Source organism: Saccoglossus kowalevskii, chromosome 9, assembly GCF_978046115.1.
Source record: "Saccoglossus kowalevskii chromosome 9, keSacKowa6.1, whole genome shotgun sequence".
Taxonomy (NCBI): domain Eukaryota; kingdom Metazoa; phylum Hemichordata; class Enteropneusta; family Harrimaniidae; genus Saccoglossus; species Saccoglossus kowalevskii.
The window spans coordinates 26400823-26514861 of record NC_140649.1 but is presented as its reverse complement, the minus strand read 5'-3'; the positions used below and the strand labels follow the sequence as shown (position 1 = coordinate 26514861).

The window sequence follows — 114039 nt, the reverse complement described above, 5'->3', positions numbered from 1 at the left end:
ACTTCAATTTGTTACCAATTGTATAGTATTTCCTGAATATTCTCTTAACGCAAAATGCGTGTATACATGGACTGTGCCTGTGATGCATTAGCCAGTCACGTGTATTACCGTACACACCAGGCGTATGTGAGTGGTGACGGGAAAATTACGATTTCCGGTCTCCTGCATTTACTAGTACTCATCTCCTAACTGAAATTACGACGTAAAACAGTGTTAAAAGTGTTACGTCTGAGTATGTGTGCGGAAAATACAACATATCGTTCATCTTAACAAAACAAAATTGCTTACTGAACCAAATTTGACGGACGGGTCTACATGTATTTAATATTATTAACATTTGATTAACATCGTATATGCATAAGGAACGACGTCAAAAGATCGATGTCGGATAAAAAACTTATTTCTTTTAGTTTGGGGGTGGGGGTGGGGGTTACCTCAAAAAGTTTCCATCCTACAAAAACGATTTTATTTTTTAATGAAATCAAAAAATCTTGGAGTATTTGTAGTTCTATCCAATCATGGACAGAAATAACCGAAAAGGGAGAAAAAAACAGAAAAATGGTTTGGTTCGAGTGTAAATCTGTGCGTCAAATGATGTGCATTTGTAAACTCTTTTTACACCCACCCGACAACCAACTGCTATACTGCCCGATTATCAATTTATATTTAATGATGAATCGTGTAGTCTGACGCCATGACCAATATTTATCAATTAAGTTTCAGTGGGGGTAGGGGGGTTTGAAAAAAACAAAACTAAAGGAATTAAGTTTTTTATCCGACATCGATCTTTTGACGTCGTTTAGGATATTTCTTGAGATAAAATAGGATTTCTGTTCTGTGTTGGAACTCGGCTCTCCTCCACCGGGCTGTGATAGTCCGCGAATAACGATATGATTGCTCTAATTCGTCCCATGACAGGAGAATTCCGTCATCGTCATAGGGCGTGGTCATAGTGACTAAAACACATGAACGTGACAAGACATTCATACTGACGTTGCATGGATATGTGTGAAATACGGGAAATAAAGTCGAGCACGTTCGTCGTATTGCTATCGATCAGTTCGTCATCAAGTGTCACATCTCCATTATACTAGTAATGGTTTAATTTGCGCGTCTTTATAATTCGGAACATCGATAAAACGAATCTCAAACATTTGGGGGGCAATTCGAGAACATTCGCGCCATCAAATACATTCAGAAAAAAACAAACTAAATATTAAAGTAGTATCGTAAATTGCATCGTTTAAGACATATAGCTAAGTCATGTGCAGCTCCACGTGCTACTCTTGGGCCTCACACCCATCGTGCTTTTATTTATGAGCATCGGTAGGAGACTGGTCAAGGAAATTAACATGCTATAGATACCATACCATGGTGCCAGTACAGCTGAGAACAGTTGACTACACAGTAACTAGTCAGTCTATCCTAAAATACACTTTATAAATTTTAAAGTAGAAAACCTGCATTCAGACAGCGATCACTTTCTTATAAAAACACTCTGTAAACACCGCATTATACACCAATTAATAATATTAATATAGATTTGAATCTAGTACCATCAAGTTATCAATGGAATAACATTAATAGATAATTATGTAAACTATTTATGAAAACATAAACCACTCTGTTCTAGTAATGAGTTATAATGTTATAGTGTTCTACATTAGCTATATTCGTTTAGTCCAGTGCTTTTTGTTTTTCAAATAGTGCGCAAAAATACTACTAATATATCCCTGCGAATATATCCTTATTTGCGGTAATTTTTAGTCAAAGTTCGTCTCGTCCAAGATTACCAAAAATTACGTGGAATTCAATTTGACAAATTAGTCTTCAAGTGAAGTAAAATTGGGACTTATCGAAACCAATACTTTTTTTTCATATACATCTGGGGTCTATGATCCCTGGAACGTTGTTCGAATGGCAACCTCCGCCATTCTATTCGAGCTCATCCCTCCCTGTGGTATAAGGATATTGTATTCAAAGTAAACATTGTTGTTCAAATCCCCAAATAACGACATGACAGATCATATTTTTGATATCTAATTTACGGACGCAAACGGGAGCATTATAGGGAATTTTAAAGTTGGCAGATTGGCTTATGATTTACAATGAAGTCAAATTGCCTTGGTGTAGCACACATCTACGTGTTCGTTGATCAAAACCATTTTTGTTACACGTTGAATATTATTGTAAGGAAATAACAATTACAAAATGCAATTCGAACATCGACATCTAGTATCAAAAATATGTTGTTTGTTTATATCTTTAAAATAAAAATTCAACCATCAAAATAGTTTGTTGTCTACACATAAGAGAAATAAGTGTTCTTAGACTAGCAAGTTTGATCATGATTACAGGATTATTGTTACACCACGGTTACTAACAAAAAATGTTAATGTGCTAACGCCATATGGGCGTTTTTTCGTCTCTTTAATAACGTTGTCGATTTCTAAACACGTCGAAATACGCAAGTGTTAATTTGAATTGTATGACAGGTCAATGACGTCAGCACATCGCTATGTCGTTACACATTTGGTGCCATCTGACGCCATGATATCGCCGTGGCTGGTCTCAGGCTGCCTCATCGTACAGTCCATATCATATCCATTGCATCTGTCTGAATTGAGTTATCAACTTAGGTAACATTTTATTGACGTCACTGAATCACATCAATAATAATTAGATATTAGAATAATTAGAATATTGTGCATGGGAATTGTTATTAAACGTGAATCGTGCGTGTGCTCCCGAGTCCACTGATTGTGCTGAAATAGCACTGAGAACACACGGTTTTCCGAGCAAACCTAGTAATGCAGCTAAAATGTGTTTGTTGAATTAGCACCACCGTGACAGTATTCATTCAGTGTGCGTTTAAACTTCGTGTAAATAAACGATGTATTTCAGTTACTGTAAAATATTTTTTTTTCGCTGAAATTACATTTTGGGTGTTTTGTATGAAATTTATTATCACTGATTTCTAACGAGTTGAGTGCAAAATATAGGGAAAAGGGTATATCCGTTGAATTTTATTTTCACTTAATCATTCCTTCAGCGAAAATTAATTCCAAGCGAAAATAAAGTGTATTTTACAGTACGTGCGTTGGTTGTGAAGGGAACCTGTGGATTGTTGCTAAACTAAATACATATATTGGAAATACCAGACAATGTTAGTCCGGATATTACGTCGTGTACTGTATGTACAGTATTCAAAACAATTTGACGAACAACCCAAAATAGCGCCGATAAAATATCTCCCCACCCCAAGTACGAAGTCCGTGTCAGGGTGTGTTATCCCGACATAATATATCAAACTGAGATACAAGAAATCAGAACTGCAAAATAAAATGCGACTTGTAATAATAACATAAAGACGAATTATATTACGTCATTAGCAAAGACCAGGAGAAATTGTACGCATTATGACATTACTGGGGGGGGGGGGGTATCTGGTACAGATTACAGGAAATAAAAAGAGGTATTTTACGTTTTTACAGGAAATAAAATTAAAGTTCCATTTACAGTAAAAAAAAAAGGTTTTTATACTTTACAGATAAAACAAATTCCTGATTATATTTAACATTATATTATATTTGATAATTTGTTTTTTAAAAATCAAAATTGGAAATTGCGTACGAATTACGACATTTAACATGAAAAATGCTTCATACGCTTACAACAAATAAGATATTTGTACAAATTACGAGCTAATAAAATAGCTTATTACATTTTACACCTTGCCCGCGTCTACGAATTTACTTTTTTTTATTGATTTAAATTACATTACTAGTATTACGAGAATAAAATCAATTGATTACAGCTTACGAAAATACCCCTTGCCGACCCTCATTACTGTTTTAGTTTCTGAGTCTGGTCAGATCTGTTTCATCATGGAGGTACCTCCATGGTCTCATAAAGACGATGAACACAAGTGGCCGTGTGGCAATTAAAACACGGCTGCTAAAAAAAATCTTTGCTAGCAATTTAGCGACACATTTAATGACGTAATCAGACAATCTGTTGCCATTTACGATTGTTTACAGAATAAATGGTCAGAATAATGTTACATTACGTCATCTACCCAGAGTGTAACAATGCATTAATATATAAATAAACCAATAGAATGATAATACTATATTTATCAGTACGTGATTCGCTGCGAGAAATGTTTATTGTTTGACAATTATTTTTGCAATGAAGGACAAATTCAACTCCGATATTAGCGAGAACATTTAAATGGTCTATTATTTTAAAGGTCGATGGTCATCGCGCAGCGCGTGACCGAATTTCATGCAAGCAAACAGTGTATTTTACACGCGTTGTATACGTCGCTATGAGTCCCATAGGACGCGGCGCTACGACTATTGATATAGATGCAGGTTCATGTGTACTTAGAGTAACATTTTTGTGAGATAAGGGTAAAAACGTTCGCCATTTACAAGCGCCTTTTGTCTTTTTTCACTCCGACGCACGTATGAGGTCAACAATTTTATTTTATTTTATAGATTAACTCACTGTAGTTTGTTTTAGTGTTGAATAATAATATGAGGTTAATACATGGATACCGAAAAGTATGCACGAAGACAGTACAGCGGTAGTGTCGATCGACGAGCAGCTGAGGTCGATGTGATGGCGTACTTTGTGATGTTAGTATCAAATTATTGCGTCGGAATTGTATTTTGTCATGCCTACATTTTAAATTCGATACCTATTTTGAAAATGGTTATAATGAGGCGAATATGGAGATAAGTTTGCATAATTCATTCGCTGGAATATATAGGCGGGGAGGTTGGACAAGTGATATAAACAGCTGACAGCGATTCGCATGGCCTCAATGTCGTATGTAAATGATAATACTGTACACCAGTATTTGATTTCGCGTCAACTAACTACGTGCCGAGAAAATAATATACCTTTGTTAGCAATTCATGTCAGGTTTGATGCTGTCAATTCCTGGTTGGAGCTTTGTATATCTTCACCCATGTAATATTTCTACTCATTCACTTCCCATGCGATATTCATATTTTCGAAACTATTTTAAAATCATGAATGTTTTTTTCCACACCACCTGCTCAATGTAACTATTTTGTTTCAGAATTTGCGAAAATTGAAACATAAAAGCTGCCATCAGTCCCATTCAATAATTAAACTTATGCTTTACATAAATGCGTAACAGTGGCTAATTGTTACATTAAATTGTCTATTCATGTACACATCCAAAACTGGAGTCATTTGTATGGAGCGCCCCCATCGTTGATAATGATACACATATTCTGACATTGATGCACTATCACAATTGGAAAAGTCACACGCGGAAAGCAGTCGCAACATAATTTTTTTCTGAAACTGCGGTCAATTTTATTATTTAAAGAGGAATCTGGGTATCTAGGATATATATACATCGTTTTACTAACTATTATCACAAAGTTTGATTAATAGCACCTTCTGAATCGCATGACTTTACAGCCTTTTATATCCACAATAAATCATAGGAATAACTGACTTATAAATATAACAAAGTTGTAAAATTAAGATGGCATGCCTTGCCTTTTGAGTAGAGAACTGCATTTCCGCAACGAAGTTTAAAAGATAGAAGTGCTATGTCAAGTTTTGTTGTAAAACGATAACGTATTTGTGCATGTTTTATCGTCCCATGCCTCCTTGGAAAAAGTGCCGATTACTGTAAACCGCTTATTTTCATTGCTAGGAATGTTGGTGATTTGATTTGATGACATTCATGAAGACAAAATGTTGTACAACCGAACACTGCATCAGAGGACCGCAGAGTAATTTAGCACTTTTCACAGACTCACGAAGATTTCGCCAAATTAAAACCATTTACTGTAATTACGAGACTATTGATGTTAATAGGAAGACGACCCCCCCCCCCCCCGCCGTACACACAGTTACACAGAATGTTCATTAAAGACATTTATTTTATCGAGTACGGTATATAAATAAAACACTGGTAAAAGCACATTTTACTAATCCATTTGGTAACGAAACTGACCAAGGACAGACGAAGACTAGTAATGGTAGAAGATATCATGCATTTGAGATTTCAGACTTAGATTTTATATCTAAATATGATTTGACAAATACATTGAATGAATAAACATTCAATGGATGTAATAATCAAAAAACGCTTTGTTTTCCAGTTTCATACGCATTTGTTAATAGACGGGGTGTGGGGGGCATCAGAAATAGAGCTCAGACCTCCAGGTAAAATTTGTAAAATACTCTTAAACAGTTTCAATTTTTACTGCAAGACATTTTCACAATTTTAAATTTAGTGAAAACATTACGCAAGTCACCTTCATCATAACTGGTAGTTAAATCACCGCATCCACTGCTCCAAATTATAAAGGTCAAGATAACAGAGTATGTGATAACAGCAATGTAACATCACTATATTGACTGGGGGGCGGGGGTCGCTTGCTCTCGAGATATTGGTAGCCATTTTTGAACAAGTTTGTAAAGTAAGTTTATGCAAAAGTTTCTGTGACTATTACCTTAGGACCCAGTGGTAATTTCACTGCTATAAAATTACATGGTTTCCACAGATTAAGGAAATTTGTTTCTCGAAATTAAAGCAGTTCACAGAATTCCCATGGTTATAACCGTAGGACTCGATTCAAATTACTTAGTTTAAGAATCATCTTATTTCAAGTAAGTTTCAATGCAATATAAAACTATCAATACAACATGGGATGGTAAAGGTTATCAATGCTGTATAAAAATATTAAACTTTGGTAACATTCAATGAAAGTCCTGGGACCAAATTGATTGAGGACATTTTGAAATAAAGAAGTCAGAATCATACACAGATACAAATCTTTAATAATAAAAAAAAATTAAAAAGAACTTCAACACACATGCATTTACTTTTAATTAGTACAACACATAACGCATTGTTATAACATATATTTTTGGAATGGTAATATTCATGATTTTCAAACTAGCAAACACTTACAAAAAAAAAAAAAGGCTAATAAATTCACTGCTGGTAACAATTTTGACTACAATCAGTTGAAAAAATAAAGTGCTGTGCATAAAAAAGCAATTCACTTAAAATAACATCAAAAACTGTATAACATATCCAAAAATATAAAAAGCTATGTTCTACGGGTAATAATAATTTGAAAAGTGTTGATTCATCTACACCAAAAACAAAAGTTATCTGCAATATTGCCACACGAGGGCACCAAATCAGCAATTTCATTGCTGTGTACAACAAACAATGGAAATACAAAATGTTTATGTGGCAACAAATATAGATTCTTGATTTTCACAACTATAAGATAACTTGATAATGAACAGCATTTTACATACAAAATTAAAAAAAAAATAACATTTTAATTATTTGGGTGAAATTTTTTTTAAATTGTTAGCAAGCCTGTGAAAACTTAATTGTAAATACAATGGCTTTATTCTGTACAAATTGATTTATTACTATATTACAATTGCTGTACATGTCAACAACATAAAGATATGTAACAAGTTTCTCAAATTTCACATATATCTTTTATCTGCAAACTAACTTTTCAACAATCTATATTGGAATGCAATTTATAACGTACCTCTGATAAAGTGTTTGGAAGGAAGGTTTGGGATATCACAACATACACATCTACTAAAACTAACTTTTTTACAGATCAAGTGAACTTTTAATAAATCAAATGCAGACTGTTGTTCGGCACCAGGTTCTACACTGTTCTGGCAGTAATATCGCTGACATTTTCAGAAAATATTGCAGATGTATTCAGCAAAGAATCTAATGTAATTGGTTACAACACACAATATTTGAAAATTTCCTATTGACAAAGTAGTCAAGATGAGGGACATTTATTTTGTAACTAAATTTGCGCATTTCTTTGCTTAGAAAATAGCAATCTGTACAGTTTTGTCCATGCAGGGTCTAATCTTGCGCTGTTTTACCAGTCATTCTGTATAGTTCAGATGGTTCTTCAGTAGCAGCAGAGTCGGTCAGCGTTCGCCATGCGGGGTCTAATCTTGCGCCGTTTTACCCGTCATTCTGTATAGTTCAGATGGTTCTTCAGTGGCAGCAGAGTCGGTCAGCGTTCGCCTCAGTTCGTATTCCTCATTGCTGGAGCCGCTTACATCACCTGTGCAGAGATTCACATTAGAATAAAACAAAGGTGAAGCATTACAGCATTGGCATATTGGTTACTTTCAACTATTTGCATGTATGTATCCCTCAAGAAAAAAAGTTAGTTCAGCATTAGAAGATTACGAAATCAATTTTCATATGTGACAGAGCGGCATAGGCCTGGGAAATGCATCATTGGAAATATGCTAGGTCTTGCATGTACCAGGTGTCAAGTAAAATCACCAGTGATCCAGGGTCATTTTAGCCTCCCATCGCTATCAACACTCATCAAGGATTGGGTCGTTTTTACATTCTTAATTGTATTTGTGCATATGTAACCTACCTAGCAACGTGCAAGGATATTTGAAACAGTTTTTTAAAGATAGCAGATTGAGTGTGGTAGGGTACAAATGAGGGCAGCTAGAGGAACTTTTTAAGACAGCCGAGAAACCTGGATTTCCAGTTGAAAAGATGGTTTTTTCAGAGAAAATAAACTGAAATAGAGATAGTAAGTGCGTGTTTCACAGAGTAAATATGACTGGGACATAGTTTTTCAACTCCCAAAATACCGGCACAAATATACCATTCTTAATCATGTAAAGTACAGGTAAGGCTAGTGAATAAGAATAAAACATGGAATACTTAAAAATTATTGAATGATGTTTATAAATGACTCACCATTCTGTACAGTAGATTCATATTTTCTGGGGTCTTTATGTGATGGTGCATACAGAGATAAGACAGCAAACACATAGATGTTCCACATTCCATAGACACCAGTGAAAAATGCACTGTTCACTTCCACAGTGTGCTCCTCGCCCCACTTCCATCTCCCTTCGTTGACTTGCGTGATGATAAAGAAGATGACTGTCATAGCAGCACACAGCAAGGTGAAGAACATGAAGAACTTGAAACGATAAATCAAACCCTGCGAAGATAGTAATATCGGAAATGTCTTAAACACAAAAATATGCGAATATTTTGCTTTGCTACAACCCTTTAAATGGTTCTTTCTCATCAAGTTAATAATGTATATGCGAGATAGGAAATTTAACACAGCGCCCTCTTGCGATGATTTTTTGTAATTCTGAAGTTCGTCAAAGTTTCCTCTCATATCACCGTTAATCCTAAATTGACCCAAATGTCACTGACTGTTTGCTGAGACCGAATTAATACTATATTGAAGCTGTGCATTAGTGGAGATTTCCAGTCAGGTTTTTACTTCATACTGGTTGTATGCTAACTTGTTATACAGATACTAAGTGTGGAAACACAACAGTGCTGCAATGCTTGTTTTTTTTTTAAAAGCACATGAAATTAAGAGACGAGATAAACACAGACTTGCAGTGTGCACAAAATGAACATATTTTGTATTCAGTTGAACTGTAATTCCAACAAAAGAGGATAACTGGCATGTTGTTGTGAAAAAAAACTACACTTGAAAAAAAAAAATTGCAATTTTTCCAACTGAAATATTTTCCTTTCGTAAGAGAGTAGAACAACTGTTGAACAGATGTAATTTAATTGACATCCATTAAATGAACCACACTGACTGTACACAAACCAGCCACATTCAGGGAGATTGAAAACAACTTTTTTACATCTTAAGTCGCTGAACCACATAGTTCTTACCTGGTAATGTAACTGCCTGGCTTTAGCCATGGCAGGCAGAGCTGTTTTTTTCACACTAATATTACGAAATACTCGGTAAACCATGTAACAAAGAAACATAAAATACAGAGAGGCACAGATACCAGCCACAATGATAAATGCCATCTACAAAAAGTTTAGGAAAATTCATGCATGTATAGAACACGCTATGACAATAATATCTATATTTTTTTTTTAGAATCTTGTGGCTCTATTGTGTTCCACAAGATCAAGGAGTTCATTTTATTCTAAGACCATTTGTGTAGCTGCATAACTATTGCATCATGGGAGATGTTGCGGGTCATTGTCGAGTTTTAGTAGTAGTCTTAGTTTGCCAGTGTTTGGCCATATTTCAGCAACCGTGTGGTTGCCATGGCAACCGATTTACTCAGCAATGTCTCTTCATTGGCCAAACTCTGGCCCCATAGTTTTGTTATTTAGAATAAACCTACCCCTATTGGATCCCAGACACTTGTGTGTGATTGTGCATCGTTATTCACCCCCCTTGTGGTATGCAGCCCTCTCGCAGCCTGGATTTAACAGTACATCTCTGTCAAAGTTGGAAGGAGTTTAGCCAAACCCAACTTGTATCTCAACCATATCCAACCTAGCTAAATCTATCTTAATAAGACAAAGCACTAATCCAAGTGATACATAATGTCAAATCTGTAATTTCATTCCAAGCTATTTCACGAAGATAATTTTATTTTAACTTGAATGCTCACTGAAAATTATAAACCTGGTTGGCATAATTTGGTTCACTGATTTTTGGGCTTTGGTGCGTGGCCAATGTTTTGTCATAAAATCAATGAAAAGAAAGTAAAAATAAAGTATTCCATAGAATTCAGGAACACAATAGACAATAATGTACAGTTATGTACTAAAAAGGATACAGCAAGATTCTTTCCAGTATCAGTAATCCATATACTATAAAACGGATTGCTCAACTGTACACCCCTAGTAAAGAAAAAACAAATACATTCAGTGTACTGTATATTGCCACTAGAGTTTCAAGGCACGTCAAAGCAGATTATAATATTTGAAAACGCGTTACACAAAACAAGTTATATTTTTCCAAATTGTGTTAAAAGTAATTGTTAAGGAGAAATTTGTGGGAATTAAGGACAACCATGATTTTTTTGGCAAAACACAAATTTTCATGAAATCATTTTCATTAAAAATGTTTTCTTTCAATCTGATAACACAAGCATTTTCTACCAATACAGTACCTCAAAAAAATCTATTATTTTGATCTTACCTTTCACACATATCAAACACAAATAAACATGTGCATCCAAAGACAATAGCTGTTACTTGCGTCCAATAAACTGATAAACGATTACGCTCTGTTTGGTCCTGTGAAAAGTCATTGTGAGAATTGTCTTGAGGTTGTACCCATTTGTTAGTATTCAAATAGATCCATGAGTCAGTGGACAGACAGAAGAATTTTATGTCAATGTATGTAAAATGTATAGCATCCTCAGCAAGAAATATAAGAAAGTCTATGAAACAAAATTTTGTTTCGAGACAAACTGCCTATCACTAAATTAGGCACAATAGAATGTCTCTGCACAAATCAATGATTCCAACATAAAGCAGTACATTTTCTGGTACGACATGAAGACCAGTTTATTTTGTAGCGAGTCATGAACATCAGTTCATTTTGTGGCATATGATCGATAACATAGTCTCAATATAATAAAATATAAGAAGCAATGAAACAGAAAAGATGATTATAAAATAGTTTATAAATACTGCCATCTGGTGGTGACAAACAGAAAGTACATACCATCAAGTGTTCTCCAGCAAAGATAATCCAGAAAGAGAGCAGCATAGAGTAGAATATACCCTGTCTGATATCACTGATAAGTAACATGAAGGGAATATCCACAGATAAAGTCAACCATTCTATGGGCACTAAAAGCAAACAATATATACAATATAATACAATAATTTTGTTTTCAACATTTTTATTTTCTAAGATACAGACAATACAAACCATTAGCATCTTATTAAAAGTTGTATTCCAACTTTTTATAATATGCAAAACACTACCCACTCATTATTTGATCACCATAAAATATTGGGAAAAAAAAATCAAAGAAAGCTTAGAAAGAACTCCCGTGTGCTGAGAGTATTGGAAACTTAAAAAATTAATTCAAATTAATTACAGTGTAATTAGAAAAGCTGGAAACTAATTATGCAAATCAGGAAATTACTATGAACAGATTTGCACATAGGAGTAAAAAAAAGTTTTGCAACATAACTTAAAATATTAGATCACTGAAGCTAGCCTTCAATGATGGTCATATAGTCCAATCAACAAATCAAACAAAATTTGTTGTTGTTGAAATCACTTATTTTCGAAGTGTTTTAATGATAAAATAATTTTAAGTATTCAACTTTTGGATTAGATTTCTCATTAACTGCTTGTAACCCAAATTCTCTATGATGTTCACAGGGGTCAAGGGTCAGTCAGAGTTTTTCTACAGATCATGCAAAGTGGGAATTGAACTTTCAATTCTCAATGGGAGATAAATATGTGAATCATGGAATTGGAAGTAACTTTTTTGAGACAACTATACTGCCAGTGTTGTTGTAGTATGAGTGAATAAGGCAAGTATTGTGCAGGTGGTGTACATGTATTGAATATGATGCTTTAAATTACATTACTGTAGTTGTCCGAGTATGAACCCTTTGGGAAAACGGCAAATTGCCGAAAAAATTAGGGGGGGGGGGGTTATAAATGGATAAGTTAAAACTGAATAATAATCAGATAAATGACTTGTTGTAAAAATGCTGTAAATTTGGATGGAGGCTTATACTTGAGTAGGGGTTTATACTCTGACAACTCGGTAGATGATGGTTTTTAATATCTACTTACAATCCAATATTATGAGAGATATTCCCAAAGCCAATATAGTCCTGGAAGTAGAAAGAAACAATGTCGTTATTGAGGTCACAGTGAACTCTTTTCTCATGCACTGCAAAAGCAAAGCTTGGCTTGTCTGTATAAACGAATTAATTATTAAATGTACCGTCCTCATGACGACACAAATTCACATTATCAGTCTAAATATTGAGAAAATCAAGGCAGAGTTGACACATAACTGAAGGTTGCTTTTTTCATAAGATTTTGATGAGATCTAAGTTGTATGTTGGGAAGTCGCAAGCCCTTAATTTTATCTGCCCTTGACCATGCATTGCACATTACCTTTCCATTAAAACAGATTGTCTGTTCAAAGCACACACACGTCTCCAGAACCAGATAGTCATCATGATGATCAGAGGAGTTACAAAAGTTTTCAGTGCAAACCAGACTTTAGTAAAACCGCCATTTTGATGAATTTCCTAAAAATAAAAAAATAAATCTTATTTTGGCTTATGTACTTATTGTAAATTTGTCCATACATACCATACAATGTAAACAATGGTGCTAAACATAGTGTACTTATTACAACCTTGCTACTGGGGAGGAGAAAAAATTATTTTAGTTCACCATTCAGATAACAAGAACTGATAAATTTCTTTCTTTTGCAAAATGTTATTCTAAATAAATACACAGGCAAGACAAACATCTAAAGAGTCATCTGGAAGTCACTGAAAAACTTCAAAATTAGTTCAGTTATAAAGACAAAAACTCCGGTCCCATTAGTATATACATGTATCTCTCAAGTCTCTGCACACTACCAGATACTCAGTACTTACAATAATGTGAATATCCTGCAGTTTTCCCAAGTCTAAATTGATGTCTTTGTGTTCATGAACGGGTACCCGTATGTTGATCAGATAGTAGTCATGGTGACAGCTTCCTAACTCCATGAACGGCATTGGATCACAATGATATGTATAATCATTGCTCTCTGGAATCTAAGTAAGAATTTATCAACATACATTAAGAATTGCACTCCGAGATCATGATACATTTGGTTTTATGGCATTTGGGAAATCAATATACCAAGCAATTTGAATGACAGAATATGTGGAAATTCATGTAGTACATTTTGTACTGTAATTTGTCCCAAAATTTATTCATTGCATATGAATGTAAATGATCATTTCAGCTTTCATTTATTTTGATGTTGTTCAAATTTGCTATTTTGAACAATTGAACCCATCACCTGATTTACAAGTACAGTGCACAATGTTGTCACGCCTTTAGCAGATTGATCTTTTTAACTTCTAATGTGTATGAGCTAAGCCAATTGCAGAAAAGACTTCACATGTGGGCATCGATCAATGACAAGATTTGAAAATGTTATTTTCTAAATAGAAACCTCTCATTTTAATTGGAATTTGAAAGGTATAAATATTCATAAATAACAAAGACACTGGGTCCATGGTTATGATGCTATCTCACAGGTTTTCACATACATTAATGATTGTAGCCCAAAAATAACAAGGGAGTATTGTCTGAACTCACCAGAGGTCTGTCAAATGTACATTCTAGTTTCCTCTCCTCCGTGGTTTTAATCAACTCTTTCCAGTCTCCTGGTGCATCACCTTCGTTTCGGTAACCAAGGCTTATCTCCATTGTTATTACTGGATCTGGACCTATCAAAAAGTGAACATACTTTGCAGAGTCACCATAGTAACCAATTAGATGAAAAAAAACAACTAAATAATTTAAGAAAGTTGGCAAAATTTGTTGAGAAGTTGTCATTTTTTTTATGATGTAGAAGTGTAAATTAACGCTGTTTCAGGACTGGGTCATTGTGTGTAGGACCGGTAGATATAAATACCCCTTTTCCTATTGAAGGCACACAGACCTGCAGTTTAGGTCAACCTCCATATGTACCTATTACTTTTTTACCAATCATATGCAATACATGGCCGACTCAGTGGTACATGTATACTAGTTTAACTCTTGTTAAACGTTGTAATTTTGGTCCAAACCTTTTTTAACAACAATGTGTTGATGAGTTTCTTTTTTTAATAAACATCAGAAAAATCAATCTGCAAACGAGTTAATAAAATATCGCACCACCAGCCACCAACTTTTTTCTTTGTTTCAAATCGAAAAAAACTTCTGGCCTTTGAAATTGATGAGCAGACACACCAGAGACAAATCTAATTTTTCTGTTAGCTTTAAGTTTATATTTTCTCAGTCATAACAAATTTATTTGCTGAATAAGTTGATAGAATTTATCATCAACTTTAATTTCACTTTTATTAAAGAAACCCAACCAGAATTCGGAAAAGAGACAAACGCAGCAGAAAGACTATAAATCAAACCATAGGAAGTCCCATGACTTTTTAGGCAGCATGATAGATGAAGTTCAAGTGGCTACTTTTCAATAACATCAACTACTGTAAAATCTGTTTTAGAAACCGCGATTTCTATTAAAATAGTACAATGCAACAGAGAGAATGCGGTTTCTATTAGAACATCTACACATATGAGAAATTGTGACTTTTTTGGTTCTCAATTGTTCATAAAGAATGGGTGCGGCTTCTAATACAGATTTTATGGTACTGATGCTTACAAATATTGAAGCGAAAATGTGTCAATAAAAATACACGCTTACAATTATTAGTTGTGTTGAACCGTTGCCATAGCAATTTGCATGAAAAACAATCAGAACCAACTCTATTTTGTTAGAATGTGATATTAAACTTGTTTTTAAGTGGTCCTTCTGACGAGAAGCTTATTTAGGTTAATTTCCAACACTGGATACAAACTCTGTAATATTGGTTGTATCATAGTTTTTTCAGTTAAAAGACCACATGTCGATCAAAGAACTTCACAGAATTTTTTTTCATACACTATTCTTATTTGTTATTGAATTGGGTAACCATGGTATTATATACTTTCAATTCACAGGATATATTAAGTTCATGGTGTATACACATTTTGTGAAAGTTTGATTCACCAGTGCATTCAAACAAGGAAGACTATTTGAGGAGTAATCACTCCACTCTCCTCCAAAATCAGGTTCCAAAAGAGCTAATTATCATTCTTTTGAATAAATTTTAAATAGCATTAAGCTCCCCTGATCATTTGCGTTACGGTGTTCAGGAGAGCTATGTCTTGATTGCCAGTCATTCTCAAAAGACAAAGACTGCTCAATGAAATATAAAAAGGAAATCTGGACACTAAGTTATAAACATTCCAAAACGTCAGTAAGCCATTGTACTTTTCAGAATAGACACACAATAATTAAAGGGCGGTGGTCATCGTGTGCATCATTTGTGTTGATAAACATTGCGCTTTTTCTAATGAAATCTTGAGTACGAGTTTTGACATGCCGCTGGCGACTCTTTCGATATCTTCCAATCAACAAAATAAATTACCCAAGTAAAGCTTGGTAACCTCTCTGAGAGTTTGTCTACGCAACAATCAAAGTCACCATTTTTGTTTATACAAGAACCATATCCCACATATGCATGGCACGATGCCCACAGTCCATGAATATGAAACCCAATTTGGTGGCATTTCCCAAGAACATAAACCTTCTCTTGCACAGGTACACATGCATAGGAGGTCTCATGAAAGTGTTGTATCATGTACAATTACCTAGGGGGCTTCATGGAATCATTGTATTTTCTACACTTAGCTAAGGGGCTTCATGGAAGCAATTTACTTTTCTAGGGTGCTTTAAGGAAGCATGATATTAAATACACTTACCTAGGGGGTTTTCATTATGATAAGCAATGGTGATATCCATAACAGTCAAAATATACTGAAACCAGCGAGACATTTTGTTGGGTCTGTTAGGAATTTCAATAGAGAATACGATTTGATTTGCCACTATCTCCTGTTCAATAGCGTCTTCCAAGTCAACAATCTTTTCACAGGCAAACTCTCCCCATGGTATGAACCACTGCTGCTTATGCCTATGTTTCCCTGTGTCCACACATTTATTTGTTAAATGTGGATATGCAGTTGTTGGCGAGGGTGCTGTAAAAAAAAGAAAACTTTATTATTAAGCTTATAATCATTTCAAAGAAGAATGATTTTAACTTGAATGAAAAAAAGATCTATCATTTTATGAGCTGTAAATTTTGCATCTATTGAATTTTAAAATCTTAAGTTCTGTATTTAATAATCTGGAAATTAGATGGTCATTATTAATAATTGTTAGAAACTTTCAAAATACTAAAGTCACATAATTAATAACCCACTATACCATGAACGCAATATTTGATTTATGTACGCCTCTATTAAACACAAATAGAACAAATAGAACAAATACGGTAATTCCACACTGTAGTCATTTACCGTGAACTCTAAGTGAACTTAGTAAGATTTCATCTGTATCGCGTATTTCTTAAACTCAATAACTGTAGTGACTGTACTTTGCGTTATTTAACCTGACCAAGATAACTAGGTAATATGAACATAATAATTGAAACAGAAATGTTACTGATGTTTAATGTGATGAACATATATACTGATAACAAGAGAATTGATGCATAAAACACCGTAAAGTAAACTCAGCACAATCTGATAAATTCGTTTTCGAACACAATGAGTCATACCTAAGCTTACTAGACGGTAACCTCACTCTGTTGCAGTTTAATGCAATATTTCACATTTTATTGGCCTTCTGTGAGTGTAGACACCGACAAGGCTCCATCGTCGGTGCAGATCAAAGCCATGCGGTAGTTACATAGAAGAGACAGTGACCTGAACTGCCAACCCCTGATGTAATAAATCCATATTGTAACGTCTCATGAAATTGCTTTTTTTTTTTTGATACAGCATTGCCATAGTAATGTGTCTCCCTGCTGGGGTTCAGAAAATGTGTTTGAAATATCAATCAGACCGAGCCAGACAATAAATGTGACCATTTTATGGTATTCATTAAATACCTGGATGCCATCATGAATTTTAATAATTACCGTACATGTAGGTGAAACATTTTACCATGGGTCATAGTATTCTCACATTACAGAGTAGCCAACTTAAATCCAGGTATACTCACATTATCAATATTTACACATGTATGGAATTCATTTTTTTTAATAAATTACAGATTCTCACTAATTTTGAATACAAGAAATTTTCCAGAGCCCTGTGAAATCTCCTCTGCTATCCAATTGCAAATTTAACACTATTTACATTACATTAATTACATTACTATCAATGCAACAAACCCAATTCCCCTCGCTTTTATAAATATTTATAAATTTCAATGGCAGTTGAATACATCCAGCCAATCAATGAGCGCAGTGCATGACATCATCTGATGACATGTTCTTCAGCCAATAGAAACCTCTTGTTTCTGTTTTGATTGTCAATCTTAAAAATGTTTATAAAAATGAAGAAAATATAGTATCAACAATGAATTTGAAAACCAGAATGATGTTTTGCGTCTATGAATCTAAACACACATGTACATTCACAAATCAGTTACGCCGCATACATTGTATCACAGTACTAGTAACTTAATTAATTGAGCACTAAAATTACTGGGTAATTAAAATATGCAACACCTAATTAACTACAAGTATGTGTAATGTTTGCCCTGGAAAGAAATTTGAATGGCATTTGAACGGCATTAAACTTCGTAAAAATTGAAAAAGTCAGGAAAATGAAATCAAATAACTTGCATTTATTCATTCGTCTTTGCAAGAAACCAGTGTCAACACCGTAAGCTGTGAGAAACCAGCACACGCACAGCATGATTGGAAAGTCTTGTTTAATGTTCGAGTGCATTCTGCTTGGTATTGAGTCATTCTTTCATAATTTGCTGGAATTCTGTCCAGTTGTATCTTCACTTCGCTGATTATTTCAGCAGCAGGTCTTGCACATTGCCAATACAAGTGAATCAATTACAAGGTTAAATTTACACCCATTTTTTGATTTCAAAAATAGACCATAAAAGCTTTCACGATAACAGGAAAGTCATCATTGTAGATTGAAAAAAAAAATAGACTGCCACAGTCAAGTCGTCAATGTAATTAAACAAGCAGACTAATTTAATGATTAAACTAACACCCAGGGGGTTTCGCAAGAGCGGCTTGAGATACGTTTTTTTTTTTATCGATTGCAATAGGAGCAGTATATCACGGATTAAACATACACTAACCTAACAAATTTGTAATGTAGAAATCGATAAGACTGAATGAGTCATGCAATATCTCATCGTACATGACCAGACTGCATAATATCACATATCCTCATCTGACACTTAAACAGAACACAGGTTTCTGCCAGTATAGGTTTATTGACCTTTGGAACACCTAAGTCAACTGTTCTCTCCATTCACAAAATGAAATACACATACATTTTTTCAAGTTTTTTTCAAAAATTCTTTTCCAGACCTGCAGCTATTAATAAATTATGTCAATTTGGTCTAAGATTATCAAAAACGAATATAGTGAAATAAACGGGCAAAATATTGCACCAAAAATATAGCCCCAAAATGTTTATTAATAATAGTAAATACACTGCTATATATCACTGCTATTCAATATTGACAACTGTGGTCTAGTTTCACAAAAACAAGAACAGCCAGTGTAAACAAATTTATTTCAGTCATCCAATAAAATCCAGTATGAAGGCAAACTTTGGGTGATCGTTAAATTTTATTTTTTAATACCTTGATAGCACATGCTATTGATGTGCCAATCTTGTTGCCCAGATGAAAGTCACCATGACAACTTTTCTTTAAAACACCCGATGAATGTTCACGGATACAGAATGGTATTCTGTCTTTCACAAAATTACGGATGTTAACACAAAAACGGCATTAACCTTTTATTGAATTTTGAAGAAATCTTTTCATAATTGATACAATGCTTTTACAAACCATGCATTATTTAAGAGTGAATCCTAAGAACCCCAAAGTCAATTTTCATCAGCTTTAACAAAATAAAATCTGCACAACATTATTTCTAACATTTTGATCAACATCTGTAGCCAAATTGCAATTATCCAAAATATTTCGTTAGGGGAACCAGCGAGTAAAACTAGAAATCAACACCATATACTCGCTCTATAACTCAAAACTTGTCTTTTTAGCATGTATTTCTCACTGTTAAGGGGGTCACAGACCATGTCAATTTTTTGAATAAATTTACCCCGATTAGGGAGAAACTTGCTGGTCTGTACGAGTTTTATATCTTTTTAAATACAAAAGTTAATACTGCAATGTTTTTCAATCAGTTTATTGTCAAGTGTCATTCTGAGTTAATTTAAACAATGAATTAATTGGTTCAATTGTGGCATACGCACAAGAGGCATCTTATGAATACAAATTATTTAAATTAACTTTTTGAACAACAACTCTTTTAACCTTTCACAAAATAAACTACAGTTGTTGTACCCACAGATAATATTGCGAAATTTTTTTTAATCAAGGCCGGTAGCAATTTTGAATGTCCAATTAGTCAAAAATCCAAAATATTATCTGTACATACAATCTATATATCTACTGACCGTACATTGTAGGACTTCAAACTCACAACTGATTTATAATTTTAATTATACTAGCACCCTAGAGTATACAAGGAGTTGGTAAGATTAAGGGTGACAGGTGAGATATTAACCATATACTGTAAAATACTTTATTTTAGCTGAAATTAATTTTTGCTAAATAGACTTTTTGGACGTTTTGTATGGAATTTATTTTCACTGATCATTGAAGAGTTGAATGTAAAATATAGAAAAAAAAGGTATATTATCTTATCTTATTTTCATTGAATCATTCCTTCAGCGAAAATAGCGAAAATCAATTCCAATCGAAAATAAAGTATTCTACAGTACTCTACACAACCCACCCCCTTCATACACAATGTACTTTAGACTCTGATACAATTTTATATTCATACATTAGATTCTACTATTAACTAATAAATGAGGCTGTACTAAAACAGAAACCCATGGAACTGTAATTTCTTCCAATAGATCTATAGATACATATACATCAGAATTAAAGGAGAGTGGAAATTTTACCTATATGAAAAAAATGTGCTTTTAATAAGGTAGGCATAGTAGGCTTTAATAATGTGGTACATCGAGAGTCTATTAACTTGCACACACAGCTAATCATGTCTATTGATGGGACATAAAGGCCGGTTTAAAAATACAACAAGCATTATTATACATGTATAATACCATTCTTGTTTTTGTTACCATGGAAATGATACACCTTGTGTATATCAGTAGGGATGTGATATCTATCTAAAGGAAAGAAAATACAGCTATTTACTTTTCAAACATCATGGAACTCTCATTACACATCTCACTTATAGAGGCATCAGACAAAACAATGTTTATGTAAGAGTCTAACATTACATCCCTGTTTACAACAGGAAGTGCACTAAATAAGTGAAATGCACCATGGGAGTGACACCATGTTGAAGAACAGGGACGCAGCGCCCTGATACTCTCGGCTGGCGCCTTCTTACCAAACTGCCGATTGAACTTTCAAGTCATAAATATATTTCTTAAGCTGCGCAATTCCGTGCTGCCATACAACATGAAAACTTTCTCAAATATATTTTTCTCTGTGAAAAACTCCCCAGCAACACCAGCTGACAATGAGTCTGGACACCAAATACACTAAAATTACTCCAAAAATATTTCAATGGCGATAGATACACCATTAAACGGCGCAGAAACCTTCCGATCTGGAGTTTCCAGCTAGATCCGCCATGTTGTTTCTGTGGTAGCTACTCTCGCTCTGCTCGCCTCGCCTTGTTAATTTTTTCTAGAAAAACCCCCGGACTTGATTAATAAAGTAGTGAAACAGTATATAATGAGGTCTTTTTCACATTTTCCTTTAATCAAATTGAACTACCATCATTAAATTAGTTTTCCCTCAATTGTTAAGCACAAGTATCAAAATACGCAGCAAAAACACAGTTCTTGGGACAAGATTTAACTTATGTCACCCTTCAAAAATCAAATCCATCCAAATGTTTATCACATTTTTTCAAAAAATTTGATCAAGACCTGCAGCCAATGAAAAATTATGTCTTTTGTTTCAAAATTATCAAAGAAAAGGTGGAAAAAGTAATATAAAATTTGCAAAATAATGCACCAAAATTTGGATGGGAAAAAATGTGGTGTTTAAAGGGGAACCTTCCAAACCCAGGGATTGCACCAACAAATCATGGAACACTAATTGTTTATGTCGTTTACAATGTTAATCTATATTTTGTTATCCATTGTAATTTTAATCCAATGAGTAAATTTGTTGCGAGTTTAAGCTTAACTGGAAGTGCCCCTTTATGGGTTAGTTTCTGGTCTCATGGCGAATCAATAGAAATACATGTATGTGGTAATTAATTAATCAATATCTACATGTAATTGATTAAATAAACTAACAAAAAAAGTAAATTCTAAATTTGTATCACAAATTAATCATTCACTAAGCATATGCCAAGTATACTAATCGTAGACACAAGTTATTGCCATGACCTTTTATCCAAGGCTATCTTGAAAACCACGTCTTGGAATTTCCCGGAAACAAGTCATAAGCAGGTAATGGGTAGTAACATTATATTAAAGTTAGACAAGAATGACATAAAATATCCACTGATCTGTCAAATGAAACAGTTTCATTTGTACAGAGCTCGTAAAAACAGCTACGCTGGTCTTAAAAATTTCCCTTATGGCTGTGATTGTGATCGACTAGTGAGACACAGAGGAAGGAGAGATAAATTACTACTGAGATATTCCTCTCTTTGAAATATAGTTCTGGCAGCAACCATTTGCAAATAGGGGTGAACTGGGACTGTATTAGAGGGTGATAGTATCAGGATATTATCATCAATGTTACTGTCCAATGTACATGTACGTGTATGTGGAGCTTTCCTATTTACCATATTATCTGCAACCATGCAACCAATGGAATGATTTGATTTTGAACATGAATTTTTTTTTTAAATGTTGAAAAGCAGATCTTTCGGTACGTGGTATGTCGATGAGATAATTTTACTTTAACAAATTTCATCATCATCAAATGTGTATAGCACTTAGTGAAGTGTTAAATTTAAATCAAGAAATAGAGCCAATGGAAAACATCGTTAATTTGGTCAAAAATAAACAAAAAGATTAATGAAAATAGAATTACATGAAAAAATTGCCCTAAAATTGTTGTTGAAAAAAATGATACAAAAAATAGAGAATTCCACATTTGGACATGGAATTTAATGGTTGACTCGTATTTGAATGTAATGGAATTCATAAAACAGTTTGATATCTCGCCATATATTGGATGTCTTAAAAGTGAGCCTCAGGCAGGAGACACAGATATCCCATCACAAGATATGATGCAAAACAGTTGCCAGGGATGTTCTGAGTAATAAGGTAAATAGTTTATTAAATATCATTTTAAATTTGATTTTAAAGTTGCATATTGAGATCATTCCTAGATTTATTGGGATCTTAAGATAATTATGTAAAATATTTGATTGTCAGAATTTGTAGGAATATACATGTATTAAATTTCCAGCATGGAACTATGAAATCAGAAAATCCTCTCTGTAGCAAAAAAAAATTATTATCAGAGCATTATTCAAATTACCAAGTGCAATTTCACACATAATTGTTTTCTCTTTTCTAACTACCCTCCCAGTTTGCTGATTTAGAGTAGTAAGATACACCATTTATAACAGCATATGATAAGACACAAACTCTGAGATAAAGCTGAGATTTGAACCTACCAGGTATTTTAAATAAATAACCTGGACATAAACCATATACATGTACCAGACATCACTGACAACGTTTTTACATCTAGCATAATTATGTTAATCCAGGCAATTATTAAACTTGTATACTTGCAACTATTAATTTATTGATTGTACATGTATGTAGAAAATCTTGTCACAGTAGTTTCATTTTTAGTTTAGTTTAGTTTAGTTCATTTTTCCTTTTGGGTTATTGTAGAACATAATCATTGTTTCACTACAGATGTAAAAAATGAAATCAAAGATGAAAACAAATCATCCAAACTAAGAGCAAAACATCCACCACATAAAAGAAGGAATTAAGTGGAATAAAACATGACATTGGTAGAGTGACCATAGCAAATTTTCATTTTTTGAGGTCATTTGCGTAAAATAAACTTTTTGATTTCCCTTGAAAAATGGGAAAGTAACAGAATTTCTGTTAATTTAGCTTAACTAGAGAAATAATTCTGTGTATAGTTATTTTAATGAATTTTATGTTGCATGAATATTCACTAGGTTTTAATGGATTTTTATGTTGCATGGATATTCACTAGGTTTTAATGGATTTTATGTTGCATGGATATTCACTAGGTTTTAAAGGATTTTATGTTGCATGAATATTCACTAGGTTTTAATAGATTTATGTTGCATGGATATTCACTAGGTTTTAAAGGATTTTATGTTGCATGAATAGTCACTAGGTTTTAATAGATTTATGTTGCATGGATATTCACTAGGTTTTAATGGATTTTATGTTGCATGGATATTCACTAGGTTTTAATGGATTTTATGTTGCATGAATAGTCACTAGGTTTTAATGGATTTTATGTTGCATGGATATTCACTAGGTTTTAATGGATTTTATGTTGCATGAATAGTCACTAGGTTTTAATGGATTTTATGTTGCATGAATAGTCACTAGGTTTTAATGGTTTTTATTTGCATGAATAGTCACTAGGTTTTAATAGATTTATGTTGCATGGATATTCACTAGGTTTTAAAGGATTTTATGTTGCATGAATAGTCACTAGGTTTTAATAGATTTTATGTTGCATGGATATTCACTAGGTTTTAAAGGATTTTATGTTGCATGAATATTCACTAGGTTTTAATAGATTTATGTTGCATGGATATTCACTAGGTTTTAATGGATTTTATGTTGCATGAATATTCACTAGGTTTTAATAGATTTATGTTGCATGGATATTCACTAGGTTTTAAAGGATTTTATGTTGCATGGATATTCACTAGGTTTTAATGGATTTTATGTTGCATGGATATTCACTAGGTTTTAAAGGATTTTATGTTGCATGGATATTCACTAGGTTTTAATAGATTTTATGTTGCATGGATATTCACTAGGTTTTAATGGATTTTATGTTGCATGAATATTCACTACGTTTTAATGGATTTTATGTTGCATGGATATTCACTAGGTTTTAAAGGATTTTATGTTGCATGAATATTCACTAGGTTTTAATAGATTTATGTTGCATGGATATTCACTAGGTTTTAAAGGATTTTATGTTGCATGAATAGTCACTAGGTTTTAATAGATTTATGTTGCATGGATATTCACTAGGTTTTAATGGATTTTATGTTGCATGGATATTCACTAGGTTTTAATGGATTTTATGTTGCATGAATAGTCACTAGGTTTTAATGGATTTTATGTTGCATGGATATTCACTAGGTTTTAATAGATTTTATGTTGCATGAATATTCACTAGGTTTTAATGGATTTTATGTTGCATGAATAGTCACTAGGTTTTAAAGGATTTTATGTTGCATAGATATTCACTAGGTTTTAATAGATTTATGTTGCATGGATATTCACTAGGTTTTAAAGGATTTTATGTTGCATGAATAGTCACTAGGTTTTAATAGATTTATGTTGCATGGATATTCACTAGGTTTTAATGGATTTTATGTTGCATGAATAGTCACTAGGTTTTAATAGATTTATGTTGCATGGATATTCACTAGGTTTTAAAGGATTTTATGTTGCATGAATATTCACTAGGTTTTAATAGATTTATGTTGCATGAATATTCACTAGGTTTTAATGGATTTTATGTTGCATGAATAGTCACTAGGTTTTAATAGATTTATGTTGCATGGATATTCACTAGGTTTTAATGGATTTTATGTTGCATGAATATTCACTTGGTTTTAATAGATTTATGTTGCATGGATATTCACTAGGTTTTAAAGGATTTTATGTTGCATGAATAGTCACTAGGTTTTAATAGATTTATGTTGCATGGATATTCACTAGGTTTTAATGGATTTAATGTTGCATGAATATTCACTAGGTTTTAATAGATTTATGTTGCATGGATATTCACTAGGTTTTAAAGGATTTTATGTTGCATGAATATTCACTAGGTTTTAAAGGATTTTATGTTGTATGGATATTCACTAGGTTTTAAAGGATTTTATGTTGCATGAATAGTCACTAGGTTTTAATAGATTTATGTTGCATGGATATTCACTAGGTTTTAAAGGATTTTATGTTGCATGAATAGTCACTAGGTTTTAATGGATTTTATGTTGCATGAATAGTCACTAGGTTTTAATGGTTTTTATTTGCATGAATAGTCACTAGGTTTTAATAGATTTATGTTGCATGGATATTCACTAGGTTTTAAAGGATTTTATGTTGCATGAATAGTCACTAGGTTTTAATAGATTTTATGTTGCATGGATATTCACTAGGTTTTAAAGGATTTTATGTTGCATGAATATTCACTAGGTTTTAAAGGATTTTATGTTGTATGGATATTCACTAGGTTTTAAAGGATTTTATGTTGCATGAATAGTCACTAGGTTTTAATAGATTTATGTTGCATGGATATTCACTAGGTTTTAAAGGATTTTATGTTGCATGAATAGTCACTAGGTTTTAATGGATTTTATGTTGCATGAATAGTCACTAGGTTTTAATGGTTTTTATTTGCATGAATAGTCACTAGGTTTTAATAGATTTATGTTGCATGGATATTCACTAGGTTTTAAAGGATTTTATGTTGCATGAATAGTCACTAGGTTTTAATAGATTTTATGTTGCATGGATATTCACTAGGTTTTAAAGGATTTTATGTTGCATGAATATTCACTAGGTTTTAATAGATTTATGTTGCATGGATATTCACTAGGTTTTAATAGATTTTATGTTGCATGAATAGTCACTAGGTTTTAAAGGATTTTATGTTGCATGAATAGTCACTAGGTTTTAAAGGATTTTATGTTGCATGAATAGTCACTAGGTTTCAATGGATTTTATGTTGCATGAATATTCACTAGGTTTCAATGGATTTTATGTTGCATGAATATTCACTAGGTTTTAATAGATTTATGTTGCATGGATATTCACTAGGTTTTAAAGGATTTTATGTTGCATGGATATTCACTAGGTTTTAATGGATTTTATGTTGCATGAATATTCACTAGGTTTTAATAGATTTTATGTTGCATGAATATTCACTAGGTTTTAATAGATTTATGTTGCATGGATATTCACTAGGTTTTAAAGGATTTTATGTTGCATGAATAGTCACTAGGTTTTAATAGATTTATGTTGCATGGATATTCACTAGGTTTTAATGGATTTTATGTTGCATGAATATTCACCAGGTTTTAATAGATTATGTTGCATGGATATTCACTAGGTTTTAATGGTTTTTATTTGCATGAATAGTCACTAGGTTTTAATAGATTTATGTTGCATGAATAGTCACTAGGTTTTAATGGATTTTATGTTGCATGGATATTCACTAGGTTTTAATGGTTGTTATGTTGCATGAATAGTCACTAGGTTTTAAAGGATTTTATGTTGCATGAATAGTCACTAGGTTTTAATGGATTTTATGTTGCATGAATATTCACTAGGTTTTAATAGATTTATGTTGCATGAATATTCACTAGGTTTTAATGGATTTTATGTTGCATGAATATTCACTAGGTTTTAATGGATTTTATGTTGCATGGATATTCACTAGGTTTTAATGGTTGTTATGTTGCATGAATAGTCACTAGGTTTTAAAGGATTTTATGTTGCATGAATAGTCACTAGGTTTTAATGGATTTTATGTTGCATGAATATTCACTAGGTTTTAATAGATTTATGTTGCATGAATATTCACTAGGTTTTAATGGATTTTATGTTGCATGAATATTCACTAGGTTTTAATGGGATTTTATGTTGCATGAATATTCACTAGGTTTTAATGAATTTTATGTTGCATGAATATTCACTAGGTTTTAATGAATTTTATGTTGCTTGAATATTCACTAGGTTTTATAGGATGTTGCCTGAGAAGAATAACAAGATTAATTAAATTTAACACAACCAGCACAATAAAACTTGGTTAATGGTTAAGACTTTTACAGCATGCAAGTACATGTACTTTGTGATCTTGTATGCAACACTCAATCTCTTAGTAACGACAGAATAGCCAAGATTGCTCTAGTTGCTAGGTTACCATGTACAGAACAGTGTTGATCAATAAAGCAGAGGATGAGAGTTATTATACTTCATTCACTAATAATATACAATTTTATGCCTAGATTTTGGTATTACTTTTGAATACGGTAAAATATTTTATTTTTAGCTGGAATTAATTTTCGCTAAAAAGACTTTTGGGTGTTTTGTATGCAATTTATTTTCACTGATTTCTGATGAGTTGAATGTAAAATATAGGAAATACCCCCGGTAAGGTTATACTCGCTGGATTTTATTTTCACTGAACCATTCCTTCAGCAAAAATAGCAAAAATTAATTCAAAGTGAAAATAATGTATTTTACAGTATAATGTTGGTTCTATACCAAAGGATAACTTTTGGAAGTTTACAAATGTTTGTAAAATATGAAAATGAATTTTTGTCATCTTAAAAATATCCATACACAAGACATCTCTGAGATGTTATCCGTTAAACTGCTTACAAACGACTGATTATGAAATCATCCTCTATCTTTCATACTGTGCTCTGTAATCGACTTGTGAACTTATCTATATGCGTAACATTTGTTCAGTAATATGGTAGAATAACTGGGATGCAATTATTTTAAAAAAGTTTCATATTACAGAAATTATGATATATGCGAGTAGTTATCACGGCATCACACTGCACATTTGTTATAGAATTTGAGTGTATAATTAGAACCTTTTGTCATCGTTCACAAAATTATACCACATAACTTTTCCGTTGTTTTACAAAATATAATATAAATATAATATAATAATATAAAAGTACTGTGAATTTCATGAAGGCACAAATGTTTCTTGAATGTTAATAATTTCAAATGACAATTGAAAACAATTTGACCTATCTAAACATGTTAATAAATGCATGGCAGTAGATCGACCAATGATTGAATGAAACACCCAAAGACTTGTGGGTAATGGCCATACCCAAAAGTTTTCCATAGCCAATGAAATCATATTCTTTAGATTTAAATTAATGTTTCATAAACATTTCATAAACAAAATGCCTTTATGAAATTCACTGTAGGGAATAGGCAATTATGTCCATTTTGTTTGAAATTACCTAGTCCATAGACACACCTAGGTATTCAAATTTGGTTAGACAGTAGAATTATTAGCCATGTGAACTGCTCTAAGACGACACCAAAATTCACTGTTTGTGCCAACTACATATACCCCCCTGGTACTCTATAGTCACTGAAATATTTTAGAGCCCAACAATGACAACATGGCAGTGTGACCATCTTCCTACCGTAACTATGACAACTAAATTCCTCATCCTGGTATCAGCTAAGCTCTGTTAAACACAAAATGGACGCTTGCAGATCTATGGCCGTAGAGACAGCAATAAAAAACAAACAAGTCTTGAAAATACATAATTGAATCTTGTTGACAGAAACGCTCATGAATACCTCAGTGGATGCATACAATCTTTCTCGTGCATGGCAGTAAATTTGTTGATGATTGACGGAAAACAGCTCTTATGTAATTTTGGGCATTACCAAATGGCTTCTATATACAATGTAAGAAGTATCTTTGAATTTGAATGAAGCGCAAAGTTCTTTCAGATAAATATTATATAATAATTTTCCAAATTTTCACAAAAGCTCTTCATGCCTACATTTGTACTTTGCACTGACAATGTTGCAATGGCAGTGTATATGTAAATTTCCATAACAATATTTATTTGCAAAATTTAAAAATTTAATATTTACCTGTATAAAACTTTTTGAACTATTGCGAATGGACAAGAGATGATTTTGCTGTTTTCAACAAGAATTCGAAAATATCACTTTTCACCAAAAATTACAAAAACAGTATCAAAATTAGAGAATTGAAGATATCATCATGAAATTAACAAATCTGAGAGAGAATCACATGCAGTACCTATATATGCAATATCAAAGCAATTGGACATGCGGTTTTTAACAAGAAGTCAAAAATATCACTTTTTACCAAAAATGACAAAAATATTCACCAAAATTAGAGAATTAAAGGTATCATCACGAAATGAACAAATCTGAGAGAGAATCACATGCAGTACCTATATATGCAATATCAAAGCAATTGGACATGCGGTTTTTAACAAGAAGTCAAAAATATCACTTTTTACCAAAAATGACAAAAATATTCACCAAAATTAGAGAATTAAAGGTATCATCACGAAATGAACAAATATGAGAGAGAATCACATGTAGTACCTATATATGCAATATATTATCAAAGCAATTGGACGACGACAGACAATCACTCATATGATAAGCTCCGCTCGACAAAATCGACAGCGGAGCTAAAAATTATCTTTCGAGCATCAAACAAACTGCAACAGACATTTTTAACTGACGTGTATGATGACCGGGAAATGGATCTACAGTGACTCTATGCAACTATAGAGAAAATTAAATCGAATGTCTCGGTGTCTACATAGCGACAACAAATGATTTCTTGGTAATACAGAAACACTCTCCACAAATAAATCCATGGCAACAACCATACACAGTATCCATGGCTACAATGTAACCATGGAAATTGAAATTCAATAAATTAGCAGAGCATCAATAAATTCTTGGTGACGAATAAACAACCATGTTAGGGGGGCCCTCTACATTGACAATCATTAAAAAAAGCTATCAAGTTTATAAATTATAAGCACTATATGACAAAAAATGTAGGAATGGTATGATGATAGCTCATGTGACTGCAACAGTATCACATGGTAATAGACAGAAAACAAACTTCCGATGACCTTCTAACATTTCTCATAATCGGCTTTCCTTATATACTTTTCAATTCCATTACAAAAGCTATACCGTACATTAACTGAATAAACTTTACTTTGTGTCAATCTGTGTACACATATGCGACTCTTAATTCACTAGCGTTATCAGACGCCGTGCACGACAATCGTCTTCTTCATTTAGCTACTGTGATTGAAGAGACATGTATACAGGCTGTATATATTTAGATGAAATTTTGAAAGTTTTCTTGTGAAGCAGAAATAATTTAATTCAGCAAAATATAGATTCTTCTCACCTTTTTTTGCACAGAAATTATTACGAATGATTGGAAATACTTAATACATGACCTTTCAAGATGTTAAGTGAACATAAACACTAAAACAGCATTTCAAGTATCCAGTTTTATACATCCTTTTATTGGCTATATCAAAATACGACCTCAATCCATAGTTAATGAAAATGAATAAGATTTATTTTTTTTCATCAAAACCTGAGTTTGGTAATTTTTATGCAACTAAGATTATGTAAAATTTCTAACCACATTTGACTGGACAAAAATTACAGTATTGTAAATGCTACAATTATAGATTGGTTTTTAATTTCGTCATTATATCTAATAAATTTGCTAACATAAATCCATATGAACATGTAAAATAACAATAGAACTTTTTCTCTGCCAAATTCAAGAACTTAAATTAAAAACTAGTGAAATTGCTCAAAACATCAAAATTGTGAAAAATGGTTTTACAGTACACCTATATACGGTACTCAAATGGGTGCTTACATTACTTCATTAATTAATATTCATTTCATACTGATTTCAAAATGATAAACAAGCAGCCTGTTGGCTGAGATAGCTCCGCTGTTAGCAATGCACATTTCAATTAAAGAACAGAAGATATCATTAGAAAATAATAAGTATAGTATCAAAGCAATCAGACCTACTGTTTTTAACAAAAATTTGAAAATATCACTTTTTACCAAAAATGACAAAAATATTCATCAAAATTAGATAATTGAAGATATCATCACGAAATGAACAAATCTGAGAGAGGTCTACCTGAGGTACCTATAAGTATAACACAAAAAAAAATTGACTTTTGGTTTTTAACATGAAGTCGAAAATAACACTTTTTATCAAAAATATTCATTAAAATTAGAGAATTGAAGATATCACGAAATGAACAAATTAGAAGAAACATTGTCAAGGTATATAAAAAGAAAAGATTGCAACCTGAATTCAGTATGCAAAATGTACTCCATGTTGTTGCATCCGGTCTGGATGTTTCGCGAAATCGCTGATTTTGACATGTATTTTATTTTCCCCATTGTATACAGTGATGAAGAGAAGTAGAATGCAATGCTGACATTGGGCAAGATGCGAACGTACATACCTTCTAAAAGTTGCCAAAAAGACGCATTTTAAACAGACCTCAAAATGACAGTCAATATCAGGTTTATTCAAAATCTTTTTGGGACATTACATTGATAGACAATTCAGCATACATAATCAGTTTCCCTTCAGTATCACTTGAATATACAGTGAACCAGTGGTTTTTCTAAATCGGGGAACAGGGGCGCAACGCCCTGATACTCTCAGCTGGCGCCCTCTTACCGAACTGCCGATTGAACTTTCAAGTCATGAATATATATCTTGAGCTGCGCACTTCCATGCTGCCGTACAACATGAAATCTTTCTCAAATATATTTTTCTCTGTGAAAACTTCCCAGCAACACCAGCTATGTGTCTGGACACCAAATACACTAAAATTACTCCAAAAATATTTCAATGGCGATAGATACACCATTAAAACGGCACAGAAACCTTCCGATATGGCATTGCTCCACTCCTTCGCCTGTGTGTGCTCCCTCTTGTTCATTTTTTCTAGAAAAACCCCTGGTGAACAATCGGCAGGCAATTAAAATTAGATTTCCCCATGATGCACTTAGAAACTAACATTATGCAACTAAAGTTTCTAATTACTATGCGAATCACTTTGGGTGTTGATTTATTTCTGATATATAACAAGAGACAAATTAAGTCAATTAATTAACAATTCAACCCCTGATAGAAACCTTATTGTTACTGTAAAGGGGTTAATTATTCACTGGGTTTTAATTTTCCTTATTTCGCTGACTGGAAAATGCGCTAAATTAAAACCCAGTGAATATGTAAAATTGAGCATAGAACACATTATCTAAATGATAAAACCATGAATTTAAAACCCACTGAATATGCCAGAAACGGTAAATCAGCAAAATTTTTACCCAGTGACAATTAGTCATTTTACAGTAGCTACAAAAATAATATCACATATAAAATCAAAAACACAAATTGAAATAATGTCATAAAATAAACAAATCTAAATATGGTTCACCAAAATAAGTTTTCAAGAAAATGTGGACCAAATTTCAATAAAATGATGATCATTTCATCCACTCACACACACATTACTGACACATTCTTTTCATTACAGTATGGGTGTTAGTAGGTCCATGATTACAGCAACACTAAAACACTCTGGAGTTGGAGAAAAACTTGTGCAGTAAAGAAATGAAATCTGGCAAAATCACCTTAGGGACGACGTCAAAAGATCGATGTCGAATAAAAAACTTAATTCCTTTAGTTTTTTTCCAAACCCCCCTACCCCCCTCTGAAACTTAATAAATATTGGTCATGGCGTCAGACTACATTCACCATTAAATACAAATTGATAATCGGACAGTAGTATTGCATAGCAGTTGGTTGTCGGGTGGGTGTAAAAAATTTTTACAAATGCACCTCATTTGACGCACAGATTTACACTTGAACCAAACCATTTTTCTGTTTTTTTTCATTTTCTGTTATTTTTGTCCATGATTGGATAGAGAAACAAACGAATTACAAATACTCCAAGATTTGTTTGACTTCATTAAAAAATAAAATCGTTTTTGTAGGATGGAAACTTTTTGAGGTCAAAACCCCCCACCCCCAAACTAAAGAAAATAAGTTTTTTATCCGACATCGATCTTTTGACGACGCCCCTTAACTTGATGGGAAATATCAATATAAGCAAAAGATACCCCTTCATAAAACTTTTAATTTTCAATAATTCTCCAGAAAAAAAAATAACCCTAACCTTGGTGGCAGAGTGACGTCATATTCCCAGACCGTAAAGTAATGTAATATGACCTTCAGGTTTTTTTAATGTTCCGGTCATTTACCGAAATGAAAACATCAAATTGAGCCTCGCCTCGGGATATAGCAGCAATTTACTAACTGCGGTCACTGAACAACAAAAAATTAAATACATTTGCCATGTGACCTAAATACACGGGTTTGTCTGAATCTCAGGAATCGTATAGTTTGATGCATTCCGTATACATGGACTGCATCAGTCAAAATAGATCTAGTTAATATCAAACAATATAAAAGCCACTCTGACAAACAGGACTTCACAACACCGTGCAACAAGGAGTGAATTGATGACAATGGTGTCATGAAAAGGCCACTTTGTATCACCGCTAAAGTAGTCTATAGAGGAAGCAGCTTTCATCAATACACTGTTCATTCCATGCTAGAAGGAATGTCGGCGAACGGAGACAGTCGCGGGTTTGTTGGAAAGGCTGACTGGTCGAGCGTACTTTTGTGTAGAGAGTATATATATAGAAGAGTTGTTTTGGACACGGTAGAGTCGGTACACACACACTGCCTGACACAGACTGTGTCAAGACAGTACTGCGCCGTGGCAAGTACCGAAGGATTCGAGTACCGGCGCCCATCGATGACTGTGAAGCCGTGGTGCACGGCTAGAGAGAGAGGTTAGGCAATTTTGAGTGAGCATTACGGTGGTATCACGCGTCGTGGTATCGGTGAACACAGCAATTATCAAGCGACGTGATAACATTGATTCCGTATTGATACCACACATAGGTCACGAGCACTGCATCCCATGGCACTGTAGCGGTGGCAAAGTTTTGACAATTTCCGATCCATTAACAAAGTTTAAATATGGTATACTCACCTATTATACCGCCAAGCATGAAAAAAGCTGCCTGGAATAAAAGTAAGACGACGCACAAGGCAATCAGCTTTCGTGTACTGAGATTTTCCAACACTGCACCAGCCATGTCTGCGAATGATTTAATCGCTCTCTTCGCAACCTACTACTACCAGAAACTCGAAGCTTCAAGCTCCTTATATTGCTCCTTAATGAGCATGCGCGTGTAAGATTGACCCCCGAGAAGTTACTGGTGTCATGTGACTTGGTCTGATTTTAACTGATTCCGCTCAGAATTGAGTTTCTTTGAATAATATCGCAACGATATAAGAAAGCGCAATAGGTTTTCCCACCAAAACATATTTTACAATAGATCATCATTCAAACTGATAGAATATTGTCGACTTCTATTTATTTGGACGACGATAATCTGTGAAAGATTCCGTGAAAAAAGAACAGAAATATTAATATTGTTCGATGTTTTCAATTATCATATAATCATTATTTATTTTAGCAATATTTTCAACATTCGAAGATTTCTATAACATAAATTTACCAGTAAATTGCCGCAATCGTCGCGTCCAGTCGTGTTCGGAGTCACGGTGGGTCCCATATTTTTATTTTTATTTTTTATTAGACGCATAAAATCCTTTCTTACAGAAAGAAATTAAAACAAACTACAATCTAAAAAAGAAAACAGAAAATATAAACTTTTCAAAAAAAATAAAACAAATCAAAAACAATAAAGACAATTTGCAGTCAATGGTGAATACAGAATATAGAATGAACACAAAATGTAGCCTAATACACTGATAGTTGTTGCTGTTTTGTTCCATAGCTGTTTTTTAGGAAGACTGCTAAGGCTGGTGCTAGAGTATGGTTTGCCATAATCAAAATGAATTTATTCTGACTATTTTCTTTATCAAAATTTGGAACTTTATTTTGTGCAGTCAGGAATAATTTGTCCCTATGGTGACTGTAAGCTGGACATTTCATTACAAAATGTTGCTCATCCTCAAAGAAACAGTGTTAAAATGTTAAAATGCAATGTGATCTCTCCCATTCCGTTTTGTACATCGATTGTCATAGAAACCGCCCATTTTTTTCATTCTTGTAACATAACATAACAAAGACTGGCATAATATTTACTTTTGAGTAGATTTCTACATTACGTCATAAATATCTCCACCTAATATATTTTAACTATGACCAATGTTATGATTTTAATGTAACGATGATAGCTACCACGTCCCGGCATACTCGTGGGTGTCTGATTGTGAACTTACTCATCCTGATTCCGAAATCATCTCTGTTCTAGAAAGAATGAAATGTCCATGTATATTACCATAAGTGATAAACAGGAAGTTTCAAGACATTGACAAGACTGTTTATTTCTGTGGTAAATCATTGTAATGCCAGTTTATGTGTGTGCATACACCTTAGAATTCATTCTAGGTCAATGCGTGTAGTCAAGTCAAAATCAACGACGATATCTACTTATGTCAATCCTGACAGAATCGCTAAGACTGTCTTCAAGCCAATACAAAATGAGTGTTTAGGTGACGCTGTTTATACCGGGAAGTCGCGGTCAACCGAAAAGTCACGATTGCAAGATGTCTGTAGCCTGAGTATACTCAGCCGTATGACGTCACAAGAGCTTCATGATTACAAGATGTTCTCCACTATTAACAGTGTACCCAATTATAGACTAAATAACTACATACGCTAGAATAAAATGATACTTGAATACGTTATCAGTCAATCCATGACCATTCAGTAAGAATTGTGATCGATACACACTTGGGACGTTTGCAAGCAAATCCATACCCACATTCTATGGCAAAATCTTTAAAAAAATGTAGTCAGTGACACCTTCGGAAAATGCTAGTACGTGTAAAGGGCATATCAACATTTGATACGTTCGTTGAATGCGGAGTAAATCAAGTTCTATATGCTTCCTCTGTAATTCCCAAGGTACTCTCTTACAGTTTGAATCGGGCAATAAACTGAACAAATCACGTGTTATATTTATTGTTAATGAATCAGAAGTGTACGCCGTTAGAGGCGGCGACCAAACGGAAGACGGTTCAACCGGATGTCTACCTCAATCACGTTCCTAGTCCCAGTCGCCTGTGAGATTACCATTATTGGATTGTTCACATTTCAAATAAATGTATTTTCATCTTCTTTATCTAGTGGCATATTCTGTGTCACGTGATTGTATGTGTGTGTTACTAGCACATACTCAGACTGCGTCCTTAAGTTGGCAAACCATTTCTCTATGACAAAAATGGCATTGCAGCAATACATACAGTTTAAACACAGAAGTGTATGAGACTGGTTGTGTATATATTCCTGAAAATATTTGTTTTCTTTTTCCAATTTCAAGACATGGGCCTCTACATTGATATTAGTAAACTCAAATCAAGACTGTACACCCAGAATATTTAAATGGGAATGTATTTGTCAATTTTGTGGACTAGCTTAGTGAATCATATGAGCACTTCCGTAGGAAATGCCAAATTGCGTTAGACTTCTACGTCCAAACTTTTTTTAGAGGCGAATCAATAGTATTCATGATTGTTGTTGCCGAGTAACGTGTATGCAAATTGTATTTATTCCAGTTTCATCTCAACTACAGTACTGTGAAATACTTTATTTTAGTTGGAATAATTTTTGCTGAAAAGACTTTTTGGGTGTTTCGTATGGAATTTATTTACATTGGCGAATTGAATGCAAAGGTTTATTCGCTGGATTTGATTTTTACTGAATCACTTCTTCAGCGAAAATTAAGTATTTTACAGTAATACTACACCAAGAGATTTACATTTCGACCCACTGCTATGGCATATATGAATACTGTGTCAATAATGATGTATATATTATCATATAACCCAGGGAAGGTGTATTAGGCTATAGTATTAAATTGTCACTTGCCCCACATTCATTTTTCGTGTGAAACAAGCAATGTATCCACATCAAACAGGATGTGACGACTGTCACGTGGCGCTTTAAGTGATCGTCGATGTATACGAGACATGTGACCAGCTAAGACTGTGTTGGCGGGTATGGTCGGTGTTATTATCACATTTGCATAGCGCCATTCAATGTCATTTTAACATAATGATAGGTGAATATTTTTGTAATATTTACATGTTTCAATGTTTTGTTATGATGTCTGTGATTGACATTTATTTTTGAATGAACGAATAGGTGTACTACATGCATCTACTGTATATTGATAATAAATGACTAAAAGCAGTACACTTTTACAATCTCAATTCCACCGACACCGATCATAAATTTAAAGACATGAAATATTGTATCTGATAATTCATTTGTATCGTCAATAGGGGAATTATATATCTCATATTATTATAATTTACCTTAACCAGAAAAATAACAGCGACACTACACTAATTGCCCCCTGTAGTGATTTTGTTACAACAGCGATGAGACACTCCAGTATGTCACGTGGCGGGATTAAACGTCTCAGGACATCTCTTCAAAACGAATGGGGTCATCATAGTTATAAAACATACAAATAATTCGTGCATATTAAAGCATGATTACAGGCGTCGCGCCGCCGCATGTTCTTTACGGGAACCATATTGACATATATAACGCGTTTAACGTGATACATTGTTTGTTTACATGAAATACCAGAACGTGCTGTTTGGGATGGCGAACACCATTTAAATGTAATTTTGTCCACTTTAATATGGTTAAAAACATGGTCCTGGAAACAAAATAAATGAAAAGATACATCTGCAGAAAGAAATGATACATTAGAACTTTATGTAGACAACAAACTATCAATTCAAGCGCATATAGTTTTTGTAAACTTTTATAACTTCACTATTTGATAGTTATTAACTTCGCCTTTTCTTCTCTCTTAATCTTCTTCCAGCTTTCTTGAAAAATACCTAGCAACTAAGGAAAGAAAATGTGTCATTATTTTGACATTATTTTATAATGCTTATGCGCCATCCGCGACTTTTGTAAATAAATTTGATAGTTATTAACTTCGCCTTTTCTTCTCTCTTAATCTTCTTCTAGCTTTCTTGAAAAATACCTAGCAACTAAGGAAAGAAAATGTGTCATTATTTTGACATTATTTTATAATGCTTATGCGCCATCCGCGACTTTTGTAAATAGCGCCACCTATGTCGAATTGGTTCAGTAAACCGATTCCAACATACAAAAACAAGCATTCACCATATACTTATCATACAAACAAAGTAATTGGTAGTAGGAATTTTGACATCGGAAATTCAATTTAACCCCGTACACCCTATCAACTATCAAATTCACCAAAAAAAAAAAAAAAAAAATCTACTTTCCAATGAGGGCGCAATTCACTGAACTCGGTATAGCGCATATCTTTTGCAGTCAACATATGAACACCAGCAACTAATACTAATACGAGAACTGTTTCCAATGCAAGTCAATTCACACTTGTTATCACTGTGCCTAACAAATGCACCAATAACATAATCCGTTGCCGATATCACGTGGGTAGTTATTTGGAGGTAGCTAGAAAATAAAGGTAGATAAGGTCACGGTAGATAAGAAAAAATGAGACGCGATCGTCCAGCCCATACCATTCACAATTCACGGGACATTTGCGTGACTGAAAATAATGTCGAAACAGCAAAATTTGCCTTCAGGCAAACATTCATATGGCACATGCAGTGCTGTATTCGCCTATATCTAAGCTTTCAGGTGATGTGTAGGTTTTTATGCTTAGTATTTTTTTGGGAATTGCTAAGTCATAGATAAACTTATCGCACGATTCTCTCCACAGGCTTTGGCACTTTGGCGTTTTGAATTACGGGCATGAAACATACGGGTATTCAGGCGGCGTCCGCTGAGTACACTAGTGCTAAGTTGAGGTCAGTGAATTAGATTGAAATCAAGAGACAGATTGACGAGACTGATGAATGCACGTATTTGATTGGACAATTTAACTGTAGAATAAAGTAAATCCATAATCCACATATTACAATGCAGACAATGATAGTGACTGATAAAAAAAAAAAAAAAAAAAAAAAAAAAACAAGCAAAAAACAAAACAAAATAGTAATAAAAGGATAATCAGACAAGTGAAAATAATACATAGATTTTCCCAGTGAGTAATAGAAAGTATTCAGCCGGTCTGTGATTCTACCATTCCATTATATTACAAATAAGTTGAGTGTATGTCTAAACGAGAACTTAAGCTAAATTTTTAAATAAAAAAGAAAATAGTTAAACCTGGTTTCTTGAAAGATATTTGTTTAACCAGCCTTTAAAAGCAAGTCGTGTTGGAATATTTTTGAAGAGGCATGTCGGGGTTTCCAGCGATGTACTCCCAATGGATCCTTGTTTAGGATGGTGTGATCGAGTGCCAAGTTTTAGATTTTGTTCATGATGCTGGTTATCTCAGACAGCAAGTCTACTACGTTTTGTATTGCGCTTTTCGAAAGTACTTGTATTTTCGTCTAGAAATTCACAACACTCGGTTTGTTCCGACTTCTACAGTGTAAGCTTTAAAGCGGCAGGGTCGTCACCTGCGCACGCGCTGGAATTGAGTCCCAAAACACGATAACAACACACGCTAAAACGCAAAGGCTCATGGGTAGACGCTTGTTTGTAAACAATGACACGCTATGGACATCTGATGCATGCGCAGGTGACGACTCCCCCACTTTAAAGGAACAAGAAATGACACCAGCGGCATGCAAGACTAATTTAGGGTGGAACTGGTCACTACACACTTCAAAAAATCTAGTCAGACTGTTACATAGACACTACTAAGCTACGTGGGTTTGATTACTAGTACTTTCCACGTCTTGTTTTTTTTCTTTCCGCCAGCAGTTGATGTTCTCATGGTGTTATTAATATATGTGTGGTAGGCGAATGTACCGGCGACTGACTAACTATGCCGACCTTATTTTAGGTCACTTTTATTATCCAAGAAACGTCCCGAGCGCCTGTGCCTCATACAAAAGAAATGGCCGATCGATGTTTTGTGTATCATTTCTGTGTTGCTCTTCAGTATTTTCAGGTAATATTGCCATCTCTGCAGACATACACAATGCTTCGTGTAACACGATAGCGCCTACTTTACCCATGTGTGCACTGTAGTAGCAGGATGTGTAATAGCCAATTTATAAGTTTAGATTCAAATTTAGAAAGCTAAATTAAAAATGTCTAAATCTATTTCTAAATTTATAAAGTTTAGATTCAAATTTAGAAAGCTAAATTAGAACACAGGGACTATGATTAGAAATATCTAAATCTATATCTAAATAGATTGCTATTTAGGCGATCTAAATGATAAATTATGGCGCTATTTAGAAACGACGACTTGTTACTTTGAAATTATTATTTCTCGGGCCTATTTAGCTTGTTTTTAGAACATCTAGATTATGAACTACAGCGCTATTTAGAAACGATGTCTTGGGATTTTGAAATAACTACGACGCTATTTAGACGAGCTGAATTATAAACTACGGCGCTATTTAGGAGCCGAGATGAATATGGGATATAGCATTGGTTACTTTCCCAAAGTATTAGATGTTTATGAGGAAATTAACCTATTCAAGACAATGGACGCATTTAATCTGTGCTGTTATAATCCCCTCTATGTATTAAATAAAATGCTAGTCCTATCAATCCGCTAATTGGCATAACACAAAACTGATTGCTATCACGCATATTTTTAACAAGACCCCCGTACACATGTAGCTGCCTGTTCTAGCATAGATGATATTTAGACTGTCTAAATATCGCGATATATAGCGGATGGCCGTTCTGGACTTTTCCAAAACGCATAGATTATTAGTCCGACTCTGACTGGTTACACGTGGTGTCACGCTTAAATAACTTAGTTGTTTGATACTGCTGAAAACTGATCGGAAGTATGCAATTCTTGTACTTAGAAGACAGCTGATTGAGACATGCATCTAAACCATCACGTGGGATTTGACAAACGCGAAAGTATTTGTGGAGGGGGGGGGGGGTATTTACACATAATGAAGGCCGGGGTTCTCAGCGATACATACCTCTCTGAAAAAAACGGAATTTCAATATTGAGTTATCTAAAACAAATCAAATACAAATCATCTAATCTTTGTGGCAATACGAGAGATCTTACAATGAATTGAAAATCGCATAATATCAGCCATGACGAGTTTCTTGTTGCTGACTGTTTCCACTGTGATTGAATCATAGCAGAGGTACATTACTTGGGGTTTGCAACTCGCATAGTATTGTATGGTGACATCCTGCCAAGATCCCATTCAAGTTTCATCTCGTAGATAGCGAGACTGATGCTACTACCTTCTGACATGCCATAGGCGGTTTGTAATAAAACGATATAGTTATCGTAATCAGTCATATCGTGAGCAGGTATTTTGATCCACCTTGACTTCCCAGTATCCTAGTTACCTCGGGCATGCGCATTTTTCTGAGTTGGAACGCTTATGTTAGAGCGAGATTGAAACGGGATCTTGGTATCATGTCACTGTAGTTGCAAACCCCAAGTAATGTACCTCTGATCATAGTTATTAACTGATAGAAACATTGTATTTTTAAGGATGCAATAAAGTTATTATTAGTATTATTATTAGTTAGTTTGATTTAGTAATTTTGATTTCGTTTAGTCTTGTGTACATTTCAAAGAGTTGTGAGGGTACAGTGTTATATAACCACACCATGTAAATGTTCATGGCTACATGTGAATAAATTATCAGAATTATTATTATTAAAGCACCAGAGGCACATGTTTGAATTATGCATAAAAATTGCATTTTAACACATAGTATGCCCACTATGAGTCCCATATCTATCATGATGCGATGCAATGCAAAGACTGCATGCATGCATGGAATGTGAAAGAAACATGGTATGCAGGGGTAATAATACTTGATTTGAAGGGGAGACGTACCTAAAAAACTGTTGGATATGCTCATTTTTCTCAATTACGGTTCGACCTTATAAAAACTTTGTGGATGGCTGGATTTGTTGAAAGAAATGCAAGCTAGACTGCTAGACACTGGTGTTGTAGGATTCAAATATTGTTTACTTGTGTTTATATTTATATTGCCATGACCTGAGTTGTTATTCACAATTCTTAGCTGTACTGTTTGAAGTGTGGCTGTTACACTTCAAACAGCATGGCCACTCATGCAATTACTAAACACACAACCACAAACGATGGGGCACAAGGCCAAAAATTTGTACTTTAAGTAGGAACGTATGAATAATTTTATTCTAAGTACCAAAAATGAATTTACATGAAATCAAATACAAATACTTAACAAGAAAACAGATAACTGACTGACCAAATAACCAAGAGACAGACAGACACACAGACAGACAGACACACGGACAGACACACATACAAGACAAGACAAGGGCTTGTTTGGTACAGTGATATTCTCTTAATTTCAGTAAATATATTTCTATGTACAACACAACAATATGATTGTATAACTTAGTTGGACCACCCAATTTTTGCTAAAACAAATACTAGGCTTAGACAAGATATAAAACCAAAGAATCTTTCTGCTTGTGTTCTATTTTCAAGTATTCACATGATTTCTATTTGAAATTACCATGATTGACATTGGCAATTATGTTACCAATGACTAAAACTAACTATAATTTAACCACTCAAAACTATACGGCAATTTAAAGCGGAGGAGTTGTTATCTACGTATGCGTCAGATGGCCATAGCGTGTCATTGTTTACAAACAAGCGTCTACTCATAAGCCTTTACGTTTTTAGCGTGTGTTCTTATCGTCGCTTGGGACTCAATTCCCGCGTGTGTGCAGGTGACGACCCTCTCGCTTTAAATTTTTCTTCTAACAACTCATTCTTCTCAAAAAATAATTATTTGTGCATAAACCAATGAAGGATTATGGTATTTGTTGTGAATCACTATTTCGCCGTTGTTCCCCAGTCAATAGGAATAATAGTTCCTGTAACTTCATCAGCAGCCGGGGAACAGAGGAAAGCTGCCAATTCACCAATCTGAAAATAAAATTAAACTATTATTACAACATTCTAGGTTTTCAAGTACCTGTCACATGACAAATTTAGTAAACACAACATCATCGTTTTTAATAATTTTGATGAAAGGGGAACCCCTCAATCCTATGGATTGCACCAGATGCTCATGGGTAATTAACTCTGCCTCTGTCCACTAAGTAAATGAATGCTTATTATGCTCGCTTACTCAAACTGTGATTGACAGGCATTTTGCATACATTAGCCGCCATTTTAAACTCAGGATTTTTACTTTTTGACCAAAAACAACAACATTTATATATCAAAAGCCCAACCAGATAAGTGTAATTCACTAGCGTACATATTAATTCCCCCGTAGAAATGTATTTGGAATCACAGCTTGGTCTCCAAACAGCGTAAATGACACATTTCCCGGAGCTCCCGGATTAGCCTACTAATTGCGGTGGCCATCTTGCCCCTATTTATAGTATCTGTTCCCCTTCAAGACTTGCAGTTAATGAAAAATAATGACCATTTTATTGAAAACTAATTAAAAAATTATAGAAAAATACATTAAACTGTTTTAAAATAATGAACCTACAATTTAGCAGTAAAAACACACAGAAATGTATGTATACATGGGAACATAGAGTCATTGAGCACAGCGCCACCAGTGTCTGAAGTTGTAATTTTTTTTTTAATTGATCTTATCAAATAAATGATGGTAACAAGGCGTCTTACAAAAGGGGTAGATATACCTGACAGCTAACACACGGACAGTCAATATCACCTTGATATGCATTGGAAAATTGCACAGTCAACAAATTTCAATTCTATTTGGGATATATTCAAATATCGTATATGAATGGGCTTGCAAGGAATGTGATATGATACTGTAAAATGACTAATATTCACTGGGTTTAAATTTCACTGATTTACCATTTCAGGGATATTCACTGGGTTTTAAATTCATGGTTTTGTCATTTAGATAATGTGTTCTATGCTAAATTTTACATATTCACTGTGTTTTAATTTAGCGCATTTTTCCAGTCAGCGAAATAAGCTAAATTAAAACCCAGTGAATAATTACCCCCTTTACAGTATGTGATATGAAGTGCATGATGATCACAAAAATTGTCAAAAGTTTTTTGATTGTTTCCATGAATTTTTGAATACAGTGATCATCTCACAGATTCCTGTTTATGCAATCCATCATTTCCAACCATCCACTGCATTCTCTGATACTATTGGTCAGAAATACGTTTGATTGTCGACCACAGAAGGGGATCGTTTTCAAATCCTCGCAAAGCCCTGGAGCCTACTTTACGTGAGATATTCATCACGCATCACCATATATAGTCATGGAATTTGCATACCCTCCTCATCATAAATTCTTGATACAACGTACCTTAGACACGTCCAGAGGTTTTCCAGAAGGATGTGTATGAGTAATTACCATTTTCTGTTGAAAAAATGGGACACGTATAAATGTCTAGTTGAAATGACTTTGCCAAAACATAATGTAACGTGATTACTTGTTGAGAAAGACAATTGTTTCATCAAACAAATAAGCAAAGAAAAGCTAAATAGCAACAGAAGTGTTTATAACTATCGTAGCATTGAAATTATATAAGGCAAGACTTTTGTTCTGATAATAATCTGTCTGTGACTCCGCCAAATCACTGAAAAGTGACAGCAAAGTATTACGTAGTGCATTTGGGATTGTTACGTGCATATCTTCCATATTTAATCTGCTTCACGCATGGAAAACATTCTACAATTACTGTAAAGTACTTTATTTTAGCAGGAATTAGTTTTCGATGAAAAGACTTTTTAGGCGTTTTGTATGGAATTTATTTTAACTGATTTTTAACGAGCTGAATGTTAAATATAGGAAAAAAGGTATATTCGCTGGATTTTATTTTCACTGAATTATTCCTACAGCGAAAATTAATTGCAAGTGAAAATAAAGTATTCTACAGTATGTTTTGTTTTTAATAAGATCTCAGAATCATGTCCATTTTCTATTGTATCTACCATGTGACAGCAGATTACTACAACAATATCATCATTTGATCCATCCAGACAATTGACATTAATGTGCACTCACTTAAGAGCTTTGAATAACATACAAAAAAAGAAAACTTTATTAGAATTGAAAATCATACCTCAAATTCTTCAACTGTCATTCCAGATTTACCTGCTCCAGTCTTCATGAAACTTTTACCAGCTGCATTAAATAAGAGAAATGATTAGAGTTTAAGGTTACATCAGACTGACAAGTCTTGATGAATTTATTCTTTAAGTCATGACAGATTTCCCATAGGTCAAGAGTAATCAACACCAAAATGAGCCATTTTAAATCAGAATTAAAAACAAATGCTACATGATGTACATTGTAGTTGTAAAGTTTAATTGCAATCAATCAATCAAGACATGTCAATGATGGCTCCAGAACAGCATTCACAAAATAACTGCCATTCAGCCAAGTTTGAACAATAGCTGTGAGCAATATCTGGATCCAGAAATTTTTAATTTAGTTAAGTTTTTAACATTAAAAAATGCTGCCATTCAGCAGCCTTGAAACTGAACATTCAATGAATAATGTATGATGTAATTTGAACATAATTGGTCAAGGCATATCAGAGACATGACACTAGAACAGCATTCTTTAAAACAAAATGGCTTCCAGTCTGCCATTTTGAGTCTTTTATGAAAAACAAAATAATGTGCATCAAGTTCTCATTATCCTATGTTCCAGTTCTGGAATGGCAGACAAGCTCACCGAATTTTAAGTATAAATCAAAGAAAGCTTAAGCTTGCATGCTGAGAGTATTAGAGACACATTAAAATTAATTCAAAATTTAAGATTACCTTTTCAAACAAAACGCTTGGCCACTAATATTTGTGTGCTACTTGAGATGCACAACATAAAAACTATGTGAACCACATTATCAAAATTTATAATACATACAGAAAATATATTTGATTTTATGTCTATGGTTTTCAGTCTAATTCATTCCAGAGCAACTCTGACATATTCAATTTAAATCAGAGTTTTTGAGATATCAGAAATGGGCTATAATAATAATTAGATAATAAATATGTATGCTTTACAAAGTAAAACTAGTCATGTCTGTAGAATACTCCAATGAACCAAATTATTATGCAAATTAATCAATTATTATGCATACATTTAGGTCTGTGTATTGTTCCAGTGTGCACATGTAGTAAGTTTCGTTATAATGTAATGATTAATCCTGAAAAAATTTCAGTAAATTATTATGCAGTAATATTATTATTTAGGGTATATGTATTTACAAAAAACTCATTGAAATAACATAAGTACTTCTGATGAAAAAGCTGCAAATTGAATAATATGCGAATATATTATCAACCTAAAACCAGTCAGGTCTGTGATCGTCTATGACATCTATGAATCAAGATTCATTACAATGTGATGATTAGTATCTGCGATATCAAAAGCTGAACATTGACTAATCAAAATCCAATGAGTGGTTCTTTAGATATCAGAAGAACAGTCATAGAACAGCTACAAATTAGCTAATTATCATGCAAATTAGGTAATTTATATGCATACAATTTAACAAAATTCTAATCAAATCTGCCATCATGAATCATATCGTTACAAAAATGGGCATTCATGTGCCTCCCAAGATGTATGTATGAAGTTTGAATGTGATTGGACCATGCAGATGAAAGCTAAACATGGGGACACACAGACATATGAACGAATGGAAGTCAATCCACCAGTTTTCATTTTTGAAAAAAAGCCTACTGCACCTGATAAAAGAATTATTTTTAATATACATCATGAGTTTTGATATTAAAGTTCAAATTAATCATAAACCATTATTGCTAATGCATTTAAAAAATGTTTCAAAGCACACTAATTCGAGTTAGTGTTAGTTAATTTGCCCATATACACATATATATTGTGTTTCATTAATGAGTAACACAAACAAAAAACTTACAGGCTGTTAGCGCTATTGATGGGCAGATGGCGTTACAGGTTATACCTGATCCTGATGTTTCCAAGGCAACAGTCTACAAAAAAAAAATAGTTCATTATACTTTCATAATATCAAATATAATATTGTTTTATATTGGGAAGGTTGGATTGTAACAATTGTAAAAACCAGAGTGACACTCTAAATCCTTTTCCTGATCCATTCTATGACTTATATTTGAGCTATTTAACGACAATATATACTCAATTATCTGTTTATCTCATCTGTTTAACTCTGATGTTTTGAATGCCAAATTCCACAATATCAACGTCACTTTCCACAATATATATATTTTTTCCACATAAAAATCACTATTTGATTAAGACCAATAGACAGAGAAAAATTATATATAAACTGTTGCCCCCAAAAATTTGCATAAAAATTTACAACATGCAAATAACAAATGTGCGACTAGAATCTCAGCTTCCTTGACCTAACTTATCTCATTAACTATGTCTGCCTTAACTAGAATACCAATTCAGCTACCTTATCTCATTAACTATGTCTGCTTTAACTAGAATACAAATTCAGCTACTGTATTTCATTAACTATGTCTGCCTTAACTAGAATACCAATTCAGCTACCTTATCTAATTAACTATGTCTGCTTTAACTAGAATACAAATTCAGCTACCTTATCTCATTAACTATGTCTGCTTTAACTAGAATACCAATTCAGCTACATTATCTTATTAACTAAATCTGCTTTAACTAGAATACCAATTCAACTACCTTATCTCATTAACTATGTCTGCCTTAACTAGAATACCAATTCAGCTACATTATCTCATTAACTATGTCTGCCTTAACTAGAATACAAATTCAGCTACTGTATTTCATTAACTATGTCTGCCTTAACTAGAATACCAATTCAGCTACCTTATCTCATTAACTATGTCTGGCTTAACTAGAATACCAATTCAGCTACCTTATCTCATTAACTATATCTGGCTTAACTAGAATACCAATTCAGCTACCTTATCTCATTAACTATGTCTGGCTTAACTAGAATACCAATTCATCTACCTTATCTCATTAACTATATCTGGCTTAACTAGAATACCAATTCAGCTACCTTATCTCATTAACTATGTCTGGCTTAACTAGAATACCAATTCATCTACCTTATCTCATTAACTATATCTGGCTTAACTAGAAAACCAATTCAGCTACCTTATCTCATTAACTATGTCTGGCTTAACTGGAATACTAAATCAGCTACCTTATCCCATTCACTATAGTTGAATTCTTCAGTTAGATTCAATAAATCTGTCAAGTATAAAACAGTTCATATATTTCTAGTTAAACCATTGATTTGATAAATCTAGCTCATGTTTATTCCACTGTAAGAACCTATAAATCCTTCCATACTTTAAACCATCTACTTTAAATCATTTGATGATATACAATTCATATTTTTTTAATTTGGGATTCCTACAGTTACATCTGTTAAATATAGTACAATGATGTATATTAAATTAGATGTGAAGTTGGATTGCAATTAGTCAAGTCATGTCAGAGGTAAGGCTCTAGAACACATTCATTTTTGCAAAATTTCTGTATGTCTGTACCTAGTTTGAAAAACAGCTGTCTGTTCATTTATGATCGAAATGTAATTTTGATGAACTTTCAACATTAAAATGGTTGCTATACCGCCACTTTGAATCAGATCATGAAACAAATAAATGTTTCTATATATCTGAAGATTAAAGTTTGCATCAAGTCTGAATGTGATCTGTCCATATATCCAAGATACAGTTGAGAATCCATGAATGGACAGACAGATGTATACATAGATAGGTTAATCTACAAGTCTTTGATATCAGCCTGTGTCTGAATTGGGACAACATACATACCTTTGTTAAACCATGCATACCATGTTTGGTTGCAACCAAAGAAGCAACATTCGGTAATCCATTAATGCCGAAAATAGAACTGATATTTATAATTCTACCCCAACCTGCAATGAAAGTGGCCTATTTAGATTTTGTTACATGTCAGACTGGCAGTGGTTGATAAAGCAGCCTCTCGGCTGAGATAGCTCCGCCGTTAGCAATGCACATTTCAATTAAAGAACAGAAGATATCATTAGAAAATGAACAATATTTATAGCATCAAAACAATCAGACATGCGGTTTTCAACAAGAAGTGAAAATATCACTTTTTACCAAAAATTACAAAAATATTCATCAAAATTAGAGAATTAAAGATATCATCATGAAATGAACAAATCTGAGTTAGAACCACACTAGTATCTATATATGTAATATCAAAGCAATTGGACTTGCGGTTTTCAACAAGAAGTTGAAAATATCACTTTTTATCAAAAATTACAAAAATATTCACCAAAACTAGAGAATTAAAGATATCATTACAAAATGAACAAATCTGAGAGAGGTCCACATGTAGTATCTATACATGTAATATCAAAGCAATTGGACTTGCAGTTTTTAACAAGAAGTTGAAAATATCACATTTTACCAAAAATGACAAAAATATTCACCAAAATTAGAGAATTGAAGATATCATCATGAAATGAACAAATCTAAGAAGTCTACCCAAGGTACATAAACACCAAGTATCAAAGCATTCAGACTTGTAGTTTTCAAGAAGAAGTCGAAAAAGTAAAACATTGACACGAACGACGACGGACAATCACTCATATGATAAAAACTCAATAGTTAATGAATTGGACTAGCTGAATAAGGTAACATTATTATAATGGCTTGCAAATGTCTCCAATGGAAGAACACAAAGTAATGTTGCTATAGCAACTTTGGCATATCACCTGTTTTTTTCATTTGGGATAATGACAAACTTGTCAAGTAGAATGCTGATGTCAAATTAATACGTATATTTTTCTCCCAGATGTCAATTCCAAACTCTTCCACAGGTGCATAATGAAGAACTCCTGAAATAAAAACCCAACATACATTATTATACAACTGGTTTCAGAAATATAAGAATGCTTGATTGAATTTTTGGCACTAATATGGATGCCATTCGGCCACAAATAAATAACCCAACAGACATTTTTATACATCAGGTTTTCGGAATGATAGGTATGCTTGATTTTATTAAATTTATGGCACTAAAATGGCTGCCATTCGGCCACAAATAAATAACCCAACAGACATTTTTATACATCAGGCTTTAGAAATGTAGGTATGCTTGATTTTATTGAAATTTTTGGCACTAAAATGGCTGCCATTCGGCCACAAATAAATAACCCAACAGACATTTTTATACATCAGGTTTTCGGAATGATAGGTATGCTTGATTTTATTGAATTTTTGGCACTAAAATGGTTGCCATTCGGCCACAAATAAATAACCCAACAGACATTTTTATACATCAGGTTTTCGGAATGATAGGTATGCTTGATTTTATTGAGTTTTTGGCACTAAAATGGTTGCCATTCGGCCACAAATAAATAATCCAACAGACAGTTTTATACATCAGGTTTCAGAAAGATAGAAATGTTTTTATTGAATTTTTGGCACAAAAATGGCTGCTCTTATGACACCTTGAATCAGATTATGAAGCAAATACATGTGCATACAGTGTATGTGTCCCACAATATGTGACATATGTGTGAAATTATACATACCGGGTAATCAGTTCAGGCTTGTCCAAGATACAGATACAGTTGATTGGAAGGATGCATGGACAGAGGTCTGAACAGACAATAACATTGAGTCCTACAGTGGAGCCCAGAGTCTACAAATCAATATTTATCCCAGTGATGGATATCGTCAAACCTTAGAAGACACTCACTTACCCACATTATTCACTAAGATATCAATACCATCAGAATAAAGGTCTTTGATTTTATGATGAAGACCTTCCACTTCATTCATTTTATCAAAATCTGCACATAAATAATGAACAGGGACTTCACATTCACTGAAAATAAAATAACACATGAATAAGACTTGGCATCAGCTGTCATAATACGCATCAGTTGATACTCCAGTTGTACTGTCCTTGTGTGTACTTGTCGGTAACCTCGTAATAACCACATAATATGCAAAAGACTACTGTAAAATACTTTTAAAATTTTTGGCTTTGAATTATTTTAGCTGAAGGGACAATTTAGTGCAAATAAAATCCAGCAATAATACCTTTTTTAATATATTTTACTTTCAACTCATCAAAAATCAGTGGAAATAAACTTAGAGAACACACAAAATGTCTTTTCAGCAAAAATTAATTCCAGCTAAAAGTATTTTACAGTAATTTGATTTATAAAATAATTGTAATATAGAGGTTTTAGAGATCTATTTTACAATTTCAGAAAAAAGTTCTAGTTACACATTATACCTCTGCAATTCCTCTCGCATAGCTTCCACTTTGTCAACATCTCTTGTTCCATGCAATACAACACTACAACCTCTCTTTGCAAGACTCCTGGCAATTGACATTCCTATTCCATCTTTATCGCTTGATCCAGTTACCAAGGCAACCTTTCCTTGAATACCAGTGTGTATTCGTCTTTTTATTACAGAGCTCTGTAAAAAGTTGATAACTGCAATCACAACATTTTCATCTACAGGAGCAGCTGAAGATTTAATCTGGCTTAAAGCTAAACCTAGGTTGCTTTTAAAACTGATACATGTACTTATTTTATTATGCAACATCAGCTGCCTAAATGTCTAACTTTAGTAACATAGGTAAATATTACAAATAAGTTGGAATTCATGATGATAATGATACTCATTTTAAAAATATAATTTTTTTTTTAAAACCCATTTTAGTGGAATATTTCCTATACCTAATATTATCAATAATGGGAGTATTTTTGTTCACATGATAACTATAAAATCCAATATTACAAAATATTATTACCGGTATATATCTGTCTCTATAACGCCATAAGTTACAGAGTGCTGTAATTTTGTGGTATTGCACTGAGTAGCGTACATTTCCTTCTGTAGTAATTACCATATCAGCTTGAAAAATTCTACAAACTTCTTCAAGGAAATATCATATAACATAGCCATGACTGGGCCAGTCTCAGTACTAGACAACTACACCTTCAACCAATTCTGCAAATACTGCCCACAGATATGATGTTATTGGGTGTTTTCTAGTATTTTTTTTAATTGTTTTCACTATTTGTTATATAACTATTTTAATTCTTCTTTGAGAATTTATGTGTATTGCGTTCCCATTAAAGTTATCAAACTTTAAATGCAAACATACACGTACATGTAGTACACATGTAAAGTAAACAAAATTACCCAGAGTAATTTAGGATTTGTTAAAAATTAGCCAAAATGCTGTGACAATGTCTAATTGGTGGTGGTCATTGTGAACCCAGCTATAAAAGGTCTAAGAAATCGTCACAGTGAACAAATGTTTTCATGAATATGATTGACCATGAAAAAAGCCCATCGCGAAGTGCTATATATAAAATATTTTAAAAATGCTAAAAATATTTATAAAGTGGTCTAAATCTTCGCAAATGTAATAAAATCAAATTGCAATGTCATAAAAATATCCTCAGGTCTAAAATTATGAGTATTATTTAGTGCTCATGGGACACAGATTGAGTAAGTTTTCCAATAATTTGACGAGGCTAAAAATTAGAATCAAGGTTAAATACAACCTTGAGCACGCACATATGCATTTTAAAAATTCATACCTTAAAATTGACCAGAAAATGCTTGTCTGGCAATTTTACCAAGGGATAACACATCATACCTTACCGCCTTTACAATAATTTGGCAAAAACAATGTTTGACCTTTTACCCCCAGTTCCCTCTTTTCAGCACAAATTCACAAAATAGTCTTGTTTATAGTCCGCACTTTCCTTTAGAATATCAAAAACATTAGAAAGAGAATGTCTTTGAGAATACTAAGACAAAAATAGTAACATTTTTTGAGTAAAAACTGAAAATTGACTTTAATTCTGGCAAGATAGTCTGGTGGTGTAAGGATACCTGAAATCGAGGCTCAGCGCACCCTGAGCACCTGTATAACACATTTTCGGAACCAGCACTAGCCAAATACCCTAAAAAATGTCTTACTGTCTTTACTGGACAAAACCTCCCTTTTATTGAAGGTGATTTACAATAATTGTACACAAACTTTTGAAAAGTTTTGCACTGGAATTAATTGCACATGTAAAGTCTGTATAACATGCACACTAAAATTGACATCGTAATTTTTTCTTGGTGGGTGACACTTCCCCCTAATTGTCCTCTTAGATTGTTTTTAATTAAAATGATGCATTACACAAACAAAATTTGTTTTTGTAAATATAATAGACCACTATAGATGGTTATGTATCAAAACTACTCCTAATATTTCTTACCATGAATGACACTGATTAGAAATATCTATTAACTAATATAATATCAAAATTCATGACAGTAATATTGTCTTATTTATTAAACTTTTGTAGCATTTTGTTATATTCTCACCAAACCGATAATATAAAATTACTACACTCATTTATAAATGTCAAAAAAAACGAGGCACTGGACGAAATGTCAAATAAGTTGCCATCTTGAGAGGCTGTCTCTCTCAGGTCTCTTATTGATTTTATGTGCCATCGCTAAAAATAAATAAATAAATGGGCCATAATTTTCCTTGTTCCAATCACGTGACCAAATTCTACACGACCCTTAAATCGCATTTTCTGTAATATGAGCTTTGTGTAGAGTCGCTTTTCCCATGCATAAAAATAAATCCGCGGATTGCACCCCGGAGGTTTGCACCGTGATTTACATATAGGATTTGCTTTTACTTGCATTAATTAGTAAGGTCGATTTCCATGGATCCGCCTTTGAAGTGCAGCCCACAATGTCAAAAACGTCCAGAAACGAAACCAAAATCATTGGACCAAGGGTTACGTAGTTCCATGAACACGATCATCCGTGCTTTATTCCACAGAAGCTACTACCTGCCATGATTATACCATGGACGTGTTAGTACAACCACGATATACCACAGTCCCTCAGTGATTATACCAACCTCTAATACATTTGAAAAACTGGGACAGTTGCTCTAGAATAGAACTTACTAGCGTGCTTCCAAGGAAAGAGTTGTTTCGCAAAACGCTGATGGTAGAACGGAAAAGAGACATGTTGTATGTAGGTCAAATGCGGCAGCGGTTACCGGGGTTCCAGGTTCAAATAGATGTCAGACAAGACGCACACGAATGCTGCATGATGTATTAATAACGATCTCGTTAGGGGGGTCAGTTCAAGACACGGGTAAGCATTTCTGTAAATCGCGCCCTCCAGTGATTGTGTAGTCTTTCGTAATTTTATCGGATTAACTATAAGATAAGATAACATTATTGACATTATTCTTTCTATAGAAGATGAACATAGTCAAGTAAAATAAAAATAAAGTAAAGAATTTAGAAAAGTTGAATAAAAACACGTCAAAGAGAAACTAAATAGAGCCTAATTTGGTATCTGTGTGTATAAAGTTATGCATGTTGATTATAAATTTGAAAAACAAAATTAAAAAGGATGATTATGTTCAGAGTTATAATGATTTTAATATGAGAAACCATAAAACTGCGAAGCACTTCCGTCCGCGCCATCTTGCCATAAAACAAACGCCCGCATGAGGTATAAACAAGAAAGGCAACAAAGCCAGATGGGGAGCCCTATTTGGCTGGATTGATATGCATGGTTAATTCTTGACTAACATTATTATTTAAACAAATTAGTGTACGAGGGTGTTGAGGTCTTTGGTTGACGTATGTAGTACTAAATAACATATTGGTTGAATAATAACTTTATTACACAACTAAATCATAAGAGGATTTAGTAAGGGAAAGAGAACAACAAGACAAAAATAAACAAATGTAATAAAAACAAACAATAAAACTGAAAAAATAAAAGACTAAAAAATATAAAAATAAAAACTTCAATATTTTCGCAACTTTTAATCAGGGGATTTATAGATAGTATCTTCAAGGTATAGTAAAAGGGCTTTTGCATTTTTTATTACCTCAAGAAAAATATCATCTGGTAAATTATACTTGAGATCACAAACTTTTAAAGGAAGGACATTTAAGGATAAAATGCTTCTTATCATCAAGAGAATTTATGTTACATTTTTTACATGTTCTGTCATCTAACATCATATTTGGGTTGTTCCTTCTCCCTTGTTCAATCTCTAGATTGTAATCACTGAGTCTAAATTTACTTAACACTTTGTAGACTAAAATACGAAAGAAAAAACAAAATAACAACTCTTGAAAAAAATCTCAAACTTCCAAAATCTTTGTTGAAAATCATCCGACGAATAACACCAACGCCATATATCAGATGACGAGACGGTTCTATGACCTAAGATAATGTTCGACACTATGGGGGATTCGATATCGTTGTCATTAAAAGAGTCACCACATCAGAATTAAACAAATGTAGTTATTTTTTGTTGAAATGCCAGTGTGCATTTAGTACAGCCCAACAGCAAACGTTGTGTTCATTTGGAGGTGGGTTATCAAAGTCTTAAAACAAAAACAGAGCCAATCACACCTTGATAACAGTCTTTACTACGCATGTGCAAATTAACTTTTCGTTGAATGAATATATTGTGTCCAGTAAAAAATACAAAACATTTCTAGTTTGACGATAAACCAACTCGTCCAATTTTGGTCTTCAACATTAAAAATACATCTTTTCGGTATATATATATATATATTGCAAATAATTCCATCATTATGAATCAATATTTGGCAATCGTTGTCTTCAGTAACTTTTTGAAATAGATATTCTCATATGCCGAGTCATTGCCCGAAACGTCCAGCTATTTTCTGTTATAATATACTAGTACTAATACTATAGTGCTTGCAGTTTGTATCTGGGAGTATATTTGTAGGTGTCAACCTCCATACCTCTCCCACAAACAAACAATATATAATACTTACAAAGCACCTTTCAGGTATCGTGCGTCAACTCCCTTCCTCGCCGGACCCTATATACACAGGTGACAATATTAAAACGTCAAATATAAAGAAAAAATACACATACACAGGCCTGAGGTATACATGGCGGCTGTTCTTGAAGCAAAACATGACGTAGATGGCGTGACAGGTTATGTGACTAATCAGTCTCACATCTCTCACTGAATAAAAAGAATGCAACTGATTTAAATTCAAATTTCATATTTATTTACATTATTTAAGTATATATAAATAAAAAAATTAGAGAGAGTCTGTAATATTACTGAGATTGGAAATACAACTATAAGAGTCGTCTGAAGATTTCTCTGACTTGACGTCATCCGTATAGCATATGGTATCTTGAAGAAATCGTTTCAAGACAAAATTGTCATTTTCTACGAAAGGGTCTATCTTTGGAACTTCAGCCCCAGTTAGCTTTAAATGACACAAACATTGTTGTAGTCGTTTACATTTCATTTTACCGTTGAGACATATTACTTGTTTGGCCCAAGGCTTGACTTTAATCACGTTGTTGTTAATTTCAGCTTTGGAAAATGATTTGACCGACGTTTGTACTGTTGTATTCATCCGTCTGTCTTCTTCATCGTCGTACATCAGCGAAAGTGGTGTCACCTTATTTCCACGTTTGCTCCGAAACATGTTGATAGGTGACGTCAGTTTACCCAACTTTCGCGTGATGTAATTCAAACTTCTATGAAGTTTCGATTGATCACGAACTGGAACCGGTATTTTACTTTCGTTGTTGACTGTCTTGAAATTTGAACCTTTTTGTTCAGACTTTTTCTGAATATATCCAAACATGTTGGCCACTTCTTGTGGTCCGTTGCAATGGGATGAGGAAATGTCATTGATATTCTGATTTTCAGTACTTTTCACTTTGAAGTCTTTGTTATCGTTACCACTGGTTTTATTCTCATATAGTTTTGTTTCTCCACTACTTGACATTTCCTTCTGGCTGAAATTCACGCTGTCCCGTGATAGCGACTTCACAGGTTTTCGTCGGTTGCTCGCTTGGCGGTCAGTCTTGAACTTGTCCTTGGACAAATTGAGTTTATCTAACTTCGCTGCAATATAATTCAACCTTGTGTGAATGACCGACTGGTCACGAATTGGAATCGGTATTTTACTTCCAGAATGTCCTTTACTTGATATCGTATTATGGGAGGAAAATGATGATTTTGAAAAACACTTTTTAGTTGGAGATAATCTCAAAAACATGTTCAGCCAATTCTTCATCTTCTTTGGTTTATTGGCTTTGTTGTTGTTTTTGTTTTCTTTCACAGAGCTGTTGATAGGGCGAGGCAATTTACTGCCATGGCAGCTGATTTGTTGGTGCAATTTACCACCCAGGCTGTTGATAGATTGAGAGAATGTACTTCTCGGGCTCTTGATTGGTCGTGGCAATTTACTATCCAGGCTTTTGATTGGTCGAGGAAGCTTGCTACCCATGCTATTGATTGGTCGTGGCAACATAAGGCTTTTGATTGGCTGAGGAAGCTTGCTACCCATGCTATTGATTGGTCGAGGCAATTTACTACTTTGTCTGCTGATTGGTCGAGGCAATTTACTAGCCTGACTTTGCTGTTCAGAAGACGACGTCTTGTTTTGGAGCATCGCGTGATTCAAATTGTTTAGTTTACCGACCTCAAAGTGGGTTTCGTTGTCAGCATCAACATCACTTTTATAGACATCACTAAGTTTGTTTTCCTCGTCACTGAATTTGCTGTCATAACAACCGTTTAAGGTTGGCGTTTTAACCGGGCTGGTAAGTGTAAGAGGCGTGTGACTGGCGACACTTTCTCTGTCCTTTGAACTCATGGCGGCGCTATCCTGACGTATTTCTTCCACCGACTCAACTAACGAGATAGGCGAGACTGGCACAGACCTTGGTGACAGGCAAATGAGCACATTACCATGGTTATATTGTGACGTAGTCTCCACTGGTGTCATATAATCACCACAATTCGATATTTTTAGTTCATACGATACGTTTCTTCCCCGTCTTTTAATGACTGCGTGATGGCGCTGTCCCAACATATCTTTTCCGTCATCTACGTACATATGGCAAACCTCTCTCGTTTCTTGGTGATACATGATTTCTTTAAAAATGACAGATACCTGTAAACAAAACATCTGTGTTAATTGTAATCATTTATATAATGTCTGAATTTACCATTACATTGTTCAAAACTGAATCTCCCAACATTAATTTGTTATCATCTCTGTCGTTTATCTCGAGTGTTTGTAAAAACAGGACGTGTGAACTCAATGACTGACATAATAAATACGATATATGGAATATAAGGAATAAACGATACGATGAAGTTTTGCGCCACAAACTTACCAACTCAGAATTCTTTGACTTGAATCTCTGTGTAATTTAGTAGAACTTTTTCAAACACTATGCAGAGTACTTTGTTCGTCTGTTGAAAAGTTGTTGGGATTGCAATACAATGCGATGTGCTCTAGTATGTCTACAGAGTGCGATCCTCAAACAAGTTGTTGTAGTGTTGCCACGGCAAGCTCCAAATAGAATTTTAGAACACGATCGCACGCATTGTCATTTCCTTCCCATGAGCCTGCGCGCACATAAACACTGACACTGACACGCGTTAGCGGCGCGTTGCAACCAAGGTGGCGGTGTTCATTACAAGCAGACGTCGCCATGCCCATACAATAGGACGTATTATGAATGTACAAATCACGTGACACTATGATCATACATGCAGGAATTTTCTTCAAGATTGCCTCATGACTGTACCTACCCCGTGTTATAACATAATGCGGTCGGATGGAGCAATACTTTTGTTAGTACGTCCGTGGTGCCAACCAAACAAAACGTGGTGACGATTTATGTTCAAAGTTAACATATCATAAATTCTTTCCAGCCAGATGAAGTAATCTTATCAGAACACTAAAAAAAAGACTCGTTCCCGTCTTTGCCCACGTTTGTTTTTCGTTATGAATACAAATCTGACAGTTTTCTGACATCGACACATTGCGCTAAATAACGTATATACGCACAGGGGTACCGGTAGGGAACACTCTTGTCTTGTCTAAATCATCATAAACTGACCGACTGTCTAACCACCGTATGTAAGAACTTACTGCTTAGCGCTCGAGGCCTTGGAAACACGGCTTATGATTTTTTTTGGTTGGACTCGAGATTCTTTTTTTCTGTCGTTTTCAACCTCAAATCGATTATTTTGTGTGGCCATTTCCGCTTCAGATACTAGTAAAACACATTATCGTCCTTACAAAGAGTGCCCCACACAATTTACTGTACACTATTCCACCAACTCGAATACGATTCATCAAATGTAAAATGCACTGCAAAACTAGATGAAAACACTTCTGTCATAGGAATTTCATAAAATTCTTCTAAACTATTAAAAGCGGGGAGTCGTTACCAGCGTGTCATTTTTTACAAACAAGCGGCTACCCATGAGCCTTTGCGTTTTTAGTGTTATCGTCGCTTGGGACTCAATTCCGCGCGTGCAGCTGAATACCAGGACAAAAAAAAATTGTTTTAGTGGAGTATCATGAAAAAAATTTACATGTATTTTGAAAACAATGCACCGGATTAGGGCTTAATGTTATTTATACCACTTTGGTCATGTGACCCATTGTTCTGACCTTTGGTTAATTTTTGTGAAGTCAAATTCGTCTCTATGCTGATTGTAAATACTGTGACCATGAATCTTTTTACCTCCATGCTGTGACCTAATGTGTTGACAAAAAACTATTGCATCTATAGTTGTAAATACACTCCTCTGGAATCAAATATACAAAAACCCACACTAATTACAAATTTAGTGATAGTAAATTCTGTTGTTCACAATTCACTGATATATGGTATGATTAAGCAATAACCCCCTGCAAAGGCAGGTATACCACGAGATATTGCACAATTCACAACATGTATGCATGAGCAAAGTGTGTTTGTACCAATCAAATGGATGGATTAACACCATCAATATATTGGTATAATATAATTACCAATATACATGTCAATTGTTGAGCAATTCACCTATCTGTTACATGCGAACAATCATGAATTGCCCAAATATCATACCCTCTAGGTGTGTATACACCACACAATCTGATATAAACTTATCAGGACAATTATCCATGTACAGCTAAATGCCAGATGTTCTTCATGGAAGAGGATAGCACAATGCTAACCTCACAGCAAATACTAGTAATCCGGTCAAATTTGGATTACTCATAACCATCATTTGGAAAACAAATGCAGTCGATCCAATGCATATATACAATCCATAATATGTCAAAACATAGTTGAACTCTGGTGACCTTGCCCTTTGTTATATAATATAATTCCCTTTATCATAGTTTGTTTCAATATAAATATGCATTGTCATAATTAATTTTGAATACAAACAAGTTTTGGGGTTGAACCAACAGTGGGGAATCAGTCTACCGAATGTCCTTAAAAGATGTAAATATCTTACAAAAACATTGGTGCCTTATTTGTTTAATTATTTTAAGGAACATAATTTCCAGCTTTATTGAAAGTAATTGAGATATTTTAGAATAAAAACAAATGTCTCATTGCAAAAAAAAAGTGCTGCATTTAGATGTGAATAGATTCATAAAACATGCAACAGAAAAATTTAGCTGGCTTTAGTCCAAGTATTTTGTACAGGTGTCTGTCAAAAATGAATGATTCACTGAGACAAATATGAACTGCCTCATTGTGTGACTACTGTATTATATGAAAAGTAAAAAAAAACACCTTTTATGAATAGCTATCATGTGGCAAGCTCTGCTTTGTATGCAAATCAACTTAAATAGTTGGTGTCCAGTGGAGGGAGAAGTCAACAGTACTGTTGCCTCCTGAGAATCTACATCTTCAAACACTGCAATCTCTGAAGTGTGTTTTTAAACTAGTATTATAAAAACTCTATCATTCTGTTCTAATAGCTGAAACATATTCCTGTGAGTTTTCATTTGTCGAATGAACTGTTTGTCAAATACAGAATACATATATTTTAGAATAATTTTCTTTTTAAAATGTGGATGAAATGTTTTGCTTTTAATGTATTTTGTATGTATTGTTTTTGATTTGATAACTTTGAACTAAACAGATTTTCTATTAGCTTCAGATCTTGATCAAAGTTAGGCACCCAGTTCATAGGAGTGCTTATATTGATTTTCTGACATCTTGTTTTCTGTAAAGATTTTATTGGTAGGTTTCTAGGATTCTGAGATACATTACCAAGGATATTATTACAAGATAAATCATTTGCTTCAATAAACACATACAACAATGCATATTTCCACTGAGATCAGTGACCTTTGATGTGTATCACCAGTGATCAGTCAAGTAGAAACAGTCAAAATATTTTATCAGATTTTCTCAATTTTTGCATATTTTCATACAGGACATCTGTTGTTCAAACTCAGGGAAGACTTTATACTGATGAATAAGGTGACCAAGTTTGATAAAGTTTGGAATTGAATTAGTAAAGTTATTATGCACACAATAACAATTAACAACGACGATGACGACAACAACGCCGGACAAAATTTTTCCCTTAATAAACCTTTCCCTTCAATCTTTGATGGTACGGGCAAGGTAAAAACCCATCAACAAACATATCTCTCTGGTTGGTATGGCTGGGTACAATCTGGTATCAATCTGGGTAAGCAGCTTATCATTCACTCACATGTTCCGATTTAATGACATTGCTTTGGCAACTTTTTTTCATGTGCAGATTAGTAATCACCAGATTTTGTTCATGCATATATAAATAAGGGGTTGTTATGAGGATACCGCAAAGTATGCACGAAGACAGTACAGCAGGACTATCGACAGGCGCACGGCATACGGTGACATACAGATTTGAATAGTCAAATTTGTGAATGAGTTAGCCTAGCTAGGTTTGATGATGATCAGAGCAGGAAAGAAAATCTGGATGTACATGACGTACTAGATATACGTATGTGTAATCACAGGCTACTTGTTGCAATCCCTCATCGACTAGCTGCTTAGCTCAACAGCTTGGCCTAATAGAAGAAACATGGTTTGAGTCACAGGTCAAAAAATAGTTTCTTTTGAAAGGCAAGTTGCACTCTCATGCATGTTCAACACAAGAAGAATAACTTGTCTTAAACTGCCTGTTTAACCAGAAAAAGCGACCAGTTTGCAAACAAAGAAACTATGCCAGTTATGAGTAAACCCAAACAGTTGCCAATGAAGAAACCACTTGATTGTGGAAAAAAGTGTCAGAACAGAGTTAGGTCAAAGAGTGGTATAACTATATTAATAGAGAAAATATGGTACTTTGTCCACAGTTCTCTTTATAGTTATTTTAACAAGGGCACCAGGAAGATCTCTCTATGCAAAAGGTGTATTGTAACTACTGTTAGCAAATAAGAGACAGCATACAATCCTGAAATGCATATTGCAAATAAACAACACCATTACCGTTAGTATGTTCCAGAAAACTGCAAAAAACTTGCAAATTTGCGCTTTATTGTTTCAATAGACAATGATTCTGCTGGAGGTAAATCACCATTTTTTTAAATCCTTTTTTATAAACTATTTGTAATTTGTAGATTGAAACAAAGAAGTGTCCCGTCATGGTGACACACAATTTACTCTGCCTTCGGGTAAAGTTCTGAATCAAAAGAAAGAAACAAGTGCAAAGATACTCTTCAAGCACAAATCCTCTTGAAAACGAAGAAAAAAAAAATGTTCCCCCAAATATTCCCATATTATTCCTGACACTTCAGAGCAACCCTATATAGCTTTTAGACTAAGACTTTTCTTAGTTTACACTTCTTTCACATGTTCAGTGAACAGAGAGTAAGTTATTGCATACAGCACGTTTTCATCTCGTGTAATAATAAATCACATGTAGAAAAAGAAGCGATAAATGTGCTCTGTCAGAGAATCGTCATGGTTCCTCCTCTTCCTCATCTGAGGTATCAGAACAACTCGATGCTGAATCGTTCAGGTCAATGTTGGTAATGTTATGTACTGGACTCCACATGTGATTAAAACCATTTCTCAGTTTACTCTGAAAGAACAAAGCGGTGAAAAGAAATGAATATTTCTGTGGCATTATTCAATATAAGGATACCACTGCAAAACATAATGAACATTTGAGAGGAGTGGGAGTGAGGTGTAAACTCACTAACCAACACAAGTAGTCCACCAGAGACAAAAATCTGACTTGCACTACCGTAATTCTATAGCAAGCCCAGATAACAAGATTTTGCTTCATGTCATCATGGATGTCTGACTTTTTTTTTTTTTTTTTTTTGCATACTGGTAAAGTGCACTACATAAGGTAAGATGGGAGAATGTATGTTTTCTGTTCCAGAAGATGTTTTGTCAATCCAATCCAATTAATGCATATTAGCCCAAGTGGGGGCTAACAGCAAGTAACTTGTATGGAAGATTGGAGAAGTGAATAAAATATTAGGGTGCCTTGAACAATGAATGTGTGGTTCAAAGTTTCCTCTCCTTAGCTTATGCACACACCATCCTACATAACAGACTGATTACTCACCGGCTTAGAGTTCAGTTTGGCAGTTTTAGCCTGAAATTCTTTTAGTTCATCTTCAGTCAAAGGTTTCTCATCTATATCTTCTTGCCATCCCATCTCTCGTAATAATCTGAATAAAAAAAAAAGATCAGTGCAAAATTACATTGGACAAAGCTTTTAAAAAAAACTAACACAAAAGAGCACCATTATTGAAGCTGATTATGGAAAAATCAATGTACACAATACACAGTTCCAGAATTACAGAAATGTCAATTTTGATGAATCTTATCCATGAAATGGCAGTCATTTGGCCATTTTGATTCTGATCAAAAAACAAGCATATGTGCAAGATGTATGACATATGTGTTAAGTATGAACATGATCGATCAGAACACTTCAAAGATATTGGTTCTGAACGGTCTTCATTAGCAAGTCAACCGTTTTTAATCAAATCTCAGAATCAAAAAGACTTGCATCAAGCAAGGTCTCATAATGTTCAATGCATGTACTAAGTTCAAGTGAAATCTGTGCATGACTGAGATCCAGAATGGCAGAAATGCTCATTCTTGATGCAGTTAATTAAACATTCATCAACACCTTTTCACAAGTTTGAAATGGCGCAAGATGCAAATGTGATGAGAGTACAAAACGGGGACTTGTTTAGTGAAATACACACACTTACCGTCTTTCCGCTTCTAAAGAGCTTGATAATTCAGCTCGCATTGGTGAGGAACCAGGACTGATTGTCATACCCTCTAAGCAAATAACATCCAATTTATCTACATTTATATTATCTTCCTCATGCACACTATTCACATCACCGATCTTAATATCAGAATCAAACTAAAGAAGAGTAAGAAATAAGACATTATCACAACAAAGTTACATCAAAGTGAAAATAACAAGCCTACTTTGATGTTGGAAGAATAATAACGTTATCATCACAAGAACAAAGGCAGTACAGTGATCGTATCGACCGACTCATAGCGGAACTGCTCTCAAATTAGTGAACATTACTATCAACAATATTAACATATGAAATGTGCCTACCACATTGCCTTCATCACTATCATCACCATTTACTTGACGAGAGTCTCCCTCAATGAACCAGTCTTTTGTTTCATCATCTCTATTATTATTATTACCACCTTTTCTTAATTCTTTCAAGAAGTCACTCTTCTTGTCCATTTTTTTAGTCTGTGCTGACACAAGGCGTGGATTTAGTATTTCCATAGGGGGTGTAGAGGCAGGTCTTTGTGGTATCTGCTGTTAATGGACAACAAACAACCATGCAATGTTAATTTACAAATAACTGTTTTATAAGATCTGCAAGGTAGGTAAAGTATAGTGTATTGAAGCACCCAGCCATTGCACTGTGTATATTCCAAATGATGAAATTTTCCACAAAAAAATGTGTTATGATGACCTAAAGTTGGCAAAAAAAAACAACACATTTTTGTCAGCCACTACAACCCCGTTTACAGTTCTTAGATGCTGCTTCAATTTTACTTGTATTAAACTCCCTTCAAGACCCTCCCGAAACTATGCTTGCTGCCATTTTGTCTTCAAAAGAAAAACCACAATGTAATGTGGGCAAATTTATGATTGTTCAACAAATGTCTAGGCATACACAGTACAACTGTTTAAATTGCGTGATTATTCCTTAAGTGCCTAAAAAAAACAAGCAATTAAGAATAAGATCCGCACAAAAAATAGTGAACACCATTTCCTAACTTGTATTGTTTCTTATAACATAGAGGGCAGATTTTTGATAAAAATCGTATTTATCTATATGTTACAAACGACTGAGGCTTAACTAGAGAAAAATTTGAATGATACAGGTGTTTAGCTTTCCACATTACGGACTTACCTCTTTTGTGAAGGATTGTGTTGTGGCAGGAGGGAAGGTTGATGATGGTTTGATCTGGATAGGTGTGGTTACTGCTGGTTTATGATTCAATTCTTTAACTATAGACGGTGATACCTTGCGTGGAGCACTCTGTAAATAATATCAGTGCAGTCAGAGAGAATACCATAATTAAACTGCTATGAATTTTAGCGGAATTTAGCAGGTTTTCAATAAATTTAAAATTTCAACTTAACAAACCTGGATGCAGTTTTGGTCAAAAGTTTCATGTATTTCTATTGCTATTCATGATGAAAACACACAAAAATTTTACAAAAGGGTACACAAGCAGACAATGGCAATAAATGCCCTAATCATCACTTGTTGACCAGATCACTGCAATTTGGAGTGAGTCAACTTACCTTGGTAATGCCCTTTGAAGGCACCAATGATTTGTAGATGCTACTAGCAGAGTTACATGTGGCTGTTTTGTTGGCTTGATTTACTATTCCAGCATGTGGATTCAATTTGGCATGGGTGGCGCTGTCACCAGAACCGCTATTATTACTACTGGTAGTATTTGTGTTGGCGTCATTATTCTCATTTCGTAGTGGTTTCTGTATCAGCTGCATTCGGCGACCACCAGCTCCGTGTATCTTGGAATTCATTGGTTTGTCTGATGAAGGAAATAAACAAAGTTACAGCTTTTTTTTATTTGGAAAGATTGACATTTTAAAAGAAATATTTGAATTATATTTTACAGTACAGACTGTTTCCACTGTTCAGCACAGTCGTTAAGTTCCATTAACAAGTTACTTTATAATGTGCTAGTCAATGTAAACCACCTGGGCCACTTTCCCCTCAGACATACAAGAGTCAATTAATATAGGAATTTGGAAGTTTAGAGCAGCTTGAGATAATTCAAGCTATCACAACGATCAACAAGATCAGGATCATGGAGCTGTGACAAGCCACTTCTTGTTTGCCTAAGGTAATGGGGTCACTGGAGTTACTATTGACTAGTGCACAATGTTTGGAAAATTCCTAAATTTGATGGATATTAAAATAATTATGAGTCTCAGTACACAATTAACTTAAAGTGAATCTTCAATAGAAATGTGTGTAAATGTATGGTTAAAATATCATTCACTTGACCTTAGACGCCTGTCATTTTTGCAAGCACAACAAATAGAACAAATAAGCTAATTTCTTACCCCAAACTCCAGCCAGTTTACTACTTTGATTGTCTTTGCCACCAATACCATCCCCACTCAAAGAGGGCTAGTCAAATAAAGATTGATGGAGTTAAAACATTAAACCACACTTAAATGATACATACAAGTACATGTAATTATTTTTAAATCAAACTATTCTCATATTTTATGTACAAAAGAGTCGTGTTTTTATAATATGATAATATAAACAATACAGAACAAATGCAAAGATATTTCACAAATGGCCACCTGGAAAACATGTTTGTTGATGAGCCATATCAAATGATTTATAGACCACACTAGGAAAGACAAAAGTCTCAATTAACAACTATTCATATTCACCATGTGCAATGAATGATTCCCACGTCATAGTATACATTGTATGTTTTCTACAAAAAGGTGAAAAGTGACTCAAATGAATCAGATTTGCCACATTTAGGGAAATGACACCAAGATTTCATGAAGCAATAACAAATACTTACAAACTCTTGCTCAAATTGTTCTCCAGTATCCACACTATTATTATTATTGGAAGCCTCATTTTCTTTCTCAGTTTCTTTGCCATTTCCACTCACCACTTCTTCCTCCACACTGTCTTGATGACCGCGTTCATGGTAACCATTACGGGATCCAGAATTGTATCTCTGTCTGCCACCACTACTACCTCGATTGCCATGATAATTGGTACTAGGAACAGGGACTGGATAAGACCCATTTCCACAGTAGCGGGCATTAGGATGTTGATATATGGTATCTCTGGTGTAGCCACCACGCCATATCTGAGCACCGGGAGGATAGACAGGATCACCACCACTTTGGTAGTAGTTGTGATGGTAACGATCATCGTCCAGAGAATGATGGCGAATAAATCCTTCCGGAGGGTAGTGGCGCTTGTCTACAATGTAACACAATCACAATATAAGTAAAGAGGGATCAGAAAAGGAAGAGCCTGCATGGAGAGACACATGGACACACAGAGGTCAGTTCACATGTCCTCGTTTTCAGACTGGAGACTACAAGTAAATGTGCGAATGGGGACTAAATTTTACCGCAAAAAATATCTTTAGGACATTTTATGAAATAAATTAGAGAGAAAATTCTTGGTCTGACTGTTTCAGCATTTAAGTATGATCACATGCACACACACACACTTACCGTCTCTGCCTCTATAGCCATAACCTAAATGATGAGCTGGTGGTGGGATAACAGCGCCATCAAATTCTAGATGGCTTTCAGACGAATAATGGCGTTGGTTACCAAGACGATGGCCAACATGCGGATCATAACTTCGTGAATTCCGATCATGTCGACCGTGAAGGTGGTGATGATGGTGGTGGTGAGCTTTGTTGGGCTTCTGCAAAAACACAAAACACGAGTTAATTACTATTTAACAATTAGAAATAGGCTTTTCCAATAACAGAATTTCATCATCATCTTTTCCAAGTTTGAGGATAGAAACTGAGGCGTGACGTAACCAATACTCCATATCATGCACTATATTTAACTTTTTACAAAACGATAATAGGTTTAAATTTGGAACTGTTGCAGCCATTTTAATTATGAGCATTAGCAAACTTCTTACTGAGTGAATTGTTATGCAAATTAGCTATTATCTTCACTTGTGTTTTTCAGTTTACCATGGAAGTTGAAATCTAAATAGCTCGCACAATTCTTGTTTATTTTGAGTGAAACTTTCACAAAACATTTATCAGTTGTTTATTAACAAATGGGCGTCCAGGCGTATATGTAATATGTTTTGTTTTCATATTACAAAGTTGTCAAGCAGGATGTGTGCCGTATAGTCAATCCTGGTCAGTATTTCACACTTCGAATGTCATTGTCTGAGAATGCAAAGCTTTAAAAATAAGCCTAGACGTCCTTTTGTTCGTAGAGACGTTGTCAAAATAGTGTGAAAATGTCAAGACAAACTGACAAAAACTGTGGGAGTTAATTAATTTTCAATCTCTCTGACCAACCAGAAAACACGAAAGGAGATAATGGCAGTTTTATGAAAGTGACGTTAATCGTCCACAAAAACGGCTATTGCATCACGACGACATGCCAAAATACATGATACACCGACGCTTGCTCTTGCTGATGTTTAATCGTCAGATAAAAAAATAAAATAAAAACATTTACAATACTAGGGAAACAGACGTAAAATCGTCAGCGGAGTCGAAACCTTGCGTGAAAACTGTCATGGCATCGTGTTATCTTTTTCACTGAGGGAGGGGCACAATGGATTACGTAAAGCCGATGAGATATTCATACAGTTATATAAACATAGCGATCCCCATTGGGTGGGTTGAGTCTAAATTTACCTTTCCTCAAACCTTTAAAAAATACTCTGTATGACGCAGCTTTTCACGATCACCGGTGAAATGGACCGTGCGAAGTTAGACGGCCAGGTTGAAATGGGCTGTAATATTTTGCTACACAACGGCTATTCACAGATTTTGTACTCAATCGCTCAAACGTCGGTGAGAAAAAGTCGAAATGGAAGACAACTATTGGAAATCTAAACAGGTTTCATTCAACTACGAGCAGACGAGACAGGTCGATAAAAATTAAAACTAACCCTGACCTCTGGAATTACCTCATTCATAGAGTGCCATAGTACCAGAGGTCGCCGAGCACAGCCGTACAACGTACTTTGCAACATCACTACAGATGCATGCTAGCTGACAAGGGGGTTTTCGATTAAGGTAACCAAGATGGCATCGGAGAGTGCGCGATTTTTCCGTGGTGTTTAAAAACAGCATCTGGTAGCCGATATTTCTGTAATTTTCAGGGTATTTTTTATTCTTAATTAACCGAGCATTTTACGTTTGTGTATTTTGCCACTGAAAAGTTAGTTATCGACTACTACATCGCAATGCTATCAGCACAGTGATCGTTACAGCGAAACGACAAATGTATAATTAGTCAGTTTTATAATGCCTTCGAAGAAAATAAATATTTAACAGTACTCCACTGGAAGCTGCCAGGCTAGAAGTTGTCGACATGTTGCAAGATAAGGGTGAAAAAGTTTACTTATCATTTACAACTGTATATTTTTTGTATTCTGCTTGCATTCTGGAAGCGTCTAGATCTTGTCTTTTTTGTAGTTTGCAAGACTAGTTGATGGTTGATTACTTGAGGTAAGTTAAACAGGGTCGCGGACAGGAAGTTACACATCGCCGCACCGTAACTGAGGCCAGTAACTCATTTGCATATAACATCAATAGTGACTTGCCAATCAAAGAGCAACGTAAACAGATTTTCGAGACTTTTAATCACATACACGTGTCTTGATTCCCTATATTTTAAAATCCATTTTTGGGCATGTTCCAGCATTGACAATGTTCCGAAATTTCAACACTATCTAGGCAAAGACTGTCTGGGTAAGAAAAGCAAAAAAAAAAAAAAATTCACTCCGAGTGCCCACGAACATGCAACTATACCTTAATTCAAATACATGAAGAGTGCACAGTTGGACACTAGATAACCAGGCTTTTGCACAATTTTCTCATCACCCAATATTGCATTCTTATTATATGCTTGCAGTGCTATAATAAGCAGCCCCAACTATTCAATGTTTCATGCTATATTGTACAACTTCATTGAGTGACCCTAGCGCAGTAAATATGATGTACCGTACTTACTGTGTGACCACAACATGAACAATAACTTTGGTGCTTCAATGAGTATCGATTCAACGTGCAGTGGTGTAATGCATGCCCCAAATGTGACCAATATGCAGTGTTAATGTGCAACCCTTATGCCATTGATGTGTGACGCTAGAACAGTTAATGCCCGTGCTGTGCCTAGTACTTAATATGCAATCCTAATGCAATTAATGCATGGTGTGTCAATGCGTGAACAGAGTGCCGTCAAAACTCCGTGCTTACTGCATTACCTTAATGCGATTAATGCATGGCACTTTAATGCTTGACCCCCAACACGATCAACACACTAAAATCCATGCCAGTCATAAGTTGCCTAATCTTCCCAGAGTTCTCCCAAGGGTAATATAGAGCAGGGGTCCCCAACTGTTAAATTTTGCATAAACAATAGAGCCAATTTAGCATAACAATGAATACAATACAAGTCATCAACATATTATATTGTCATGCAAATTGTCAGATACTGTATGCAATTTTCCTGGGGAAAACACTGCTTCCTTACAGACATGTTGAAAGACTGTTGATGTTCAAAGAGAATGTCCCAATTTGTTTAAAGAAAGCCAACATAATCTTACCTGCTCTGTTGAAAAGTTGAGCCATGCAGGTGCAAAATCATGCTGAGGAGGGTTAGCCATCACGTCTACAGGCATAGCATACCTCTCCTGTAATAAAACAATATCACATAATTTACAATGTAGCAATGACAAATATGAGGAATGTCTTTAATTTCGTAATCACAGAATTGACAGTTTATTTCCAAGACAGTGATGATGTAAGTTGGTCGCCTATTAGACTGAATGCTTAAATGCAAGGTATCAAGTCGTGACACATTTGTTAGTTCCTTGTTTTGTTTTTTATGTGCAAAATGTATTAAGCTCAGAGAGTTCTTTAAAACAGTCTGTTGAAATCTTGGGCCATAGTGAAATTCCAAACAATCAAGTTTAGTCACTTTGGTGACTGATGGAGAGAGGTATTGAAGAGAAAAAAAATTGTATGTGGCTGTTTGGAAGGACACCCAATTTCCATTTGTTCATGTAAATTTCATAATACAAACTAATAAACTTTAGTACCATGTTTTTGAAGATCACTATATCATTGTATGATTTTCTGTTGCTTCATTTGAGTGCCAAAAAATGAAATAATGAAAAGTCTCTGCAGCAGTGATGCGTCATGTCCATAATTCTAGGGTTCTTCACTACAGTTTTCAAGCAAAGTATTCTATTTTTTTTCTCTCTTTTTTCACAATTTGCCAATTTTAGGACATTTGTGAATGCAAAAAAAATTCGCAAAAGTCATTAAATGTAGTGTTTACAGGACCCCCCAGAAAAATTTCCACAACTCTTGAAAATTCATAAAAATTAGGCTCTTGCAAAAGTGATTTACAATATCAATCATACGAAAATATGACGTAAATGGAGGTTTAAAACATATTAGTAATTCATCTTTTCTAAAATAACATGCATATAATAATAAACATGGTGCAGCACAAATCCAATATTTTTGGCAGTAAACTTCTACATGTATGTGAAGAATTTAAAAGAATTTCATTGATCAAAACAAACTTGTTTGATTACTGATAGGAAAGGAAATTACACAACAAGTACTAAATTGTTGGTCAGTAGTCATGAAATGTTGTATGAACATAAATAACAGGCATAGTATTAATATATTTTTTTTGGTGAGAAAATATGTAAACACAAACGTTCCATGGATGATAGTTAATGTATTTTGTAAAGACAGTTATGAAGTTATACAGCCGAGGCCTCAAAAAAAAAACAAGAAAAAAGACTTAAACTTCAAATTCTGATGATATATGAACTGAAATACTCACCTTTTTTGTGTATACTACAAGACGACAGAGTGAGGAGAATTCAAGGGGAGTAAAACCACAGGCTTTCTCCCGACAACACAGTTCACCATTGAACAATAACTCCTCTTTATCGCGGTGATTCTTACAAGTTCAAGTCTTTATCATACCTCTTTAGCACAATCGCAATTACACAAGTTCGTTTATTAGTTAGATTAACATATGTTCAGTGTTCTGTCAATGACAACACAATGATAACGTACTCCAATGTATCCTGTATTAGGCCTTCAGCATCTAGAAATCTTTCCAGGGAATATTTGTCAGTACTAGTCTTGTATACAGGTTGTCTCTTAAAAATGGCAGTACAATTAACACATCAACAAGAAATGTAAAACAACTTTGAACATTCCAAATAATGTTTTGTTTTTAAATTTGAAACTTATATTGCTTATGAAATACTCTTGAAAACCTTTCTCCGTTATTATTATCTTTTAACACCAGTGAAGTAACGTTAAAAGAGTTCTGCTTTTGAAAAAAAAGAGTGAGAAAATCTTTGGATTTCTTATAACAGAATTTAACTATTTACAAAAATACCTGAATATACAATCTAAAGAATTATTTTATACACTGTATACAGTTATGTAAAACTCTCTATATAGATAATATTTGAATAATAAACACAGCAAAAGGGCCAACTACTTGACAAAACCAATCTAGCATCTGAAGGAGAAAAGAAACACTAGAAAACAGAAAATCCCCAACCCAGTCTGAAAAGGGCAAGTAATATAATATTATAAATCTGAAGTAAAAGCTACAATACGAAGGACTCCTAGAAGCTACGGTATAATCCTCACTGACAATAATAATTTCTCACATCGTACACGTTTTGTACTGCTACGCAACAATAAATGAGAAATAAATCAGCTGCTGTTGTCTTCACTGGGGACACCTCGGCTGCCTGATGAAATTTGACCGGAGAAATCAGGTCAATGCATGTCTATGGTGTCGTACTCAACGCGAGATGTAAACAGCTTTATTGTGTTGATATGCTTTGTTGTTATCTATTTCCGAGTTAGATTTCCAGTGAGTAATAATTCGGCGGGCGGTACACTGGTGTTTTGTATTTGTAAAATAGCGGCGTTCGGCTCAACAATTTTATCCAATTTGAGGCATAACACTGATATGTCGATGATGTTATCTTGTTTATTTTCGGTTTAGTGTTTGTCTTCTACCGTCAACCCCGCATGAAACGATTCTTTCACAGCATTGTCAATCCATCCATTGTTTTTCTGTCGATAAATAAGAATGAAGATCTGTTTATATATAGAAATTGCGTCTGAGAGATGATAGTTAGTCTAAAATGAAAACTGTTTACGCACAGGTTACGAGGTTGGACCACGGTCACGGGTCAACACGAGTTCCATGCACAACCAACAAGTTGTAGTTTCCTCGCTGTAAAAGTTTCAAAATCAGCAATAACACCCACCTGTTATACATATATGTAACCTTATGCTGATGTTCTAAATTGTATGCTCTGCAAAAGTGGTAGGGCGGTCATGGAAATCGCTAATAATTTGAGGAAATTTGTTGAAAGTATCGTGGAATTCTGCAACAAGTTTCAGATTATTGCAAACAAGATGTCTACCCTTTCTCATCCCATAATATGTAATTTGCGCATGCGTATATGAATAAAAATATATTCTCGGCTATTCTCGCACTTTGCGCGGTTTTACGACAAGACATATGTTGTCTATTTGCCTAACATAAATGAATAATCTTTCACTTTACAACAATCTATCTCTATTTTGAACATATAAGTAAAGTGTAGGAAGCCAACATATGACAAATTAACACATGTAATAGCAAGAATTTGATTTTTTTCTAGAAGGGGCGTGAAGGTCACATGATAGTCACGTGAAATTCGGGAAACGAAACTGTGGCGGCGTCCTAACAGTCAGCTGTTTACACGAGAAGCAAAATAAGGTCATCATAAAGGTTACTCTCTCGATGACTAACGTGTTGGTTGTAGGTGAGTGTGTGTGACTGTGCAGTTACTGCCTTCATAATGTAGAATATAGGTGGTGTATATTCAAAGTTTTATAGAGCTTGTCTTAAGTTTATTGAGCAAAACATTCCAGATTTGGTTTTGACGTTGACTGGCCAATCTTGCATCGAACCAGCAGTCTCGTCACACATGGAGTTAACTCCATGCTCCGCACTAAAAACCAAGGGCCACACCAAACTTGCATTGACGCACGTACGTTCCAGATAACTCGTACAATATAGAGACAGTGCGGTTAATATTTAACATACATTGCTGAACCTCGTTTAATGTTGTCGATATGTCATATTCATTTTATAATTGTATTGTGATTATTTTTGTATTCAAATCACATTTGATGTTTTTAAAAATGCATTTATAATTTACGCTGGACATTTTTAATATTCAGTATTTAGTTAAAAAAAAACTCGGTTATTAGAAAGGTAAATGTAATTTGGAAAACTCAAACAGGTTAAGGCAGAAAGCATTTATTTTCCCTGGTATTTACAGTAAACACACTCTGATTAACAGGATTTCTTTCCAAACCACTATTTATTTATTTATTAGAAATTTTCTTCTATGCTATCAATAAAGAGCCATTGCTCGAAACGTCTAGCTATTTTTAATAGTTATTTAGGACTACGATTACCAAATATTATCATCTATATATCATGGTTGTATTTTAGTGGATAGCGGCCATTTTGGCAATATTATAGGCAAAGATATTATGCCATATCTCAAATTGTAGGCTGGTGACATAGTGACATTGTTACTAATGGGATACTTTTTGTTTTCCTGAATTTTTGTCAAAAATCTGGTTTTTAAAAAGTGTCAAAAGAGGCAACTTTTGTTTAACATTGCGCTCTATGGAATTGTTCTAAAAATAGCTATTTTTGAAAAATACACACTTAAGAATGCTATTTTATGGTGGCATGGGTTAATAGCTCCAGGATTGTACATAATAAACCAATGGACATTGTCATGCGATTTATGACCAACTTTCTCAAAAATGGTGAGTAGGCTTCTACTATAAAAGATACAAGTTATTAAAACACAAAGCCAGCTGATAGTCAGCTTGGAAGTTAAGGTATGCCTAAACTGCACTATAGTACATTGAAGTCCTATTATTGGCTACACCCCCTACCCCTTAATACTGGTAAGAATAATAATTATCCTACAAACTATACTTTGTGAAATTTACCATTCAATTCTTTCAGTATTGCTGTTATGTAAATAAGGGTCATTGTGTTTCCAGAGTTTTCAAATGCGCTAAAATCTTCTATCTACCTTAGTATAGTGATGATGGTTTACACCAGATAGGTTTAATCAATCAGGCAAGTCGTGTCACAAAAAAAAATAATAATTCCAAGATGAGCTGGTAGTGATTTCCCCTAAACTATATCTGTTTGAATCCTCATTTCAAAATTTTGTGTATGGAAATTAAGAGATGTACCGGGTACTAAATAACAAAGTAACCACAATTAGACTTTGAACTAAAATTTTTAACGTTGTAACATTGTAATACAGTAGAAGTTTTAATGGTAGTATCACATGTGATTACACTAATCAGATTTCTTTTCTTTTTCTTCAATCCAATCGGGGACCAAACCAGATTTAAAACTCTGGACTACTACTACTACTACTACTACTACTAATCCAGAAATGGTTATTGCATGCTAACTATTGAACTGTTCTACAATGTTACCATATAGTTACCTGCTAACTCAGGTTAGTATCCATTAGATAACACATGTGATGGTTATGATAGATTATTAGCCATAACCATCAAGTGATTATGATTTATTAAGTTTTTCACACAAGTCATAATGGCTCTCCATAATAGAAACTGACTCTTCATACATGTATATAGGTTTTGAACTGATTATATCATGTTTCACTTTCAAAAACATATCATGTTGAAAATTGTATTTTACCAGAAGGTAAATGCATTTTTTAATCATCAGTAGTTGTTGCCCATGGAACATGGATTTTGTGGCAAAATGCACAATGTGTACCGTCACTACTTGCAATTTGACAATAAAAATTCAGGTGAGTCAACAGTGACATTCAATGTTGTGCATTCAAGTAAAATTACATGCATACATATATATACACTTGAAGCTTTATATATTTGTCGAATGACAAACTATTAGTTTTGAAGTAGTATTGTTGGCAAAATTTTGTTTGAATCTTTTGTCATGTTAGGTTATATATGTAATTTAATTATACAACAGCTAGGATATTCACTTCACTGATATTCAAAAATCACAAGGCAATTTTGTGGATTCAGTTGTGCTTGAGTTTTCAGTATACAAAATGTATTAGGGTGTAATCATGTCGCCAAATTGCACCCAATATTCTCTGTTTTGACGATTGAAGATGGACTGTATTATTAAGTATTTTCCATTAAGATTGATCTGAGATGTACATCAGACTTTTGAGCCACTAGGCCTCCCTTTTGAATTTATTGCAGGACTAGTTTACTTATGATATCCCTGAGTTTGTGTGATTTCTAGGTTAGTTGTGTTTAGCATGCACCCACAGCAGAAATCGAAAAGTGATGCATGACAGTATTTATTGTAAAAAGGCCAATTAAAAGCGCAATGTGCCCAGCTTTTAGTCATTATAACTCACAAGCACCGCCAATTTCAGATTTTGGTAAAATAACTCAAAATCGACAATACAACTTCATAAAAGTAGTCTCCTGTTGAGTACATGTATAAAATTATAATCGCCTCCATACATTGTCAAACTACTCTATTGCTTACAGACGAGGCTTCTAGGATGTACAGTGTTAAGACAGTTGAACCTGAAGCATCCAAGAGTTTTGAGTACATGGTATCTAAGTAGGTCTACCTCAACGCCATCTGCATCAAGATGTTACATTACTCCAGCAGTTAGGAAAAGCACCATCAATGTGAATAATTCTAGATCAATCCACACATCACTAAGATGTTCTACTTCTAAACAGGATGATGCAGTAAGTGGCAGTGTCTCTTTAGCAACGGTTTATAAACTACGATACCTTAAGGAAGCACCTTTACCAGCTTTGGTGTTTGGAGCAGCGACTCTGATCCCGTTTGCAGCCGGTACAGCTTATTCGATCGTTCATGGTGTGTATAATCAGGATATATTATTTGTGCAGATGGCAGACGCTGCCATTGTGCTATCTTTTGTTGGTGCAGTTCGATGGGGACTTGCGCTTCCCGATGGAAGTGATACTCGGCCAAACTGGTCTAATCTCGGATATAGTATTGCTCCAGCTGCCATTGCACTGCTTGGTATCAGTGTAGAACCATCTGTTGGACTTCCAGTTTTGATTACAGCCATGGCAGGTTTTGCAATTACTGATATTGCAATGCCAGGCTATCCAGCATGGTACAAGTCTCTACGCTTCTACATCACTTTGGGTATAGTGATTACATTACTGGTGTCTCATCGGTTTTATACCCAACGTCCAGACAAGCAGGAGAGATGTCATGTACAGGAAATAAAAAAAGCACTGACGAATCAAAAATGAACAATTACGATTGGTTAAATCAACTTTTCAAGTTGTGGCCGTCAAGGTGTGCCTGAATATTAGGGTTTTAATGCATCACATTCTGATGCCCTATTTTTTTATTGAGACTTTCATCAGGCGTTTAGTTAAGATAGATTTTGTTAATTGAATCTTGTTAACATATTTGCTTGTAATGCAGAATAAAATCAATGATACATTGCGAAACACATTCTGTATTTGATATAATACCGATATAAGTGAAAACAGTTTAGCAAATAGTTTAATGTTGAGGTATACCTAAATGACTGTCATGAGAACTATGTGTATATGAAGGACTCGCACAACCATGAATGTGTACATATTGATAGCGACCTGTTTATAGAAATCTGCTAAAAGTGAATTTACAGACAAACTTGTAAATTAAAAAACAATGCTTTGTATGGTCATGTGCAATATTTATGTTTATTGTGTGTGTCTGACGGAACTGCATATACTGTACAGGGATTATTTTAAATAAGGGAAAATAGGCGCAGCGCCCGCATGCCATGGCCATGTGCCCTCTTACCCTGGGGAACAGATCCTATGGCAACCATAAAATTCTGATTGACCAGGGATCACATGTGGGCACAGTCTTCAACTGTGACCTGTCTGATATTAATTTTGGCCCCAATAAAGCCATAGAATGCTCCATTTTAACTCGAAATTATCAAACATTCCACACTCTGGTAGGGAGAACCCTATCTCCACTTGGTGGCTTCGCTGAATTGCAGTGCTCCCTCTTGCAGTTTTTTTCTAATAAAAACCCTGCTGTATAGTGTATGCGAGGTAGGTAAAGACTAACTGAGAACAAAACGTGAAGAATGTAAACATGCATGCACACAGATGACAGTAATGCTCTTGGATAGAAGGCTACTTACTTTTTTTGAGAAACTTATTAAATCACTTGGCAATATTCATAGGTTTATTTTTTGTAGCAACAGTGACATGGAAACATGAAAAATCACTTTGTCTATATTTGCAGTGTGAAATTTTGAGAAGAGTCACTTTTTTAGAACTATTCCATAGAAATGTTAAACCAAAATACATGTTGCATTTTTTGTCACTTTCAATTTCAGAAATTCAAGTACTCCACCATTCATCACATAATAACACTTACAAAATGGCAACTATTCTCGTAAAATTTAGTAAAATTTATTGCTAAATAGATTTATTGTTTTTCACAAGTAAGCTTCCACCAAAAAAACCACTCACTGGCATTGGAACTACCAAATATTGTATATAATATTATATAATTATTGATTTGAATGTAAGTCATCAACTTTGGGATTTTTTACACCCAGGATGAAATATTTAGCTCCGCAGTCGACTTTGTCGAGCGGAGCTTATCATATGAGTGATTGTCCGTCGTCGTCAGTGTCAATGTTTTACCTTTTCGACTTCTTCTTGAAAACTACAAGCTTGAATGCTTTGATACTTGGTGTGTATGTACCTGGGGTAGACCTCTCTTAGATTTGTTCATTTCATGATGATATCTTCAATTCTCTAATTTTGGTGAATATTTTTGTAATTTTTGGTAAAAAGTGATATTTTTGACTTCTTGTTAAAAACCGAAAGTCCAATTGCTTTGATATTGCATATATAGATGCTACATGTGGACCTTTCCCAGATTTGTTCATTTCGTGATGATATCTTCAATTCTCTAATTTTGGTGAATATTTTTGTAATTTTTGGTAAAAAGTGATATTTTCCACTTCTTGTTAAAAACCGCAAGTCCAATTGCTTTGATATTACATATATAGGTATTACATGTGGACCTCTCTCAGATTTGTTCATTTTGTGATGGTATCTTCAATTATCTAATTTTGATGAATATTTACGTCATTTTTGGTAAAAAGTGATATTTTTGAATTATTGTTGAAAACAGCAAGTCTGATTGCTTTGATACTATACCGTACATATTGTTCATTTTCTAATGATATCTTCAGTTCTTGAATTGAAATGTGTCTTGCTAACAGCGGAGCTATCTCAGCCGAGAGGCTGCTTGTTTAACCATTTGCATAGGAATCAATTACTATATAATCTAAATTTTACTGTTTGGTGAATTTGCGGTTATCCATAAAATGTGAAAATGTAAAAACAACAATAAAAATGATTGTTTTACTTTCAATTGAGTGAATTTTAGCGTGAAACCTGGAAATACATGTACATGTTTTAGCAGTATTATTATATACTTATATTTTATAAATGGTTAAGTATTATATAATTTGTTAAATAAATGAATAAATAAATATATATATTTATATAAGAGCGTTTAGTGAATTTTATTTTTTGTTACTTCAAACACATGCCAGCTGGCTTATCTTAATCTGATCATAATCCCGTCATAATCGAGGCCAAGTCAAGTACATCCATTTAACATCAAGTTCAGAGTTATGAAACATGTTTTTTTGACTTAATATTTCATACAGTCATTGGATGTTTCAACCAGTAATTAAACTGCCATTTCAAGTTTTTTAAGTGTTGTAATGTCAAGCCTTTGTGTTGCATTGTGTATACCCAGTCAAACTTTAAATGTGATAAAAGTTTCTAATTTTGTTGAGTTTGCACTATACATAACTGCTGTACATTTTCAATTTTATTTTTGTCTTGTTCTATCAACACTACACTGATATACATATTTTGTATCTTCTGTTTGACCTTTTCATGACACCTTCCCATGAGGTCAAGACCTCCACCAAGGAAACCGTTTACTTATGTCGAGATGACCTACTGTAAAATAATTTATTTTCGCTTGGAATTAATTTTTCACTATTTTTGAAGGAATGATTCAGTGAAAATAAAATCCAGCGAATATACCTTTTTTCCTATATTTTTCATTAAATTGATCAGAAATCAGTGAAAATAAATTTCATTCAAAACACCCAAATATTTTTTTCAGCGAAAATTAATTCCAGCTAAAATAAAGTATTTTTCAGTATAGGATGTCAATGGATGAGTGTGACCAATGTTGTACAAAAGACAACTATGCCTGAATGTGAAGTGGCTTCTCATTTGCATTCAAATAAATTCCTACAAATTGATTGACTACCAACCATAGATTCAAAACAATACTAGCCATGGATGTTGTAAAACGCACACATCACACATAATTAAGTTGGATCGTCTCTAGATGGCGCTACTCGTGAGATAAGACGGGAGGACACTTTTTCATTAATTTTAATAAGATTGCTCCATTTCAACCATAGCTCCCAATGATTTTCCATTGTATGTTGAACATAGCATTCTGCTATGTAGTTGTATCAGCAGTTCAGCAACTTATTGCAAAACAATAATACCAAGTAATTACCTTGTATTGTCAATCGATGATCACATTAATGAACACAACCTTTTGAATTCAATACCACATGATTTATTTCACATCATTAACAGCATAAAACTCAATAATCATTCCTATTAAAGATAAAGATTAAACTGTTTTCCTTAATAAAACAAAAATTTTCAGTATCTACATCGCATTATAGATTAAAAAAAATATGAAACTTTAAGGCTGAGAAAAAAATATCTCTGTTTCTCGTTTCTCGCCTTGGACGTTTTTTTTGCTTCTAAAGCATTCCAAAATGCGCATTTTAGCTCAGTCTCCAAAAAAAAAATTACCTTGCGATTTAAAAATTTCCATGAAACGAGAAACAGAGAATTTTTTTTCTCTGGCCTAAAAGTTAATGGCAAGGATTCTTGAAATAATATAAATATTTAATAGTTATTTGTACTGTTTCTAAATGGACGTATAATACTGCTTGGCAACCTTGATCATACAGATTAACTCCTAAACTGTACCTACCGGTACTTTTATTTCACCTACCAAACCTATTTAATTTGCTCAATTCTGTCTGTTATCATCATTTATCAAGTTTTATATTTCTCATTGTTAACCTTTAAACTAGCTACAAATCATAACGAGTTTGTATTTCAGGTAACTTATAAATGGGTATATATCTGATTTGTTCGTTTATGTATTGTTCCATTTTTGGCTCACACTGTTATATCTAATCTTTCGCAACAGAATTCCAATACAATATAATACTAGAACAAAGTTACTTATAACAAGACATAAATATCACAGTTCCTGTTATTTAATTATAAAATACTCATGTTAAAATAATACATGGAACATCTGCAAACAATTGGATTAATATGTACGCTACTTTCATTGACCCGGGTCCAAAATCATAAGTGCAAACAAACTATGTCTCGTACATGCTCAAGAAACTGCATTCATAAATCTGAGTAAACCTTGATGTACCTTTAATAACAACTAGGCTTCTTTGTTAATTCAGGTCTTTGTATATTACCAGGATCTGGGTTTGTTTCATTATCAGTACTATAATGCTTGACTAACCAATACAACTATAATCTGGTATCCATGTTAGAAGAATCAAACCCCGAAAACGACAAAGAAATGTTCATAAAATGCGATTTTCACAAAATGCGCGTTAAATCAGCTACACCTTTGTATTGTTGATTACCAGCATCAACATTTGAAGTCGCTGCTTATACAAATACCTCACTATTCCCCTTATCTGTTGGTTGGTCAGCTACATCTGTAAAAGACATACCATCATCATCTGACAAAATATCATTAACATCATCAAGTTGAGGTGGAAGTATCAAGAATTCATCTAGAGGGTTGACATTTATGTCCATGGAATCATCAATACTAGGCCTGCATTGTACATCTGACATGGTGTTCTTCTGATTTGGGTTACATGGCATAACATTAATGGGAACTGTCTCGGTATGTATACTGTCATTTTTGTGTTGATCAGAAATGGAACAATCTGTCTGTTTTCTTCCAGGCAGGTGTGGTGTAACTGTATCTTGACTCAACCGGTACTCATCGGCTGGTGATTGTTTATTTTCACTGACACATTTCCATTGAGGCTTCTCACAGCTAGTTGAACAATCTGGTTGTTTTTTTCCAGATTGGTCTGTCATATCTGTACATTGACTCAAGCCATACTCATCAGCTGGTGATAGTTTACTTTCACTTAATGAAAAACTATCATCTTGGAAGTATAGAATGTCAGATAACCCCAGATGAGTAAATTTCTGTTTTCTTCCAGGCAGGTGTGGTGTCACTGTATCTTGACTCAACCTGTAATCATCGGCTGGTGATTGTTTATTTTCACTGACACATTTCCATTGAGGCTTCTCACAGGTAGTTGAACAATCTGGTTGTTTTCCTCCAGGTAGGTCTGTCATCTCTGGACCTTGACTTAAGTCACACTGGTCTGCTGGTGATTGTTTATTTTCACTGTCACTATTCCATCGAGGCTTCTCACAGCTAGTTGAACAATCTGTGTTTTTTTTTCCAGGTTGGTCTGTCATATCTGTACATTGACTCATGCCATACTCAGCTGGTGATAGTTCACTTTCACTTAATGAAGAACTATCATCTTGAAAGTATAGAATGTCAGATAACCCCAGATGAGTAAATCTCTGATCTTCACATAACTCTGAGTTGAGTGTTTCAGATCCTGCCTTGATTTCACTGAGGTCTTCAACTTGAGAGTCATCGATACTGAACGGTTTTCCGGCTGGGTGAAGAAGTGTGTCTGACAGCTGGAGGAAAGGTGTACTCGTTTTGATCTCTACACATGATATATCAGGATGACAATCAGCAGTGGTTTGTTTGTTTGGGCCAAGCACAATTGAGCCATCATCAGTTCCTGTCATTCTACTGTAATTATTTGACTCATTTGAAGGTGTCCCGCTCAATGTGTTGGGTGAGTTACATCCATTATCTGATTCGGTTCCGCCAGAATGTTCATTCTCGATATTTGGTGTATCCTGAACTTCATCACCAATGTTTCCAAGAGAAATATTCAAAAAATTGCTCAAATTATTCTCATCTTCATCTGAACTAATGCTAGATGTACATGAGTTTGCACGCAATTTGCTATAGGATGGAATACCATTTGATGACTCAGCATTTGATCGCTCTGATTGTTGCTCTTGTCTATGGATGTAATTGTCAGTATCCAGTGAGGGCTGTGAAGGCCCTGCTGGTATAACTGCCTCTTCTATTCCAGCTGCTGCCATCTGACCATCAGGTCCAAGTTCAATACCGTTATTTCCATTTACTGAATTAAGACTATTTGATGGAGACTCAGATAAGCTTGACGATGTTGATGTTGAAGTTTTTACATTTGTTGCATCAGTGATTGGAAGTACTACATCGTATTCTTCAATTATGATATCAGGATTTACATTACTTTGACAATCCTCCATGTTGAAATTGTTTTTCTGCAATTTAACAAGTTAGATGTTGGCAGTGCAAATAATACTGGTACTAATAATCAGAATGTAAATACAATAAACTGTTGAAATATCTTATTCAAAACAACACTGCTCGCAAAAAATTGCCTTAGAGGGTATCTTGTATACAGCTAACAAATTAAGTGTTACTATGCTTCAAAATACTGTAAGTAGACATGGTAATTGGTTATATGGTGATAATATTTCAAGGAATAAATTGTTAAACATGTACCATATTCTATTCATACAGGGCCATTTATTGATGTTATAGATTATCTATGAATATCAATGAATTACCTTTCCTGTTCATAGATCTATTAAATAAAATAATTGATATGCATAATTGAATTATTCGAAATTGGTGAAAATGTCAGGAATCTGACCATTAGGGTACAGCCCTGGTGTAGCGTGCTTAAACAAACACAGCAAATGTATATCTCTGCATCTATGGATACTAGATATATATACATAATTGATATACCTTCACTTACCATATAGTCTTGCCATACATTTCGTGTTAGTGGACTGGAAACAAATGCTTTAATCTGAGCACGTTTTTCATAGTAAACACATACAGCTAGCATAATTAATACTGTTAATACCAATATCACAGCAATTATTATATATATAATGACTGTATTCATGCCTAAACAAATAAAAAAACAATTTATTAATACACATGGAATACAATTATCTATTTAAATAAAACTTTTACATTTATTTGAATTGTTAATTGGACCCATATTGTTCATTGGGACCATCATTTGCCATGACTCTTAACACATTAATTACCTTGATTATGTTATGGCAGGTGGAATTTTATTTAGTGAAAGTACTCTAAAATTTGACACAGTTAGGTCTGAAAGATTTAGTAAATAATTTTTTTTTTATTTAACACTAATTTGGATCAGTAGCGGTATATATGACATCTTGTAATGTTTTACTGAATACATTTGCAGTTTTAATTAGGGGTTCAAACCAGCAGGATATTTTGACCATACGTACGGCCATTGCTGACTAATTACAATAAAGTTTGAGAATCTTTTTGTGCACCATTTTCAAGAAGTAGTTTTATACTGATGTCACAACATTGATTACCCTAACAAATCTATCCATAGTCCAGAGTGATTGACTTCCCACAAGTCCATCTATGGATATTTCTATACAGGGTTATTGGTTTCCCAATATCTTTCAACTAATATTTCATTCATAGACAGTGTGGGTCTGGGCTGCTGATTAACCAGAAGGTCTACAACTAATAGTGTAGTCTATGGTGATTCTACCAACTAGTATTCAATATACAGTACTCATTCCGCCCAACCTCCCGCTTTTATCGCTTTTTTTCCGACCGCTTATCGCTTAATTTCCGACCGCTCGCTGCTTTCCGACCGGAAACCGACCGCTTTTTTTCCGCTCGCTCGCGTTCGCTTTTGTTCTCTCGCTCGCTCGCTCGCTTTTGTTCGCTCGCTCGCTCCTGCTATGACTGGCTTCAGAAACACCGTCCGCTTGCCAACCGACTGCTGGAGTAACAATGATCGTACATTATATGTATAAACTTAAGTTTTTATTCGTAATAAATTTAGGTTTTAATGACGATTCAAAATACAACGCCTACTGCTTCTCTGTTTTGGAAAAAAGACGCCTTCAAATCACTTGACACATTGTAACGTTTGCTACGCAAGTCGAACTGTGACCTGTATTTACATATTTACGTCCTGGTGTGTGTAGTTCAAGCAGCTATATAACTGGTCAATCGCGATATTATTGAGTACTAGTATTTGTGTGTTGTGTGTGTGTGTTTCTGTGTGATTTTGACTAAATTTATTCCGAACGGCGCTCAAAATAATTTGACACTTTGTTATTTGCGAACGCAACTCACACTATGACTCTTACTCAATTTGCACAAGTAATACGAATGCTGTAGTTCAGAACATCTATTGGTTAACTTTTGATCGTGTCTGGGTGCGCAAAACAAAACTGCACATATAATTATCGCATAGCTGAATTTCTACAAATCAATTGGACTTAAACTACTAGTATAATGACTGTGACGATTAATCGCTTGTCTGATTACATGTGACGACGAATTATTGGATTGGCAGCAGCCGGACGAAAAATGAAAGAGATCTCGGAACGGTTAATTTGTTGAGGAAAACAAAACAAACGCAGCCAGTGATACATTTTGAAAACAAAAATACAAAATAAACGCAATCAGAGGCGCCGACCACGCGCGTTGAAAATAAATAAAACATCTGTTTTAGTATGTTGTGACAGTCTCACCAAACTCTTTTACTCGCGCAATATAATTATGTTATTTCCCAAAGCACTTATATTTAATACATTGACGAAAAACACCGCAAGAAAAATGTAAATCAGACTTATAATTACTAGTAACTCTACTCGAACGCAATGTTGATCACTGTAAAAGTGGATAAATTCGAACCGTCATCAAATTAAAAATTCAAGCGATCTCGTTGAATGTCAAAAATAAACTCGATGTTTAGAAAGACAAAAACAACAACATATTAGAGTGCAAAAAAGCTAGCAGCAAAGAACGAGAAGTGCATGTGGGAAAGCGATGAGTGAATTCGAGAAAAATTATGCTGATGTGAGAACAAGCCATATACCCGCGGAGTACTCGCTAAAACATCGAGAAAATGTGCCATTTCAAAGAGCACCCTTACAAATAATGTCTGCGATTGTGTGAACATGATAACGTGCAAACAAGGAACAGAGCTCGTGGTCCACCAAGGAAACTTAGCGATGACGCAGTTTTAGATGTATACGGCTGTTGAAAACAGAGACTCCTTCGATCTCATATAAGCAGGTTCACGTGGATGTATCATTTTCAACTTTTACCAACAACGCTATGATAATAAAGACATTGTGAAATTATTTTGTTTTTATGTAGAAAAATACAGTAATTTTACCAAGTAAAATCATATTTATTAAAATTGTTGTTCATACATGAGTTGTCGAACACACTACATAGTTTGTAATTTCATCCAGCTCCTTTCAGTCACGATTCAAGACAAATAAAAGGCACAAATATAGATAATATAGCAAATTATTTTTTTCTGTAATATTCGTGTGTAATCAGTAATTATGAAAAAAATTATGGGTACATATGGAATACATTTCGTTATGAATTATTCTTAATATCAATTTCTAAATTATCTTGTCAAAATCAGTTTTTTTTTCAGGGTTTCTCCCCCAAAACGAAAGAATTTCATAATGTCGGGAACGAGAAGTTTTTTTTTTTTTTGTTATTATTATTATTTATTGGGAACGGAAAGTCTTTATCGCAGTGCTTCGCCTCGGTTGACAATGAGCTCTTCGGATCGCCTCTGTTGGGGTGAACATTTGTATTATTATACTGAATAAATCTTAGAATAGAAATGGTGGCACTCAATCATGGCAATCTTCCAGGTCATCGTTAGAAAGATTTTCGGAGGCAAATTTAATCTTGAAGGATTGCAGGAAATTGACCCTTAACGATTCATATTTATGAATTAATCGGGATTCAGGTACCATAGTGTTTGTAACAGAAAAAAAAAGGTTTTCGCGGGGGATTTTTCATGCAAACATTGTGAATGGTTCCCCGACACTGATTCCTTTTTAACTTTCAATTTTTCTAAGACGCGGCAAACCCTGCTCATGACCGGAGACGTCGTCGAGATGCAGGTGCGATTCCTCTTAGCAACGCGTTCTATTTATTTCCAAAGCGTGTGGTCGGCGCCTTTGATTGCGTTTATTTTGTTTTTTTTTATTCACGTAATCTATCACTGGCAGCGTTTGTTTTGTCGCGTCTCACAACTTAATGTCCAAGCTGACTTTGTTTTGGCTGTAAGTGAACTACGTACAGCTCATGAAAGTATTTCGCCCAGAGTTCGCAAAAAACGGAATACCCTGCAAACTTTGAATCCTTTATTTTATAACGAGACATTGGGCGCAAAAATAAAAACCATAATTGTAATTCAACAAGTTTATGTAACGTGTTAGTCCGCTTGCCAGCCGCCTAGTTAAAAAACGCGATCTCCATTGATGTCGGCTTCGACAACTTCGGACAAGTAAGATGGGCGCTGGCCGACATTACATTTGCAAGTATTGTATTTGTTTGACAAATTTTACACTGCTGTCATTCTATAACAATCGATTGGTCGTTTTTTTTTCAGTCTTACTATTCCTGCAGATATTCTTCAATTGTTATAGGTGCCATAGATTTACATATCTACAACTTGACCCGTGTTAAACCCAAACCATGCGTGCATGACAACCGTCACCCTATACACGGTTACTCAATGAATACCATACTCTACAGTAGACATTTTTAGCTCTCCACCAAAAATTGAATGGTTTTATTTCATATTAGTTGTGTCTGTGTCAGTGTCGTATTTGATTTCACATGTTTGGTTCGATCTTGTTTATGGTGGACATTATTGCTACGCGTATGTATTATTACCAATTCTATATGGCCGTGTGATCCACCGTATTTTTTCAACGGTCGTTCTATAAATTTTTGATTGTATTTATTCTTATTTTAACATCATAAAAACAAAAATGACACACTTGTACATGAAACAGTAGGTAATGAACTGTAAATGCGGGCGGTTGCTCTGTCAGGCGAGCGAGCGAGCGAGCGATTGCGCGAGCGGATACTTCCGGATTTGCGCGGTCGAAAAAAAAGCGGAAATTGCGCGGTCGAATTGAACAAAGCGAGCGAAAAAAAAGCGATCGAAATCCGGAAGCGGGCGGGAGGCTGGGCGAAATGAGTACTGTATGGACGTTGCAGTCCAGGGCAATTGATTCAATTCAAGTTCTTTCATTCATGGATATCTCAATCAAGGAGGACATATACCGTACAACTAATATTATACATGAACATTCCCATCCATTGAAGTTATTCAACAATTCCACCCATGCACATGTATTATCGGATGATTGGTTCCCTACTAGTCTTTCAACATTTCTATGATTTCTAGATTAATTTATCAAAAGTCCTTCTAGAATTATTTCATTAACGGATATTGCAATACAGGACGATTGGTGCACTATAATTCTTGAAGGAATTGCACAAATGAACATTGCAAACGACGGCGATTGATTTTCAAGAAGTCTTTCAACAATTTCATTGTTGACATTTCAATCTAGAATGATTTATTCCAACAGTATTCCAACAGTTTCATTTATATACTAGATTTTTTGAAAGTTTTACAATGATTAAATTCATAACCACTGAATTCTAGAGTTATTGCTACCCTACAAAACACTCAATCATGAACATTGCAACCTTAACTAATTTATAGTCTGTCAACAATTCAAAACATGGACATTGATCAATTCTCTATCAGTGGAAACAAATTCAATCATGGTCACTATTCTATATGCCGAGTCTTTCAACAATTCATAAATTGGCAGTGAAATACACACTGATTTTTGATAATTGACTTTGTAACACAATAAACCTGCTGAGGCGAGGCTACCCTGGTTCAATACTGGTGGAAACATAAAGGATAGAGTTGGTTATTGCTGAAAAGATGGGGTCAATTGATGTTAGTAAAATTAAAATGTTATTGTCATATTATTTGATAGAAAGAGACAAATGCAAACATAAAGCAGAAGAAGTAACTGGAAATATCATTGAAGTACAGTCACCAAAATTTGGATTGTCGATGGAATGCACATCGTTAATATATTGGATTTGAACTAAATTCTGTGGTAATTCAGCTTTACACGAATGAAGAAATAAACCAGCAAAGGTGAAAAAATTGTTTGAATTGGAATGCCTATATGTTGTTGACAAAAGGTCCAAACTCAAAAATGTTGTAAATAAGAAGAATGTTTATGATAATTACTGAACGGTACCCAAACACTGCTCAATTGTTACCTGAATATATCACTGCAGACACGTATATACTATAGTATACATACCTGGAATGTTTATCCCAGTTACTGCATGGTACCCCAAGCATTGATGAATTGTAATCTGAATATATCACTGCAGGCACATATACACTATAGTATACATACCTGGGATGTTTATCCCAGTTACTGCATGGTACCCCAAGCACTGATGAATTGTAATCTGAATATATCACTGCAGGCACATATACACTATAGTATACATACCTGGAATGTTTATCCCAATTACTGCATGGTATCCCAAACACTGATGAATTGTAATCTGAATATATCACTGCAGGCACATATACACTATAGTATACATACCTGGAATGTTTATCCCAGTTACTGCATGGTACCCCAAGCACTGATGAATTGTAATCTGAATATATCACTGCAGGCACATATACACTATAGTATACATACCTGGAATGTTTATCCCAATTACTGCATGGTATCCCAAACACTGATGAATTGTAATCTGAATATATCACTGCAGACACATATATAGTATAGTATACATACCTGGGATGTTTATCCCAATTACTGCATGGTATCAAATCACTGATGAATTGTAATCTGAATATATCACTGCAGACACATGTAGTATGGTATAGTATACATAGCTGGAATGTTTATCCCAGTTACTACATGGTACCCAAACACTGATGAATTGTAAACTGAATATATCACTGCAGACACATATATACTATAGTATACATACCTGGAATGTTTATACCAGTTACTGCATGGTACCCAAACACTGATGAATTGTAAACTGAATATATCACTGCAGACACATATATGGTATAGTATACACACATGGAATGTTTATCCCAGCTACTGCATGGTACCCAAACACTGATGAATTGTAATCTGAATATATCACTGCAGACACATATATACTATAGTATACATACCTGAAATGTTTATCCCAATTACTGCATGGTATCCCAAACACTGATGAATTGTAATCTGAATATATCACTGCAGACATATATATACTTTCGTATACATACCTGAAATGTTTATCCCAATTACTGCATGGTACCCAAACACTGATGAATTGTAATCTGAATATATCACTGCAGACACATATATACTATAGTATACATACCTGAAATGTTTATCCCAATTACTGCATGGTATCCCAAACACTGGTGAATTGTAATCTGAATATATCACTGCAGACACATATATACTATAGTATACATACCTGGAATGTTTATCCCAATTTCTGCATGGTACCCAAACACTGATGAATTGTAATCTGAATATATCACTGCAGACATATATATAATATACTATACATACCTGGAACGTTTATACCAGTTACTGCATGGTACCCAAACACTGATGAATTGTAATCTGAATATATCACTGCAGACACATATATAGTATACTATACATACCTGGAATGTCTATCTCAGTTACTGCATGGTACTCAAGCACTGATGAATTGTAATCTGAATATATCACTGCAGACACATATATAGTATACTATACATACCTGGAATGTTTATACCAGTTACTGCATGGTACCCAAACACTGATGAATTGTAATCTGAATATATCACTGCAGACACATATATAGTATACTATACATACCTGGAATGTTTATACCAGTTACTGCATGGTAGCCAAACACTGATGAATTGTAATCTGAATATGTCACTGCAGACACATATATAGTATACTATACATACCTGGAATGTCTGTCTCAGTTACTGCATGGTACCCAAGCACTGATGAATTGTAATCTGAATATATCACTGCAGACACATATATAGTATACTATACATACATATCTGGAATGTTTATACCAGTTACTGCATGGTACCCAAACACTGATGAATTGTAATCTGAATATATCACTGCAGACACATATATAGTATACTATACATACCTGGAATGTTTATACCAGTTACTGCATGGTAGCCAAACACTGATGAATTGTAATCTGAATATGTCACTGCAGACACATATATAGTATACTATACATACCTGGAATGTCTATCTCAGTTACTGCATGGTACCCAAGCACTGATGAATTGTAATCTGAATATATCACTGCAGACATATATATAGTATACTATACATACATATCTGGAATGTTTATACCAGTTACTGCATGGTACCCAAACACTGATGAATTGTAATCTGAATATATCACTGCAGACACATATATAGTATACTATACATACCTAGAATGTTTATACCAGTTACTGCATGAGAACCATTCACAGATGAATTGTAATCTGAATATATCTCTGCTGACACGTATATAGTGTAATACGAATCTGGTACATCCGTGATATGTATATGGAGGTCATCACGAACAAACGTTTTCCTGGATAACCGACCATTGTCACACTTTACGTTGTACCCAGTTATGCATTCATCATTATCAGGTGGCAGCCATGATACATTGAATGAGTTCTCCGATGTTTGTTCTGCCCAGATCTCACTGGGAGGATCCAACGCTATTATGAAAATAATATACATTTACATGACACAGAAAGAAAGATTACAATATTGTTTTAATTAGTGTTTGAATAATACATTTTCTTGGCAATGAACCAAAAACAGTAAACATACCCACTGTATCGGGTTCTAAAACGTACGGTGCACTCTCATGCTTCGTACACCCAGCACTAGTACAGACACTGACTGTGATATAATACTGTTCCCACCTATATAGACCAGTAAGCAGTGTAGACGTGGCACTGACATCTGTAATGATCTGCATTTGTAGAGTGGTATCACTGTAGCTATAATGTACTTCATAGTGTGTTAACACTCCATTATGATCTTCCTCGTCTATGGGCTGCAATGGAATCACAATGAAGGTAGTTGGAATGCGAATTACCTACTGACAACTGAAACGAAAGCTAACCAAGTTTTAGTGGTGGGCATTATTTTATTAATCGAGACAAAATCTCCAGTTATGTTTTAATGATACAAATTTCCACAACATTTTGACACCTGAAACTTTCACTGAATGATTCTTGAGATTGAGATATGACGCCAACAATAAACCACAAATACATACACATGATCGCCGTGATCTTGTAAAATCGGGAAAAACACAAAATTTGTTATGGTTCTCTCCCGTCATTACGCTCATTATTCCATAATATCATAATTACATTGGTGTGGGAAACGGGGAAAGCGATGATATGAAAGAACACTATGTAAGGGACAAAACACGTCTTATGGCTCTCAATGAGATTTCGGCGGCCATTTGTGTTTTTATTGATGTTCTAATTTCAAAAAAAAAAACAAGACTTACAATCCAATTGATTGTCACGTTTCTCATATCAGGAGATTCCTCACAAACAGGTGGTTGAACTTCTACTATAGTTATGTCTACTCCCTTACTCGGTGCTGCAATATATTAGATACAGAATATTTACAGACTGTCTTGCTATCATGGTAATGTCGTCGTATATGCGTGCGTGCGTGCAAAGGTGTGTTTGTTAGTGTGGGCCCACGATTTTTTCTTTAATGAGCTACACTAATGACATTGAACAACACACATATGTCACATTGTTACTGTGTTCATTGTATGATATGTTTGACATAACTATTTTTTGAATGAATGAATGAATGCATAAATGAATACATTAATGATTGAATACCAAACGTATTTTTATGGTAAATATGAATCCATTAAAATACATTGGGTATTTCGGTCTCATCCCACCCAATTGTTAAGAATCAGTTATAACCAAATTATTTATTAACAGCAGAAAGTCATTGTTGTTAAAATAAAAAAAAAAATTATTATCAGAGCAAATTACACATATGATGTACTACATCTATCATAATACTATTGTGATGACCTTACCTGCTTCGTCGGTAGGGACAACCAGGTTTATAGGAATGCCATAGTTTCCATTAGTCTTCCCTTGTATTTTTATGTCATAATACGTCCATGGCTCTAGGAAGTCTTGTAAAAGCACATACGTCTTAGTTTCTGTACTGCCATGTTGCTAAAAATAAAATATTATGGGTTACAATACATTCAAATGTTGTAAATATACAAACATAATCACAAAGTCGTGCGAAACAAAACAATGCACTTTCTACAATATGTAATATTACATAAAATATTAAAAACTGTTCTATACTCACACACAAGTCTGTGTAATTTGTTTTGCAATATGTATAATTATAATAGACACTCATGATATCACTGACTAGTTTGGGTTCCCCGGTGAATATATTGGTGTACGGTGTCTCCGGTGCCTTCCATGACAAGTATATCTGATCGCTGCCAGCAGTGATGTTTGTTATATTAGGAGGTCCCATGATACCTAATAAAAAAGATGTTAGTGAGTCGGAAACTAATACCATTATACTGTATGTAATTTATTTTATATTTCACATAGCTGTGTCGAACCTTGACAATCAGCTATTGTTTACATATTATTCAACTGCAAACTACTCTTCTTGAAAAAAAAGGCGTGGACACATGGCATAATGTGATAAGTTTCGACACAGATGGTATTTAAAATTCACTTCTAGCAGATGGCAATAGTAATGGTAGCCCACTTATTATGAAACATTATTTTTGTTTTTATTTCCTAATATATTACAGAGATTTTCCGCAAACTATTTTGAGTAAAAGTAATGACAATGAATAAGCGCCATTTTCAAGCTCATGTATTGTATATTGTGTGCTATCTATATATAGACTATTTTCATGAGTGATTTAAATATTCTGCAAGCGAAATATATACAGATAACACATTTTATTAAAGGGGATGCCATTTCCATTCTTGTCCTTCCCCCGCCCGGCCTAATAATCAAGAAATGATTCACTCTATACAATATATTCCCTGTCTGCATAAACTGAAATTTGCATACATCTGTTCGTGATTTTTTTGCTCATAAACAAGTATTGATACACTATTCTTATACGTATTGCCCAAAGTGACGAAGCACTTTTAATCAAATCAGGTGAAAGATATGCCGTTCACATTCTGGTCCTTGTTCGTTCTATACACGTCCCATAATAAAACATATTGTTTTTAAGAGATTTGTTATATTCTAAAGCTAACAAAGGACTTCACACCCAAACACAGTGATTCTATTTCAACGGCATTACTTACACCCACCACGGTTCTTTTTTAGTAACCGTGCACCCACCTATGTCGCGTTGACGTCACTAAAGCGCTTTGCCACTAGAGGGCGCAACCTCTTACAAATTTGTATTGCGTAAATTTTTCAAGACTAATCTTACCATCGTAATATGGACAAACTACTACAGATGCCGACCACGTACTCCCTGGCTGATCACCGGGTGAACGCCATGCCTGTATTTGGGAATGCCAGTTACCAAAATAAGGTTCAAAATCGGCGCCAAAGTTACACATTTGCGACACCGTATTCAAACAGTCATTGTTAACCATCCAATCATCACCATGGAACAATCGCTGCTGTCTGAAAGCAAGAAAGAAAAGCTATGTATAGCGTAGATGCTTACCAGATTGTCTTGGAACTGTAAACACAGGAGGCGTTAGATCACTTGTACTGTTAAACTGTACGCTTGTACACTGAATGACTGAACACCACCAACTTTCATAATTCTTAAAGTCAGCACCGAAATTACACACAGTAGTCTTAATGTTTGTGCATTCAGGCTTTTCGAGATAAGGACCGTCGCCACATCTGTAAGTAGATTAGATCATGCAATTTGCCATGCTATAATTACATGCTAATTACATGCAAACTTTTGGATATGTCGTTGTACGTGCATGTTAGTAATACATCTGCTGGTAATGAAACAAATATATACGCGGTCACAGTTGATCACAGTGTGACGAACCACTGGTGAACGCGGCATCTACTGACCATTTTAGTAGTCGCAAGAGCGAAAATATGTGGAATCAATTTCCAGCGCGGACGATCAATTTTTGCGTCGTTGGGGTATAATGATAACCCAGAAAACAGTGAAGAGGTTTGGATGAAGGCGACCAGTTGCAGAAACATTGACATATGATAAAAACCTCACCATAGCTGGTAGTAACTGCGAAATTTAGGCATGTACAAGAGTAACTGTGGGATGCTGCAGTAGTGTGCCCCTAATCGATATACTATTGATTTAACCAATTAAATGAAAGTATTGTTTACACAAGAACTAGTTTTAATTAATTACGTGGTTAATTAGTGTATAAATGCGGCGAGTAATGCTTTTGCCTACATTTATCAAGTGCCATTTTTGTTGTGTGTAACAATTGGTACACTGTCGGTTATTTGCGGTTATTGTGGCGTTCTTGGATTATTACAGAGAGTCAGAGGAATTTACTCCACTTATTGCGGTCTCTTTAATCACTTTGATGAATAACTGAATTCACAGACTGTCTTTGAGCTATACGATCCAGAGCTCCAGAACGGACAGTTCTATTGACACTAAGGTATACTTGAATTGAATACCGTGCCCTCTTGCTGATTTAGTGACGAGAAAGACAGACACAGTCTCAATTGAATACCGTGCCCCAGACTCTTGCTGACATGGTGACGAGAAAGACATTGACTTTTGACATAATAACTGACTGGCGTTAGCGAGGTGAGCTGCCATATACACTTAAACACGTTAAACACTTGTAGTGGATGCGCGTTCGAGGGAGCCTTGTACCGAGTAATGCTCATTGAGCAACACACACATACGCGAGTGTTGCGCGAGTCTATGGGAGGAACCATAGCTCTTCTGTGTCGATATAAATCCTGTCTGAAATATCATATTTAATAGCACCAAACATATCAGAAATGATTAAAATAACATCACAAAGACTAAAGACCGACACAAGAAGAGATATGGACCCACAGCTACACACATAGGTGCAGAAGACGATGACTTGAATAATCAATTCACCATGACATCAAAACGACAGCATTTGTGAGATAGGACAAGACGAAGACGTGACATCAAACACGGACATTCGTGAAAACACATTGTGGCGAGAGGACGCGAACACCACCCTAAAACGCCCGTTAAAAGACAAGAACCATACAACGTAACGTCGAGTGACTGCTACATTGTTTCTACTTGTGTGGTTGAAGGCGGGAGCTGTGAAAGTGTGTGTGATCGAATGGTGAACATGTTTGATAAAAGCTGTGACATGGACTTGTTTATTTGTTGATGTGTATTTGAATTTACTATATTGGAAAGTATTTTAGTTTGACATGAAAAAAATACATAGTTGGCAAATTACATGATTTAATCACATTCATACTAGTAGCAATACACATGTAATGTTCAGATCACACAGTTAGTAAGGCGTAGAAAAGCTTCTTTACTGAAGAATCACTGGTGGGTAAATATTGCACGAGAAAAGCCCAAAAGCTCAGTAGTTAGCTGACAATTGTATTTTTTGAATGATATAATATGCATAGGTTATCCTATTCTCTATTCTAATAGGCTGTCGCACTGTGACGTCATATGTATACATTTTTGCTGATAAACACAGGCTTGTAATCCACTGCAATAACGTTGACCTTGAATTGTTTTAGTAACTGGCACACACACATGGCAGTGGCGGTGGCACGGGTGCGAGTTGCCCCCTCGAAAAAATGTTGGGGGTGACCACTCCAAAATCAAGCTCAAACCTTTTGTGTCAGCAAAATTTGCCCTTCAAAATGCAGGAAATAGCGTTTCAGAAAGTCTATATTTAAAAATTTTAAGAGGAGCACGCCCAACCACCTCATATGGTCGCGGCTTCGGCGCAAGGTTGGTGAGCAGATCTCCCTTCATGCAAAATGTCATGCCTCTGCATGATCAAGTACAAATGACCGATTTCTGCAATCAAGTAACTGTTGCACCGTACAGTCCTCTAAACACCCACTACTCTACACGATGATAAGGTGAATAATTTATTTTCAAAAGTATTAAAATATGGATTCAAAAATGTGGGCGTGATTTCTAAAATATGGCCGTTGTTCCGTAATTCGAACAATTCGGCATCTCTATTTAAGACTTTATTGAGTGTTAGTACTCTGCTTGACTGTTGCTATTGGATTCAAAGTCAAAAATACTTTGTCAAAGATTTCTAATTATTCAGGATTATTTATTATAGAAAGCGTGTAAATATACTATTGTTAATATACCACTTTCCATGCACAGATTCTAACAAATATATCATGGATAATTATGACTCTTCATGACGACATATCTTTTAATAGCAACATATACTATTAATGACACCCAGCGATGGACCACAATACAATGGAAGTATTCCCAGGCTCATACCACTAACTATATAACAACAAAAGCAAAACAACAAAGCAGTTCCTAGTTTAACGGCACAATCAATACACTTCCATGATAATGATGATAGCAACATGCATATTTAAACAATAACAACAATGTTTTCTGTTTCAAGTGATGAAGTCGACATCTCTCTTTTCGCATCCAGAGAACCAAACGGCCAAAACTGCATATACTTACTCTTGGTATCTGACGGTATATAATACATCTTCAACATCGTATACGTTGGTCGGGCGATCCCACGTAAGTGTAGAATTCAAGTTCACTGTCACATATTTAATATTCGTTGGAATACCAATAACATCTATAACATCGGAAGGTAAAATAATTCTTATCATGGCACGTTCTTACAATAAGACTACATGTCATATAAATGTTTTAAAAAGGAAGGGGAGGGGGTTACCCAAAATAAGTATTGCCCTGGAACCTTAGTTGCTTTGATTGTTGTAATGTTTCGATTTTCATACCCAAATGCGGCATATGTCTAGATTTGTCATAAAATGCAATGTACAGTATTTGGTGTGTTTTGATTATAAATATCGATCATTGACATCCCCTCTTAACTAATGAAATAGTTGAAATTGAAGTAGGATTAATATAAAATGACATACTGGAAACTGTTATATGTCTCGGAATTCCATATTTTCCTTGTGTTTCACCCTGTAGTACAATTTCATAAGACATTACAGGTTCTATTGATTCCGTCAGAGTTACGTTGTTGTCTTCTCCCAAATACTGTTGCGTCTAGGATTGGAACAATATATTACATTCATAGTTTTATTGCTGCTTTGAAATTTAACATTTTCATAGTTCGCACCTTCTGATGATATGTAGACATATGTGATATTTAATAAATTTACCTTATTTTCAGTTTCACCAGTTTTCCAGTATGTAAGATTGTAATTAACTGTCATTACATCGTCCATTCGTAGATATCCACCATCAGAGTTACTGAATGGTGTCTCTGGTGCTAACCATTCTAAATAGATGTGATAGCTGTATGCAATTACTGTGGTAAACTCAGGGCGTCCGATGATACCTGTGTTAAATGTATAATTATCAACACGGTTCTGATTATTGGTATATGAATTAGTGACTTTAACATATCTGTTACCAAACATAGTATAATAGTAGCTTCACTAATGCCTGCTTGGCTACAGATATTGTTGACCTTAAACAATGCAGTAAGCACGTACAAGCACAAGCACAAGCACGTACACACATTTTACCCAACGCACTGGGGATTCATTTCACCAGCATTTTGGGCAACCATGTCTTTGTTATATTTTTCAATAACTTGTTTCATAATTTAGAACCAAATAGACATAATTCCCCATTGCCTAGAGGTCAGGATCAAAACGTTATCCACAATAGGTGATTTTCCGTACAATTGCGAGATCTCGCGAGATGCATGAAAGACGCGCGTCGAACGTCTGCGCAAAAGTCGAACGATTTGATTTTGAACTCGAATTTCTTTATTTCGTAACTCATATCGACCGGCCGATCTTCGACAGAGGAATATTGCTTTCGAATACCCTCACTTAATCGAAATTGCCTATCATCAAATGTGTACAGCACATTATTAAGCATAGAACTATCCCCCGAAATACTTTCGCTTTTGTCGAATCCCGAACGCGATGTTTGACGCCACTACGACGCTATGACCTTTGTTTGTCCTGTTTTTACGTTCGATTTCACGCATAACGCGTGATTCTCGCAGTGAACGGAAAATGGTCTATTTAGCTGATTTTGAGTTCAGAATATACGAGTGTTACTGTAACAGCGAGTTATAAATACACTACTTACCATCGCAGCATGGTTGTACTCTCTCAGGTTCTGTCCAATCACCAGCTTGGGATATATTATTCATTACCCTTATTTGGGCATGCCAGTATGCATAGATGTTATTAAAATCTGCACCAAAGTTACAAACTGTTTCTGTTATATTGTAGCACTCTGGTTTCTGTAACCATTCTTCACTCAGCTGAGACTCTCTACAAGAAGCAGTTTATGTTTTACTGAAGCAGACAATGCTTAAAACTATGATGGAGATTTCTAGATACTAGTAGTTACAGCTCAGTGTATACTCCTACACGTATGCCCTTCTCGAAATTGCGTAGGCCCACAAGTGACAATACATGTTTAATTTACCACCGCAATTTTGAAAGGCAAAACTCCACAATATGACGGACAAATTCCACAATTAGACAGCAAAACTGCATAAATTTGATGGCAAATTGTGGGCCACGGTACGAAATAGACGAAGACAGAACAGGACAAATTGTCATCACTTAACCAGTGTATTTAGTGGTCCAACATTTGTATTCGAACTATTTGAGATTTTTGTCAAATCGTATAACATTTTGTACTTTATGTACATTTTGTTGAATAGCACCTGAACTATGCTACATACTAAAGTTCATAACTGTTTCTTAACCTGATTTATCAGGGATTGGAATTAGCAATGTTAATCGCAGGCATTCATAATTCTAAGAATTAATGATGAAACTATACAAAAGATAACATGAGAAATGACATACTCTTGGTACCGTACTGTGTAGTAGACTACGTTATCAGCGGTGGCATTTTCTGGTGGATCCCATAATAACGTGGAATTCAGATTGACGGTCTGAAATCTGACATTCGTTGGCATATATCGAACATCTGTAAGATAACAAGCCAAAGGAATACTGCTTAACTGAATAGTTGTGATTCATCATTAAACTTAAAGCGGTGATAACAACACACGCTAAAAACGCAAAGACTCATAGGTAGACGCTTGTTTGTAAACAATAACACGCTATGGCCATCTAACGCATGAGCAGGTGATGACTCCCCCGCTTTAAAATGACAACAAGCACATCGGATCAAAACACGTAATAGAATACACTTTAAACCGCTGGGATCTTGTTGATGGTTACATTGATCAGTACAATCACTGACTCAAAACAGTGGAAAAACGTATCCAATTGCAGATCTAAAAACAAAAATTGGAAAATATAAGACCACAAAACAAACAATCAACAAAACAATCCACAAAAACATAACAAAACACTGAAACAACCACAAGTATAATACACGATGGACCCGGTGATATACACGAAGTTATGTAACGAGCTAAATAGATCTGAAAAGCAGATGATAACATTTTTAAGAAGAGGGTAGGGTATTATTGCAGAGGTGTGGAGAGTTGATGGTTAAAGGTAAAATTAAAATCATTCCTTTTTTCATATAGTCTGGTAGAAAACTTGGCTTTTTAAATTCAAGGCATCGCTAAATATGAAGCAGAAGTAAAAAACTTTTGAATAGCTTCGCGCCAAATGTATCACCTTCTACAAATTTAGGATTACCAGGCCATGCATGGAACAGTCCCCGTTAGTTATCGAATTTAAGATATATAGTTTTGTTTATGGTAATATAGCTAGAATATAAACATGTCAAGAATATGATTATGATGATTGTTTAACATTTAAGTGATTGACATTTGTATCTGATCGTCAAACGAGTATTGAGAGATATTGCTCTGGAACAGCATTAATTAAAACAATATCAGCCATTTTGAATACACGTATAATGAATATGTAAAATTCGAACATAGTAAATCAAAGCATGTCAGAGTTATAGCCCTAGACATGAATGTATAATGAATATATAACATTTGAACATAATCAGTCAAAGCAAGTCATAGATATGGCACTAGAACCACATTTATTAAAACAAAATGGCCGCCAGTCTGTCATTTTGAATCTTATCTGAGAAAACAAAATGATGGGAAACAAGGTCTTATAATGTCCAACGTATATGTATATACCAAGTTTGAACAAAATCCATCTGTAAACAACCGAGAAATGCTTGATTTTGACGATTTGTAGAACAAAAAAGCCCGCCATTCGGCCATCTTGAATCTGATCGTGAAACAAATTGATGTGCATATGTATAATATGATGAATGATGTATGTGTGAAAGTAATTGATCATGATTGTGATTGGTCCAGGCATTTCTAAGATACAGGCCGGACGCACGGACGCACGGAGGTCAAAGCATAAGTCCCCGTTTTCGGACTGCGTCCGAACGGGCGGGGACTAAAAACTTCGGACATAGCCCATTTTACTTATATTGAGTGTGGGCACAAAGTCACTATTATTTTGATATCTTTCTTCATTGCCGAGATATTTGACCTCAAAGTTGGGGTAACTTTTCACAAGGAACGGCTTTTTAATTCTTCTGTGTTTTTTGGGGTGGGACAATTGTGTTCATACTTGGTAGGCAGGTCATACCAACACTTTAGTTGGGTGGTAAAATCTGGAAAAATAATCGGGCCCTATTTTGCCATGACAACGGCCAAAACCACATTGTTATACTGTATCAACAAGTCTCAACACAACGTTTGAACTTTTACTGAAATGTAAATGCACGCAAAACGGTCAGAAATAAAAAGTTTGTCAGCTTACCGAAATCTAGGTTAAAAGGTCAACTTGTGTGAATATAAAAAACAGCAAAAGTCAATATTAGTTGGGTTTACGTTCATGTCCTACCATGGCAACAGCATGTTTTTTTGTAAGCGGAGCGGATGTGCCAGTTATTCATTAATTCAAAAATGGCGTCGGAACTACGCCGATATGTACTTTATAAATGGTTGTTCGTTTTGAAGACAACTTTTTGCGTTGCCAACCTAAAATAGCATTATTAGTGTCTGTGAATAACATTGATAAAATGAGTTCATATGAGTTCATATGCCACTGTTAAAGCTAATCAAGTAACACAAAGTTTTAGTGGTGTGTCTATCTGCAAACTACTGATCTTGTAAAACACACAATTCATAGCAGTACTGATGAGTATGTGCCATTTGTGTTCTTATTTTATCAATAGACTAAGTGTTTGTGATACTGTAGCAATTTTTTACAACCAGTATTTGCCTGTGTGTGATAGAGATATCAGACAATCTGTTCAACATTGTCAATCAACTGGTTATAAATTACTATAATAATATTATATTATATTATAATATTAATTAGAATTCTATGTTTACAGTTATATATAATTATTACACAAACTAAATCGCACTGCTTTGGGAAAGCAGATATAACGATCTCTGTAAATGACCCTGAATGACCCCTTATCTACCAGCTGTGTACAAACAAAGTATAACTTTTCCAATACATGGCTTTCTTTATAAATGCAACAATTCCATATTCTTTGATATTTTTTTTCAAATTGTCTGTGCTGTAACTTAAAATAACTGACGATTCTGGTAAATTAAAAATCACTAATCTTTCAATTCATATTCAGTTCCATTTCACTCTTTAAATTTGTTAATTAGATTTTTACGTCTATGTTGCCAATACAAAAATCATTCAGCACTGTTACTGTATTCTCAACTGACCATAAAACCTACCTAACATCTCATTTGGTGTATATATACTTCCAGAATCATGTGGTATATGACAGATTTATACAAAGACTTATGTAGAATCAAGAGAGAATTCACGTCGATGCACTGCATTGATTTTACAGCATACGGCAAGCCATTTTGAAATATGATCACGTGACTCCGGTGAAGGAAAATAGGTCACATGACACAATTGGCATTCCAGCTGTACCCGGTGACCATGTTAATCCCAACAGGCACGATCCATCCGGTCATTAAACATGCCAACATTACAATACAGTTGTCAACTTTTGGAGAAAACAACAGTCGATTCAGCAAAATTACCACAACCTTGAATAACGCACTTATGAAAATATGACAAACACATTCTGACACACTGGAGGCACAGATCTGGTTACCAAATGTAAGCTTTATTCAGCTGTTTGAATGCTAGTATGTAATAGAACGCCTTCATATAACAAAAGTTATCGGGTATGTAGTTGGGGTCCGCTCCGCTAGGATTGCCATGGAAATCCATTGTGTGTGTGTGTGGGGGGGGGGGGGTGCATGCGCGTACTTTAATTGTTATATGTTGCGAGGACAAAAATACAGATATATAGCAACTTCCGAGGACATACACACCTTCCGAGGACCTTTTTCATAGTCCTCGGAAAACATAATTTATATTAATAGTTAATTCGATTATTAATACGTTTTGATTAGCTTAGGTTTAGTATCGGGGGAAGGTATGGTTCACGTTATATTAATATTAATATAATTGTACCATACCTTACCCCGATACTAAACCTAAGCTTCGCAAACATTTCTATGTTCAGTCACGGGATATTCAACTCTTGTTTAATTAAACTTAATTAAAATGCAATTCTCCATTGTATTGCATTGTAATTGAGTTTAATTAAACTCCAATTAAAACGCAACCCTATATAGGAACGCGTTTTAATCGAGTTCATATCGCAACTATATTAAAAGTTAATTCAACTATATTAAAAGTTAATCCAATGAAGTCCTCGGAACATATAGCAATACAAGTATGTGTGTGTTAGTGTGATCTATCTTCACGCATTAATTTTTCTGTGATTTTTTTTTGGCCGAGCCGATTTCCTTGGCAGGCAGGTCACGTATTTTTATTTTAAATAGCTTCGCGCAAATATATCTCCTCCTATAAATCTAGAACATATCTCATTCTACTCAGCGTGAGTGTGGGCATAAATTTACTACTCAGGCTGTGAAATACTTTATTTTAGCTGGATTTAATTTTTGCTGAAAAACTTTTTGGATGTTTTGTATGGAATTTATTATCATTGATTTTGAATGTAAAATATAGGAAACATAGTATATTCGCTGGATTTTATTTCCACTGAATCACTCCTTCAGCGAAAATTAATTCCAAGCGAAAATGAGATAACAGTATTTGTTTTTTTGACATTTTTTTTCATTACTGAAAAAAATGATCTCAAAGTTGATGTAACGTCTCACCAGTAACGGCATTTTAACTCTTCTTTGATTTTCTGGGCTATCCCGAATTTGTATATACTTGGCAGCCAGGTCATACCGTCACCGATTTAGTTGGGTGGTAAAATCGCGAAAAACATTCCTGCCATGGCAACAGCAAAAAACAAGTGATTTTCGAATATTTTCGTCCCAAATGTATCACCTCCTACCAGTCTTGTAATAGCAGTGTTAAACTGAACATTCATTTCAGTTTAGCTAATAAGTTGCGTACCTACGTAGATCACAAGCACCGACATCGGTACGATGTATCAACGTAAGATCCCAACACTACTTTGAACTTTTAATGAACTCTAATTAAATTGCCACAGACGGCCATTTAAATTGATAATTACTAGATCACAGGTGAACATATTTGTGTAAGCGGCTAGTAGTCGGGCTGTTATATATTAAAAACTGAAAAATCAAACTTAAACCCTTTGTGTCAGCAACATTTTCCCCTCAAAATGCAGGAAATTCAGATCTCGCGCCAACGCAAAATTTTGTGCCGCCACCACTGGTCCACGGTTACTGAAAAACAAATTTGTAGTTTTGAATATCAGAATAAATTGTCTGTGATATTTTAGTGAGAAATGATAATCTGATTTGGGTGTGTGAATTTTGAAGACAAAAATGCAAAAAGAGTTGAATATCTTTGTATATTTGTTTTACTTAGCATTGTTTTGATTGTGAAAAGCTGTGTTTTCCTTTCACGAACATATTTGCCGACTGTAAATCTGGAAAGAATAAGGTCATTTTTCTAATGCCCCAACAATACCTTTTCAAACATGTTTGCCGGAAATGACAGCCCTGAACCACATCGTTAACGACACTACTGGCACCAGATGACACAAGTAGAAGCTACTATACCCCACCTTATTCTTTATCACACATACGGTAGTAACAGTAAATCAAACCTTTGACCTCCCTACGTATTTATTATAGGATAGGTTGGTCAAAACGTATGATGTAATATGACTCAGTTACCAATATGGTTTACTGGAAATAGTAATTAATTCCATATTTTAGGGCATACATATTGCATCGGTAATATTTAATAATATACAGAGTGATGTTTTCGAACATGTCATGTAAGCAATCTAGTATAATTTTTCATAAAAATAACTAAGACTCAACTATTCATATTCCGGGGTTTAATTAAAAAACCATAAACCATTGACAACAGTTTATTAAAACTAGGTCTCGTCAGAGTGATGTTTTCGAGCATGTCATGTAAAAATTTAGTACACTTTTTCATAAAAATAATTAAGACTAAACTATTAATATTCCGGGGTCTAAATTAGAAAACCAAAAAACCATGGACAACAGTTTAGTAAAACTAGGTCTCGTCAGAGTGATGTTTTCGAGCATGTCATGTAAAAATTTAGTACAATTTTTCATACAAATAATTAAGACTAAACTATTAATATTCCGGGGTCTAAATTAGAAAACCAAAAAAACATGGACAACAGTTTATTAAAACTAGGTCTTGTTCAATCACAGTGATTTATTCATGGTGATGATATACATATAATTCTCAACATACAACACGGGTAAAAACATTACAGATTTGATATTAACCTGGGATATAGATCTGGAACCGGAAGTTGCCATCTTCCTTGTATATGTGTCTGAGTTTCATTTAACGGAACTATGACTAATATTGTTTATGTAGTGTGACTCAATTATCACTTCTGCAGGATGTGAGATAAACAAGGTTATTATTCAAATTCATAGGGTATGTGTGTGTAGAAGGGGGGGGGTTGTTTTCAGTGGTTATTAGAGATAGAAACAACACGGAATTAATTAAATTAACGCCGCTTTCCATTGAAAATATAATTGGCCCAGAAACATGCATTTTAACATTCAAAGCATATGAAACGAAATTATGTTTGTTTTTAAAATACATTTTTTCCGCGAAAACATATATTGATTTGATGTTGATTTGATGTTGACATAATGAGGTATTTTTAGTCAAATTTTAGTTGTCGAACCACGGCAAATGTATTGCCGACAGTGATGGTCGTTCCAGTTAACCAAACAAACAGCACAACTAAATCTTTATCTGTCCCGCCGCACACGAATCCTAGTGGCAAACACAATAGGGATTACGTATGCGGAGATTGTAAAATTTTGCTTTATTTTCCATTCAACTAATTTTAAACTAGAAGGGTTTATTTGAATTTAAACTAATTTACTGTGATTCGGAGAGACATACCTGTGTACAGATCACAGATATTATTCGGAACAAAGAAACAAGTTTTACACATTGTCCTCTTGTTCTCCCCATCAGAATAACGTACGTTTTTAGAGATTCAGTTAAAAATAAGACAATGCCCAATAAAAATATATTTTTTTTAAATGAAATATTTTCTATGAAACTTCACGATAATCCATTGCTGCGTGGGAGGTTTACTCAATAACAATATGTCATGGTTTTGAACAAACAAGTTATATTGGAAAACTACTCAAAATATGTTAATATGAATTTTAAAAGGCCGTATAAAGCATTCACAACGAATAGTTCCCATTTTCCATTTAATGGGACTGTAATTTCGGCCATACCATGTTGTGTTAAGAACATCTTCTGGAAATAATTCCAGACACGTTTACAGACTACAACTTTAGGATTTCAGACAAAAATGGAACAACATTGAAATCAAAATGTTCAATTGCTCATACTTCTGAGGGTTTTTGAGATCTGTTCTTGTTTGGGCAGCATCTATGACATTTGTGTCATATATTTGTATCCAAACAATCAATTTCGCTAAATTGATTTTATGAAAAATAGTTAAAATGTTAAAATCCACCATAAAAGCTCTTAGCTGATTACCTGTGGCATACACTATGTACGCGCATAGGGTTTTGCTTTTCAATTCAAAATGTCGCGTAGTATGGCCACCACTTCGATTTCACAAAGTATAGTTACCGAACCCGGAATAGCTCCTTTACTCACACTTGTTGGGAACTAGAAATAACATATCTATTCATGCGTCAGCTATAGCATGTGTACTCTTACTTTTATCACATTACTCGTTGTTTTTAAAAATGTCTTGGCGATTAGAGCTGTAACATTACCTTGTACAACAAATTAATTATTTTAATTCGTCCTGGGCACTGAAAGATTTAAACTATATGTTACAAGCTAAACATGGATAGTTGCTGTCCATGACATTGACATTGTATTTTTAACCGCGAATCCAGTAATAGTTACGTACGTGTAAACACTGTTTCATTCGAAACTGACTCATGACCACTTTGGGAAATGCGAGGTAATTCTCGCCCACGCTAATAAGCTATTATCAGCTTCGAAATTGGGGATTGCATAAAATAGGAGTAATGTTCAAATCATTCTATTGTATTAGGGTATGTTATCTAGCATTTTTTGTCGTAATTCCATTCAAATTATGGTCACTCAAACTTTATTTCGCTTGTAACATAGAGATAAGATTTTTTTACCAATCATCGGGCTATTGTACACAGCGGGGGGGGGGGTAGGCGAAATATACTGATGTTTACTAAAAGTCGTATTTATTACGTACTCGAATAATTCCTTTCATTTTTACAATTTTACAAATTCATTGAACCCTTATGTGATTATGGGAATATTATTATATAAATATATTATAATGTTATATAGGAAAAAATACTGAGAATCATCATGCACTGTCAGTCAAACTGAAAATCACACACAAAAAACAAAGACAAACGAAATAGTTAATCCTATTTTTATTTCGCATCTACTCACTACTATTTTCGATTTTGATCGAAATTGCCTGCATCTTTTCTTGTCACGACTTGTCACAAGCGCGGCATAATCGATGCAATGACTGCGACCCGAAAATATTTTGGAAATATCTTATTTAAGTGGCTGTATTAAAAATAGAAATATGACAAGAATCGTAGGTAAAATTCAATATTGACGTTTGGCTAGTGTCATAATGTTTTACATTTGTGGTTTAATCGTCCTGTTTAGACAGACCAAGCCAGAAGAAACATCATTTTTTAATATTGATTTATAGAAACGAAAACGCAATGACGTGATGTCACTGAAACGAAAACAATGTTAGATTCAGCAATGTGTACCGCATAAATATTTACTGATTTATTATCTTACCGAGAAAACCCGGGGCGATTACCAATGAAAGGAACGTTGATTTCCTCATATTACAAAATCCTTCTGAGGAATTCAACCACGGTTCTGGGAAATCAAGAAAGGTGACACGAGATCAAGAATCGGACAAGAACCCCCAACCGGACGTCACGACCAAACACATATGCGTGGACGTCCACGTATGTACGAGCTTTCACAAAGCAAGAGAACATTTTGAAAAGAATACACGCAAAATGCAGCCGTAGAGCTAAAATTATGTGAAGGGCAACACAGGGTAGCGGTAGCATATACGCACGGCCTATGGAATGCAACAACCATCAACATAGTAAACAAAGTGCAAGAGCCGTTAAACCATGGCGCCGTTTCAATACCAATAACAAAATACTCACATTTTAGACTATTAGACCTACCTTCTGTGGACCCCAAGACAAGAAGACCGATGAACACTGTCCAGCAGAAGTGGGTTATCGCCATAACTGGTTATGGAGTCGCAGATGCCGCAACACGGCCAACGATGCTGATAGTGCAGTTCGGACTTGTCAACTGGGGCAATCGATCGGACGCGATAGGTTAATAAAGTAGATGTTAAATATTAACTCACCTCGGCATATATTAACATTATATGTATAGTCGTGGCACGACTTTGAGTATCTTTATCGATCTGTGGTGAGCCCATGATACCACTGACCACTCTTTTTTGAAATTTGAACACTATGATTTTCTTGGTGTTACTTTGAGATGGTTACAATCTTACTTACAATTACATATTAAAGCAGTATGTCCATGTAAATGGAAGTCTGTCGGTTCATCAGCGTATTTTACGCGGTGTCCATCAGGGTTACAACCTGGGCCCTCTGCCGTTTTTTATTTTATTTTTAAATTTACATCAACGATATATATAATTCAATTAATATTTTTTAAGTTCAGACTCTCCGCCGAGTTCCAACCCTAATTTGAGCAATTTAGACAAGGAATTTAGTAACATCACTGAATGGCGTAGCTAATACACTCACGTTGAACAAAATAAATTACATATTTATTTTTTAAAACTAACCAAAGGAATGTCATTATTAAAGGGCAGCTTACAATTAATAATAAACCGATTGAATGTGTATCTCATTCTATCTACCTTGGTCTCATTTTGAATAGCTTCCTTACATGGAAAGAAAACACAAAGAAAAACACAAGAAAAATAAGTTTAAAATCTTATTATCTTAAAATCAACGGACAGTTTAGATTCTTTCTAAACGCATTTTATTAACGCCATATAATTCCTTATTTGCCACATTTGACACACTGTATTGAAATATGTGGTAATACCTTATACTTTTCATTGATCCTCTGCTTAAATTACAAATAAGGTTAGTCAGCTTCATCATATTTTCGAAACCCAGTGCCCACACTACGCATTCTAGACATTTATAAACTTTGTAAAATGCAAACTAATATGTCTACCTTCGACTTTAAACATCGACGCTATGCGCACACCCTTAAACGTTATATGCACGAGTTACCCCTTACCGACAATGCACGGTCAAAATCCAATGATGACTTCACTGTACCAGCTGTCAATCTCAGGATTACCCAGAATTCATTGCAGCACACAATAGTACATCCGTGGAACGACCTACCATATGCTATCAAAATCCTAAAGTCACGTTCGAAGTTAAAACTTTCTTTTAAAAATGATTTACTTAAAACAGTCTGATTATTTTTCTCTGTTATTTTAGTTATCTCACATACTGTTCGTGATATTTATTCATCTGTTTATTGTTGATATTTTTACATAATAATCATATTTGCTTGAAATATCTACTTACAAACGAGTATATATGTTTTATCTGTTATTTTAGTTTTTTTATTCACATTCATTAATTTTTCATTTTCATGAAGATAATTATCAATAAATTTTGTTTACATAAGATTCAATTATTTATCATGTTTCCCCAATGTGGTAAGATACTTGACGAGTTCCGTTGTACTATCTCCTTGGACCCCACCATTCATAATGTAATGTGCTTATTTTGTGTATCATATGTTTCAATAACATGAAATGGTGAAATAAATATATTTACAAATACTTTATTATGTTAACTTTTGTAATAGTGAAAACTCATTGCCTTGACTTTCTGAAGCTGTTTTGAAGTGAAGATTAACAAACCAGAACGCAGTAGGTTGTATAGTCTATTTGCGATTTGTAGTTGGTTAATAGCTGTTAGTTACTAACTACTATCAACCAATACCCGCCAATATGTTTACTATAGAGTAATACGTATAGGAAATATAGTGGTTTTAAATATTTTATATATAAGTGTTTATATATGTATATTTATATTGCCATGTATGAGGTGAGTACTCATTCTTGGTGTAAAATGATACAATTCAACTATGTTAGATGTACTAGTGTGCAAAATACCTTTGTGCATGGGATTTGTCTGTAAAATTACGAGGTTGTTACATTGTATTGAAATGTACATACACTGCGCAATTTGCAGGAACAATCAGAGCACGGCATTTCAAAGCACTGCAAGACAGGTATACACGTACATATACAACAAGAGCATTACAGAAAGAGGGCATTTTCGCTTGCTGCACCTAAGCTTTGGAACGTACTTCTCAGAACCTTTCGTTTTGCACCCACTTTGTTTGCTTTCAAGACTCAACTAAAAACTTATCTTTACCATATAGCTTACCATAGTGCATCAGTACAATGATGTGTTGTTATATGGTTTTAAGGTAGCGGGACTATTATTTGCATACTTGTTTTCATCTTCTAATTGTGACTAAATGACTACAAATAGACCCGGGAAAGTATATATTTTTAGAATCGCCAGACTTCACGCTTTTCACAAGTGTATTTTGCATGCCCGTATCTGCATTCTACGACGCGTTACTCAATCAAAGGTGAAAAGAAAAATTACTTTTTCTGTAAAAAAGAAATTACGCATTTATGCTGGCGATAAGAAGTATTTTTTTCACTTTTCCTAGTTGTTCAATAGTCTGGTAAATTGAATGTGTCTGGTTAGTTTTATTCAAGCAACGCGTTTTAAAAAAATAGTGTCCTGAATTTCAATTACTGTTTTAGTCGCATTGCCCCCAACTCAAACCACAACTCGTTGGTAAATAGTCGATGAAATAGTTTGTCTGGACACATTCAAGTTCCTCTCATTGTCACCTTAAAGTTGTGAAAATTTGGTGTTAATCCGACGATAATAAGTATACGTTATTTTTTGTTAAAGACCTTGTATTTTGAAAAACATAAACTCCTAGAAAACGTCCATGAAGTAACAGCAAAGATTTTCAAGCTTGTTTATCGGCACAATCAATTTGTTTTCCCATCAAGGTCTGTTTTACCATGTGTAGGGACATCCAAATGTGTAAGGCTATTGGAAACCAAAAAAATAAAGGAATGGGATAGCTATAATTGGATAAATTCGGCATATGAAAGCACCAAAATCAATGATTTTTTTCAGTGGCTGTGTGACCTTGTGTCTGACACATTCATATGCAAATGACTAATCTGTGAAACAAACAGGGGCGGAGACAAACCACTCAAATGTTTGGAAACACTCATTGTGTGTCAGATAGCTACTGATAACACATCCTAACATTGCTTTGTCTTGAGTTTATCTTTGAAACTTATAGGCACACAGATTAAACCTGTGTTGTTGATTTTGGAAAACACTACTGAGGCTGCCTTGCTTCCCTTCAGAAAATCTACATTTTAACCAACTTACATGACATTCTATGTTATATTGACTTTATCATATGAAAGTTTATGGTGCATTTCGTCAATTAATAAATAAATGTGAAAATCGTAATTTTAAACACAAATAATAGTCTCGCTACCTTAAGGTAATCTTATTTTTATAAATACTGTGTTTTTTATGTAAAGCGCATTGAGATAATATGTGTTATATAATGCGGTATATAATTATTAAAATAATAATAATAATAATAATTATAGCGTGTTCTAATTCGTATCATCGTAATATAGGGTTTACATGATAATTTAAAGATCGTCTGAGCTACTCTACTCTGAGCTGTTCATGCGACTTTACTATTCGATGATCAGATATTAGGCCTAAGACAGAAATAGTTAATTCAAACATTCTCGCATAATCTCCCAAATCACGTGATATGTACGTATTCTGTACATAGAATAACCACCACTTAAGCCATATCTCTGCTGAAATCATAAGTTACAGGTGCAGTGATATGCTGTGACACAATCTAAACAATATTGGTCGATAGCTGGCCATGTTAAACTATGTGTACGTGTCACGGTTGGTCGATGAGAAAACAGATTTATTCCATGTAACAGATACTTAGTTGTTATCAACTGTTAATCCAATATTCCATTTATTCATCATAGACTTATCTATGAGAACATTTCCAACGTATTTAAAAAAGTGTC

General features: G+C 34.5%; 5 protein-coding genes and 1 long non-coding RNA gene across 7 annotated transcripts; 2 read left to right on the top strand and 4 right to left on the bottom strand.

Annotated features, from left to right (window-relative positions):
- Positions 1–6817: 6817 nt before the first annotated feature.
- On the bottom strand, positions 6818–34796 carry LOC100368939 (protein wntless homolog). The gene is made up of 12 exons (XM_002735686.4): positions 34616–34796; positions 16386–16658; positions 14181–14311; positions 13466–13627; positions 12972–13108; positions 12642–12682; positions 11547–11674; positions 11016–11113; positions 10651–10714; positions 9740–9883; positions 8786–9035; positions 6818–8123 (listed from the first exon to the last, which is right to left on the bottom strand). The coding sequence occupies exons 1-12, from the start codon at positions 34719–34721 to the stop codon at positions 8005–8007; spliced, it is 1653 nt and encodes a 550-aa protein (XP_002735732.1). The 5' UTR covers positions 34722–34796; the 3' UTR covers positions 6818–8004.
- An 8640-nt stretch (positions 34797–43436) lies between these two features.
- Positions 43437–54821, bottom strand: LOC100369083 (uncharacterized). The gene is made up of 9 exons (XM_002735687.4): positions 54650–54821; positions 51943–52130; positions 51401–51525; positions 50408–50530; positions 49476–49579; positions 47585–47657; positions 45758–45819; positions 44998–45051; positions 43437–43613 (listed from the first exon to the last, which is right to left on the bottom strand). The coding sequence occupies exons 1-9, from the start codon at positions 54710–54712 to the stop codon at positions 43521–43523; spliced, it is 885 nt and encodes a 294-aa protein (XP_002735733.1). The 5' UTR covers positions 54713–54821; the 3' UTR covers positions 43437–43520.
- Positions 54822–63011: 8190 nt separating this feature from the next.
- On the bottom strand, positions 63012–74273 carry LOC100369520 (vasculin-like). Of its 2 annotated transcripts, none has more exons than XM_085503354.1 (12): positions 74090–74273; positions 72628–73892; positions 71372–71458; positions 68287–68485; positions 67614–68026; positions 67132–67198; positions 66340–66593; positions 65942–66070; positions 65122–65337; positions 64754–64914; positions 64096–64201; positions 63012–63600 (listed from the first exon to the last, which is right to left on the bottom strand). In XM_085503354.1, exons 3-12 carry the CDS (start codon positions 71444–71446, stop codon positions 63478–63480), a joined length of 1743 nt encoding a protein of 580 aa, XP_085359480.1. In that variant the 5' UTR covers positions 71447–71458; positions 72628–73892; positions 74090–74273; the 3' UTR covers positions 63012–63477. The 2 variants fall into 2 exon arrangements, with proteins under 2 accessions (XP_085359480.1, XP_006817740.1); XM_006817677.3 differs by having other exon boundaries at positions 65122–65334.
- A 286-nt stretch (positions 74274–74559) lies between these two features.
- LOC100369669 (transmembrane protein 69-like) lies at positions 74560–78596 on the top strand. Its single transcript, XM_006817683.2, has 3 exons — positions 74560–74632; positions 76257–76372; positions 77415–78596. Exons 2-3 carry the CDS (start codon positions 76343–76345, stop codon positions 78162–78164), a joined length of 780 nt encoding a protein of 259 aa, XP_006817746.1. The 5' UTR covers positions 74560–74632; positions 76257–76342; the 3' UTR covers positions 78165–78596.
- A 2933-nt stretch (positions 78597–81529) lies between these two features.
- Positions 81530–110151, bottom strand: LOC146739116 (uncharacterized). The gene is made up of 14 exons (XM_085503353.1): positions 110033–110151; positions 101172–101295; positions 100438–100625; positions 99492–99670; positions 99243–99375; positions 98812–98935; positions 95608–95807; positions 94497–94678; positions 94210–94354; positions 93652–93746; positions 92958–93186; positions 92564–92842; positions 84950–85104; positions 81530–84446 (listed from the first exon to the last, which is right to left on the bottom strand). Exons 1-14 carry the CDS (start codon positions 110094–110096, stop codon positions 82692–82694), a joined length of 3852 nt encoding a protein of 1283 aa, XP_085359479.1. The 5' UTR covers positions 110097–110151; the 3' UTR covers positions 81530–82691.
- LOC146739117 (uncharacterized) lies at positions 83749–90226 on the top strand. The gene is made up of 2 exons (XR_014930419.1): positions 83749–83926; positions 90051–90226. It is a non-coding gene; the product is annotated as an uncharacterized LOC146739117 (long non-coding RNA).
- Positions 110152–114039: the final 3888 nt, after the last annotated feature.

Coding starts and splice junctions, on each gene's coding strand:
- LOC100369083 (XM_002735687.4), bottom strand. CDS start 54,712: ATGTCTCTTTTCCGTTCTACCATCAGCGTTTTGCGAAACAACTCTTTC. Junction 51,526..51,942: donor ATGCGAGAGGAATTGCAGAG/GTATAATGTGTA, acceptor TTTTATTTTCAG/TGAATGTGAAGTCCCTGTTC. Junction 47,658..49,475: donor GTATGCATGGTTTAACAAAG/GTATGTATGTTG, acceptor TTTTTTTTGTAG/ACTGTTGCCTTGGAAACATC.
- LOC146739116 (XM_085503353.1), bottom strand. CDS start 110,096: ATGGCGATAACCCACTTCTGCTGGACAGTGTTCATCGGTCTTCTTGTC. Junction 99,671..100,437: donor AGTACAACCATGCTGCGATG/GTAAGTAGTGTA, acceptor CATTTAACACAG/GTATCATCGGACGCCCTGAG. Junction 93,187..93,651: donor ACGTGACAATCAATTGGATT/GTAAGTCTTGTT, acceptor ATTCCATTGCAG/CCCATAGACGAGGAAGATCA.
- LOC100368939 (XM_002735686.4), bottom strand. CDS start 34,721: ATGGCTGGTGCAGTGTTGGAAAATCTCAGTACACGAAAGCTGATTGCC. Junction 16,659..34,615: donor CATGCTTGGCGGTATAATAG/GTGAGTATACCA, acceptor TTTTTTTTACAG/CACCCTCGCCAACAACTGCA. Junction 13,109..13,465: donor TGCAGGATATTCACATTATT/GTAAGTACTGAG, acceptor TTTTATTTTTAG/GAAATTCATCAAAATGGCGG.
- LOC100369669 (XM_006817683.2), top strand. CDS start 76,343: ATGTTACCATATAGTTACCTGCTAACTCAG. Junction 76,373..77,414: donor ATAGTTACCTGCTAACTCAG/GTTAGTATCCAT, acceptor TATTGCTTACAG/ACGAGGCTTCTAGGATGTAC.
- LOC100369520 (XM_085503354.1), bottom strand. CDS start 71,446: ATGCCTGTAGACGTGATGGCTAACCCTCCTCAGCATGATTTTGCACCT. Junction 67,199..67,613: donor AACAATTTGAGCAAGAGTTT/GTAAGTATTTGT, acceptor TTATTTGACTAG/CCCTCTTTGAGTGGGGATGG. Junction 66,594..67,131: donor TAAACTGGCTGGAGTTTGGG/GTAAGAAATTAG, acceptor TTCCTTCATCAG/ACAAACCAATGAATTCCAAG.